We start from the raw sequence: 108248 nt of genomic DNA, 5'->3' as shown, positions 1-108248 counted from the left end.
CTCAATTTAAGAATTTGCAGCAGCATTGAATTGGGCTTTCTAAATCAGGTTATATTGTTCTTTTTCTTTAATTATTTTTTATTTTTATTAACTTTTGTTATAAAAAAATTGTATATATCTATATTTTTCATATATTTGTATATTTGTTTGTGAGTTGTGAGTCTTGTGATTATTTTTACCCATATTTTTTAATATGTCTGTTAGAAAGTATGAATTAGAATTTGAAAAACTTAAAAAAAAATAATAAAATAAAAAAATAATAATAATAATTTATATAAACTAATTCAATCTCAAAAGGGAGCTATTGAAAAATTTGTTACAACTAATAATTAAAACCTAACCAAAAATTTAGGTGAAAGTTCAGCACATGAACAATCAAATCATCTAAAAGAATTAGAATATTATACAATAGTGAAAGAAAAAAATATTGGTGACTTGATTCACAGTAATAATCAAGAACAACAAAAACGAATTGGAAGAAAGTGAAACAAGTAATTAAAAATCATATTCTAAGACTATTCCCACAAATATATATGATCCTGGAAAAAATATTTACTAGTAGAAAATGGTCCAATTAGATTTAACCACACTTAAATATAAGAATTTAATTAGTAAGTTTGCATCTCAAAAAGTAAGAAGGATGATTTTTAATTAATTATTATTTAATAATTAATATATTGCATATTATGATATGAAAAAGCCACTTTTTATTTTTCGCCTAAAGCCCGAGTTACATCGAGCCGCCCCGCCCCTGGGAGTACCTAGAATACCATATGGAAATTAAACCAAAAAGAAAGGAACTTCGGCTGGAAATTGTATAGGATATCAACCAGGGGCAGAGCCAAGAAGGGCCTAAAAAAAAATTCAAGCAGAGGATTTACTGGGAAAAAAAAAAAATAAAAAAATAAAAAATAAAAAATAAAAAATAAAAAATTCAAACAAAGAAGATGATAATGATAACAACAACAATATCGATGAACATTTAAATAATGGTAAATTGAGGCAACATATGAGAAATCCCTAATTACAACTAATTTCAGTTAATGACTCAAGTTTGATGTAAAGCACCAGTATCAATACGGTGTCCGAGTCTGCACTGGTGAATTTGAATTAAGTACAAAAGACATGTATCAATAAATCAAATGTCCGCTAAGAGCAAACTCGGACACCGTATTCAAATTCACTAGTGCAATGGCTATCCCAAGATGCCTATTTTTGGTGTCATTAAACAAAACTGGAAGCTTCAAATCAATTAACTGAATCGAAAGCAAGAGCGGCATCATCAAGTTTTGAACCAATAAGCAAACGAATCAAAACGCAATAAGATCTAATAGTGAATCTAAACCCATAAGAATTAGAAGCAAAATGAAAGAAACTCAAAACAGTTTTTGGGTTCACTGATAAGTGAATGTCAAAGAGAATGCTATCGAATTGGGAAGGAGACAAATGTGCTACAATATCTTTACATTTAGAGGAATCTAGAAATGGGTTCCTAGAGTATGTCTTTGTTTCAACTGAAATGAATGAACGCAATTCGTCCATGTGTTGGTCTGTAATGGTTGGTCCAGCCTAATGGATTTGGCCTTGTTTGGGCTTAGTTTTTGGCCTGAACTCTATTTTTCATTTATGTTTTATTATAGATTGGGCAGCTTAGGCTGGGCTATGACTGATAGGAAATAGTAGTACTAATTTTTATTTTTATTTTTATTTTTGGACCTGGGCAGGTCAGCCCACAGATGGTTCCGCCCCTAATATCAACACCACAACATGTCACCTCAACCAAGATAGTTACAACACCAACCTTCACAAGAGAGCTTTGAGAGACCCAAACAACGAATGCTTCCTACAAGTGTGGCAACGAAAGAAGATGCATCCCTAGTACATCCAAGCGCGCTGGAATCAAGAGGAACCCATCGGAGATCCACTGATCAACAAAAAGAGAGCATTAAGTAACCCATTGGAGGCCTTAGAAGGGCAGCTACCTCCATCACCAGATTTGCTGAAAAAGAACCACTTATACCCATTGGTTGGTACCGATCCATAATTCTCCCCAGAAGGGCGCTGATACAGGATATATGACACAAGAAGGCACCATATTTACACTGGCCATTGTGTTGGTCATTGATCAACTGTGAGCTCAAGACTTGTCTTATCTGATCAACAAACCTATATGATAGCCCCACCGACCTAGCTAACCAAAACATTGAGTAGACGTGGCACCTCAAGGAACACACAAACTTTGACTAAAATACTATTGTAATATTATTTCTTTCCGTGGACTAAATGAAGCCAGCTGGCTAAGGCCTAACTAAAGTTGTACGAAGCCTTTGGGCGTAGCCTAACACAACTAATATTGCACATTCGGTTAGGATTCAACCACTACACTCTCAAATCATCTATCAGATTCAATCCCAAACTGAACTTGCTCAATACGCAAGTATGCCATAGACGTAAGCATGAGGTCATATAATGTGATCGCTAGCTGGCAATGGGATGAATCCACGCAACCTTATCGCCGGTGAATGGAATCAAAAAATCTCAACGAGAAAAAAGTCCAGCTCACCAGTAAAGAGGAGGGTTGGGATTCACCCTTGATCATCGGAGGATGAAACGGAGAGGAAAGAGATGGTGCCAATTGTTCGCCATCAATTGATTTACTACCTGCACTAAGAACACATCCCCAATCTTTGCGATCCATTGAAAAACCATGCACCAAAATATTGTAAAGCAAATCAAAATATCCTAAAACACCCATCCACTGTCTATGATCCACGCCTACATTATATACACACACACATACATATATTTAAAAGAGCTAAATTTATATTTTTGTTGGTTCATGTAATAATGATGGATCTTAAGTTTTGTATTGTTTCTAATAAATGCAGATGTAAAACCTATTTTGGTTACAAATGTGGAGAAAAGATTAAAGGATACATTTGTTTCAATTGTGGTTACAAAGTCACAAAGGGAGATTTATTACAAGATTAAAGGATGTGTTTTTCACAATTGTTGTTAAAAGCCACACACAAGGGTAAAAGGGTATTTCAGTGGACATGTATGTACCTGTATGTTGCCTTCCCGAGTACAAGTTTTTTCTTTATTTTTGTTGGACAATTTATTTGAAATAGAATTGGGAATGGTGTAATATTATTGGTTTATTAAGCATTTGTTTTACAATTTTACAATAAGATTGCTTTCAATTTGTGAAATTAAATTACAATGATTGTTATTAATTGAATTTAGAAACAATAAAGCACTTTAATGGCATAAAAAATATTATTCTAAAAGTGATTCAGAACACATAAGAATTCATATATAATTTAATATTATCTATATCTATATCTATACTATTCTAAAAGTGTAGATAATTTCTTAACAATTTTGATTTATTTTTGTAGCGTATATACATTTAAACCACTTTAATAGAACTTTAATGGCATAAAAAATATTATTCTAAAAAGTGATTCAGAACACATAATGATTTATACATAATTTATTATTATAAACAAAAAACAAGAAAAAAAATAAAACAAACGCAAGGCACACATATATATATACCACATATATGTACTATTAATAGTATAGATAAGAATATATATAAATGTATATACAAGGGTGGATCCAGCCTTTCTGAATGGGGTGGACTAATTTTGGACTGGCTAACTTTGGACTTGGCTACCATTACTAATTTTTTTGATTTCTTCTTTTGGGCTGGGCTTAAAGTAGTATGGTTAAAAAAAAAATTGGGGTGGGCTGAAGCCCAACTTCGCCCACCCTTGGATCTGTGAGAATCATGAGATAATATTAATGGAAAAAAATATATTCATAACAAAAAAATTCAAGAATCAGTTTTAAATTTTATTAAAACTGTATTATTTTTATTTTGATACTTGAAATCTCCAACCAAGGTATTTCTTAACTCTCTTTTTTTTTTTTTTTTTTTCACTTTACATTAAATCCAATTTCATTAAAAAGTATTAGTGGACATTAATTACTTGAATTTCATTTCATTTTTGTAATGGTTGATAACTTTTAGGATTTTCAACCTAAAAAATTGTCATTAAAAGTAGACGACAAAACGTGTGTATAACCTCCTTGGAATTTTCAACCTTAAATTTCATTAAAAGCTTATTATTTTCTTGTTTAATACAAAACTTTTGTAACTCTTGAAATTTCCAACCATTAATAGTATATGACGTCTCTTAAAATTTTGAACAACAACATAAAGACCGGTCTATTATATAAATATAGAGGTAAAAATTACAAGATCAAGCTCCAATATTGAGAGAGCAGCAAGATTAGAGGTCAATAAGAGCATTACAAGTAGGGGATCACAAGAAGAAGTAGTATCAAGAAGCATTTTTCATTAATTAGCTTTGGTAGTGAGGATGAGAATTCATGTGGAACAAATCAGGAGCATCAATTAGTTTGGTTAAGTTATTTGCTTGTTTTGAATCCTCTACTCAATTTAACTCATACTGATGAACTCATATTAAATTGTTTTAATATTAGGCATATATATTGATGATTAAAAGGATTGTTAGGTTTCATTCAACAAAGTAACAAACTCATGTTAATCGAAGTACCTATTTGAATATGAGTATTTTGTTGTATTATTCCTTTGGATTACATGTACCCTTCTTCTTCTTCTTCTTCCCCCTTTTTTTTTTTTTTTCTTAATGAGGACTTGAGTTTCGCTATTCTTGTTATCCAGATCTTTCAATTGTTTTGGTTTTCATTTGATTTGCATTTGTCAATTCAATTTTTAAAATATTTTTGCTTAATTAATCTTCCTTGGTTTCGTTTCTTGGAAAATTTAGATGGTATTTATATGTCAACTTGTGTCTGTGAGTTTTGGATTACTATTTTTTTCTTTTTTCTTTCTCCAGTATATTTATTTTTTAAAAGTTAGTTCATCTCGAGAAACTTGAGTCTACGAAAGGAAAGTCTTAACAAAAGATGTTATAATGCTATAGAAAGAAGTTCTTTTTTACAATGCAAAATGCTGAAAGGTTATTCTTTTGTGCTTGATCCATGTGGATTACAAAATGATAATTATATATATATATATTTGATTAAAATCTATATTTTACAATATATCTTAATATACATATACATGGGTTTGAGTTTAAAACCCAATAAGTGAAATAAGATATCTTTTCGCTTGGCATGATGATCACTTAAAATATTTTAACGTAAAAATATATGAGAATTGCTCTACTAAGATATCGAGATAAATCTACATAGAATATATGATTATGGATGGAAGTGTGATAAAACTAAAAAAATATTTAATCCAAGTAACAAAAACGCAAATTAAAAATAGAAGCTCATTTGTGATATAGATGACATATGAAGATATATTTTCATATTCCTTATTTCACATTGAAAAGCATCAAATCAAATAATTACAGTTTATCAAGATTTTCTTAATCACATATCAAATAATTTTATTTATTTATTTATTATAATTTTATTAATTACTTGGATTTACATCATGTGCATTTGTACGTACTCTTTTGCTCGTTATTTTAAAAGTGAGCTCATTTCTTTATTTATTAATATATTTTTTTTTCATAAAAACTCTCATTAAAGCCTTAAAGTTGTAGAATCATTTCTTTATTTTTTAAATTTTTTTTCATAAAAAGTTTCATTAAAGCGCTTAAAATTGCAGAACCATTTGATATATACGGAGTATACTTTATTTCGTTCATTAATATACACAAATGCAATTATTAAGTACCTCATAGCTCCTATTTACACACCACGTGACCATAGTGGACCATATATTTTCAGTAATTTCTTAGAGAGTTAATACAATTTAAAACTAAATTTTCTTTATAAATAATTTTCTGTCTAATCTCAACGCTGGAGGGTTTCACTTCTGTTTCCGCAGATCAATTAATCTATTTTCTGTTGAATTTTTATTTATCAATCGATTGATTTTCTTCTTTTGGAATTTGTGGTTCACACTTCTCTGTTTAGGTATTGTGTGATTTGAAATTTATCAATTCTAATATGTTATGTTTTAGTTCTCCAGTGAGGTTGTTCAATTCTTGTTCTCTATGTACTCTCTCCTCTTTATCTCTATGTTTCTAGAAATTGGTTAATCCTATGATTGATATTGTTTTGATGCGTGATTTATTGGATATATATATATATATGGGATGGATTTTTGTTTCAGTTATTTGTTTGGAATTGTAATTTGAAACTAAATGTCCCTTATAAATAATTTTCTTTAATTTTAATTTTTAAAAAGGTTAATTGCATAAAACACCCCTATAGTATGTTTATAGTGCGTATCACATTCTTTATGTGTAAAAAACACCCATAAATAATTTGGTGTAAATAGGTTCCTCCTAACACATTTAATTTATAGTTTGATTAAATTTCCATTATATACACATTTTACATATTATTTAAAAATATATCATTTTATGAAATGACAAAAATAGTCATGTAATACACAAAGGGTTGTGACAAACACTGTAAATATATTATATGAGTGTTTTCTGCATTTTATAAACTATTATTGTTTTAAATCTTTTGATCTTAATATAGTTTTATCACGATTTGAATAGTATGATAATAATAAGCGATTGAACATCCATTTGTTGTTTTTTTTTTTTTTAAATAAAAATTGAATACTCATTTGTTGTTATGTAAAGAATTTTATATATATATATATTTGTGAAAATTTATTGTAAATTTTAAAGTTTAAAAAATGAAATGTATATTTAAATATAATGAATAAGTATCTTTAATTTAATTTTTTAATTATATATTTAATGAAAACTGATAAGTATATTAAAATTTAATTGGGAATATATTTTTTTCTTTTTTATAATTATAAAAGGAACAGAAGTTTTTATTCCATATGGCATATTGATATTGTACATTATTTTGACAATTGTGACAACAATATATATATATATATATATATAAAGAGAGAATCATGCATTGTTAGCGAAAATATATAGAGGGAATTTTTTTTTTTCAAAAAGGCAAGTGAAAATCTTTAAAAGTGGGTTACAGTATACATGGCACCATATATTATGAAAGATTATCAGCATACACAACCTTTGGAATAAAAAACGAATATTACAACATTATTTTATGTCACATTTTCGATTAAGGAGTGTTTTCACACCATTTTAAAATTATAGAAGTATTTTTAACAAACTTTACTGCGCAAATGTGTTTTATGAACTTGACCCATTTGAAAAAATGGGTTAGAATAAAATTTTAAATAAAATTAAAGAAAATGGGCCCAAGGGAAATTAGTTTGGGCCACTTTGGGCCGAACTAAAATGTCTCCGATTTCTTACATCGTTGGAATCCAAAACGCTTCTAGGTTTATATGCTTTGGAAGATTGAAATTGTTCAAAAACAGGATTTACACAAAAAAAAAAAAAAAAAAAAAAAAAACAACAACTAGGGTTTAGTAGAAGGAAACCAGAGAGAAGACAGTGTCCATTTTTTGAAGCGATTCATTTTTCTGTAAGGAGTAATTCGTGGTTTGATTCTATTTACTTGTTTTTGTTTCGTCTTCCGTACCCTAATTGTTCCTTTTACTTCGTATTCTTGCAGCGATGGCCGCAAATGAAGTGCTGAAAGACGAATCCGTGGATCTCTGCTGTGCGGTGGTATGTTCTTCGTGTCTTTTTTTGTCACACAATATTATTTATATATTCACGGGTGTTATTACTTATAAATAAATATTATGTATGCAGTGGAAAGAGAAATGCTCAAGATTGAATGAGCAACTTAAGGCTCTTTGGCAAGCTGTGAGCATTTATGAGCAACAACTTGAAAAATCTGAAGCTGAGAATCGCAATTTGAAGAAAGGTAAGAATGAATGTAATTATATTTGTTGTAAATTGTAGCCATTTTTTTAAGCAAGAGTTAAAATTAAACCCCTAAGCCTACTCTATTAAAGCTCCCGACTTGAATTTAACCACTGTTCCTAGTTCCTACTCTACCTTAATCTTGTCATTTTTATAGATTTTTTTAATTTTTTAATTTTTTTAGTTTTCTGTTTTAGAGTTTAACTAGCTAACATGTATTTGATGGGAAATAAGAAGTTGGTATGGAAGAGAAAAAAGAATGCGAAAATTGTAGGCAAGTACATGAAGAGGACCCCTAGAAGACATCATAATGGGATGACAAAGCAAAATGCAAATTATTTTTCTTAAGGGAAAAAAAAAATACGGAAATAGAATAATGCATTTAAGTAGAAGGGCTGGTCAAACAAAGTTCGAATAGTAGCCATTTCAGTCAGATGGTCCACCTCAGATTCATCATTCTAGGTTTCTCTTTGTGAGACTGTGTTAGTGCCTCGTTGAATCATGATTCTCCATTCAGAGGGTGAAATCTCCACTGTACTTGGGATGATCACTTGCTTGCAAACCACTATTGAGTTGATACTCAGTGACGGACCCAGAAAATTTGGTGAGGGGGGGCGAATTTTTAATTTGTGGGTACAAGATTATATGATGGGTTCATTTTTGTAATTTTAATGGGGTTTTTTTCATAAATTTTAAAAAATTTTAAGTATAAAATGAAAAAAAAAAATCAGTGGGGCAAATTATAATTATAGTGGTGGCATCTTCATAAATTATCAAAATTTGAAGTATAAAATGCTGAAAAAAAAGAATCCAGTGGGGGCGAATTGTAATTTTTGGGGGGGCATTTTCATAAATTTCAAAAAAATTAGGATATAAAATGAAAATATTAAAAATTCAGAGGCGGCATCCGCCCCCCCCTAGTCCCATGCTGGGTCCGTCCCTGTTGATACTTGATATCATTCTTCCCCAAAATGGAGAACCTCTATTTATAGCTTCCTGATGGTTCCATGGCAAACCTGGAAGATCTTCTTATATATATATATATATATATCATACATAATATATAGCTTGATATGAATTTGATAAGAATGCACATGCACTCAGATGGGTGTGCATCCCCAGGAAAGGCTTCTGCTGGAGTACCTCGTTGAGACCATTTATTTTTTGGTTGAATTTCACTTCAATGATTCAATCTAGACATGTTTGGCTTTTTATTTCAAGGTGCATGTTTGTGTTTCATTTTTTTTTCATATATAAACACACACACAGAAATATATTTATACAAATAGATGAATAAGTGAATAACATCATTGTTTTTTTTTATATTTCATTTACCAGTGACAGAAGAAGAAAGACTTCTGGCAGAAATTTTAACAGATGAGAAAGCAAAAGAATCGGCTATTCGAGTTTCTTTGGAGAATGAGATTTCTGCTCTGAAGTCTGAGATTCTTTTATTGCTGCAAAAAGCAGGCCCACAAGGTCAAGCTATGGAAAGGGAAATAATGCTTCTTGAAACGCATGTTTCAGAAGGGGAAACAGAAATAATTCAACTCAAGGAGGTTCTTGCTAAAGAGAGAACGAGGGCAGATTGAGAGGAAGAAAGCTGAGGCAGCGAAGAAGAAAGCTAATGAAGCACAGAAAAGTGTAAAAGAAGAGAAAAGTAGGGCTGATGAGGATAAGAGATTTGCCAATATCGAAAGAGAAAAGGCTGAGGAAAACAGACTTCGGTTGGAGACGTTAAATGGTGAAGCCGATGAAATGAGATCAAAATTGGTTCTGGAGACACGTAAGTCTGAAGAGGCAAGGAAGAAGCTTGAGGTAGAAAGACAAAAGACAATCAAAGAGAAAAAATGTGCAGATTTGGAGATGGCCAAGGCAGAAGAGCAAAGGAAGCTTGCAGAAATGAATAGGAAGATGGAAATGGATGAAAAATGTCATGCTGATAAGTTGTCTCAGCAGTTGGAAGAGCATAAACGAGAGATTGAGAAACTACAGAAGGAGATATATGAACGTGTATCCTCCAGAAAATTGGTTGAAGCTGCTGCTTGCTTACGTGATAAACAGACGAGTGTTGATACTGAAAAGGCAAGCAAAATGCTTGGGAAAGAAAGCAGATTGCAACTAGAGAGAAAAAACATGCGGGTTCAGAGATGAGCAACGCAGAAAAGCTGGGAAAGGTTGCAGAGGAGAATAGAAAGAAGGCCATGGAAGAAAAGCATCGTGCTGATCAGTTAGCTCTACAGTTAGAAGATAATGAAAGAAGGATAAAGGAACTGCAGAAGGAGATATTTGAATTTCAGTCTTCTAAAACATTGGTTGAGGCTCATGTCAAACCACCTGATAGAATTGTGAATGCTGAAACTGCTAAAAGGAAGCTGCTGAAAAAGCAATTGAGGTTTGAAAAGATGCAAGTAAAGCATGCCAAACAAGTGGCGAAACTGGAAATGGGTCGTAATAATATTCTACGACAAGAACTGAGCTGCTTAAAACAGGAATTAGTTCAATTTTCACTTCGCCTGGAGATACTAGATAAGAACTTCTTGCACAGTGATGAAGGCATAGATGATCTGGCAAAGGTTAGTCTCCCTTTTTCTTATTATTTTTTTAAAGCTCTTATGTATTTTTTCTGAATTGGAATATTATTGATTAGTTTGGTGTTTTGGTGATGGCATTTTTCTATGAAAAAAGAGCATACAGGTTTCTGATGTTTGTTATTGCAACCTATACTGGTTGATTTTTACTCAGAAGCAAGTTTTGCTGTAAGTACACTTTAACTTAGGTATTCTCCTGATGGCTGTTTTGTTTAATAACCCGGTGGGTGATAAAAGCCTGTTAGAGCTAACACTACTAGATTGCATCATAGATCATTTCTTTCTTCTTTATTTTTTTATTCTTAGTTGGTACTCACACACACATGCCTCCACGGAGGCTTGAACCCCTGACCTCCCTTTGGTAAGTAGGGGTCTGGTACCGCTGGCCTGTTGGTTAGATCATTTCTTATGTGTAATGCAAAGCATAGACAATCTCCTTAATGATTTGTTTGCTGAAAATTTTGTGTTATTTGCAGACTGGCAGCCTCTCTAATACGCAAAGCTTAAATTTGAAGAAATCTTTTGCTATAGAACCATGTCAGATGAAACATTGTGTTGAAAATGAGATTGTAAAGTCTAGTTGCAGAAAAGTAGATGCCTCTGTCAAGGAAACCGTAGAATGTGCTGCACCATTGCTCCCTATTTCTGGAGGGACCTGTAGTCAATCCATCTCAGGTACTGATTCTAAATTGGAGCCTCTGCTTAGAGGTTCTAACAAAAAATTCTTACAGAGTTCCGCCATAAATTCCAGCATGGCATCGTTTTCTGATAGGCCGTTGATGGGCTCACAGGAAAGATGGAGTTCTTCTCTCACTACATCAGCTAATTATTCTGAAGAGAAATCAAATTTACAGCCATCTATTTCCAGTATATCTGGTGACGTTATGGAGCTGAGGTTCAATGGAAATCTTGCAATGGTGTTTGAAAATAGTGTTGGAAGCCCCAGTAACGTAGATTCTGCTGGGAGGAAGGTTGGCCAAGGTAAGAAGAGAAAGATAATCCTTGATGCAGTTGAATCTGTTGAACATATGTATTCTGAGCCTAGAAGTTGCATCTGCAGAAAGAAGAGAAATGTTCTGTGTTGAAATGTATGTTAAATAGTCAAATGGATAGAGCCTTGGAAGAGGAAAGGTTCTTGGTAGCTAACCCACAAGGCAATTTATATGCTAAGGACATTTCTTACAAGAAGAGAAAGGCATCTTCTGGCAAGGAATTAAATATGCATTATTGGCATGAATCAGATGGGCAAAAGGATGGCACTGAAGATGGTAATATTTGTGCCGAAGCTTCCCCATGCTCCAATAAGTTAACAGGAGGTGCTCAGACATGCATGGATGGTATACTTGATAATGCTGAGAACAATCAGGAAATATGGGGAAATTTTGAGAATGTTGCTAATGGGGCCTATATGAAATTGCTCGACTAGGATGGTGCTGTTGACGAAGAATGTTACCGTGTAGCAACTGAAATTCCATTATCACCTACTCTTCCTGAAATTGAATTTAAAAGTAACGAGGCATTTGTAGTTGACAACTCTATGTGGTCAGTAGATGGCAGTTCGTATGGGGGATTTTCTAGTGAAAAGGACAATCTGGTGCCTTCTTGCGGCTTTGATGTCATCAATGTGGAGATTGATTCCAATAAGTTCAAATCTAATGGTACCTGTGGGACTTCTCCCTTATTGCATATGAGTGATGGTTTCGATAAGTCTTTTGAGGGCTCAGAGAATTGTGATAATTGTAAACATAACATTGTGTATGTGGGCGATGCTTCTGTTTGCCAGATTTGGGACTCAGGTGCTGAGTTGGGGATGTCAAATGCAACTATGTCTGAAAATAAGGAGCCAAAGATTTCACATGAAAGTGAACTTAGATTTGCAAGTGATAATCTTCCCAAATTTTATGTTGTGGTTTCAGATATCAAGGACAGATGCAGCATTTCTAGGATATTTTGTGCCACCAGAACGTGTATGGTTCAGTGCTTTATGGTATCACAGTCAGCTCAGGTGGTGCAAAAGATTTTGTCTGCTCTTCTTGAGATTAAAGATCTTTTACCCAGGTAGGTGATTCATTCAAATTCTAGTAGGTAAACCAGTTATCTTGTGGAGTTATTATCTATTTTGTAGACTTCAGTGCTATCGTGACTGTTACTTGATATTGATTTTCTACTGTGGTTGTTAGTTGGTGAAACAATTACCATATAAATATTGTGCTCTAGGGGATGATGGTAGTAGGTGCTAATTGATTTTGTTTCTTTATTGGTTTTGTTTTCTGTTAATCGTTTCCAGGGAGAAGGTTTGTGTTTTCTTTTCACTGCTTTTGAACAATTTCTCTGGGATTGCTTTGGGGAACCTTGGAAACTTCCTAAAGAGTGGTGCTGTCCACTTCTTAGATTCTTTTGCTGAAGAAATTAGTGCAGGTTTGTTCGGTTATTGGATGATTGTTAATTTTTGTAATATTTTATCCGGATAATTAATCTTTCATTATTTTCACTTGAATTTATAATGCTCTCGATGTGTAGTGATGTCTGATGTGGAGAAAAGAAGCATGTTTGCAGAATTATGCCACTTGGATGATCTGCTTACACTCATTGAGGATTTTCTTATAGATCAAAAAGTTCTTGTGTATAGTGATGTGGATTCTGATTTATCAGTTGTTTGTAATTCAAAAGTCAGCATCCTTCTGAATGGTACGGATATAGTCTTGTCCTCTGAAACAGCTTCGACTCACCAGTTGGTTGCTGGGGGCATTGTATTAGCATCAATATGTGCAGCAGTTGACCACATGGGTTTTATATGTGAGGCTTCATACAACATTTTGAGGATGCAGAAGTTTGATGCTTCGTTGATGCTGACTGTTCTTCATGTTTTTGCTCATATCTGTGGATCTAAGTATTTTAGTCTTGACAACTACAGTTTATTAATGACTGTGTTGAAATCTTTAGTTATGTTTTTTGAGAGAGCAACTTTACCGAGTGATTCTGCTTGCGGTCTTCCATCTCTTACGGAGGTCCGGGCTGGATTTCCTTCTTGTACCAAATGCCCTTTTTCCAAGGGTGCAGTTTCCATGGATACTGTTGTTTCACTGCTCTTGGAAAAGTTTCAGAACTTCACCTTTTCCGGTTCCATGCATCAAGATCTGATGCAATCAGTCAAATTTTCAAAATCTGAAGCCATTTCCATCGAGGAGAAAGCTGGACAAAATTCAGGTCATGAAGAAGTCCATTCTGACCTTTATATGAACTGCAACTTATGCTGTTGTCTAAATAAATCTGGGTTGCTCACTACTCAATCAATTCTGTCCTTGGTGAGACTTTGTGCCACTTGAGTGATATCCTGTCCCTAGTTGAGCTGGTATCATGCAAGATGGTACGAGTTTAAACTTTTCTGGGTGTACATTATGCTTTGTCATGTTTCATTCTGATTATCAGTTGTTATGTTGGGTAAGTGTGCATTGGATGATGCCTTTTCTGACTTGATTTGGCGGCCCTGTAATCAGGGTGTTATTTTCCAATGAAATTTTCCCGAAATTGGATTTTATTTTTAAATTCTAATTTTCCTGGGAATTTTTTAATTTTTTTGGTGTTCCTGGTTTTAAAACATTCAGTTGGGTTTTGAGTCTCACAGGGAAAGCAAGGTGAAAAATGAAATGCTTGGTAGCTGTAACTTGTAAGTTAATTAAAATGATTTATTTTCACTTCAAGGAAAAATATATTTAACGTATGGCAAAATATCTGTTATAATGGGTCATTAGGTGGAGAATTAATATAGGATCAATCCTCATATTACAATTTGGCCTTTTCACAAGTATTATTTTCAATAGCAACTGCAACTCTTTAATTTGGTTTTTATTTTCATTTCGTGTTCTTGTACAACGTATTCTAGGAGAATTATTCTGACCTATTACCTACTTTTTTCTATTTCTTGCCATGCAGAGCTGGGATTGGACATGCAACAACATCGTTTCGCCGCTGTTAAAAAAGTTGGAATCATGCATCCCAGAAAATTATTCAGCTGCTATTTTAATTCTTCTTGGTCATCTGGGAAGGTAAAAAATTTGTTATTGCTTTATTGAAATTTAATAAATGAATGATATTGTTTGTCCCGAAATAATTTATCATCTTCTTCACAAATTAATTATGTTATTGCTTTATTGCAATATAAGCAATGAATGATATTGTTTGGAACATATTATTGTTATCTGCTTAAGGAACATGGTCAACTTGGCATTCTGGTTTGGGGCTGATATATGTTCCTGAAATAATTTATTCTCTCCTTCACAAATTTTTATTATTATTAATATTTTTTTTTTTTTTTGGGGGAATTCCAACTTTTTAAGGGGATATGCATTTAATACATTGTCTCTTTCCAATTCCAAGTTAATATTATTGATGTGGGGAAGTTTTCAGAACCTAAGCATAATTTAGTAAAATTATTTGTGCATTAATTATTAAAAAGGAAAACTGTGAAGAGCACTCATTTGGTGATGGGTTGGTAATGGTTCTATGTACTTTGTTATTATGGCTTATTTAGGATTTTTCCCACTAAATGTGATTGATCATATGCGGGATTCATTTACTAAGGTGATTGATAAAAAAAATATAGAGCACACTGAAAAAGGACCTGCTCAGTGTATTTGTTTACTTATGAAAAGCATATGATGTGGTCCTGAGCGATGTAAGAATGTGTGTATCAACTAGATATAGATGATTTAAATCAAGAACACATGTTGTGGAGATGTAACTAGTTGAGAACTGTGGGAGGAGAGAATCAGTGAAATTTCTAATAATAGTAGGCTTGCATCAAGAATCTGAGTTGAGTATTTACGCTTTTGGATTACGTAATGATGGGCTTAGTAGGCATGTTGTTGTTGTGTATGTTGTTAGCTGGTGACAGTTTTAATTGGTGAATCTAGTGGGTCTGGGAAATTCATTTTGGCATGTACAGTATAGTCCAACTTATGCAACAACATAGAAGAGTGATTTGGTCCAAGCCGAAGGTGCCAAAAAAGGACATGTGGAAGGCCAAAAAGATCATTGATAAGGTTCTGAGAAATGACATGACTATTTTTTATTTAATCAAGATTACGCCTTTACAAAAGTCAATTGGAGATGGCGTATCCATGCAACTGACCTAAATAGTTAGGATTAATGCTTGTTGAGCTGAGCGATAGTGGGGCTTATGTATTAGGAAAGTTGGGTGGCTGTGAGGTGTCGATATAAAGAATCGTAATTACTTGCTTTTGACAAAGGAGAATTAAATCCAATCCTCCATGTCAAAAAAAAATCCAGAATTAAATCCAATCCTCCTTGTCAAAAAAAGATCCAATTATTAGTAGACTAATTACCCTCATGGCGGTTTGGGTGGATGATTATCCACCCAAGTAACAAAATAGCTTCTTGTTTCAATTTTTTTTATACTTTTCCTATAACACCCCTTTCGGGTGGTGGTTCTATTTGGTATCTAAGCATCTTCCTTGTGACTGCAACAGTTTGGGCGGGGTGGTGTTCTCAATACTTAGGAACTTTCTGAAGATCAAAGTCGCTACATGGCTAAGTGATACAAGAAAATGACAAATTTAGGAAGATTTTAGCAAGCTTATCAAATTTGTAATATATTTATAGTCTAGTACTGTGTATGTGTCCCACCTAGGTGGGCTTTTAGGAGGTGAAAACTAGAGAGAGACCTGACATTTGGCTTAATTTCTGTGATGTTGTGGCCCAAATTTGGTGCCAGGTCGCATTTCAGCCCACTTTTGACCTGTTGGATGAGCTTTGTGTGGGCCCAAGCCCTTCAAAGCTTTGGTGGTTCGGGGGGCTTGCCCCGAGGGAATTTTTTACCCGTTTTTGCTTGTGGTTTATGGACCCTAATTAGTAATCTCTTGTAGTCCGATTTATGAGGGCGTTTAGGGTTTGGAGTGGATAGAGCAAGAGACATTGAAAATCGTGTAGAAAGAGAGTGAGGGGCTGAAACTTGTAATCTCCAATATTACACAGTGAAGACTTTCGCCGGATCTCCACCATGGACATAGGTTTTGCAGAACCACGTATAAATCGTTGTGTTCTTAGTGTGTGGTGTGTTTACTTTTCTATCATGTTTCGTGATTGTTGCTTGGGTTTGCTGCTTTTGTCATAACAATTTTGTACAAAGTGGCTACTTTAAGACTTATTATATACACATCCTCATGTTTATCACCTATCAGGCAATGCTGGAATTATTTGGTTGAGATTCATGGCTTTATACCCAATGTTCCATATTTCAAAGTGAGATGCCAAAAAATAAATAAATAAAAGGGAAAAAGGAAAACAAAAAAAATTAATTGGATTGTTACGTGGGCAAGATTCAGTTGAGATCTAAGTCCTGTTTAATATAAAGACCAATAAATAAATAGGGAGTAATTTTGGAAGATGATCCCACTGCCCATATTGTTGTTAGGTTTAAGAATTACCACACGGATGCATCTGAGGCAGCCAGGAAGGACATGTTGACTTATATTTGATGAAACCATTGTCTTAGAGATGCTGTGGTCCTTGTTACTCAGTTGAATCCCGTCACTTTCAATGAACAAGGTGGGGGGCTCAACTCTGATAGAGGTAGTCCATTGGAAAAGAATGTATTTTATCTATGTGGTACTAAATGGAGGAAAATATAGTAAGATTGAGCGAGTTTAGCTGCACTTAAATGGTCTAGGCTAAGCTTACAATTTTTTGATGTTCTATCTGTTTAGCCTTGTCATTTTTACATATTCCTCTCACTCGCTATCATTTGCTCTATATCTTGCAGATGTAAACATAATTATGTATTTTCTTTGCAGGCTTGGAGTTGATGCTAATGGATATGATGACATTGGAGTTGGAAACTTGAGCTCTTGGTTGTCTTCGTTTTTTATGTCAGAACTCTACAAGAAAATTGGGTCTTTCTATCCGAATTGCTGCCATAACTGCTTTACTCGGGCTTCTTCCTGTCAAATTTGAAGACCTCGTTAAGAGTAATATCGAGTTTCCAGCAACTGTCAGTAAATCTCTTCCTGTTGATTGTATAAGGGAGTGGTTTTCTTTATTGAGCAATGAGCAACAGTCCTTGTTATTTGGCATTCTTCAATCTGCCGGCATGACCTATTGTGGAACTGGATAGTTTACTATGATGTGTGCTCTGGCCCAAGTTTGAATGGGACACTTCATTCCATAAAGCCCGCCCAATTGCCACCCCACTGTACATGCCATCATCCCATTGATCTCCGCCTTGGCCACCGAATGGCACAACATCTCACCAGTCCGGTAGCATGCACCGATTGAATCAAGACAATAACCGGACCTTCTGTATTGTTAGCAGCTGGTGAGGGGTCAAACATGAAATATTTCCCTATTTCAGTGCCGAAAGGTTCCATATGATTTTTTACTACTGCTATGAAATGTGAGTGATCGACAAGAGGCTTCCACGGAATCCTAGAATTTTGCCATTTATGAATGGAAATTTGAAGTATTTTCCCTTTTCTGTTCCAAATGGTCCATATATATATGTTGTTATATTGCTTTCAAATGTGAGAGATTGAACAGAGTGAACCGCAGAATCTGAACATTAGTAGTCCCAGATTTTTTTTTTTTTTTTTGACAAGTCAATAGTAGCCCCAGATTGAAAGTACATTCTATATATTTTCCCATGGATCTCTTCCGTGATCTCCAAAGGGACCCAACTTTTTGCATGGGAAAACTATATTGAAGGTATATATGTGTGCGCGAGCAGTGATCTCTTGTTTATCGTGGAGGAAGAAAATTATTTTGCAAAAAGATAAAAATAGAAATCTTGAAATCACGTCTATTAGATTTTTGTTTTCTTTGAAAAAAATAATAATTAAGGTCAGAAAATTGCATTTATGACTTAATATTAAAGTTGACATTTTTTATTTATTTGTTTAAATGTGAAAAAGAAATTAAAAATTACACTATTGACATACAAAACATTGACTCAAAAATAATAAAAATAAATCACAATTTTAATTCCCTAAATGCATGCTATTTAAAAATTAAAAATTTAATCTATTTTTCTCTTACCTTTTTGTCACAAATTGTCTCCTCTTCCATATTAATTTTGTTTTTGCCTTTTTTTTTTTTTTTTTTTTTTCAAATACAGATCTAGTCCAAGCCCATATAGAACAAAACTTACCAGACCCAATCCCAACCCATTGAACTGTTTCCAGACCAATATAGATCTAGTCCAAGCCCACATGGAACAAAACTTACCATACCCAATCCCAACCCGTTGAACTGTTTACAGACCAATATAGATCTAGTCCAAGCCCATATATAACAAAACTACCCGACCCAATTCCAACCCATTGAACTGTTTCCAGACCAATTTAGATATATTCCAAGTCCATATAGAACAAAACTTACCAGACCCAATTCCAACCCCTGAATTGTTTCCAGAGAAATTTAGATATATTCCAAGTCCATGTAGAACAAAACTTACCAGACCCAATTCCAACCCCTGAATTGTTTCCAGATCTATTTACATCTAGTCCAAGCCTATATAGAACAAAACTGACCAGACCCAATCCCAACCTTATGGGTAAGGCCTCCATTGAACTTTTTCTAGACCAAACTAGATCTAGTCGAAGCCCATATAGAACAAAATTTTCAACCCATAGAACTTTTCTCTAGATGGATTGGGCCAACCCAAATTTTTAAGCTCAAAACAATATGATACAGGAAAGATTATTATGTGCACAGAATCAAAAGGTAATTCAAAACCTCTCTCTCTCTCTCTCTCTCTCTCTCTCTCTATATATATATATATATATATATATACTCTATTTTTGTCAAACCAAAAGATTATTATAAAAAAGAAATATCCAAGTTTAACTATAAAGTTTTTATCTTTTAATAGACAATGACATTTATATTTAGTGCGGATGATAGTGTAATATGAGAGGGTTATAAAAGACTAATATGTTTTTTCTTTTCCTTAAAAAAATTATTTATGATTATAAGATTACAAAAACTTAAAAGTCTATAAGAAAAATTATTAGATAGTATTTAGACCATTTACTCTTGCCAGTTTAAATCCAAGCTCTCCGGTTGAAAAAAGTGAACACACACAAGTAAATACGCCATACTATATTATAAAGTGATTGAACTAGATTATCAAGTTATGGATGTTCAATGATCATCTAATAATTTCTACAAGGGAATAACATTTTCTTTTTGTACCAATTTGGAATGGTTTTTTAAATGATGATTTAAATATGAAAAATGATATGTAGTCCAATTAATCTGACTGTTTAATGTGAGTGAATGTTGACATAATGATGATATCTACTAACTGTACAAGAGGGGACAGTCTTAAACAACAATAATTTGCCTGGCTGTCAAACATCAAGTGATTGATGCAATTTAATCTATTTTTCTCTTATTACTTTGGCAATGACGACTTTAGAATTAAGTGATTGATGCAATTTTTTAACAATTTTTTTTTTTTTCAAAGAAAACAAAAATTCTGTTTAATGGTGAGATGTGATTTTTAGAGAACTATTATTATTATTTTTATTTTTATTTTTATTTTTGTATTTACTTTTTATTGTTGTAATTAGTGATATTAGTAAGAATTAAATTTGAAAACTAAAAATAGTGACTGTGAATTTGTATTAAAAAGAAAGTATACAGAAGAGTTTAGAACATGACTATTAAATTTAATATAATGGTTGTTTATAGAAGGTAGGGAAGAATTTTTTTGATGTTTGTTTGCATCTTGCATGGAAGCTAACCTTTGCCTTTACTTTGTTTTCTCTTCCTCTTCATACTATCACGCAATACTCTCTCTCTCCTCTTCATACTATCACGCAATACTCTCTCTCTCTCTCTCTCTCTCTCTCTCAAAGTCTCACAGTCACTTTCCACCTCACTCACCTAACTTAATCAAACACTTAAAAAACCTTCACTCACGAAATAATCCATCTCTGGATCACACATTGAGAACCACTCGTCTAATCTTTCTTCACCCTTTCGTGCAATCCATTTGTTCTCTCTATAAAAGGAACCCACCCACACACTCATCACTTCAAAAACACACACACTTCCTCCATTAATTCTAAGCAGGAATTCTCTCTTCAATTCAAACCCCCCATTTTACCACCATTAACTTGGTGACATTATTAACAGGCAAGGTGTCCTTCATGAGTTCGTGCTCGTGTCCATTGCCACAAAATCAGGCAGGGACGACTTCAGCTACGGGCAACCACTTGGGTGTCGAATTCGCAGAAGCCCATTCTTGTTGCCCAAGTCCACCCTGTTTTGGTGCATGTCCACAACCAAACACGCACAACAGTGGAGACATCAGGTATGCCTCTATCAGAATGTGAACTTTTCCATGGCAAGATGTCCTTCCGTCAATAGTGCTGTCGTTTCCTGGAATGGCACACCAGCTGCAATGGTCTCCGAGATCACATCCATCAATGATTGGAGGCAAACAGGTGGCTCGATCACCTATAGAAACATTTACAAAAATAGAGCGTAAAGGGGAACGACTTCCCCCAACGACTCCAACTACTTTTGAATTTAAATATGCAAACCTAGCTATCGAGTGCTCTAAGTCGGCACTAAAGTTGAAGATGAATGAATCATCATGGCAGGCTTTGCCTATGAAAGCAGTATGGTTGAGACCAAAGTCACACAAATATTCCTTTTCAATGGTTGTTGCTCTCATGCTCTCTTTACCACGTAGAACACTAAAGTTGGAGACGAATGAATCATCATTACGGATGATCATTTTAGTGGCCGGCTTCGCCTATGCAAGTAATATGGTTGAAACTTAAGTCACACAATCCGTCTCAATGGGTGCCGCTCTCACGTTCCGAGTGCGCTCTTTTTTTCACTTTGTGTGACTTAGATTCTACCGCTTTCGCTCTTTGCTTTCGCTCCCACCCTGTGTAACTTAGGTTAATTAAGGCAACCATAATAAACGCTAGGAATATTTGCATATTGACTGAAGAGATGGGGATGCAGAGTTGGAATGAACGGTAAAACAATGTTTCTTAGGTTGTCAATGCTGATTATACGATTTACCACAAACTTTGCATGAGCATGTTAGCTATGCTGCAGCTGAACAATACCTTTTAAGCTTGTTCACCATACTTCGTAATTATACAACATTGAAAGATTACTAACTCAGTCCAGTAATTCATCTCACCATGCACCATGCTCCTTCAGAATGTATTTGGAATTGCAGTCAGACCTGCCAACGGATGTAACATAGGTGCTACGAATTTGAATATCGGAATGTGTGTGTATATATATATATATATATATATATATGGAAAAAAATACCATAGAGTGGGCCGGGCCAGGACAGGGTCACAGGGGCATCCACTGGCTCGACCGTTGTATATAATAACCTAGAGAACCATTACCTGGCTAAGAAACCCTAGAAGCCATGGGAAACATCCAGCAAAAAGTGAGAGCAAATAAGGATGAAAAGAAGAATGAAAAATTGTTTATGGAGCTTGCCAAGGAGAAAATGTGGGTCAGATGTCCTGGATGTAAATCCTACGTTGACCGTCTTACGCCATTCACCAATGTTACTTGCAGGTTCTCTCTACCTCTCTCTATATATTATATATATACACACACAGACATATAAGTTGTAATTAGGCCAGCATGACACTTGAGGCTAGGAGAAGTGCCATGATTTTATTTCCCCGGGTAGATGTACCTTTTTTTTATATATAAAATAATACAAAATAATACGGAAATTAAAGAGTATTAGAAAGATAAATACTTAAATAATAAATGATCAAAATAAGATTGATAATAGTTTCATTATATACCATCACAACTGTCTTAGACCGATCTTTATATTTTGAATTTACACATACTGAGCTAATAAAATTGCAATACTAAATTTAAATAAGAAGAAAAAAAATGTTACATACATGATATCTTATCTTGTGCTCTCAAGATTATCTCAGGAGATACGTATTGAATTGTAGTCCCTTGTTGGGCAGTGATTTGTTTATCAATGGGAATATATATATATATATAAAAGTATACATAACGTTCCACACCCAAGCCTACCTTGGCTCCGCGCCCTACATGCCGCACACGAAAATAGGATCCTCTCAAGGATTATGGATAATTGTTACAAGTCCCACATGTATGGGATTCGATACGAGTATATATAAGTCGGGTGTTAGTCTCACTTAATAATTTGGTCAGATTGTAAAGCATGACCCATATATATATAAGTATACATCACGTTCCACTCCCTTGCCTACCTTGGCTCCGTGCCTTGCATGCCACACATGAAAATAGGATCCTCTCATGGATTATGGTTGGTTGTTACAAGTTCCACATTAATGGGATTTGAAATAGGTATATGTGGATTGGGTGTTAATCCCACTTAACAGCTTTGATCAAATCGTAAAGCACGGTCCCCTTACGATTGGTTAGAGTAAGACACAGTCCTTAATCTGGTGTCACGTCCCTTATTAATAGCATAAAAGAGTCCCATTTAAGGATCTTGGTGTTGAGACTAGACTCAGTTCTCGATCACAACGAGAATTTTGTAAGTTCGAATGGAAGAAAATGTTAAAAATCCCACATCGAATCCAAATAAGATTTAAAATTGATATACACACACATATATATATATATATATTTGGTTAAAAGGGTAAGCATTAATAAAAGGGTATATATTCATTTGCTTTGTTGTGCTGCATACCTCAAACTATAAAAGAGCAGAGAGAGAACTTAAATTCATGTCCAATAAATGCTGATTATCAATAAGCGCTATTTCACATGATGTGATATTTTCTTCTTTTGTATATATTTTTTTCGCGTAAATTTAATATGTCATAATAGATTTACACAAAAAATTTAAATTATTTATTTTTAGCTCTAGTTGTTTTATACTTTTTGTATAAAAATATATCCCCTTATAACAACCAACGTCATATCTAGACCCCACATAATTTTTACAAACCTATTTAATGAGTTGATTTGTTAATGGAATGAGAAAGAGAGAGGAGAAACGAAATATACTAATGTGGCTATGTAAAAAGATTGTATAAAATACACAATAATTTTATACATTGGTGATGTGGTCGTTTATCTATAAAATAAAAAAAATTAAAAAAATAAAAAAATAAAAAAAAAAAAAAGTATACATCATATGTAAGAGTATATTTTATACAAAAGAGTATTTTAACACACTGCTGGAGATGCTCTAAGCGTGCACGGGCATGTAAATATATTTAAAAGAGGTAAATTTAATTTTTTGTTGGTTCATATAATGATGGATCTTAATATTTGTATTGTTTAATAAATGCAGATGTGGAACGTGTTTTTTTTACTACTGTGAAAGAAAGATTCAAAGGAAGATTCCATTTTTTACTACTGTGAAAGAAATATTCAAAGGAAGATTCCATCTTTCACTCGACTAGGCTTGATTGTGTGTTGCCTTCCCTAGTACAAGTTCGTTCTTTATTTTTGTTTCCAAAATATGAAAGACATTAGACAAATTGGGTGTAAATATCATTGGTATATTAAGCAATTTTTTATTTATTTTTTTTTTTTTAATTGTACAATAAGGTTGCTTTCCATTTGTGAAATTAAATTATAATGATTGTTATTAATTGAATTTAGAAATGATAATGAATATACACATACTGTGTGAGTTGCATCATGCGGAATATATGGGGAAGTTTTCACGCGGTCTAACTGTATAACCTAAAGAAAAACAGAAACTAACAGTTGTGCTTGCACATTTCACTTTTCTTTGTTTTCTCTTCCTCTTCGTACTCGCGCAATACTCTCTCTCTCTCACAGTCACACTTTGCACCTCAGTCACCTAACCTAATCACACAATTACAAAACCTTCACTCACGAAATAATCCATCTCTCACACATTCAGAACCACTCATCTAATCTTTCTGCACCCTCTACCTCATCTTTCGTGCAATCCATTTGTTCTCTCTATAAAAGGAACCCACCCACACACTCATCACCTCAAAAACACACACTTCCTCCATTAATTCTAAGCAAGAATTCTCTTGAGCTTCAATTCAAACCCCCCATTTTACCACCATTAACTTGGTGACATTATTAATAGGCAAGGTGTCCTCCATGATTTCGTGCTCGTGTACATTGCCACAACATCAGGCAGGAACGACTTTAGCAAACACTTGGGTGTCGAATTCGCCTCCCATTCTTATTGTCTAAGGCCACCCTGTTTTGGTGTCCACAACCAAACACGCACAACAGTGGAGACATCAAGTATGCCTCTATCAGAATGTGAACTTTTCCGCAGCAAGGTGTCCTTCCCTCGATAGTGCTGCTGTTTCCTGGAATGGCACACAAGGTCTCCAAGATCACGTCATCCATCCATGATTGGAGGCAAAGAGGTGGCTCACCTATAGAAACGTTTACAAAAATGGCACACCAGCTGCCATGGTCTCCGAGATCACATCAATTGGTGGAACCCTCCACCACAATGCCAAGGAGAGGATAAGCGAGTGCTGTGCAGCTCGGAGCCTGAGCTCGGCTTCCCTTATTATTTGGTCTTTTGGTAGGTATCACCAAAAGGCGAAGAGGAGCCTCCAGCGTTCGCCGAGCAGGTGGCTCACCAATAGAAATATTTACAAAAATTACAAAAATTAGTGTGATGGGAACGACTCCAACTAGTTTTGGATTTATTGAGATGAACGGTAAAACAATGTTTCTTAGGGCATTCTTTCACAACCATCGAACCAAATCTATTCCATTCATATATAGAAATGGGTGGTAACACACACCATTTCAATCAGTCAAAATCCCTAATAAGCTGCTAACTAGTCGTGATAGATTCATGTGAGTATGGTTCACAATAAAAAAACGGGTTCACAATCAAAAACAAGGAAGGGCTAAAGGAGATTTTTCAGAGGTCTAAAATCACAACTCAAAATAAAGCTGATAAAAATAACTAGACTTCTTCGCATTTTCATTTTTTTTCTGTCCTTATTACTTCTCTTTGCTACCATCTTCTCACATCTCTCTCTTCCAAGACACGCCTAAGCGATCTATCATGTTAAACAAACAATGATTGAAGTTATTGTTAGCAAGGTTGAGTTGAGTCTCTGAAGATGAACAAGGCAGAAGAGGGTACTGTTGGTGTTGATAAAACCGGAGAGACAGCTACTAATGAGGTCAAGTCCAATAACACGGCCAGTGTCATCATCACAAGTGACACCATTGCATGAGACACTGTTATCACCAAGGGTTTGAACACATAGTTCAATGTCATCATGAGACACTGTTATGGTCTCGTAAACATAAATCTTGGACAATTACCTCCTTCAACACCATGCCACATTTCACCTCCACAGATCACTTCACAAAATATAAATCTTCAAATATCCTCCAAAACTATTCCAATTTGCAACCATAACAAAAACCCAAAAATAATATATATATATATATATATATAGAAACCAAAACAAATATAAACCAAACCACACATTGTATATATACCAAACACGACATGATTTTATTCAATTCTTTCATTTATTCAATTCTGAAAGGAGAGTTCTTAGAACCCAAAAGCGGTAAGAAACTATAGAACATTTAGAAACTATTTACTTACTAAAGAAACCACATATTTCAATGTCTTGGAACCATAAGAAGCAGAACCACAAGCCAATAACTAAAATGCAGGGATTTCAGAAATCACCACCACGGAGACGAAGGACAAGGTGAAGGTTTGACTCCTTCTGTATGTTGTAATCAGCAAGGGTTCGCCCATCCTCGAGCTGCTTACCAGCAAAGATCAACCTCTGCTGATCGGGAGGAATTCCTTCCTTGTCTTGGATCTTAGCTTTCACGTTGTCGATTGTGTCTGAGCTCTCGACCTCGAGCGTGATGGTCTTGCCAGTTAGGGTTTTGACGAAGATCTGCATCTGCAATTAGAAAAAAGAACAAAAAATATATAACGATTATACAACCTGAACTGTGTAGTTGAGGAATTGCAAACAAAAAACAAGAATTGAACGAATTCTCTACCTTGAGGAGAGGGAGGGGGTTGTTTGCTTTTGAAGAAGACGAAGAGAGAAATTTATTGAATCGAACGAGAGAACAAGCAAAGAATGAAGAGCAATGTATTGGCGATGTGTACTTATAGATGAGAGGGACACATCCGGAAATAAGGAGAAGTTCGCAGTCAAATTAGCTAGAATTATCTGGAAGCTTCTGGACGATTCTCTTGTTTGATTGAGAGCTGACGTGAAACCATTCTCAGTATAAACTTGTTTTATAAAAGGGTTTCCTAATTAAGTAGGATTGCATCCCAAGTTTAATCAGAAAAAAAAATCCTTGCGATTTACTCTCTCATTATATTGGTCCGCGAAGGATAAAAATGTTAAATTCATATTTACTAAATTCTTAATATACATCGACATATTTACTAAATTTTTATTACTATTTAATGAATTGACTTTTAACTCATGAATCCCAATTGGTTAAAATTTGAATATTTTTTTAAAAAATAATTATAAAAAATAAAAATTGTAAAAAAAAAAAAGAAAGAAAGAACCCAAGAAAGTGACCACAAAAAAAATAACTATAGAAAACAGATGCAGATATATATATATTTGCTAACTTTGTACTGATGGCCTTGATTTCCTTAGCGCATATTTGTGTATATATAAGGAGAGAGGTGAAAAAGAGAAAAAAAGGGGAAGAACATGGAATCGTATTAGCAAGGATTAAAAAAAAAAGCTACTTCTTTTTCTTTTTCCTTTTTTTTTTTCAATCCTTCTTTTTAAAATTTAAGTTAGGAAGTAAGATTTAGTTCCAAGAATTAAAGTTATTCAATTCTATCGAATTCTACTCAACTAGAGTTGGAAATTTTCGATTTGGAGAAGTTTTGAGAATCAATTGATATACTAAAAATCCTTTCCATTTGGATAAGTTTTGAGAATCGACTGGTATATAAAGTAGGATTGCATGCCAAGTTTAATCAGAAAAAAATCATTTTGATTTACTCTCTCATTGGATTGGTCCAGTGAGGGATAAAAATGTTAAATTCATACTGACTAAATTTTTAATATATACCAATATATTTATTGAATTTTTATTATTATTTAATGAATTGACTTTCAACTTATGGGTCCCAGTTAGTTAAAATTTAAATATCCTTTAAAAAAATAATAATAAAGAATAAAAATCCTAAAAAATAAATTAAAAAAAAAAACCCAAGAAACCCAAAAGAGAAGAATAAGTATAGAAAAAAGATGTATATATATATATATATATATATACACACACACACATACATACATATATATATTATATATTTCCTAATTTTGTACTGATTGCCTTGATTTCCTTGGCGCATATTTGTGTATATATAAGGAGAGAGGTGGAAAAGGAAAAAATAAAAAATAAAAAAGGGGAAGAACATGGAATCGTATTAGCAAGAATGAAAGTTGTTCAATTCGATGGAATCCTACTAAACTAGAGTTAGAAATTTTCGATTTGGAGGATATACTAACCCAAATAACCCATAATTATATGATTTGTTCTTCCTTATAATTTTATTTGAGTAGTATATTCTGTATACATATTTTATTTTTTGTTGCATTGTTTTAAAGTGAGTTTATTTTGTATTTTAATTTTAATCGAAAGGTAAAGTTAAATTGTATAATAATATACTCTGTATAATATATTATATAAAGTATAATACTTACCAGAGAAAGTAACTGAAGATGATTTTTTTTTTTTTTTTTTCCAATTTAATCCGATTAAATCTGAACCTAAACCTAATTGGATCTTTGAATGATTTTGGAACTATAAATAGAATGATTTCTCTATATATAGGTTTGCCACAAAATTTACAATTATATATAGTAAAAGTAGTTGACATTAGCACTCTATTATTTTATTCTCTAGAAATGAAATGAGGATAATAATAATAATAATACTAATAATAATAATAATAATAATAAGTAGGAGGAGGACTCTTTAAATCTAGAAATTTTGCTCTTGCAATTATTTAAAATTAATTAATGATACTTTTTCTTTTTATTGAAAAGTTGAACTATTTTAGTTAGGCTATCGGAATAAAAAATTACTTGATAAGTATATTGAATCAAATAATTTAAGAGAATTACTTGCTTTACAATATGAGTCTTCCCTCTTAAATTGAATTAAGAGACTTACTTGATTTACTGTATGAGTCTTCCCTCTTAAATTGAATTAAGATACTTACTTGATTTACTATATGAGTCTTCATTCCTTTCTAACTGGTGTATATATTCATAATTTTCATGTACTATTACGGTAAAAGAAAATTAGGCAATAATGCTTTATTTAGGATTATTATTATTATTATTATTATTTTATTTTTTTATTTTTTCTTCGTATCTTCTCAAAAATTGTGATACTTCATTAAAGAGGGAATAGTTAAAAGAAACCCTTATAGCATAAGGAAAAGAAAGGATATTAAATTTGAGGTGAAGCTTCCTCGACAATCAATCACATCCAACTAAATTTATGTAAATATAAGATAATATTATAATGATGATGTCATTCTCCACTCATAAGGCATTCTTTTCGGACCACTGGGAAGCTTTGCTCTTCAACAACCCACCATTCCTGACTCTCACTTGGGAATAGCCACCCCTAATACCGATTGACATTCTTGATGCTCAGATGCTTGAGAAGTGAAGCCCTGAATAGAAAGACAAATCTGCTCCTGTCTTGAGGACTTCAAGGCTTTCAGGCCGAGGCTCGGGCTACCATTATACCTACCAACCTACCATTACCAACCATACATTTGATTTTTAAACTACCTATCATTATTCATAAACTATTACAAACTCAATCAAACTTTCAGTTTCCTAGATGTGGAGTCAAAACATTAGTGATGCATTTCTGGGGAAAATAAAAAATAAAAATAAAAAATAAATAAATAAAATTACTAGCACACTGCTGTTTGATCTTCTCGAGTGGCATGATCCTCTCTGATCCTAAATAGAATCCAATTGGTACCCAAATATGCCCAAGATTTCCGACACCAACCTGTTTTGGGTGCTTTTGTAAACAATGATGATATTTGTAGGCCAGCCCGGCCCAATAATAATCCTTGTTCCCAGGAGATCAAGCCTAATATTTTGGCAGATAAAACTTGGGCCCTATTGAATTCATTATCTCTGGGCCTTATTGAATTAACACAAAAATAATAGCCCAACTGATGCCCGGTCTAGGCCCAAATGGAATGCTCATTTCAGGTGTAGGCCCGCTATACAGAGCCGTGGACCATTTGATGATACCTAGCCTAGGTCAGTACAAAGAACTGGCCCAACCTGTTCACCCATTTTCAAAGTCGTCGTTATGTTGTCCTGCATCCGACGACGGCTAGCATTTTGAGCTTGTGGTGAAAGTCAATTGTATGTTAAGGCGCTATTGCTCCTATTTATATATATATTTTTACCAAGCTCCTATTTTGTATGTGATGGATCGAATCATATATAAGGCCGTTGCGGAGGGAACTATTGATGTTCTGATCACACAATATGCTGATCGACTTGAAGGCCAAGTGACCCCCCAAAAGAACAGTCCTCCACGTCGCGGCTCGGTTCGGCCAAACGGATTATGTGAAAGAGATCTTAAACAAGTGTGGCCGATCACATGAATAACAAAGGTGACAGTTCACTTCAAATTTTGTCCAGGGAAGGACATGCCGATGTAGTACGGGATCTTATTGAGTATGCCAAAAAAGACATGGATATTGAAAGCCGGACTAAAACTATAAAGAAGATGGTGAGAAATGTGGAGGTTGACACGGCCCTTGTGGTTGAGATTTTGATAAGAGAAGACTCTGAGTTTGTACATCCACTCAATAATGTCTAAGGAGAGACCTCTTTTCCTAGGGGGTAGAGAGAGGTAAATCAGAGATTGTGTCCAAATTGTTAGAGAATCGCATATCACCAACTTATGGTGAACCAAATGAAGAACAGCTTTACATGCAGCAACAATTCATCGTCACCTAGATAAAAAAAATCAACTTACGAACATTATGGAGTAAAATCTATCTGTTGGTTTTTAGAATACCACTTGGTTATACATTGTCTAGAAGATGAACACACTTGGAGTTTATTTGAGGGCCAAAAAAAAATATTGTTCCTTGAATAAATTATCTTTTTGTGAGGATTTTTTTTTTTTTTTTTTTTAAAAAAAAAAGTTATTTCTCTTGAATAAATCTCTTTTTAAAAGACCTCAAAAAAAATATTTAAGAAAATGACTCAAAAAATAAGTTATTTTTGTTGAATATTTCTCTTTCGACATGATCCAAACATATATATTAAAAAAATAAAGAAGGTAAAGAAAGTTAATGTTTATAGTATAAAAAGATAATTATAATATTATAAAATAATAGATGATGCATTAATGAGTTTAGGAAATTTTTGTCATTTTATTTTAAAAAATAAAAAAATAAAAAAATAAACAAGTGAAGTGCAATTTGCAAATGTTGAAAAGGGGAATGCAAACAGATGATGATAATAATAATAATAATAATAATAATAATAATAATTTAACTCACAAACACTTTTTATTTGTCGAGTTCTTTAAAATTATTTTAGAAACTAAACCAAAGAGCAAAACTTTAAAACTACTGGAAAGAATGCCAAAGAGAAGCATTACTCAAAGAGAGTGAGGGAGAAGCATAGCTGAAATGACAAATGCATTTAAAATTAGATTATATAAAGTCAAGATAATCAAAGAATTCAGTCCCCTATACTTATGACTTAAACTTTTCAATCACAATTTTTGTAAACTTATGATTTAAAATTACTCTTAGATTGTGTTTGGTTGCATATAATTAGTAGTGTTTTAGAATTAGAATTTGTAAAATTGGAGAAAAGCAACTAACAAAATTGAAGTAAATTTTTTTTTCAATTCTAACTTCAATTTCATGCAGCCGAACACAGTCTTAAAGAGAGATTGGATAATCTCTATTCCAAAAAAAAACTCTATCTTCTGCTTTGAAGCTTTTGCTAAATGAAACCTAATGGAGAATAATTTCAGCTTCAGGTAAAGTTTCACGCTTCTCCAAAATCTTATCACATTTAGGTTTCATTGAAAGGAATCAGGGACCAAATGGAGCATACCATATGAAGCTCATCGATGGTTCACTTTCTATGCCTTATATATTTGCTCTTTAGAGTCAAAAGATGGAAGGAAAAAGAAAAAGAAAAAGTTAAAAGATATTGCAACGAGACATTAAGAATTAATTGGTTTAAAGCCCTCCAAATTGTTATTCTTTTTTGTCATTTACAAGCTAGTAGGTACCTACCGTATGTTGTACACATTAACCTTTATTTTAGACCAACATTCCTTGTGCATTGGTTTAAAGTTGATTCCATCATTTTTCATGACACACACTACCCATCATTCCAAATGAGCGTAAATATGAAGAGTTGGGCTGTTTGAAGGTTTTTTTTTCGGGCAAGTGAATAAATGAACAAAGCTGCTTTTGAAATTGCTACTTATTATTAATCGACTTGAAGGCCAAGTGACCCCCCAAAAGAACACAGTCCTCCATGTGGCGGCCCAGTTCGGCCAAACGGATTGTGTGAAAGTGATCTTAGACAAGTGTGGACGATTATTGTTTTGTTCGGTGAATAACAAAAGTGTCAGTTCACTTCACATTTCGTCCAAGGAAGGATATGCCGATGTAGTACGACAACTTATTGAATATGCAAAAGAAGTGGACATGGAGCTTGAAAGCGGGACTAGAACAACCAAGGAGATGCTGAGGATGAGAAATGTGGAGGGTGACACAGCCTTGCACGAGGCTGTGCGAAATGAAGACAATCTTGATGTGGTTGAGATTTTGACAAGAGAAAACTCCCGAGTTTGAACATCCACCCAATAATGCCGAGGAGACTCTCCTTTTCCTAGCGGCGGAGAGAGGTAATTCAGAGATTGTGTCCAAATTGTTGGAAAATCGCATATCATCAACTTACAATGACCCAAATGGAAGGACAGCATTACACACAGCAACAATTAAACGTCACCGAGGTAATTACTAATTACATCTTTCCTCATTATCTGTTTAAATTTTGTCGTTTCTAAAAGAGAAATTTATGTATATAATACTATCACATCTATAATTTAAAACGGAATTAATAATGTTTTGTTCGACAGTCCCTGTTTTAAATTAATTTGTAGGTAAACATTCATGTTCTGTCATGCCAATTACAAAGGTACCAAAAGAAAAAAAAAAAGAGTTTGAATGGTACTATTTTACTAAGGAACAAGCAATCCCTAAATTGTTTTACTGTTATATAATTCTTTTGTTTTTAATTCGTATAATATGTTATATAACATTGTCTTTCAGTATGCATAAGACTTTTATGCCGCTGGAAGCCGGCACTAACCAAGGAAGCAGATGTATATGGATGGAGACCACTCCACTATGCTGCGTGGCACTATGATCCATCAATGGTTATAGTGTTGGGATTTATATGCCCTGACATAGCAAATTTCTGTTTGGATTAAAGTGACACATGTTCCTGACGTTTCTGAAATATTTATGTTTTATACAATTGGTGAATTCAATGTATTATTTTTCGATTCATTATAGAATTGATAGTGTCCATTTGATTACAAGAGATATTTATATATATGTATGTGATGACAATCAATGCATGATATATAAATAGTAATCATAAATGGTTCATAGTCGGTAATTATGGATGGACTCATAATTAATTAAGATTTGAACTGGATCCGCGTTAGGTTGAGATATATTGCGAGAGCCGTCGTATACAATTGCTCCCTATCACCGTCATGGCATTTGACTCTTAAGCATGAGAAAATTATAGACTCTTTTATTAATTAATAATTACTTTGATTTGTTCGGCGGATTCTTCGGGATCTTTAGACCGACACTTTGGGCAGTTATGTAATTAATAATTAGAGGGTTATATTTTCAATATTTGCATCATTGCTACTTGTATTTATTTTGTATTGATTATGGTTGAGCACAAAATAAATTCGAAGGCCTTCGTATGTTTTTAGACAAAATGATTTATTATATATTTATTTATTTAAATTATTATTTTTGTCAAACAAATGTTTTATTGTGATCGAGCCAGAAATAATCAAAGGTACCAAAACAAATATATTAATTAAGTAGTCGGATTGATGGCTTTATTTATCCGATAACTAATTATGCATAGAGGGGTCAAAGTGCAATATTGACTTAGTGGTTATTTATTATTTAATTGGAGTTCAATTAATTTCTTTTAGTGGAGTAGAAATTAATTTATGAATTAATTGAATTGGGTCCATGGACCGGGCCAATTATTAATTCATTATAGCCAATAAAATAATAGGCCCAATGGATACTCACTCATAGCCCAACTTGATATTGGAATCATATTAGATTTGAGACATGTGAATTAGAGATTGAGAAGGATTTGTTATTTCCTTTTCTTTATTTTTTTTGTTACCTATAAATATATATGGTCTATGAATATTTTGGGGGTGATTTTTTATGAGAAGGAAAAAGGAATAAATTTTCTCTCTCTAGAAAATTAGGGTTAGTGTTCTCATCTAATGGAGGCTCCCACAAGCCTTATTTTCCAAGGTCATTCATGGAGGCTTATGAGTGATTCCTAAAGGCAAAACAATTATCAAGAAGATGGAGATCCAAGGAGAAGGCGTCTTGCTAAGGGATCTACAATAAGTGAGAACATTCACTTTAGAGGAAAGAATTAAAGGTTTACTCAGACCTTTAATGTAAGTATTCAATCTGTTAATTGAATGATACATCATATTTTATTTTTGTATAAAACTTGTCTCTATGTGATGAATCAAGATCGATGTATTAAAATCCCTCGAAAAGTTTTTAAAACTTGCACGTTTCCCAATAGTGGTATCAGAGCATGGTTTGATTCATTACTAGAGATCATGATTTTATGAAAATCATTATTCATGGATCCAAATTTTTATATACATATGTATATATTTTTATATGATCATGATGTATGTATATTTGTGATTGGATGAATGTTTGGGCCATGGATGAAGCTTATAGGTTATTGGAATGTAATTTTATCTTTGGATGAATGTAATTAAGGTTTTGATTTAGCCGTTTGAAAGTTCAATGATGTAATTTAATTTTTTCCATTGTATTTCAAATTGCAAATTTATTTAAAACCATGTAATCTTCATCAAAGGATGCTATGAAGCTTCAAGAAGGTCCAAAAAGGTTAAATTAGGCTTCAAGAATTTTCGGGAATTTTTCCAAAAATTTTCGGAATTTTTCTGGAATTTTTTGGGCTTAATTTATATTTTCTGGAATTTTTTAAATATTTTCTGGAATTTTCGGCGTTTTTCCGGCGACCGGAAAATTGCCGACGGCGAGGTATTGTTCGGAGATAGAAGGACTAAGATCACATGCTTCGCGGAACACAATTCTATGGTGCAACTGGAATCTGAGCTTTTGGATCAAGGGGAATTATCCTGTGTATCGCGGAACAGGTGCAATCCACCTTCTGGCGCGTGAGGAGCACACGCCAAAGAAGGTCAAGGTTTCTAGCGCGTGAGGAGCACGCACCGGACAAAAACAATGATGCCAGGCGCGTGGACTACACGCGCTGACCAAGTCAGTGTCTCAAGGCGCGTGAGAAGCACGCGCCAATTGAAAGCGCACCCACATGCGCATGGGGGCGCGTGAGAGGCACATATAACCCCCTCCAGCGCGTGCAGGCGCATGGGAGCGCGTGGCACGCGCTGGGAACCTTCCTGAGCGCGTTTGTGAGCGTGGGATGTGTTTTGAGGCGTCTAATTGTGTCTGGTGGCGCGTGGGGGTCGGGTTACAGCCTCCTACAGGTAAGCTGATGGAGGACGCCTGTACAATACTTAGAATAATTAAATGTTAAAAGCTGAATCCAATGGTCATTTTATTTGCTTTTGTCTATCATTTATTTTTTTATGTGATGTATGAAATGCATGGAATAAATAATTATTAATTATTATTGTTCATGCATTGGATCCATGATATTTATTTAAATGGCTTGATTTATATTAGTTAAATTATGAAAATTAATTGGATTTGATTACTAATTAATTAGAGGGCACTTATTGAGAAACGAAAAATTATTTTTGTAAATTATTTTTGAAGTGTGCCTCAAATTAAATATTAGTGAATCATTTAAGTCCAAATATTTTCTAAATTTAATTGGATTAAAATCAAGACGTTTTGCATACATTATATCATGTAAATGAATAAATTCAAAACCCTAATTATGAATGATTAAAAATTGAGTGGGAGCGGGGATTTTTATACATTACCCCATGGCCTTCGTTATTAAAACCATTGTAATTAGATCTTCAAAAGTAAGACCCCACGCATGATTTGAAGAGTCTTAATATTACAAGAATGGTTGTCTCATGAAAATAATAATATTAAATGTTCATTGTAATTAGATCTTTAAAAATAAGGCCCTACGCATGATTTAAAGAGTCTAGATTATAATGACAAGATATTTAATGTTTTATTTTTCATTAGAACATTAATAACGTTATACACTCAATCTAAAATCAATAGTGTTAGCTCCCCGACGGAGTGGTCTACACTAGGTGATTTTAGAAAGGCTAAACATAATCGGGAATCATTTCATATAGATAGACAAGGCATTGTCTTAAGAGATATGGAGATGATGGGATTTGCCTGCCAATAACAATAATGAATTTCGTCAACCGAATAAGTTATTGGCGTATTGGTTATCCGATTTTTCATGCAATGGTTAAGGGACCCACATATTATTTTAATGCAAGTGCTCGCCTAATAGTAAATGAATCTCAACAATAGTAATAATGAACTCCTCCAACAGGATAAGTTATTGACATATTGATTGGTTGATTTATTATGCTACAGAGTTGAGGGACCCGCATTAATTAAAAGGGATTGTTCACCAATAATGATAATGATCTCTTGTTCGATTGAGATTTATTATATTATGTGGTTAACAAACTCATTTTAATTTTAAATATGCATGATAGTATTAATAATTCACCTTGCATATCGTATGAATGCATTTATATTCAGATGAATTATGTCTAATCCATTTATCTGCTTGCTTACATATTCTATGATATTGGACCTCATTTATAATGACTGGAAAAGGAACTTAGATATTTTATTCACAACGTAAGGGTACAAAATGTATATAATACTCCTATACCTAATTCCTTTACTTTAAGATACTTAATGAGATGTTTTAGTGAGATTAGATAGGGCGTATGCCTACGTAATATGTCAGACTTGAACACTATCAAGATTGCCTAAGGAACTCCAGTATGAAATCGAATTTTGAAAATGATTGTTTATTATTTAAAAATTAACTGGAGATCAATAGGGCTGACTTGGGTGGTAAATTTCAAGTTGACATGATTATTGCCTTGTTACCAAACTCGTTCGACTCTTTTAGAGTGAACTAAATAAGGAATCAGTTTGAGTTCACACTCGCTGATATTCTTATAGAATTGGTAACAGATGAAGGGATAATCAAAAGCATAGGCTTTTTTATTAATCTAACCTAGTCTATACCATCTTTTTCTAGGCCCAAATGAAAGGGCAAAGTAAAGAAGAATGATGATAATAGGACTAGGCTAGCACAAAACATGGATATTTAAAAAGGTTAAAGGGATAAGGCAGTGTATGTTGAGGGCGAAGAAAACTGTTTCTTTTGTCGCTAACTAAAACACTAAAGGACGAATTGTCTAAGCAATGACGTGGCATAGGAAAATATATATTTAATCATTGAGCCATGTTATGTGGTTGTATCTATTAATTCATGATGGATAGATTCTGGAGCCACTAAACATTTTTGCAATTCGTTGCAAGGATTTCAGGAATCCAGAAGCCTCGATGATATGGAATATATTTGTACTTGACCTGATGTCAAGGTTGTAGCTAAGTCAGTGAGAGTATTACATCTGAAATTAGAGAGTATGAGGATATTAGTATTAGAGAACTATCTTTATGCACAGAAGTTAGACACTATCTTATTCTTGTTTCACTTGTGGTTTATAAAAACTGTATTGTTATTTTGTAAAACTGGTTTTATAAAATTGAATAGATATGCGATTGCTTCTGGTGCATTGAAAGATGGTTAATATACTATAATCACAAGCTCTTAAGATTTGCAGGATGTAGAAACTAATGTTGCATCTTCTAGATTGAATGTTAAGAGAAAATCTGTTATTCCTGACTCATTGTATTTTTAATGTCTATTTTTGGGTTGTTATCAATCAAAATGAGATTCAAAGATTGGTCAAAGAAGGTTTATTACCTAGTGAGACAGAGGAGCCTAAACCAAACTTGTGAATCCTGTTTTGAAGGATAGATAACTCTAAAGGCTTAATCAGCCAAATGAAATAGACATAAAGAACAATTGGAGTCGGTACACACTGACACGTGTGGTCTTGTGAACATTCAAGCAAGATTACTCACATTTTGGATAAATTTACCTGTTGCGACAGAAGTCTTATACTTTTGGTATATTCTGAGAGGGTCAAGAATGATGTGGAGCACAGATTAGGTAAACTTATCAAGACACTTTGATCTGATCGAGGATATGAGTATTTCTTGGGATAGTGCAAAGACTATATGGTCAATGAGGGTGTTGTGTACCAGTTTTTCGCAATTGACGCTAAATGCATTTAGGTGTCAAATAGGATTAACAGAATTCCACTTAACATGGTTAGATCTATGATCAGTTATGCCACATTATCTCTTTCATTTAAGAGTTTAGCGTTAATGACATCGATGCGCATTATGAACTGCATTCCATCTTAGTCTGTCTCAAGGATACCGTTGAGCTGTGTTTTTGACTAAATCTTAGTTTGAATCACATGCACATATGGGGTAGTCTTCCACATGTGCGCTTGATATGGACAAGTAAGTTAGAAACAGATCATACGCATGATAGATTTGATAGCTACTCTAAAGGTCACTAGGACGGATTATTTTATGATCTCAATGATAAAAGTTGATTGTTTACACTCACTGTTTATCTATAGGAGAATCATATTATGAATCATATACCTAGTAGCATAGTGTTAGAGAATATGGTATGAGTACCAGATGTACCACATATGAACACACTTATTATAATAGAGATTGAGAATAATATATGAATTCCCTATTGATGCGTTAGCATCATCTAGTACACAGATTCCTGCATCGGTACATTGATGTAGTGGGAAGATTATCATCCAATCCAATAGAATCATGTTTTTAGGTGAGACCATTATGGACATCCCTGTTAAACATGAGTTGGACCCAGTAAGCTACACGGAAGCGTGAACCGATATGGATACAGATCGTTTTGGCGAGTTACTATGAAATCAGAGTTAGAATCTATGTATTCTAATAAGATCTGGGATCTTGTAGAACTTTCTAGTAGGGTGATACCTATGGAAGGCAAGTTAATTTACAAAAAGACACCAGAAGATTTCTTAGTGAATAAATCATGAGTGTACAAGGGAATGTCATTATTTTTCTAATTCTATATATATTGATGACATCCTACTCATTTAGGATGATGTGGAAGTTTTGTCATCAATAAAAATGTAGTTGTTTAATTACTTTTAAATGAAGGATCTTCAAGATATAAGCTATATTCCTAGGATCAAGCTTTGGCAAGATCAGGTTAAAAGGAAAATAGGCTTATCTTAATAATCCTACATTAATAAAGTTTTAACCAGGTTTGGTATGCATAACTCAAAGAATGAGTTCTTGCTTTATTAATATGGATTGCTCTCTCTAGTAAGTAGTTTTCCAAGACTAGCAGAGGAGATTGAGTAAATGAGACTGGAACTATATGCTTTGGCATATGGAAGTCTCATATATGCCATGGTCTATACCAAATAGGACATCCGCTACATAGTAGGGATAGTCAAAAGATATCAATCTAATCCTGGACTTGATAACTAGTCTGTTGTGAAAAATATCATTAAGTATCTAAGGAGGACCAAGGATATCATACTCATTTATGGATGTGATGTTATGGTCCTAGTCAGGTATGCTAGTTCTGATTTTCAATCAGAAGTAGATACTATAAGGTTCATGACTTAGTGTATGTTCACTTAATGGAAGGGAAATCAGTTGGTAGATTGTTAAGCAGATTTCAACTGCTGACTCAAACCTGCAGGTGGAATATATTGCAGCCTTAAAGGCGGCAAATGAAGCCTATTAATTTAATCTCACTAATTTGGAGGTTGTGGAGTATACTAGCCTGCCTATTGAGCTATGTTGTGACAATAGTGCAAAAGTAGTCCAAACCAATGTCCCAAGGTTCTATAGAGGAACAAGATACACTGAGAGGAAGTATCATGTTCTACATGATATTGTCTGGCAAGAAAATGTACTTGTAGCTAGAACATTGCATTGGAACACAACTTTGTTGATCCATTATCAAAGGTGTCATTGATCAATAATTTTGATCATCATCTGGATAACATTGGAGTTAGGTGCAATTTGAATTAACTATGAGGGCAAGTGGGAGCTGTTGGGATTTATATGCCCTGGCATAGCAAATTCCTGTTTGGATTAAAGTGACATATGTTCCTGACGTTTCTGAAATATTTATGTTTTATACAATTGGTGAATTCAATGTATTATTTTTCGATTCATTATAGAATTGATAGTGTCCATTTGATTACAAGAGATATTTATATATATGTATATGATGACAATCAATGCATGATATATAAATAGTAATCATAAATGGTTCATAGTCGGTAATTATAGATGGACTCATAATTAATTAAAATTTGAACTGGATCCGCGTTAGGTTGAGATATATTGCGAGAGCCGTCGTATACAATTGCTCCCTATCACCGTCATGGCATTTGACTCTTAAGTATGAGAAAATTATAGACTCTTTTATTAATTAATAATTACTTTGATTTGTTCGGCGGATTCTTCGGGATCCTTAGACCGACACTTTGGGTAGTTTTGTAATTAATAATTAGAGAGTTATATTTTCAATATTTGCATCATTGCTACTTGTATTTATTTTGTATTGATTATGGTTGATCACAAAGTAAATTCGAAGGTCTTGTATGTTTTTAGACAAAATAATTTATTATATATTTATTTATTTAAATTATTATTTTTGTCAAACAAATGTTTTATTGTGATCGAGTCAGAAATAATCAAAGGTACCAAAATAAATATATTAATTAAGTAGTCGGATTGATGGCTTTATTTATCTAATAACTAATTATGCATAGAGGGGTCAAAGCGCAATATTGACTTAGTGGTTATTTATTATTTAATTAGAGTTCAATTAATTTCTTTTAGTGGAGTAGAAATTAATTTATGAATTAATTGAATTGGGTCCATGGACCGGACCAATTATTAATTCATTGTAGCAAATAAAATAATAGGCCCAATGGATTCTCACTCATAGCCCAACTTGATATTGGAATCATATTAGATTTGAGACATATGAATTAGAGATTGAGAAGGATTTGTTGTTTCCTTTATTTTTTTTGTTGCCTATAAATATACATGATCTATGTATATTTTGGGGGTGATTTTTTATGAGAAGGAAAAAGGAATAAATTTTCTCTCTCTAGAAAATTAGGGTTAGTGTTCGCATCTAATGGAGGCTCCCACAAGCCTTATTTTCCAAGGTCATTCATGTAGGCTTATGAGTGATTCCTAAAGGCAAAACAATTATCAAGAAGATGGAGATCCAAGGAGAAAGCGTCTTACTAAGAGATCTACAATAAGTGAGAACATTCACTTTAAAGGAAAGAATTAAAGGTTTACTCAGACCTTTAATGTAAGTATTCAATATGTTAATTGAATGATACATCATATTTTATTTTTGTATAAAACTTGTCTCTATGTGATGAATCAAGATCTATGTATTAAAATCCCTCGAAAAGTTTTTAAAACTTGCACGTTTCCCAACATATAGAACTACTTGAATTGGATGAATCAGTGGCATACATTGTTGCAGATGAAGATGATAACAAGACAGCTCTTCATGTAGCAGCGAGCCAAGGTAGTGTAGGTGTCATGAAAAAAATATTATCACGCTGTCCAGATTGTTGGGAAATGATCAACACTAGAGGCGAGAATGTCCTTCACAATACAGTGGAGCATGACGAGGAGGAGACGGTCAAATTTATCTTAGAGAAACGGTTTGGCAAAAAGCTTAAAAATCAGAAAGACACTGATGGAAACACACCTCTTCGCATTGCTGCTAATCTTTCCAACTTCATGACGCATTGGAAGCTTTGATCCAACAAACCTCGTCACACCGTCACACCTCCAGAGTCCACGGTAAGGATGCATACTTATCTACCTTGTCTATTGTGAAATATTTTTGCTTACATGCTATATATACAGTAAAAAGAACTTCACAGGAATTTTTGATCATGTTATTAAAAAAGATAATGTTCCTAATTTTGTGGGTTATAGCTCTCTTATCATTCAGACATCATAAAGTAGAGAATGCTAGTATTTAAATACATTTATCAACTTTTTATTCATGAAAATTACTGTTGAATTGGTATTTACTATTATGTAAAAATTTGATCTGGTATATAAAGAAAAAATAAAAATACAAAATAGAGCGAGCCGGCTCAGGCAATTGTCTGACTTTCCAACCATATATGGTCTAGTGCACCCAGTAGCTAATGCATGATAGTCAAACGTGTCAATGGATTAGATTTTAATACAAGTGACGATTATCCAAATATAAATTGAAAAAAAAAAAATTCGATAATGATTCGAATCCGACAATCCGTTACCTTAACAAATCGGATATAAATTATGAGTAATCCGATCCGAACCTGATCTAATTAAAATTAACCATATGCTAGGTTTGTCTCTTCAAGAACTACAAGTATTTAACTACAAAAAATGACACATGGAGTTTGTATTATTAAACATATATATATACTCTCTCACACACATGGAGGCATTGCCCCCAAATTCTGGCATTGAATATCACTGCTATATTTAAACTGATGATCAAAAAACAAAAATGCAGCATTTCCGAAACAAATTTAAAATAGACAAAAAAGACGAAGCATTGATAGAAGGAGAAATCATGAAACAAAAATGCAGCATTTCCATTATTGCTGTATTACTCCTCTTAATTTCATTCACTTATACTTAAAATTATGATGAGGACGAGCGTATAAAGCGCCAAGTCTGGGCTTTTTGGCTCATTACGGCAGCCATGGGAGCAATGGTGGTTGCATTCATGACTGGTTTTTATGCTACAATGGAACCTTCATTAAGAGTGTAGTGGAACTGTATTCACTGCTTCGGCAATATGAACCCCCAAGATGTAGTGGAAATGTATTTGCTGCTTCTGCAATATGTACCCCCAAAATGGTTTTATTGAATATATGACTGTCTTTCTCACACACACACACAAGCATATGGAAGCATTGCCACCAAATTTTGGCATTAAATATTATTCTTCTCATCTCCTAGGAAAAAAAATATATATGTGTAGTTCAAAATATCACTAAAAAACTGGTTTGATTTGTAAATATGAAAATAGTTCTCAATAATTAAAAAAACAAAAAATTATTTTTTTATAAATGAATTTTCGAAAAACAATTTTCAAAAAATTGAACCAACCAAAATTTTTTCTGTTTTTAATTTTTTTAAAACATCATAAACTATTCTCAGAATTACAAATGAGTAAAGCCCTAATTATCTCATACTACCGTTAGCAATAGCCATTATAAAAAATACAAATACATTGTTTTTTTTTCATTGTATATAATTGTTCATCAGTTTTTAATGTGGGATGATGTTAAAGATAAATGTTGCCAACCTACCTTAACCAACAAAACAAAAACCCCAAACCCCATAAAGAAAGGGAAGTTTGAACTTCGATGTTACAACATTTGAATTCCTATGCTTTTCAACTAAAAAAAATATAGAAATGGCGATCCTTTCCGCACACAACAATAATGTGAGAGCTTACAATAGAAAACCATCAACAAAATCCAATAATCCATCAACTGTAAATACACACCCCCAATCGCCTTTATCTGATGAATCAAAATCAAAATCAAAATCAAAATCCCTAATAAGAAAATCCCAATATATCAAAAGGATTGAATACTCATCACTGACGACTGAGGAGCCATGAGACACTATAACGCCAGTGCCTCAAAGTCATATAACCAGGGAAGCTGTATATATACCAAACACGGACATGATTTTATTCAATTATGAAGAAGAGTCAAAACATTTAGCACCCAAAAGATGTACTAGTAAGAAGAAACTACACAACATTTAGAAACTATCTACACCACGGACAAACCAACTAGAACCATAACAAGCAGAAGCACAAACCAATAACTTAAATGCTGGGATTTCAGAAATCACCACCACGGAGACGAAGGACGAGGTGAAGGGTTGACTCCTTCTGGATGTTGTAATCAGCAAGAGTGCGCCCATCCTCAAGCTGCTTACCAGCAAAGATCAATCTCTGCTGATCCGGTGGAATCCCCTCCTTGTCCTGAATCTTAGCCTTGACATTATCAATTGTGTCCGAACTTTCCACCTCCAATGTGATGGTCTTCCCAGTTAGTGTCTTCACAAATATTTGCATTCCTCCCCTGAGCCTCAGCACCAAATGCAGCGTAGACTCCTTCTGGATGTTGTAGTCTGCGAGAGTCCTTCCATCCTCGAGCTGCTTACCGGCAAAGATCAATCTCTGTTGGTCCGGAGGAATGCCCTCCTTATCTTGGATTTTGGCCTTCACGTTATCAATGGTGTCCGAGCTCTCCACTTCCAAAGTAATCGTCTTTCCAGTTAGAGTCTTCACGAAGATCTGCATCCCACCACGAAGCCTCAGAACCAAATGGAGAGTGGACTCCTTCTGTATGTTGTAATCAGCGAGAGTCCGACCATCCTCTAGCTGTTTTCCGGCGAAAATCAAACGCTGTTGATCGGGAGGGATCCCTTCCTTGTCTTGGATCTTAGCTTTCACGTTGTCAATTGTGTCAGAGCTTTCGACCTCGAGCGTGATGGTCTTGCCAGTTAGGGTTTTGACGAAAATCTGCATTCCACCTCGGAGACGGAGCACAAGGTGTAAAGTGGACTCCTTCTGGATGTTGTAATCGGCGAGAGTCCGGCCGTCCTCAAGCTGTTTTCCGGCGAAGATCAACCGCTGCTGATCGGGAGGAATTCCTTCCTTGTCTTGGATCTTAGCTTTCACGTTGTCGATGGTGTCGGAACTCTCAACCTCGAGAGTGATGGTCTTGCCAGTTAGGGTCTTGACGAAGATCTGCATACCTCCTCGAAGCCTGAGAACGAGATGGAGAGTCGACTCCTTCTGGATGTTGTAATCGGCGAGGGTCCGGCCGTCCTCGAGCTGTTTTCCGGCAAAAATTAATCGCTGCTGATCCGGAGGAATTCCTTCCTTGTCTTGGATTTTGGCTTTCACGTTATCGATCGTGTCGGAGCTTTCGACTTCGAGCGTGATTGTCTTGCCAGTTAGGGTTTTGACAAAGATCTGCATCTGGAATTATAAAAAAATAAATAACTAAATAAATCGATTATACAACAGATCTGTAACAAAAACTGGTAATAAACACAGCAGATGTTGAATTTAATTGAAGAATTGAAAATAAAAAACAAGAATTGAACAAATTCTCTACCTTGAGAGGAGAGAGAGAGAGAGAGAGAGGTCGTTTGCTTTTGAACAAGAGAGAAAAAGTTATCGAATTGAACGATAGAGCAATGCGAAGAATGAAGACGAACGTATTCGCTTTGTGTATTTATAGATGAGAATATGAGATAGATACAGGACTCCGAGTAGGGGGCACCTCCGGAAATAAAGAGAAATTATCGGTCAACTTAACTAGAATTATCTGGAAGCTTCTGACAATTCTCTTGTTAATGAATGATACTTTTCTTTTTATTGAAAATTTGGACTATTTTAGTTTAAAAAAAAAAAAAAAAAAAAAACCAACCATTTTAGTAGGAATCGCAAAATGGGTTAGGAATCATCAACCCGTTCATATTTCATGGTTATGGGTGAATCATTTTGATTTGGGGATCAAGATGAATTGGGTAATTTTTAACCACTTAATTTGAAGGTCAACATAGATTAAATATGGTTAACCATATTCAACCCATATTTCACCCATCACATAATAAATAAACAACACACATATATTTTATATTGCACTCAATTTATTTCTCTCTCACAATCCTCTCTTTGTGAATTTGTCTATTATCAATCCCCTCTCTCTCTAAGTTTCTCTCTTTAGAAACTTTTTTAAAAAAAATAATTAAAAAGTTTCGAAAAAAAATAATTAAAAAATAAAAAATAATTAAATTTTTTTAAAAAAATAATTAAAATAATTAAATTTTTTATAAAAAATAAAAAATAATTTTAAAAATTTCAAAAAAAAAAAAATTAATTAAAAAAAAAAAAAAATATTTCGTCTAAACAAACGGATTCAGATTTCACGGGCCATTATTTAGAACCATAAATTCATCTAGAGAGAGAAAGTGAGATTGTAAAATTTGGAATGAGTGAAGGAAACAATACATATATAATTTTATAATCTGTTAGAGCCCAATTTGTGATGGACTCATGGGAATCGGATTTGAAGGCGCATGTCGTGATCGTGGGAATGTAGGGAGGTGGTTGTGTTTTCCTATGCTATATATATATATACACACACATGCAATTCATATACACATATACATATATATACCAAATATATGTAGAGAGAGAAAGTCATGAGAGCTGAGAGGTGGTTGTGTTTTCCTATGCTATATATACATTTACACATGCAATACATATACACATATACATATATATGGGATATAGAGAGAGAGGGATATAATGATGATAGCATTGGGGTTGCAAAAGATTAATAATCATGTTAATATTTAATAAAAAATAATTAAAAATAATAATTAATGAGTTCATGGGTCATAACGGGTTGGTCCTGTCCATATTCAACTCGTTTTAAACGGATTAAATTTGAGTCTGGACCTATATTGACCCGATCATTTTCAACCCGATCCAAACCCGACCCAACCCGCCCATTTACCACCCTTACATTTTAGTTAGAGTATCTAAGTCAAAAATTACTTGATAATTAAATTGTATCAAATAATTTAAGAAAATTACTTGCTTTACAGTATAAGTCTTCACTCCTTTCTAACATGTGTATATTCATAATTATCGTTTACTATTACAATAAAATAAAATTAGACTATAAATATATATAAGTCTGTTTAATTTCAAACGGGATGTTATATATATATATATTCTAAACTATCTCAATTATCTGTTATAATTATCCTTTTATAGCTCATGCTGTATCAATAAGCAAGTTAATTTTGTTTTTTACTCTTATATATAGTTGTGACATTGCTTATTAAATGTATTAAAATAATCTTTATAGCATGTGTTAACGAGTTATTAATAATATTAACAGATGATAATTAAGAATAGTTTGTGAACGGTTATTGGGGTTTTATTTTGCAAGGCTCAATCTCCAGCTTGGCATGTGAGAGAGTGTGGGCTACTCAGGCCTATTTTGACATTGGATTTGACCATTTAGGTCCGCCCACTTAGCCGATCTGTTGGGTCCATTCTTGGTTCCAACTGTTATTAAATATTATGCTATTTATTTCTTTTAATGTAACTTATTTTTGAAGGAAATAGTAAGAATATTTCAAAAATTATAGAAATTTTCAGAATATTATATTTTATCATATATGACCTGTTTGTGTTGGATTATTTAGGTTTGGATGATTTTTTGCTAGTTTTACTAAATTTAAACCTGAAAAGTATTATTTTTTTAGACAATAATACTTTATTTAGAATTTTTTTTTTTTTTTTTTTTCATATCTTCTCAGAGAAATTGTGATCTCATTGAAGAGGGAATAGTAAAACTTAAAAGATAGCCGTGTAACATAGAAAAATATAGAATTAAATGTGATTAGAATTTAAAACAAGTACAACATTAGTAATACATTTATGAAGAAAATAACTAGTACCAAATTCCAAAGATCCTGTTCATGAGAAAAAAAAATAAAAAAAAAATGAAAGAAGTCAAACCCGAACCTAGAACCAAAGTCCCAATGCAAAAACGGAACGGAACAAACATTTCAACTTCCATTGGTTAACGAGGCCTCAAGTGTAAAATTACCGTTACACCTCGACCATCCTTTATTTTGCTTTCCATTTAAGGACATTTGATGAACAAGTGAAAGGAGATTAGAACATAACTTACCAATAACGCATCAAACATTAGTAAGAGATAGAAAAGAAATGGGCAAGAAAGTACCAAGAGAAACTTTAAATTCCTTGGTTTGGTATTTAAGTTTGGTTCTCAAATAAGTTGAAAAGCATTTTGAAAATTTAATATATGTGGTAATTCCTTTTTTTTTTCCATATATATAATAATAATAATTATTATTATTATACAGTGACCTTAAATGTTATAATTTTTAAAATTATCTCTTATTTTTTCTTTATTTTCTATTTTACTCTTTAAATTTCTTAAATTTTCTTAAAAGAAAAAGTTAATTTTTTCTTTCTCCATTGAATTTCTCTAACCTTGTTTTTTATTCAAATTCTACTTCTTAAAATTCTTCTTTTTAACGAACATATAAAGTTCAATTTATAATAATAAGTAATTGACAAAAGAAGGAAGGAAAAGAAAATAAATTCAGCTCTCAAACGCGCACCCTTAAACACCCCATTTAACCTCTTAAAAAAAGATTTGAAATTTGAAATTAAAGACCCAAACAACTCTCAAGGAAATGCCCTCAATGCAGCCTCGAATAACCATTTAAAGTCCCATGGGTACGGATCCGAATATGCTCCAGTGCACCTCTCATTGGAGTGGATTCTGAGCAGATCCAAGGATTGTGATAAAACCACCTCAGTTCATTTGTCACATCATTATCTAGTGAGCATCCAGTCAACACCCAGTCAGCATTTACACAAAAAAGTTACTGACTATCTTCATTTACCACATGTAAGAATACTCATTACACTTATACACTATACAAATACATTATACAAAATCAGAATACATAATTTACAATTACATTTACTATTTTTTTGTTAAAAATTATCTTCAATTTTTTCCTTTGGTAAAATTACAAAACCTTATCTCTCTCCTCTGCTTTCGTCTTGGTCGCCTCAGACACTGAACACACAGATGGGTGATCTATAGCAAGGAATTATTTAAGCACACAAATGGGTGATCGAAAAATGCAAGAGTGAAAAACACAAAGCCGCCTTCTTCCTCCTCCTCTTCATAGCTTCTATACACGATACCCCTCCTCTCTCTAATCTAATCTCGTCTATATTTTACCCTAAAACAAAAACTTCTATGTATATATTTATATAATTACATCTATATAAATCAATCTCCTACCAATTGTATCTGTTTATATATATTTTGTAAGGGAAGGTGAACCACTGAAGATGGAGAACTGAGACTCACTTCTATTTCTAAGAATGAGACTTGATTTGGGTGAAAAATTTATTCTGATCTGAAATCATTCAGTTTCAGAGAGAGAGAGTTTTAGAAAGAGAGAGACGATGGGAGTATCTGGGTAGAAACCCAAATGCTTTCCGGTAGGTCGATCGTGCTTTAGAAAGAAGCATCATTGCAAGCAAAGAAGAGTGATCAAAACCCAATCTTTATCTCGTAAGCTCAACAAGGCCGATTCATCAGCTCAAATCGATCCTTCTTTTTCCAATCCCACTTTTCAAGGTTCCGATCTCTTACCCTTTTCATTTCTTTGCATAATTTTGGAGGCTAGATGGGTGAGGGTTTGGTATGGATCTAGAGATGGAGATGGGTTTGTGTGGAAATGAGAGAGAGGGATGGTAATGGTGGAGAGGCTAGATGGGTGAGGGTTTGGTATGGATCTAGAGATGGAGATGGGTTTGTGTGGAAATGGGAGAGAGGGATGGTAATGGTTGAAGACGTTGATGAAGAGAGGAGAGATCGTAGAGAGATAAAACAGAGGAAATGGGTGAGGGTTGTTTGGTTGGGGGAATTTTAACTTGAAAATGAAATACAAAAAGGGAAAGGCTACAGAATGGGCGTACAGAAAGGGTATAGTATGTATAGAAATGGTATAAGTAAAACTACATCAGCTGAGGATCCCGGACCGGTTCAAGTGAGATGCGAATGGAGACGATTTTTCTCCCATGGGTACTGCCCAAACAGCCCCAAAAGTGATCCCTCAAAAGCTGCCCCAAACAGCCCCTTTATTATTACCCACACACATGCACCAAATCACTCCTTTAAAACCCCTTTTTATTGTGTCCATGAATGAAAGGCACCAAAACTACACACACAACATAAAGAAAAAAAAAAATGAAAAACAGACAAACAAAGCACCAAAATGGACCGGTCCGTCTTACACAGACCATTGCCAACACTAGACAAGTTGTGCAAATTCCCACTCCAAAGCATTTAGAGGTTCATTTCCAACCACTAAAAGCATGAGTGAAAGTTCTAGAAGGCAGTAAGGTTCCTAAGAAGAACCTATATAAACTACAATACTTTCTTAATCAGATCACTAATCGTAATCAGATCACTAATCGCTAATGTTGATCCAATAACAAATTCACACAATCCTCATGACCCAATATAACACACACCTCGTCACCAATTTAAGCGTCACAACCTCATTAGCTTTACACACCTTTGCAGACCATGAGAACAAAATACAAGTACCACAAATTTTTGCAGGCAAGGCTGAAAATCATGCGAGGACCTTAGAGTACACATATGATGGTACTCATACCATTTCTTCCTCGTAAACAAGGAAGCAAAAAAAAAATGAAAGCATCATAAATTTTGGTTACATCAAAGTCTTCTAAATAAAGATGAGTAACCTATGGTCAAGTTACATCAAGAAAAAATCATAATCATCAAAATATCGTGTCATGAGTAAGTGTCGCCAGTGACGTGTCTCTTGCCTGCAAAATTGCAGGGTGAGCAAGTATGCCAGTAAAGCATGGGAGGTAACTTAACCTCCATTCCACAAATTTAATAAGCTAAAAGTCATGCTAGGAACGTTAATATCTAGCATTTAAGTAGGATATGCAATATCAAGTCATAACTAACAATTTTCACAAGTTGTAATTTAAGCATCAAATTCAACAACTTATAAAGGAATGGTACCTGAAATCAAACCACCAGGATTTATTGTACTCACACATGCCCAAATACATGCCGAAGCTCCATGCCGTAAGTTGTGGTTCCCAGGCTACTAACCTACAACTGATAAACTGCTTGGCCCTGATAAACTGCTTGGCCCAGTGTGAGGATTCTAACCCGAGAACTCCGTTCCAACTTACTTCTACCCGAGACAATCCCGAAAAGCACAAGTAATTCCACAAAGTAGCACATACCGTAATTACCGCATTTTATAATACTTCACAAGTGTACTTAATAAATGCATTTAAACACCCATCATATGCTCTTTATCATGCTACTAAATTGCATGCAAATTTAGGTCAACACCTACCATCATTCATTCATTTCAACAATTCAAGAATATTTCTCAAGCATTTTGACAAACACTATGTGCGCAATGGAAATATCTTGGCATAAGGATATCACATGAAGCAAAAACACATCATTGATAGCTCATAAAAGTCACTTCCCTCTATACATAATATACTAAATTAAGAGAGACAAACAATCCATCATGTATAACCTACCACATGAAATTCGTATTTATCAATTTTATTTCAAGCATGATAACACGATTAGCTTTCCACCCACACATATGCAACATATAAACCATACACACATCAAAACTATTTCTTCACCACAATGTAAAAAGAGCTCACAATTTATCATGAAGAACATGTCAATTCATCTATAAGGTGGAGTTCATCAAATGTACTATACAAACACAACAAATTTAGCATACTAATCCTACCAATTAAACAATTAAAGATAAATTAAAAAAATTCATAAAAAAAAAAATTTAATAAGTCAAAATGATAATATATAAAGAAAAATAAGTATCAAAAAATTTTGGACCTTGAGGCTCTCACACTTGCGCTGCCCCTCCCTGTGACTTAGGTACGAAGTCGACTTGACCTATGAGGTCACAGGTCCGACCCAAAGAAGAGAATGTTGACGGTACGCAAGCCAGCCTTGCAGACTACCAACGGAGACCAGGGAAATTTAGAAAGTTGGTTTGTGTTTCACAAAATATCAGCACTGCAATCTGTTGGTCAATGGACCAATTATTTATTAGGTCCATTCTGAGAAGTGCATGTCGTACCAATTGATATCAGCATTAGGATGTAGTCTCGAAGAATTGAGGAAGTTGAGCAGGCAGACTACATAAAAATCTGACCTTGGAACCTTCTTATAGCACTATTTGAACAAAGAGGCTGTTCAAATTTTACCCGCTATAAGAAGCAATAGCCTCAAAATTTCAAATGCAACTAAAAGAATTCAGTTCAACCCTAAGACTTAAAGATTAAAATCATATATTGGAACCTAGGTTCATGAATTCTTTCTCCAAGCACACATCCCTATTTGAAAGGGATATTTGGAATTGCAGTCAGACCTGTAAATAGATTCAACATAGGTTCCATGTTGAATTTGAATAAGAATTTTATATTCACACTATGTGCTTTAATAAATATAAATATTCAAATATCCTCCAAAAATATTCCAATTTGAATTCATAACAAAACCCAAAAAAATACTGTAGAAAACAGAACACACATGGGAAGGTGTATATAAACCAAACACGACATGATTTTATTCAATTATGAAAGAAGAAACTACAGAACAATTAGAAACTATTACTCGATATTGAAACCACATATTTCAGTGTCTTCACAAAACAACTAGAACCACTACAAGCAGAACCACAAGCCAATAACTAAAATGCAGGGATTTCAGAAATCACCACCACGGAGACGAAGGACAAGGTGCAGGGTCGACTCCTTCTGGATGTTGTAATCAGCAAGAGTGCGCCCATCCTCGAGCTGTTTTCCAGCAAAGATCAATCTCTGCTGATCCGGTGGAATACCCTCCTTGTCCTGAATCTTAGCCTTGACATTATCAATTGTATCCGAACTTTCCACCTCCAATGTGATGGTCTTCCCAGTCAATGTCTTAACAAATATCTGCATTCCTCCCCTAAGCCTCAACACCAAATGCAGCGTAGACTCCTTCTGAATGTTGTAGTCCGCAAGAGTCCTCCCGTCCTCGAGCTGCTTACCAGCAAAGATCAATCTCTGTTGGTCCGGAGGAATGCCCTCCTTGTCTTGGATTTTGGCCTTCACGTTATCAATGGTGTCCGAGCTCTCCACTTCCAAAGTAATTGTCTTTCCAGTGAGAGTCTTTACAAAGATCTGCATCCCACCGCGAAGCCTCAGAACCAAATGGAGGGTGGACTCCTTCTGTATGTTGTAATCGGCCAGAGTCCGACCATCCTCGAGCTGCTTTCCGGCGAAAATCAAACGCTGTTGATCAGGAGGGATCCCTTCCTTATCTTGGATCTTAGCTTTCACATTGTCAATTGTGTCGGAGCTTTCAACCTCGAGCGTGATGGTCTTGCCGGTTAGGGTTTTGACGAAAATCTGCATACCTCCGCGAAGCCTGAGAACCAGATGGAGAGTCGACTCCTTCTGGATATTGTAATCGGCGAGAGTCCGGCCGTCCTCAAGCTGTTTGCCGGCGAAAATCAGCCGCTGCTGATCCGGAGGAATTCCCTCCTTGTCTTGGATCTTGGCTTTCACGTTATCGATCGTGTCGGAGCTCTCGACCTCGAGCGTGATGGTCTTGCCAGTTAGGGTTTTGACGAAGATCTGCATACCTCCGCGAAGCCTGAGAACGAGATGGAGAGTCGACTCCTTCTGGATGTTGTAATCAGCGAGAGTCCGGCCGTCCTCGAGCTGTTTGCCGGCGAAGATCAATCTCTGTTGGTCCGGAGGAATTCCTTCCTTGTCTTGAATCTTAGCTTTCACGTTGTCGATTGTATCAGAGCTTTCGACCTCGAGAGTGATGGTCTTGCCGGTTAGGGTTTTGACAAAGATCTGCATCTGGAGTTATAAAAAAAATAAATAACTAAATAAATCGATTATACAACAGATCTGTAACAAAAACAAAACAGATGTTGAACTGCAATGGAAGAAAAACAAGAGTTGATCTCTACCTTGAAGAAGAGAGAGAAGTTTGCTTTCGGAGAAGAGAGAGAAAGTTAACTAATTGAATGAGAGAACAATTCGAAGAACAATTCGAAGAATGAAAAGCAATGTCCTAAGGATTTGTATTTATAGACGATATATTTGGGACTTCGAGTAGGAATGGGAGAGGGGTATTTCCGGAAATAAGGAGAAATTAGCGGTCAATAGAGACGGTGAGACGATAGAACCTAGAATTATCTTGACTATTCTTTTGTTTGATTCAATGGATGATGAGAGCTCGCGAGACACCATTCCCATTATAGGCTAGCTTTATTTTTATTTGGACCAAATTTAGTTAGGAAAAAACCATATTTCTCTTCTCCCTTCTCCATAGTTTATAAGGAAATTAATAGGTAAGGAAATTAAATCAAAATATAGGAGGAAATAAAAAAATTCTAAAAATCAAAATACATTTAAATCTTACGAATTTGTTGTTGATTTTCATTTTGAATTGACCATTTGAATTTTCAATGGCTGAAAATTTGTTTTTGATTTCCAATTTGAATGGCTCAAAATTGGCTAGGTGTTCCTGGTGGGACTGGTCCTACATTGAATTTAGATGAAGGTTAAAGTATGTACGGTTGGATATGCAGTACTACCCAGCAAGTTTGAGTTTTTAAGAAAATGGAAAAACGTTCATCCTCTACAGTTAGTATCAAAGTCAGACCCAGTTCTTAATCCGGTATCACACCAAACTTCCGACCCTAAGACCGTCCGGGTCTGAACCCCATGGCGTTGTGAGTTACAATATCCAGAAGGAATAGGGTGAAGAAATAGGTTCATAAAATTGCTACTTTTATTGATTCCTAATTATAGATGCGCCACTTTCGCAAGTTCGATTACATTTATCATATGTAACAAAGTCTTAAAATCCTAAATTATCTCTAATGAAGGAACTATAGTCTTGTGAGAGTTTGCAATAAAGGTACACACAAACTTCCTATGATTACAAAAGAATATCTTGTATATCCATGAAACAAGAAAAATAAGAGATGAAATTATCAAGTTTTTCATATACAATGAGCTACTAAGGTGTTATACAAACAAACATTATAAATATTTTATCTACAAACAACCGAGAAGTAAAATGTATGTGCATAGCGAAGTCAACAAAAAGCCATTCCCAAATTCAAGCGATGAAATTCCCAAATTTCAAGAAAAAAAAAAAGTTTGACTTCAAATCTCACAAATAAATATTTCTTTAAAAAAAAAAAAATCTCGTAAATTTTAGTAACTGTTTCTCTCGATTGTATGCAAGTAGGAACTTTGTTTCCAGCGATGAAATTCCCAAATTTCAAGGAAAAAAAAAAAAAAAAGTTTGACTTCAAATCTCACATATAAATATTTCTTTAAAAAAAAAAAAAAAAAATCTCATAAATTTGAGTAACTGTTTCTCTCAATTGTATGCAAGTAGGAACTTTGTTTCCAGCGATGAAATTCCCAAATTTCAAGAAAAAATAAAAAAAAGTTTGACTTCAAATCTCACATATAAATATTTCTTTAAAAAAAAAAAACTCTCATAAATTTAAGTAACTGTTTCTCTCTATTGTACGCAAGTAGGAACTTTGTTTTCAAAGTCAAAGTCAACTCACGTACTAATATGAAGAAATGATACATATAGATAAACATAAAAAATAAAAAAATGGTCTCATGACTGGAATAATGTTCATTTTTTCGAGAATTTTGAGTTATCAACTATAATGCCTTCTCATTTATTATCTACTATCATACTTTTTCACGGATTTTGTGCATCCGTCAAATGGCTAGTCTGGATCTAAACTTTATTCACCATTCACCATTCACCATCTTAAGTGACTTCACATAAGAGTGGATTCAATTTGTAGGTTGAGTAAAAGGGTTTGCAGGCCACCTATGTTGGTTGCGTTATCAATAATGATATCCCTCTCATCGAGTTGAGTATATATTTAGGCTTTGTATCATCAAACACAATATTAATTAGCTCTATGACAACATTAGGTCCAAAATTAAAAACTTTATAAACCATACTATTTTGTGAATACTCCAAAAAAAAACAAATTTCAATATTACTCATTAAAATATCTCAAAATTTTCATATCTCTAAGAATATAGCATTTATTTGTAAAGATTCTAAAATATTTAATAGTGGATTTTTATCATCATATTGTAGCAATTTTATTCAATAAAAAATATAAACATTAATTTTGATTATACTAGACCACCAATCAATTTGGCCCGAGTTTTATTTTATTAAATACGGACTAAATTAAGGGGAAGGCCCATGTCCCAAACCCGCCTCCTTGTCATCCCCTAAACTACATTGCAATTGTAATTAAACTTTAAAAAATAAAAATAAAAAAAAAACTAATTTATAAAAGTTAGATTCAACAAAAACTGTAAATAGTGAAATCTTATTTTATCATAATATTTTCGTTTATCGATTCAAGAAATAATCAACTAAATTAAGCAGTTAAGATTTAATCAAATTCAAAAACTAAACAAAAATGATTAAAAATTTTAATTCATTGAACTTGTATTAACCAATACATTTAAAATGATTCGGGTTGACACTGGATTTTTGAAATTCACACTTCCTAATAGAATAAAAATTTTATATTAGCTAAAACTAAATTACTTATCACTTTCTATTGTGCTTCTTTTCATCACACAGTTTAACTCAAACCTAGTCAAAGTTCACGTAATTAACTTAATTAATAAAGTTTCTAAATAGTTGTCCTTGTTGACTTAATATATTTAAGTGTTATAATCGTCATTGAAAACTATAAATATATACATATATAATTGCAAACAATTTAGTTGTAATAGTTTCCTATCATGATAAAATGACTCGTTTTCTTTAATTAAATAGCAAAATCCTCTGTATATAATATAAATTCCTTCCATGTGGGTATAATTGGCATTGATAGGAATTTCAAAAGTAAATTTTTAAAATTTTGATTTTAAATCACACTTTAAACTTGAATGGTGCTTCACGCTAATAAATTTTTATCATCTTTTGCTAATCAAATTATTTGTCTCAGTTCATGAAGTTGGTAGTTTTGGACATGCCCCACTTATAAAAAAACTTCAATCAGAAATTAGCAACGAATATAAAGTGAAGTACAAATAAATAAAAGTATTGGAACCAACTGAAAGGAGCATATTTTTTCATGATGGTTGTAGTCACAATTATTTTCTTGGAAATGGACAACATATTATTTGTCTGAAGCTTGGCCATATAATAAAGTAGCATGTGACTTTGTTGATGGATTAAAGAAATAAAGTAAAACTGCAACGACCCATTTCATCACATGATATGATATTATTCACTTTAAACCTGAGCCCGCACGATTTTACTCTTGAATTTTATCCCAAAATGCCTCATACCAATTGGAGGAGTGGGTCGTTACAAATGGTATCAAAGCCTGACCCAGCCGGAAGTGTGCCGACGGGGACGTCGGGCCTCCAAGGGGGGTAATGACCTTGTAGGCGGGTGTGCCGTGGGCGGGTGCAAGAGACACTGTCAGGCTACCACACTGGCGAGTTACGGGGGCACAGTCCCACATCGCCTGGGTAGAGGAAAGGTAAAGTGCTTATATGTAAGTGTGTCACCTCCAATTGGTATGAAGCCTTTTGGGGTAAAACCCAAGAGTAAAACTGTGCGGGCTCAGGCCCAAAGCGGACAATATCATATCATGTGGTGGAGGGGTAGGGAATGTTGTAAGAATGGAGTTTAAGATATGGAATGTGTAAATTATCTATTTTCGAAGCATGCTCCATCTTAGTTTTGGTTAATCGTTAAGACTAATGATTATATCATTTTTCATTAAATAGGATGTTGGGAGCTGGTAGAGGGCGAGGACGACCTGCTAGAGGCAAAGGTTAGGGAGGTGCCGGTCAGGGCGGTGCAGGCCGCAACATGGCTCAAATGGATGAGGCACTTCAAATGCCAAATCCTAATGCGGAACAAGTTCCCATGATTACGTACATAAGGGACATACACAAATTAGGAGCTATTGAGTTCGTTAGAGCTGCCGATCCACTCGATGCCGAAAAATGGATCGATGCCATGGAAAAATATTTTAAGATGATGGACTGCACTGAAGTGCAGAAAATGATGATAGCTGCATTTTTCTTGTCGGGTGAGGCGCGCCAGTGGTGGCGGACCGTGATTAGGACTACTGTAGATATAGCCGCTATGACTTGGGAAGAATTTAAGACACGGTTCTATAAAAAATATTTTCCACGGTCTGTGAGAGAAAAGAAGGGAATTGAATTCATGGAATTAAAACAGAGCAATACAATGACGATTAGTGACTATGAGACAAAGTTCATGAAACTCTTTCGATTTGCTACTCACATAATGGCTAATGAGAACACAGGATTCGAAAGTTTGAGTAGGGTTTGATCTCCCATGTCAAAAGATTGGTAGTCGGGCATAGGTATGACACTTATGCAAAAGTTGTGGAATGTGCCATGGCAATTGAAGAAAATAACAATAATATTTTTCAAAAGAAAAAAGGAGCAACAGTCAGAAAAGAAAGGAAAAGAAAATGGTACTTTTTAAGAAGCTCAAGGAAGTAAGAGTGATCAGTTCCAACGTGGCCAATGGGCTACAAGCGATGAAAAAAATGGGCAAAAATGAAAACGACAAAGAATTGAAGGTTCTGGACAAATTAAATCAGTAGGGCCAACAAAAATCGGACAGGAGCCATATAAATTCTGGGGAAATTGTTATAATCGTTTGGAAAGCGGACAATATCATACCATGTGGTGAAGTGGGTCGTTACAAATGGTGGAGTGGGTCGTTACAAATGGTATCAGAGTCTGACCCAGCCGGAAGTGTGCCGACGGGGACGTCGGGCCTCCAAGAGGGGTGGATTGTGATGACCTTGTGGGCGGGTATACCGTGGGCTGGTGCGAGAGACACTATTAGGCTACCACACTGGCGAGTTACGGATGCACAGTCTCACATCGCCTGGGTAGAGAAAAGGTGAAGTGCTTATATATAAGTGTGTCACCTCTAATTGGTATGAGGCCTTTTGGGGTAAAACCCAAGAGTAAAACAGTGTAAGTTCAGGTTCAAAGCCGACAATATCATATCATGTGTTGGAGTGGATCGTTACAAAAACAACACATAATTTTTGTGAAATTATTTGCATATACATTTAATTTTTATTTTTTATATAACTGATGTATTGGAGGAAACTGGAAAGTGATAATTAACAAAACTGGAGAGTGATAATTAACAAACCAGGGTGGTATTTGATGGTAAACTGGAGAGTGATAATTAACAAACGAGGGTGATATTTGATACTAAACTGGAGAGTGATAATTAACAAACAAGGGTGGTATGTGATAGTAATATCCACAATTCAATGCATATGTCCATCACAATAAAATTATGTTAATAAATAAAAATAAATCCAATTCCAAATCATCACCGATTCCAAAACATCTCCAAAATTAATTTGATAAGCAAATTTTTAGGAATTGTGTCTAATAGTAATATAAGATTTAAGCTTTAATCAACAAAAAGTCTATAATTTTATTAGGCAGGTCTTGGGAGACCAAGGGATGTGGTCCCTCGATATTGTTGACTTTCACCTATTCAACATGGATGGAAGCGGACATTAACAAGGTACGTTTCCATACGGGGAGCGACTTTCTCAACTGGTAGAGCTTTGCACTACATAGTATCTAAAATTTAAATTTTCTCCTTAAAAAACAAATAATGATAAGTAAAGTAGTTCAAAAATAAAATGTATCTAATTATTTTATGCAAGTACAAAATGACAACATCATATCTAAGTCATAAACATAAAACTCTAAATAATTGTGGAGCACAATGAGAATGTTTTTTTAATGAATCCATTTATTGATAAGCAGCCTCAATCATGGCGGTAACAAACATGTATATATATATATATATATATATATATATATATATATATATAGCTCAAATTGTGATAAAATAAATTCAATTATTTTCTTGTCTAGATTTATATAGATAAAAATGAATGAGACTTTTTTTTTTTTTTTTTATTGTCAATAAGACTTTAATGACAATTTATCAATGACTTTAACCCTCTGTTTAGCTGTGTTTAAAGCTAAACAAAAAATAGATTAAATAATAATAATAATAAACTACTATTGCTAATTTAGAGTTATGAGAACAGTATCAAGTATCTCCCAATACTGTCATATGGACATGGTGCATAGCTTCCACAAATTCATTCCACAAGTAACGCGTTCATTGATAAACCCCTCTGCAAAAAGAGACACTATTTGATCGATGCATGATGGATATTCTTTATACACCTACACACGAAGAAATTATGTAACATATTAGAGAGAGTTAATCACACAACTATATTATGTGCAAAAGGAATAATATATCCATCCATAAGTTGGCGTCCAAGTGGATACTTACTTGATCATTAGCCGTATTGAACAAATGGTAAAATGCCCACGAAAATGTAAGAGGACATTTGTTTTCCAGATGAGGACCAGCCCGCATTGACACCCTCGCAACTTTCCTCAGTTGCTCACGTGCTAAAGGATCGAAAAAAACTATCTCATCCATGCGATTCAGCAACTCAAACCTAAAGCCTCTTTTTTCCTGCTAAATGAATCAAACAGACAGCAGAGAGTATTTAAAATGACAAACAAGCACGATAAAGTAATATCTAAGTCTTGCCACAATCAGGACCACTACTTGGCTGTTTCTATTTATTTACCTGTTCCGCGGCCCCGTCCCAAACACTACCTTGATCAGGATGCCCAACAAGTCGCGGAAGAATTGCCTTGTTTCCCAGATCCGAGGCAAAAATGACAATAGTGTTTTTGAAGTCCACTGTATCTCCTCCATTGATACTAAAATTACCATTATCAAGGATTGAGAGTAAAGCACTGAAAATGGACATGTGGGCCTTTTCTACCTCAGAAAAGAAAAGGATGCTGTGTGGCCTCATTCTAACGGCCCCTAAGAGTGACAAACCACCTTGCTCATGGCCACTATACAAGAATACCACAAAAATGATCAGTCACATGGTAACAATAGAATGAACTCACATACATGTAATTTAAACATTTCAAACAACCAAATGAGAATTAACAAGAAATCTTACTTTGGAATTTCCAACGGTCCATTTAAGAACCGGCAAAGTGAGTCTGGTTCTCTGTATTCAGACAAGTCAATTTTAATAAGCAGATTCATCCCATTATCAGCAACAAGATGCTCGGCTAGACAGTCTACTAAATCTGCTTCACCAGCCTTCGTGAGACCCAAGAATAAGAATGACATAGCAGGTCGATGTGGCAGATCATGCTGTGCATCAATAGATTTCAATAGTGCCTCTACTACAACATCAGTTGCCTGATTTTGTCGAACCATTCTAGTCAATCTCATCGGAAGTCCCTGTACTCCATTCTTAGAACTCTTGTAAAGCGTTTCTCTCAGCTTATGCTCAACTTTCTCATTTAAGGAGTTCGAATGCACCTACAAGAAGACATTGAAAAAGAAGAATGAAAAGCAGAATACGCATGAATCCAATGAATAATTCATGTTATTTAAATCAAAAGGAGAGACCAGGCCTTAATGAAAACCATTATAAGTACCATTTTCTGCTCAAGGGCCATAAGGTTGATGTCAACTGCATTTTTTATGAGAGCATCTAATGTCTTGACCAGCGCTCGAGCAACCTCTGCAACAGAGTCCAAATCTGTCCTATCCTCTGCATCTGGTAAATTCATCAGTTCAAACAAATTTCTTCTCAACAAGTAGATCTTGTTGACTCGTTCTTTCTCTTTCAAATACATAGCTCTTAATCCCCTTAAAGATTCTTTAAACAGCTTCATAAACAGATTTTCCGCTTGATAGCCACCTTTCTCTGATCTATAAGACAACTCATGTTGTCCCACCAGCTTATCAATGTAAACCGTGGACATATCATCTCTCTCATTGTTTGCAAGCATATCAGATAACAAAGGGACCAAATTCTCTTCTAGCCAAATCCGCATAGCACGTCCACCCATCTAAGACAATAAGAGAAGCAATTAATACAAGTCCATAGACTTCAAACACCTCAAAAGAAAGCGTATATAAAGCATAATTAAGGTGTCTCCAGCCCTCATATTATTCACTTGTACTCTGACAGTTATAGTGCCGTTAATCACAGCTGACATTAAATGAAATAACACAAACAAGTATTTCCTTAAAACCCTTAGTCTAATGTTCATGTATTATCATTGACTCTTTTTCCAGCCTACTTTGTGTAAATGGAGAAAGTTCAGAATTGAGAACAAAATTAGACAAATATACTGGTCACTGGAGACCACTAAGAAGTCTAGCATGTGTAATCATGCCATAAACTAAAGAGGAGGGATATTATGAGAGCCCATCTGATGACAAGATGTATGAGCTCTTCTTATTTAGCCATTGGATTAAGACAGTTTATTGAGATTTGTGAAAAGTCAACTGAGCTTTTTAATGAATCTTTTAAGTCATTGGTTAAGCAAGGAGAGCTCATCGCGAGGGGGCTCTCATGGTTTAATATATATATATTCAAAAATTGACTATCCCAAAATGTTTCTTAGTCTTGTCTTTGAGTATCAAGACGTGCCCTTGCCATGTCCATCTCAAAAAAATAATAATCATTTAATAATGTGGACATTTTAAGCCATGTCGGACACATGTCCAGCGGTGTCCGTGTCGGTGTTGTACACGTGTCCTACATCACCACACTACCTCCTATCTCGGACAGAATGTCCGAGCCTCCTAGTATCTAATTAACCCAAAATATAAAACAAAGAGCCTTTTACAACACTTAATTTTCCTATTTCTTTATTTTTTTCTTTCTAAATGATTTTCTCCTAGTAAATTCTCTTTCCCTTTTCCAACAAAGCCCTAATTTTAGAAAAGGTTAAGAAATTCTACTTAATCCAACCCTCTCTCTCCCTCCTCTCTTTTTTTTTTTTTTTCAAAAAAAAAAAAAAAAACAACTGCAACATATTGTTGTTTAGCTATGGATTTAGATTAAAACAAATTTAGAAACTATACTTCAGCCTGTTCTCTCTTCTATTTTATCTAATTAAACAAGAGAATGGAAACTTACTTTATGTTGTTTTGACTTGCCCAACATATAACGGAGTGCAGCATCAGATGGGTATAAAATCAGCCTTTTCCCAGTCTGGGTCCTCGTGGAGCTGGCTATTTCCCTCATCTGGAGCCTGGTATCAGCCATACACTGCTCAAAAGAAAAATTCTTAAAGAGAATCACACCATCCAGTTCTCTGAAATGTCTGAAATGTTTTCTCGCCTGTAATTCCAGACAGCAAAGATATCAGGCACTGTAATAGTTTGGTTAAAAACCTAATGCATAAAAAAGAAATTTGAACTAACACATAATTAAAGAACACTAAAAAACCAATCCCTTGTGTGCTTCTTCAAACCAGTAGATGTGTTATTTACAACAACTTACCTCGCACAATTGCATTTCCACCCCTGGATTTTACCATCCATAACATTTGATGTCATGATAATCACTGTTTTGGTGAAGTCAGTGGTGCCTCCTTCGCCATTTGATACACTGCCATTGGTAATGATCTCAATCAGAACGTCAGTAACAAAAGGATGAGCCCTATCAACATTGTCAAGCAACACTACGGCGAAAGGCATCCTCTTAACAGCTTCTGTGAGCAGTCCTTCACGATAACAGGAACTGGAAAATCGAACATAAAACAAAAAAATTAGCCCCTTATATAGAATACTGAGCAAAAACAATCGAAAGAGACCATTCAGACAGATTATAACCTGGGGCTGGAGGGAAAACCAATAAGACGTGAGGCAGATTGTGAGTCCGAGTATTCTGACAAGTCGAATGCTATCAACCTTCCACTGTCATCAAAAAGTTGCCGGGCAAGAGATTTGGCAATCTCTGTCCATCCCGAAAAAAGGCCATTTAAAAAAAGAAATGATCCAATTGGGCGAGAACCAACTCTACACCTTGACAATACATTGCTAATGACAAATGGAACATGTTCTTGTCCAATCATCCCTTTAGCCAGTCTTGGTTCGAAGCCCTGAAGTGGCAGCTCCGGAAAATGAAGGAGCCAAGAAGCAGGAATCCCAGTCAAAGGACTTGCTACCTGCATCAATGTCCGTCATTGAATAGATGAAATATGTTATCAAAGCACCAGACTTCATATTTAGAATTAGATATCAAACATCACGAGTTTAATAAAAAGTGAAGAATACAAAATCATACATACCTCTGCAATTAGACTTGCAGTAACAGTCAGGTTTTGCTTAAATTTTTTGTGAATCGTTAGCATGGGGTAGACAGGTATTGAACCACTGGAAAGAGTGTGGTTGATTCCATCCCATTCACACCTTCTACCTCCTGTAAACATGAAACCAACATGTGGCGCGCTCCTTCCAACATGTCTATTTCTTCATCTCTTTCTTTTGAGCTCCTCATCGTGGGTTTCCACTTCCTCACAAACCTATCCAACTTGTTTATTAAATCTTCAAAATCCTTTTTAACCTGAAGCCAAAAAAATAATAAAAACCCAACCAACATTGACTAAATATATATGTTATGTTCATATTAGTTCTATGTATGAAAGCATACTTACATAAGGAAACCAAAACTTGCTAGCAGGGTCCTTCTCTCTCTTGATCTCCTCCATTTCAACAAGTGTACAACAAAATGAGTACTCATCAAAATCCAAAGCCTCCTCTTCCACATTCGCGCCTAAATCAAGTTTCAATTTCACACAGGCTTTTTCCACAATCTCCATCTCCTTCTTTTTCAGGACAACCTCAAGATTGTCACAAACCCCTCTTTCGTCAGACAGCAGAACTGAAGAAATAACAGGAAAACATGAATAACAAGCATTATATATCAATATATATTGAATTTATTTTCAATATATAAGAAATCAGTGGAGGGAGGCCAAACAAACCCAAACCTACCATCAGTGTATCTCATGGTGATGTTACAAGCAAGAACTACAGCATCAGGGTGAATTTCAACACCATAAGCGGTCTCCAATATATCCTTGTAGTCTACCTCATTGTTCCTCAGAATTTTAATCATCCATGGTTCCATATCTACCACTTAGAAGCCCTAAAACAATTATTTATACATAAACAAGTAATTATGTTAAAATTCCAAGGACTAACTTACTTTCAGGTACACACAAGCAATTTTTTTTTTTTTTTTTTTTTCAGACACACAAGCAATTATTTGTATATATTTGTGTATTTCAAATATATATATAATATATGTCCAGAATCGGGAATCAGTAGGTGCATTTGTGTTTTGTACATATATGGATTAAAAGAAGGAATAATAATAATAATAATAAGTTCACAGTAGAGAACAAACGAAAATCAGATTATCAGAGTTTTACCCCAAGCAGAGTCCGATGGATTTGGAGAGTGCAAAAAACCCCTAACCAAAGACGATAAACGTTGAGCTGGATGGATTCGCAGAGTGCCAAAAAAACCAACCAAAGACGAAGAACGTTTTCGGCAGTTCTTCTATTTTCCGCCAAATCACACTAAAGTTGTGTGACTTGTGAAGACCAAGGTTTTGACCTGTGAAGACCAGTCAAATCACACTAAAGTTGCGACTTGTGAAGACCAAAGTAATGACTTGTGACTTGTGACTCGTGCCTCGTGACTCGTGAAGACCAGCCAAATCACACTAAAGTTGCGACTTGTGAAGACTGACTTCTGACTTGTGAAGACAAGCCAAATCACACTAAAGTTGTGACTTGTGAAGACCAGTCAATGCATCCATCCTATTACTCGAATATGAATTAAATTAAAAATCCTATAATTCAATTATGATCCTATAAAAAAATCCTTACATGACTAAAATCTAATCCGATGAGAATTGGCGAAATTTACGAATATTTAAAAATTGATTAACCGAGAGGTTATTTATATTTTATTTATATTATATTAATAAAAGTATAAAGAGTTTTCGGACATTTTTTATTTTTTATTTATACTGCATTTTGAATAATAAATTTACCTTTTTTTAAAAAAAATTCTATTACTAATTAAACCATTATTGTTCTAACGTTTTCCTTTTTTTTCCTAATTCACGTTCTGTTTCTAACTTCTTCTTTTCTTTTCTTTTCTTTTTTTTTTTTAACTCTTCCTATTTGGATTCTCCAATTTACCTCGAAAAAAGGCCTTAGTGCGCTAAACTCCTTTCCTTTTTTGGAGCGCCCATAATTTATTAACGGTAGCAAATTACCCATTATTTGACTAATTGAGGACTAATTGGAGTTAAATATGACATAAAATTACACCCAAAAAAATCTATAAATAAGGAACTTAGCATTCACGTTTCCTGCCATCTAACACTTTGTAACTAATCATCTAAGGTAAAGGTGTGTTGAATTGCAATGACTATATTATTATTATTATTATTATTATTATTATTATTTTGCCATAAATTGTACAGACAATGCATTTGTTGCTTCAATTATTTATTTATTTTAAGTTCCTTATTTATAAATTTTATGTAATTTTATATTATATCTCAACTTCAATTAGTCCTCAATTAGCCAAATAGAAGTACCTTGGTACAGTTGGTAAATTGTGTTGCTCAAAAAAAAAAAAAAAAAAAAAAAAAAAAAAAAAAAAAAAAAAAAAAAAAGGAAGAAAAAGAAGAAGAAAGGAGGGAGTATTTTGCAACATTTTGAAACCAACGGGGAGTTTAGTGCACTAAGGCCTAAAAAATAATATTATAATTTTTAGGATAATTTACACTGACACTCTTCAAATTTGGGTTTAATACAGTTAATTACAACTTAGGCACTCTTTGAACAATGACACCTCTGATTTGCAAAATTAAACACAAATTTTGAGTCAATGTAACTAGGTGTATTAAACCCAAACTTGGAAGGTGTCAATGTAAATTTTTCTAATTTTTATTTCTATAATGTGTAACACAAACTCTTTCTGAATAAAAATAATTTACCTTTTTCTTAATTCTATTTTCTTTATACTTTCATAAATAATAATTTATAACTCTTGCTCAATTTACCTTAAAAAAATATAAATAATTTTCAATAATTTGTTTTATCTATATTGCATTTTTAATAATAAGCTTACCTTTTCTTTTTTAAATTATATTCCCATTCTAACTCTTTCCTTTTTTCTTTTTCTTTTTTTCCTAATTTTATTCTCTTTCTAACTCTTTCCTTTATCTTCTTTTGTTTTTTTTCCCAATTTTATTCTCTTTCTAACTCTTTCCTTTTTCTTTTTCTTTTTTTTCTTTCTAATTTTTACATAAAATGACCATTTTACCCTTATCAACCCTATGGACCTAGAGGGAGCCCGTATCACTTTTTCATGATCCGATTTGGTTAGAAACAATTGGTGTGCCATCATTATGACTCCTAGAATATGGGAAGTTACATAATGACCATTTTGCCCTTAGTGCCATCGTGTTGGGTTAGGACACGGGTAGCGATTCGGATATACGGATTTGGGTTGTTACATCCTTAAATTGCTCTTCAACACTCGGATATATGGATTTGGGTTGTTACATCCTTAAATTGCTCTTCAACACTTTTGACATTCATCTCTCTCACACGGACAGAGACAATGCCTCCTTCTATCTCCTATAGATTTCTCTATTTCCATTGCACTGAAATTTGTTGCCCAAAGAAGGACCCTAGAGGGGAGGGGAATATAGTATTTTAACAAACCATAGGTAATTTACACAGACCTCCCCTATGGTTTGCCATAATTACAAGCGGCACCCCTCCTATTCCGAAAATTACACGGACCTCCCCTACTCTTAAAAATATCCTACACGGACCTCCCTTTTGTTAGAGTCAACGGCAGTCAACAACGAAAAATGATGACGTCATCTACCAATTTTAGTAAAATCCCTAAAATACCCTTGTCCCTACCAATTGAGATATATATATATATATATATATATATATATATATATATATATGATACTATATGTGTATGCCACCTGTGTGTATGATACTATATGTGTATGCCACCTCCTTTGAGTTGATGATGACGACGACGTTGATAGAGGATTACGATCCGCAACAGGTTCTTCGGTACCATAGTCTAACGCCAAATGGAAGATCTCTGATGGTCGCTTCTAACCCAATCCCCAAGACATTGTTACGGAAATTCAACTATTTTGATTCAATGAAGATCGAATCCAACTCAATTCAAGAATTTAATCGACCATTTGAGTTAAATGTTTGAAGAACCTTGTGTGAGTGAAATTAAGGTTTAAAAGATAGATTGTGCCCGACATTAATAGCAAGATTAGGGCTATATATATGTGTGTTTATGTGTGTGTTTTGTGTGTAGGGAGAGAGAGAATGTAATTGGAAAATGCAGATCAGAAAGTGAAAGTGAATGCACTGTAAGTTATAAAGCTGTTTCTTTTCGTTGTCGCAATTTGCAATTGAACCAAGCCGCAATGATGCCATCTCAGTCAAGGTAATGATTTGAAGATGACTTCACCTGATTAATGGAATACATATACAATTTCATTTGCGCTGTATTCATCATTTATTTCATTGTTGTGATTCTTGGTTTATATATTATAATAATAAATGATCATACTCTCTCTGTAACCTCTCTTAATTGTGTTTTTGTAGTTAAATATTGATTTGGTTGATATGATTAATTTTTTGGTTTGTGGGTGTTGGTTATTTGTAGTTTTTAAGTACAAGAATGGATCAGACTCTGTTCTGGTTGTGAAGAAAGAAGATTATGAAAAATGCAACACAGAGAAGCCGATCATGAAGATGGACGATGGTGATTCAGTCGTCAAGTTTAATCGGTCGGGTCCATTCTTCTTCATCAGTGGAAACAAAGATAATTGCCAAAAGGGTCAGAAGCTCATCATTGTTGTTTTGGCAGTCAGAAACCATCACAAGTCTCCCCCGGTGGCCATACCTCCGGTGTCGGTGGGTTAGACTCCGGCATCGTCACCATCACCAACAAAGTCCTCCCCTTTGACGGCCCCAGCTACAACACCATCTCCAATTTCTCACATTCCATCGGCAACGTCACCGTCACCCACAGGATCCTCCCCTTCGTTGGCCCCAGCCACAACACCCGTACTGTCACCATTTCTAATTTCTCACACTCCGCCAGCAACGTCACCCATCTCTCCATCTTCGGTGACTATGCCTCCAGTAAGTTCTCTAGTTCCAACTATGACACCCAAATCGCCTTCTCCGGCAACCCACTCCCCGGTCCCGATCATGAAGATGGACGATGGTGATTCAGTCTTCAAGTTTGATCGGTCGGGTCCATTCTTCTTCATCAGTGGAAACAAAGATAATTGCCAAAAGGGTCAGAAGCTCATCGTTGTTGTTCTGGCAGTCAGAAACCAACACAAATCTCCCCCGGTGGCCATATCTCCGGCGTCGGTGGGTCAAACTCCGGCATCGTCACCGTCACCAACAAAGTCCTCCCCTTTGCCAGCCCCAGCTACAACACCATCTCCAATTTCTCACACTCCGTCGTCAACGTCACCGTCACCCACAGGATCCTCCCCTTCGTTGGCCCCAGCCACAACACTCATACTGTCACCATCTTTAATTCTCACACTCCGCTGGCAACGTCACCCATCTCTCCATCTCCGGTGACTATGCCTCTAGTAAGTTCTCCGGTTCCAACTATGACACCCAAATCGCCTTCTCCGGCGACCCACTCCCCGGTCCCGTCTCTAACCTCAGTTGTCTCACCGTCTATTGCACCAGTAGTTGTTGAGGTTACGTAGGACGATGAATTGATAGTAAGTAGATCTCATGGTTGTCTTGTGGACTGTGTAAGAGTGTGTTTGAGGTTGGACCTGAGGACAGGAACGACGTCTGTGTTGAGACTGGATTGATGATGAGAATAGCCTGGCCAACTATTCCTCCTGAGTCAGTCCATTTTTAGCATGATGTCTGGTCAAAGGTCCATGATTGTTTTGGTTAAGTCAAGGGCAATGAGAGCATAGCATTGTATGTTTTGTTGGTGTGACAGTGTGAATTTCGATGGTTTGTCTCGGGTGACGGGTGTGTTAGGACCAAGTGACCGATAAAAAAAGGGTTTGTGGTAAAATCATTGATTATTGAGGATCTTGTTTTGGGGATTTGTGTCCAGAATACAGGATAGTATGTTTTATTGTTTTGATGACTCATGGTTATGTAGTCGTTGGGAAATCTGTCGTTTTGTCTTCTGGAAGTTGTTTAGTATGATGATTGTCATATGGTGCGGTGGTATAGCTATACGGTAGATAGCGAGTGCTTGGCTCGACAGGGACGTGTAGATTTAAGTTTGAGCTTGATTGTGTGATGGATGGGGTTCCTTGTCTGGGATTTTGTGTGTCTTTTAAATGATGGGCTGAGATAGGATACTGTCATGTTCAGGGGTCTTGTGACCGTTTTTCTTTAGAGCTCCAAAGTCTTGTGTAACAGTGCAGAGTGGACCGATGTCCGTTTTGAGTCGAGTCGAGTATAGCGTAGGGCGTACCAGATGGTCCGGTGTTTTGATGTTGTGAGTGATGAGTACCCTCATAGGGTGGTGAGCATAGGGTTATTCTGACGACAGTGTATGATTACCTATTGGCATTGGGTGTCAAAGGTAACAAAGTTGTTGAGTTCTTAGTCTCGAGGTTGGTAAGGTGTTCTCGGAAGGTGTGTGACTGTGAGTTTCCTTCTTTAAGGAGGGTATTTTTCGAGAATGAAATCTTTTAAGGAGGGTAGATTGTAATATTTCTGAATCTCACTATTTTTCATTTTTTTGGAATTTTTCGTTCATGCAAGGGCATTCTTATCTTTTCTCGTTTGGCGTGCCGGTTGTGTCCGAGAGTTGGTTGGGACATTTCATTGAGTCCAGGACTCTTCGAAATGCTAAGGTTGTCATTTTTGCATTTTTTTCGTTTTTCGGGCCGAACGGTTCCGTGTGGGACCCGTTGTTGGAACTATCGCATACGGGGATTTTAGTTGAGTCCAATTGCATCACATTTATTTATTTAATGTATTTATTTAATGTGCTATGTGTGGTTGTAATTTATTATGTGTGTATGTATATAATTAAGTGTGGTGGAAAATTAATTTGAAAAGAAAAGAAAAATTCAAAAGGAATAATGGTGGGACCCACCACTTATCCTTAAAGGGTTTAGAGACCAAGTTTGGTCTCCATTTTCTCTCTCCCTCATTTCTTGATTTTTTTTTCTTTTATTTTTCTCATCAAAGATTCAAACTTTGATCTCTTCTTCATCTTTTGGAGTTTTAAAGTACCATTTGCGGCAAATTAAAGAGCGCATCGTGATCTTCAATTTGATCGGAGCAATTCCTCTTTTGGTACACCTTATGGTTTCGAAATTCTAGGGCTTGGATTTGGAAAAAATTTGGGCTTTTCATCAATTTAAGGTAGGGGTGCTCTAATCCACAATTTCTTAGATTTCTTGGAAAATTTTCCTTTAATTTGACTCTAAGCATGCTTAATTGTAATTATCTTGATTATGTTTGTTATGGTTGTTGGTATTTAAGGTGATAAAGGCATGCTATGTGTTAAGTGAGCTTATAAATATGATTAAATTCTTGTGGTGAAGAAATATGCTTAGTGTTGATGTAATTATATGTCATATGATTTTAAATTGCTATGAAAAGTGATGTTGTAATTATGAAAATAAATGACTTTATTTTATGCCTTACGTATTTAAGTTATTGGACTTGCAAATTGAAAGTATGTAAAATGCCATGATTTAGAAATATGATAATATGATATTGTACGGAAATTTATGTTTTAAACATGTTTGAATGATGTGTATGAAATTTCTATATTGTCATAGCATTGAAGGATTTGCATAATTCATGCATTACTATTGGGAAAATAAATGGAAAAGCTTGTTTTAAAAACAAATGAAATTGTTTTTGGGAAAAGTTTTTTTTGAAAAATGTTTGTGAAAACCGGACGCCTAGGAGGCGTCTAGCAGTCCGTGTTGTTAGTGTAGTCTAGAAGGGAGTATGGTTGAGCTAACTAGGCCGGATGCGACGCCTTAGAAGTGCCTTGTGGTCTTGGATAGTTAGTCAACTCTCCATTCGTGACGCCTTGGAGGTGCCTTAGGTCGGATTGCACTAACGGTTTAAAAGTTGAAACGGTATTGTTTCGAAAATGGGGAGCGACATGGCATGACAAGGCATTTCATTGGCATACATTGTACATTTGGTGGTTAGACGACTTGCGTTTATATTTGTTGATATTATCGTTGTTTTACTTGTTTTCCCCGAGACGTGATCCCATGTACTTGTACTCTATTCCTTATGTGGATTCACGGAGTCATAAGAAGTGTATTTTAGACACTTCCTACTGAGCATTTAGCTCACCCCATTATTTTAACATTTTTCAGGATACGAGAAGTTTTCAGGATACGAGAAGGAAGTGGCGTACGACACTCCTCCACATGTTTTGATAGGTTAGTAGACTGTTTGATATACTTTGTAACCATGGTCTCATTTTATTATTGTTATTCATTTATTTTATTTTATTTATAAACTTTGGGATGACACGTATATTAAGTATTAACATAGGAAAGGACGGTAATGTCTTTAGTTGACCTCGGGTTCAGGTAAGGATCCGGTTAGCAATTCGGACCCTCGAGTCGGGTCGTTATAGGATTTCTCGCCCAAATTCGCTAGGCCAAGTGTCATGTTTTCCAACCCCGAGAACTCTGTTCCCACTTAGTTTTACCCGAGGCAATCCCAAAATCCACAAGTAATTCTCACAGAGTAGCACATATCGTAATTACCACATTTTATAGCACCTCACAAGTGCACTTAATAATAAATGTATTTAAACACCTATCACATGCTCTTTTTATTATGATATTAAATAGCATGCATTTAGGCCCACACCCATCATCATCATACATTTCAACAATTCAAGAATACTTCTCAAGCATTTTGACACACAGTATGTGAGCAAAGGATATAGCATTGTATAAGGAAATCACATGAAGCAAGAACACATCCTTGATAGCGCATAAAAGTCACTTCAGGCTTGTAAACCCCCTCTATACATAATGTATTAAACTTATAAGACAAGTAATACATCAACTGTAACCTCCCACACCTAAACAAAGCTCATAGTCAATGGCAATTTATCAATTTCAAAAAAGACATGGGTTTCATCACATATGACACATGGAATTCGCATTTATCAATTCCATATTGTCAATAACATGACAACACAATTAGCTTTCCACCCGCGGGAACGGATCCTTTTCAAGAAAAATTCTTTCCTAACATCTAGGGGTATTAATCCTACGACCACTAAGGCGTCACGTCAATTACTTCTTTGACTCACTAAATATATTGAAAGTTACTGCATTTACTTAAAACATCTAACTATGTTAAATTACATGTTTACCCACATTAAAAAAAAAACTCTCTCTCTCTCTCTCTCTCTCTCGTTTCTTCCTTCTCTCTTCTATATATAACACACACACATATATATGTATACATGACTAGAACAGACCCACTTTGCTCCTTTTCTTGATCCGCCATTGACAACTCTCTGTCTCTCAAACCTTCAATTAACAAAACTGTTTAAGCTTGAAGCCTTCGAATCAATTAATAATTCCAATGCTTGGTGATGGCAATCAACAAAACTGTTCAAACTCTTAAATATATATTATTAGAGAACTATAATTAAATTTCCTAAATCGGATATAAATACAAGTAGAAGGATCATAATCAATTTAATTGGAATTGACAAAAATAAAAAATAAAAAAGCAATTCAACAGTAAAGAAGAGAATTGAATAGTATATAATCTGTAGATATACATATATATATATCTAGCCATGTGTATATATATATATATAGGAGAGAGAAGGAAGAGACGAAAAAGAGAAAAAAAAGTTTTTTTAATGTAGGTAACCTGTTATTTAACATAGTTAGATATTTTAAGTAAATACAGTAACTTTTTAATATATTTAGTGGGTCAAAGAAGTAGTTGACGTGGCGTCTTAGTAGTAGTAGGATTAAAACTTGTAAATGCTAGGAGAGAATTGTAGATGCTAGGAGAGAATTTTTCTTGGAGATAATCTTATTATAAGAAGAACTTAGAACATATCAATTCATCTATAACGCGTATTTCATCAAATAAAGTATACAAGGTACAAACACAAGAAATTCAGCATAATAATCCTACAAATTAAACATTTGTAAATAATTATCTTATTATTTTTAAATTTTTAGAGTATTAAAAAAATTCATAAAAAATATTTAACAAATTAAAATGATAATATATAAAGTAAAAATTGGGACTTATTTTTGAGGCTCTCGTGCTTCCACTCAAGGAAAACGTTGTAGTTTAGCCAGCCAGCGGCAGACTACAAACTGAGACCAGGGAAAATTTAGTAATTTCTCCATAACCTCCCTAAAATTTATGATAATTGTAGAATTCAGAAAGTTGGTTTGTGTTTCACAAAATATCAGCACTGCAATCTATTAACCAACAGCTGACCAATTGTTTATCAGGTCCATTATAGCTAAAACCCATATTGCTAACTGAAAATGCCTACAGTGATAGAATTGATAATGAGAAGTCAATGTCTTACCATTTGATATCAGGTCAGGGTATGAGGCAGACAACATGAAAATCTATCCTTAACCTTCTTTTGGCACCATTTTAACAGAGAGGCTGTTCAAATTTTACCCATTATACGAATCAATAGACTCTGAATTTCAAACATAACTAAAAGAATTCAGTTCAGGTTCATCCATGCTAAAATTAATCTTCAAACTCTGACAAAACCCTCGAGATTTATAGATTAAAATCATCTATTGGAACCTAGGTTCGTGATATCTACACTGAAAGCAGCTCAAAATCAAATCAAATCAAAAGATAAATGTTGCCAACCTATAATTAACCAACAATACAGACCCATAATGAACAGAAAAAGAAAGAGCCCCTAAAGTTAGCACAGATATCAGATATGGGGTAGAAAGTTCAAAGGTACCAGCAACATATGGTATGTTGAATTTGAATCATTCTTTCTCCCTATTTGAAACTGTCAAACCCAAAATATGAAAAGGGTTGAAAACAATAGTTGAATATCATCACCGAAACACTGTTATGGTCTCGTAAATATAAATCTTCAACAATTACCTCCTTCAACATCATGTCACATTTCACATATATTAAATCTTCAAATATCCTCCAAAAATATTCCAAATTTGGATCACTAACAAAACCAAAATAAAATTAAAATAATAATAATAATAATAGAAACCAAATCACATATAGAGTCATATGGCAAGAAGATGTATATATACTGAAATCATATTCAATTCGACAAAGTCAACATTAGAACCCAAGAGCAGTAAGACGAAACAATAGAACATTTAGAAACTATCTACTCATTAAAGAGTGTCTTCACAAGCCAACTACCACAACAACCTAATAAACTAAAATGCAGGGATTTCAGAAATCACCACCACGGAGACGAAGGACAAGGTGAAGGGTCGACTCCTTCTGTATGTTGTAATCAGCAAGAGTGCGCCCATCCTCGAGCTGCTTACCAGCAAAGATCAATCTCTGCTGATCTGGCGGAATACCCTCCTTGTCTTGGATCTTGGCTTTCACGTTATCGATCGTGTCGGAGCTTTCGACCTCGAGCGTGATGGTCTTGCCAGTTAGGGTTTTGACGAAGATCTGCATACCTCCGCGAAGCCTGAGAACGAGATGGAGAGTCGACTCCTTCTGGATGTTGTAATCGGCGAGAGTTCGGCCGTCCTCGAGCTGTTTGCCGGCGAAGATCAATCTCTGTTGGTCCGGAGGAATTCCTTCCTTGTCTTGAATCTTAGCTTTCACGTTGTCGATTGTGTCAGAGCTTTCGACCTCGAGAGTGATGGTCTTGCCGGTTAGGGTTTTGACAAAGATCTGCATCTGGAATTATAAAAAATAAAAAATAAACTAAATAAATCGATTATACAACAGATCTGTAACAAAAACTTGTAACAAGAACTGATCTCTACCTTGAAGAAAAGAAAGAAGTTTGCTTTTGAAGAAGAGAGAGAAAGTTATCGAATTGAATGAGAGAACAATTCGAAGGATGAAAAGCAATGTATCAGCGATTTGTATTTATAGACTTCGAGTAGGAATGAGAGAGGGGCATATCCGGAAATAAGGAGAAATAAGCGGTCAATAGGGACGGTGAGTCTATAGGACCTAGAATTATCTGGACTATTCTTTTGGTTGAGCTCGCGAGAAACCAAGTTTTATTTTAAAAAGGAACAAATTTAGTTAGGAAAAAACCATATTTCTCTTTTTCCTTTTCCCTTTTCCCTTTTCCCTTTGCCATAGTGTTTATAAGGAAATAATTAGGAAAGGAAATAAAATTAAAATCAAAATATAGGAGGAAAAAGAAAAAAAATTTAAAATCAAAATACATTTAAATCTTACTAATTTGTTGTTGATTTTCAATTTAAAAATTGACCATTTGAATTTTCAATGGCTGGAAATTTGTTGTTGATTTCCAATTTGAATTTGAATGGCCTGAAATTGACTAGGTGTGTTCTGGACAAAAATCTGTTTTAGTGTGCCTCTCACGGACTTTGTCCGATAAGGATCCAAGAGTAGCCCAGTCAGCAACTTAGTCAGCAAATTTACTAATATATTATTTTTTTTTACCACATATACTAATACCCCATATAACATATACTTATACATTATAAGTATAACAATATATTATATACAAAAAATATTTTATTTCATTAACTTTACCTTTTTCTGTAAAAATTATAAAACTTAAACATTGATTATGTGTGGCTACAGTTCAGCATCTAAATATAAATTTATTTGAAATTTTAAGGTTTTGAAATAATGGACTAATTATATAGATTTTAGGGTTCGGAATTGTGAAATTGAGTTGTGAAAGATAATTTTTTTAACGGATTAAGAATATATGTTGATGTTATATGTAATTCATACATGATACATGTTTAAAAAAATTATGATAATAATAATTTGATCTCTCCAACTTTTGTATTGTATGCAGTTATAAAAAATAGATAATGGAATATGCAAATCTTCCTACATATATGTTGAAAGTATTTGTGATTCTTATTATTAATTTAGGAATTGTGAAATTGAGTTATGCAAGTTAATTTTTTTAACGTGTTAGAAAAATATGTTATTGCAATATGCAATTCATACACTATACATGTTTAAATAAGTTGTGAACATAATAAATTGATCTGTCCAACTTTTGTACTGTATGCTGTTAGAAAAAGTAGGTGAAGAACCCAACCTTCAAATTTTTTTATTACCAATAATTACCACCGAATTGCCGCCATATAAGATAAACTTTGATATATCATAATGAATAAAATTAGAATAAATTTTATTTGGGAGAATCTCTCCTTATGGGAAATTTGAGCTTCTTGCTGGAATATATGGTGATTTTTTTTATTAGATCTCCTTTTGTTTGTTTTAAAAGAGAAATAGACTGGGAGATCATTTTGCTTATTTGTACGTCCTCAGTTCATCTTCTTCACCGGATAATCTGACACTTCTTCTTCTTAAAAATCTTTATGTTTATGGATAAGAAACTCTTTTTATGTTTATATGTAAGAAACTCCCTTAGTTGCCTTGTCTGAATCGGTACTAATGATCTTGGATGAGGTTGAGTTTGGATATTTCAAATTTCAGAGGGGGATTTCCTATTTGATATTTCAGACTCAGTATATATATAGTAGAGTTTTGGGAGAAAGTCAACTTTTCTTTTGTGGGAAATTGAAAATTAAAACCCAAATACAATTTTAGAAAGATGCAATAATACGGTATATAAAGAAGATGTATAAATTACATGTATAAGACATAATATGGTAAATACTCCTTTAACCAATTTGCCAACTCAGCCAGCAGTGGACCATTGGATTTTTTGTCATTTTTGTTTCTTTTCTACCCATTTCAAAATTAACACCCACAGGATGTGGTGTAATAGGAGCATGTGATGCTTGTGACCAAAGACCCAAGTTCAAATCTCGTTCTATCATAAAGCACAACGAGAGAGAGTGAGTCTCTTCATAACAACAACGACGTTGTTGTTATGATATTATTAGAAACACGGCTATTTGTTGCGATAGGCAACCATCGCAATACTCATGACATGGGAATTGTGAGACATTATCACTCGTGATGGACTCCACTCTACAAGAGTTTGGAGTTGTCAAGTAAAAAAACTCCAAACTTAGAAGCCTAAGTCATAGACATTTAATCATATAATAGACTCTCATCTACGTCCACATTGGTAGCTTAAACAATAGACTGTCATATGTATATTTTCGTATGTATTTTTTTATACAGTATATGTATGTCAATTAGTACATTAGATTCTAGACACAGTCACACAGCTCTTTGTTTTCTATTTTTTCTTTGGGTTAAAATTAGTGGAGTATATTACATCATAATTTATTAAATTGATGATTTATTTCCTACTCTGGTGGGAATGTTTGAGCTTAAACCAAAGTGTCTCCAAAAGTTGATTTTTTATAAGTGATGTCTTATTACTTTGGAACTCTCCGTGTGTGTGTGTGTCTCTCTCTCACTGACACACAAAAACACACACAGTTGACTTTATTAGGCAAACTTTGAAGTTTTTTTAGAATAATGAGACTTCCAGAATCCAGAAGACGCTAACAACGAAGTTCAAAGTGCGGAGCATGTTAATTAAGGCTTTTCATAAAGTTTGTACCCATAATAACCTCATAAAAATTGGATTTAGGTTTCAAGATGACAAATTTTGATTAATTTTAAGCACAAGTCTCTTAAAACTGCTAGTAAAACACACAGTGTGTATATATATATATATTGCATTAAGTAGTGCTCACATCATATGCATTGTTCAATGTAATTAAATTCCTGGATATATATTTAGGTTAGAGCAATGTTATACATTTTGAATAAAATTCAAGGTGTGTGTCTTGAATATGATGTGACATTAATTAAACAACGAATATATCCTCAATTTCAATAGATATTATATTTTTCTTTTTCTTTTTTAAGTATTAACATATTTAATTTTTTTTTTTTTTTTTGGTAGTGGGCTTCTAAGAGTATTTTTGGATTAAAATTAAAATTCAAAAATTGATACTCTTATAAATTTTTGAAACATTTTATAATTGTATAACTATGATAAGAGTTATACAATGATAACTAGGTTATATGTGGTGGAGCTTGGTACATAACTACACGTCTAACTTAGGCAAAATTTGGGTGTTATGGAACCCCAATACTATCAAATTTACTGTCATCACTACCACATCACAGGCTATTCATTGCTCAATCTCAGTTATTGGGCAAAACGTTGATTTGTTCACATCATTTGTTTATGTTGCTAATATTGCTACTGATAGGCAGCTTCTTTGGGATGATCCAATCAATCATGCACAATTATTCGCAAACACACCATGGCACTTAATGGGTGACTTCAATGTTATACCAAACATTAGGGAAAACCATGGTGGTTCAATGAGATGGAGCAATGCAATGACAAACTTCAATGACTATCTGCAATAAACAGAGCTAGAAGACCTGATGTTCAATGGAATTTTGTATTCTTGGACCAACAAGAGCATGGGAAATGCCTGCATTTCCAAGAAACTTGATCGAGCTTTGGTAAACCCTACATGGACTTAAACATTCCCCCTATCTGAATGCACCTTTCTACCCCCAAACATCTCAGACCACAGCCTAATCCTAGTAAATCAGGACCTTAGCACCCCAAGAAGACAAGTTCATTTCAGATTCTTCAATGCCTGGTCCACACAAAAACTTCCACTCTATAGTACATAATGTCTGGTCTAAATTCATTAAGGGTACAGCTATGTTCTAGGTGGTCCAAAAACTGAAGCTTTTGAAGCAGGAGCTGAGATCAAACTGCAAGAAGGAATTTTCAGAAATTGACTCAAAATTGCAAGTTGTGAGGATGGAACTAAATGCATGTCAAATGGACCTAGACAACACACCAGATGACCAAAGCCTTAGACAGTTAGAGAAAACAATTAGTACTGAGCTCCTGTGACTTGGCAACATTCAAGAAGACACACTCAGACAAAAATCAAGAATGTCCTGGTTAAAGTTTGGGGACTGCAATTCAAGCTTCTTCCACAAATCAGTCTATTCATGGGCCAATAGAAACAAAGTAATCTCACTTACATCTGCCTCAGGCCTCACTCTCTATGATAAAGAGGAGATCAAGCTTGAAGTTGTTGCACATTTCCAAAACTTATTGGGAACTACACCTCAAATCACACACCATATCAATGACCTCTACCCATTCATCACAGCTCAAATTCCAACACACCTACACCAATACTTAGATGATCCCCAACCCACATGGAGATACAAAATTGTATACTAAACCTAAACAAAAACAAAGCACCAGGTCCTGATGGCTACAATGAACTCTTTTTCCACAAAGCCTAGAGTATTGTTGGAAGATCAGTTACTCTTGCCATTGCTGAGTTTTTTAGAAATGGGAAACTGTTGGGGGAGACCAACCACACTTACATTTGTTTGGTGCCAAAATGCCAAAACCTAACCTCTATGCATGACTATAGGCCAATTTCTTGTGTTAACACCATTTATAAGTACATTGCCAAGTTACTTGCAATAAAGCTGCAACATACCTTACCTGAGATCATTGATTCATCTCAATTAGCTTTCATCCATAGCAGGAAAATCACTAATCCCATACTACTCACTCATGAGCTTCTAAGGGGGTACCACAAGCAATCCAAAACAGTAAGGTGTGCCATTAAAATTGACTTGAAGAAAGCCTTTGACTCTATCAAATGGGATTTCATCCTCAACTGTCTCAAACTACATCACTTTTCCTGATAAATTCATCTCCCTCATTCAAGCATGTGTGACTTCACCATCCTTCACTTTTGCTCTTAATGGAAAGTTCAAGGGGTATTTCAAAGGGAAAAGAGGGTTAAGGCAAGGGGATCCCCTCTCACCCTTCCTTTTTGTAATTGCAATGGATGCCCTCTCTTCCATCATAAAAAATTTTGTGGATAGAGTTCACACTTTCAGGTATCATTGGAGGTGCAAAGATCCAAAGATTACTCACTTATCCTATGCTGATGACCTGTTCTTGTTTTGTCATGGGGACTTAGCTTCAGTCTCATTTCTTAAATGTGTCTTGGATCACTTCAGTTGTATGTCTGGCCTTGAGATAAACCTGAGTAAAAGCTCAGTTTTTCTCTCTGGAGTTGAGGATCACACTCAGGAAGCTATCACCTCTCTACTTAGCATTGGGCAAGCTGACCTCCCAGTAAAATACCTTGGAGTTCCACCGATCACAACATGTTTGAAAGCCTCACATTGCAGCCAGCTCATCAACAAAATCACTCAAAGAATCTCCCACTGGACATCAAGGTCACTATCCTATGCTGGCAGACTACAATTGATCAAGGCAGTCTTAGTTTCAACTCAAATCTATTGGAGCAGCATCTTCATACTTCCAAAATGTTATAAATGAGCTCAATGGAATTTTTAGATCCTTCCTATGGTCTGGGGTAAAGATGAAAGCAACCAGCTCCAAAGTTGCTTGGCACAAGGTTTGCAAACCTAAAAAGTTTGGAGGTTTGGGTATCCCAAACTTAGAGCAAGCAAACAAAACAGGTATAATGAGACACATTTGGGACCTATAATGTGGAAACATGGATAGAATCTGAATTAGATGGTGTAACACACATCTAATCAAATCCAAAAACATTTGGACACTTAAATATCCACACTCTTGTTCATGGAGCTGGAGAAAGTTACTGCAACTTAGGCATCCAACTAGGTTGGTAATCAAACACAAGGTGGGTAATGGAGCTAGTACCTCTTTTTGGTGGGATAATTGGGCTCCAGGAGGTCCATTTTGCACTAGATTCCTTCCTTCAGTCCTCACTACAGCTAGCATCAATGAAAACTCCACTCTTGACACTTTCTTTGATAGCAGCTCCCACTGGTCTTTCCCACAGCCACTTACAACTACTATCCCAGAGCTACTGCACTTACAGCCTCCATGTCCAACTATCACTGACAAGAAGGTCTGGATCGCATCACCTACTGGGTACTACAGCTTCAAGCATACCACTGTTCAATCTGGTATAGAGTTCCCCAATCATACCTCGTATGAAATTCAACCTATGGATGGCAGTTCAATCTAGACTGTCAACACTTGACAACAAATCCATGACCAAATACCAAAACATATGTCCACTATGCTCTACTGCATTGGAATCACATGACCATTTGTTCTTCAACTGCTCTTTTGTCTCTCCAATTTGGATATTCCTCAAAGACAAATGCCACTTTTCAACAGTAATCACAAACTGGAGCAATTTGGTTCAGCTAATAAGCTTCATGTGGAAGACCAACTCTCCTCAAAACTTGGTGCGAAAAATCTGTTTCACTTTAATAGTTTATCATACTTGGAAGAGCGTAACAACAGAATTTTCAAGAAAGGTAAATGCTCGCAAAGAATTCTGTTTGCCAGAATTATCTCCTCCATTACTTCAATTCTCAGACTTGGATTTCTAAAGGATTGCGCGGCCTCGAGGTTAATCCTCTCTGAATGGAATCTACCTTCATCATATTGCAGACCACCCCCTCGTCCTCCAGATCATTCAAGTTAGCCTTCAATCCGGCTACAATTAGTCAGCGAAATTGGCTTAGTTCTCTCTATTATCGGTTACTTTGGCTTTTGACAGTTAATGGGAGACACTTTTGAACTTGGTCGGGCTTGTGACCTTGTTGCCCATTGGGCCTGTACTTAATTTTCTTTTGTACTTGGGCTTTAGCCTCAAACTTTTTAATTATTTTATCATCAATATCAGTTGCTTAACTTTCCAAAAAAAAAATACATAAAAATTAATAATAATAATATGAAGTAAATCATCAATGGAACACAACACACGACTAGGCTTTATCGAATCCAAAGATAATAATGTTGCTGGAGCCATGAATATCTATAGAAATTATACCACTTAATTAGCCGAATATATATATATATATATTAGATACATTTACCATTCAAAAAAAGTACTTAGATTTTGGTTTCAGAACAAACTAACAAAAACAAGCTCAAAATGAACATTTGACCCGTGATATTGCAAGACTCACATGCCTATTGCCTAAAATACACTCCATGACAGAAGTAGGAGGTGCTTTGATTTTTAATTTAGAAAAATATAGCAATGACCAAACTTCTTACTCGATCAGTAACCCTCCTCTTGGCTCTCTTACCAGAGAAATTGAGGACCCTTTCCGGGCATTTACTCATCTTTTCTTTTCTACTCGGATTCCATCCATCTTATATAGGGCTGCAACTTGGGCTGGCCCAGCCCAGCTCAGTCCCAAAAATTGCTGATCTGGGTTTTGCTCATCTTTTATACACATGTGTGTATATATAGATATATGTATGTATTTGTATAACTAATTTTTTTTTTTTTTTTTTTTTATTTGCAGGTGCAGAGATCTCAAACAAGCTCAGAGTAAACTATGGCCAGTTGGGAAACAACCTACCATCTCCATCAAAATCCATAGAACTGATCAAAACCCTAAAAGCCAAACGCGTGAAAATCTACGATGCCAATGGGGAAGCGCACAATAACTTTATATATATATATATATATATATATATATAAAATATTTGATTATATTATTATAAAAAAAAAAATAAAAAAAACAAAACAAAATATTTTTAGGGTAAATCATTTCAGCCTTCCCTATCGCCTCCATCTTTATTCTCTCTGAACTACCCCCCAACCCCCCTCTCTCCCCAACTGCAAACTACAAAATCTACAAGAATCAGAAGTTCAAAACCCATATATTTCAGTTTTATCTATTCTGTCTGCAAGAATCAAAAGTTCAAAACCCATATCGGCATATCATTTTAGATTGTTCAAAAAAATCAAAACCCAGATCGGCATATCATTTCAGATTGTTCAAAAAATCAAAACCCAGATCTTTCAGTTTCCATCACCCGCTATTCCAGTTCGGGTTCGCAAGCTTCAGCCATTGTCTCTCTCTCTCTCTTTCCAGCGCAAGCTTCAGCCGCTGTCGCTCTCTCTTTCCATTGCAAGCTTCAAATCTCTCTCTCTCTCTTTCCATCGCAAGCTTCAGCCACTGTCTCTCAACTCTCAAGCTTGCCCCCCTCTCTGTGCAGCTGTATGGGCAGAGAGAGAGAGAAAGAAGAGTGAGAAATTTTTTTTTTTTTTTTTTTTCCGGGTTTCGGGTTGGGTTCAGGTTGAGCTCGAGTCCAATCCGAATATGTCTGGGTTTTGACAAAACCCAACCCGAATATGAACCCGATTTGTTAATATAAACCCCAATTTCAAAATTTCTGGGTTAGGCTTGGGTTGGGCTAGGTTAGCCCGCCCCCAAGTTGCAGCCCTAATCTTACGTTAGAACCTGTGTGTTGTTACATTACTTGTGTAATAATTTACATCACTAATATAATTATTTCACATGGCTTGTCAACTACATTGCATTGTTAGTTTATGGAATAACTAAACTTTTTTTTTTTTTTTTTTCTCTTAGCACAGGGTATAGGCTTGGATGTTCACTAGAAGCTTATAATTACTTGGGATTATAATTACTTGGGACCTCGCCTCTGCTGTTATACTCGATGACTTACCCGGTCCGGGGTGAGAAGGCGTCTTTCTGGATTATCGGGAATTAATCGAGACGGAGTTTTGGATATCCAAAATAAAAAAATAAAAACTAGGATTTTTTTCTTTTTTTTGCATTTATTGAGCTACATGAGGAGGATCTGGATTCCTTTCCTTTTATTATTCACGAGTGGCAAAGGAAAAATCAACAATATATTTCTTTTCTCTTACAAAAATTATAGCACACTCGAGACACAAAGTGTGCAAAATAAACAAAACGGGTAAAAGATGATGAGAAAATTGGAGAAGGAACATAAACAACAGAGAAATTCCATCGTTGGGCAGCAAAGCCGGTCACTTCTACATCGTCACCGACTCCTCCCACCATGACACTGTCAAACCTTCCCCGACACCCTCCGCCACACCGTCAACCACAGAAGCAAAAAGCAAGTCATATCTATATCTATATATATCTAAATCTATATATAAAAGTCTAAGCATTTTGAAACATCATTTATTTAAAAAAAAACAAAAACAAAAGCAAAAACCTTTACTATCATAAAAGTGTAAGGCATTTTCCTAATTTCTAAATATTTTTCATTTAAAAACAAAAACAAACACCTTTTCAATCCCATGCAACTACACTTTAATGGATAGCATAAGAAACCCTTTTAAACTCACAAATGTTCTTATTCGAAAAAATATTTAATTGTCACCAACTTATTAAATAGAGTCTCGGGAAACGGAACACCCAACTTATTAAATACTAAATACTGCCAATGTCTCGATGCGGAAACGGAACACCCACAAGCGTAACATTACCTATTCCTCAAATCATCCTTTTCCCAGGAAATTTGATGAACAGTAAGGAGGTTCGAACATAACTTACCATTGACCCATCAAACATTAACATGGGAGAGACAAGAAATGGCAAAAGAAAGGACAAGAAAAACAAGTTTGGTTTGGTTGACGAGTTCGTTCAAAACAGCCCTATTGTAACGTGCAAATATATTTTGTTAAAACAAGTTCGATTTATCATCAAAAGTAATTGACAAAAGAAGGAAAGGAAAATAAATTCAGCTCCCAAACGCACCCTTGAACACCCTATTTAAGCTCTTAAACACCCAAACAGCCCTTAAGGAAGTGCCGTCAGCGCAGCCTCAAATAACCATTTGAAGTCCCATGGGTACTGCCCAAATAGCCCCTAAAGTGATCCCTCATGAGCTGCCCCAAACAGCCCCTTTATTACCCTCATACATGCTCCAAATCAGCCCCCTTTAAATCCCCCTTTTTATTCTGTCCTAACAGCCCAATGAATGATAAATGAAAGGCACCAAAATTATATAGCAGCTTATGCTTGGTTCAATGAATTAAACTAAATCCAAGCAGTGTCCAATCGGGGGCACAATCCTCATGATCATTAAGAATGCCTAATATATATAACACACACCCCTCGTCACAAATTTAAGCATCACAACCTCATTAGCTTCACAGGCCATGAGAACAAAATATAAGTAGGATATGCAATATCTAGCATTTAAGTAAGATAAGCAATATCAAGTTATAACTACTCCATTTCATCAATAACCAACAAATAAAGTGGTATCAACAATTTCCACAAACTGTAATTCAAGCATCAAATTCAACATCTTATCAAGAAATGGTATCTGAAATCAAACAACCGGGATTTCTCAAACTTTCACACACGCCCGTATACAAGTTGTGGCTCCCGGACTACTAACCTGCTTGGCCAAGTGTGGGGATTTCCAACCCTGAGAACTCCGTTCCCACTCACTTTTGCCCGAGACAATCCCGAAAACCACAAGTAATTCCCACAAAGTAGCACAATACCGTAATTACCACATTTTATAGCAGTTCACAAGTGCACTTAATAATAAGTGCATTTAAACACCCCTCATATGCTCTTTTTTATGGTACTAATTGGCATGCATTCATTTCAATTCAAATTTAGGTCAACACCTACCATCATCATTCACTTCAACAACAATTCAAGAATACTTCTCGAACGTTTCGACAAACACAATGTGGGCAAAGGAAATAACATGGTATAAGGAAATCACATAAAGCAAGAACACATCATTGATAGCTCATAAAAGTCACTTAAGGCATGTGACCCACTCTATACATAATATAATAAATTATATAAGACAAGCAATCCATCAACTCCTACCACAATTATACAAAGCTCATACACAAGTGTAATTTATCCATTTCATAAAAGACATGGGTTTCATCATATATATGACACTTGGAATTCGCATTTATCAATTCTATATTGCCCACAACATGTTATAAAAACCATTTCAAGCATGATAACACAATTAGCTTTCCACCCGCATGATATCCAACATACATCCACGTTCCATGGCTGAGAGAGGAAGTGAAAAAGTAAAAAGACAAACAAAGCTCAGGGTTGGAAGAATGGTATAGTGAAAGTTCATTGGATATACACATTTAACTTCCAGTTACTTGGCACCAATTCCTCTGCTTCCACGTTCATTGACAACACCCTTTTGAAAAAGAGACACTATTTCATCGATGTATGACGGATATTTTTTATACACCTACGGAAGAAGAAATTATGCAACATATTAAAGAGAGCTAATCACACAATTATATTACGTGCAAAAGGAACAATAGATCCATAAGTCGGCATCCAAGTGGATACTTACTGGATCATTAGCCGTATTGAACAAATGGAAAAATGCCCACGAAAACGTAAGAGGACATCTGCTTTCCAGATGAGGACCAGCCCACATTGACACCCTCACAACTTTCCTCAGTTTCTCACAAGCTAAAGGCTCAAAACAAACTATCTCATCCATGCGATTCAGCAACTCAAACCTGAAGCCTCTTTTTCCTGCTAAATGAATCAAACACACAGGAGAGAGTATTAAAAATGACAAAGCAGCATGATAAAGTAATATCCAAGTCTTGCCACAATCAGGACCACTACTTTGCTGTTTCAATTTATTTACCTCTTCCACGGCGCCATCCCAAACACTACCTTGATCAGGATGCCTAACAAGTCGCGTAAGAATTGCCTTGTTTCCCAGACCTGAGGCAAAAATGACAATAGTGTTTCTGAAGTCTACTGTATCTCCTCCATTGATGCTAAAATTACCATTATCAAGGATCGAAAGTAAAGCACTGGAAATGGACATGTGGGCCTTTTCTACCTCAAAAAAGAAAAGGATGTTGTGTGGCCTTGTTCTGACAGCCCTTAGGAGTGACAAACCAAGTTGCTCATGGCCACTATACCAGAATACCACAAAAGTGATCAGTCATGTGGTAACAATAGAATTAAGCTGTAATTTAAACATTTCAAATAACCAAATGAGATAACAAGAAATCTTACTCTGGAAGTTCCAACGGCCCATTTAAGAACCGGCAAAGTGAGTCTGGTTCTCTGTATTCAGACAAGTCAATTTTAATAAGCAGTTTCATCCCATCATCAGCGACAAGATGCTCGGCTAGACAGTCTACTAGATCTGCTTCACCAGCCTCCGTGAGACCCAAGAATAGGAAAAACATAGCAGGTCGATGTGGCAGATCATGCTGTGCATCAATAGATTTCAATAGTGCCTCTACTACAACATCACTTGCCTGATTTTGTCGAACCACCCTTCTCAATCTCATCAGAAGTCCCTGCATTCCATTCTTAGAACTCTTGCAAAGCCTTTCTCTCAGCTTAGGCTCAACTTCCTCATTTAAGGAGTTCAAACGCACCTACAAGAAGACATTGAAAAAGAAGAATGAAAAGTAGAATACACATGAATCCAATGAATAATTCATGTGATTTTAATCAAAAGGAAAGACCAGGTCTTAATGAAAACAGTTATAAGTACCATTTTCTGCTCAAGGGCCATAAGGTTGACTTCAATTGTGTTTTCTATGAGAGCATCTAATGTCCTAACCAGCGCTCGAGTAACCTCTGCAACACAGTCCAAATCTATCCTATCCTCTGAATATAGTAAATTCATCAGTTCAAACAAATTTTTTCTTAACAAGTAGATCTTGTTGACTCGTTCTCTCTCTTTCAAATACATAGCTCTTAATCCCCTTAAAGATTCTTTAAACAGCTTCATAAACAGATTTTCCGCTTGATAGCCACGTTTCTCCGATCCATAAGACAACGCATGTTGTCCCACCAGCGAATCAATGTAAACCGTGGACATATCATCTATCTCATTGTTAGCAAGCATATCAAATAACAAAGGGACCAAATTCTTTTCTAGCCAATCCCGCATAGCACATCCACACATCTAAGAGAATAAGAGAAGCAATTAATACAAGTCCATAGACTTCAAACACCTTAAAAGAAAGCGCATATCAAGAATAATTAAGGTGTCTCTAGCCCTCATATTATTCACTTGTACTCAACAGTTTATAGTGCTGTTAATCAGCAGAACAGCTGAAATTAAAAGAAATAACACAAACAAGTATTTCCTTAAAACCTAAGTCGTTCATGTATTATCATTGATTATTTTTCCAGCCTACTTTGTCTGAATGGAGAAAGTTCAGAATTGAGAAAATATATATATATATATATATATATATATATATATATACACACAGGTATGGATTTAGATTAAAACAAATTTTACAAAGCAAATTTAGAAACTATACTTCAGCCTGTTCTCTGTTCTATTTTATCTAATTAAACAAGAAAATGGAAACTTACTCGATGCTGTTTTGACTTGCCCAAAATATGACGGAGTGCTGCGTCAGATGGGTATAAAATCAGCCTTTTCCCAGTCAGGGTCCTCATGGAGCTGGCTATTTCCCTCATCTGGAGACTGGTATCAGCCATATAGTGTTCAAAAGAAAAGTTCTTAAAAAGAATCACATCATCCAGTTCTCTGAACTGTCTGAAATGTTTTCTCGCCTGTGAATTACAGAGAACAAATATATCAGGCACTGTAATCGTTTGGTTAAAAACCTAATGCTTAAAAAAAAAAATTTGAACTAACACATAATTAAAGAACACTCAAAAAAACCAACACCCCTTGTGTGCTTATTCAAACCAGTAGATGTGTTATTTACAACAACTTACCTCCCTCAGATGATCAAGATAGAAGCATTGATGGTCTTGTTGCATTGGATCAGTAGATAACGGGAATTTGATTGTCTCTGCACATTTGCATTTCCACCCTTGGATTTTACCATCCATAACATTTGATGTCATGATAATCACTGTTGTGGTGAAGTCAGTGGTGCATCCTTCGCCATTTGATACACTGTCATTGGTAATGATCTCAATCAGAACCTAAGTAACAGAAGGATGAGCCCTATCAACATTCTCAAGTAACACTACGGCGCAAGGCGTCCTCTTAACAGCTTCTGTGAGCAGTCCTTCACGATAACAGGAACTGGAAAATCAAACCAAAAAAAAAAAAAATTAGCCCCTTATATAGAATAAGGAGAACAATCGAAAGAGACCATTCAGACAGATTATAACCTGGGACTGGAGGGAATACCAATAAGACGGCAGATTACGAGTCGGAGTATTCTGACAAGTCGTATGCTATCAACTTTTCACTGTCGTCAAAATATTGCTCGGCAAGAGATTTGGCAAACTCTGTCCATCCCGAAAAAAGGCCATTTAAAAATAGAAATGATACCATTGGGCGAGAATCAACTCTAAACCTTGACAATGCATTGCTAATAACAAATGGAACATGTTCTTGTCCAATCATCCCTTTAGCCAGTCTTGTTTTGAGACCCTGAAGTGGCAGCTCTGACAGCTCTGAAAATGAAAATTGGAGGAGCAAAGAAGCAGGAATCCCAATCAAAGGACTTGCTACCTGCATCAATGTCAGTCATTGAATAGTTGAAATATGTTATCAAAGCGCCAGACTTCATATTTAGAATAAGACAACAAACATCACAAGTTCAATAAAAAGTGAAGAATGCAAAATGATACATACCTCTGCAATTAGACTTTTTGCTTAAATTTTTTGTGAATCATTAGCATGAGCCTGTCTACAAGGGTACCCAGATATTGAGCCACCTGAAAGAGTTTGGTTGATTCCATCCCATTTGCAGTCCTTCACGATAACAAGAACTGGAAAATCAAACATAAAACAAAAAAAAATTAGCCCCTCATATAGAATAAGGAGAACAATCGAAAGAGACCATTCAGATAGATTATAACCTGGGACTGGAGGGAATACCAATAAGACGTGAGGCAGATTGTGAGTCGGAGTATTCTGACAAGTCGTATGCTATCAACTTTTCACTGTCGTCAAAATATTGCTCGGCAAGAGATTTGGCAAACTCTGTCCATCCCGAAAAAAGGCCATTTAAAAATAGAAATGATACCATTGGGCGAGAATCAACTCTAAACCTTGACAATGCATTGCTAATAACAAATGGAACATGTTCTTGTCCAATCATCCCTTTAGCCAGTCTTGTTTTGAGACCCTGAAGTGGCAGCTCTGACAGCTCTGAAAATGAAAATTGGAGGAGCCAAGAAGCAGGAATCCCAATCAAAGGACTTGCTACCTGCATCAATGTCCGTCATTGAATAGTTGAAATATGTTATCAAAGCGCCAGACTTCATATTTAGAATAAGACAACAAACATCACAAGTTCAATAAAAAGTGAAGAATGCAAAATGATACATACCTCTGCAATTAGACTTTCAGTAACAGTCAGGTTTTGCTTAAATTTTTCGTGAATCGTTAGCATGAGCCTGTCTACAAGGGTACCCAGATATTGAGCCACCTGAAAGAGTTTGGTTGATTCCATCCCATTTGCAGTACCTTCCACCTCCTGTAAACATGAAACCAACTTGTGGCGCGCTTCTTCCAACATTTCTATTGCTTTATCTCTTGGGCTCTGTTTGCACTTTCTCATAAACATATCCCACTTGTTTATATAATTTTCCAAATCATTTTTGACCTGAAGCCAAAAAATTAATAAAAACCAAACCAACATTGACTAAATATATATGTTATGTTTATATTAGTTCTATGTATGAAATCTTTGCATGGTTAGGAGAAGAAAAACAGTACTTACATAAGGAAACCATAACTTGCTAGCAGGATCCTTCTCTCTCTCGATCTCCTCCATTTCATCTCCTCCATTTCAATAAGCGATCTCCAATATATCCTTGTAGTCTACCTCATTGTACCTCAGAATTTTAATCATCCATGGCTCCATATCTACCGTTTATAAACCTAAAACAAATATTTATACATAAACAAGCAATTACCATAAAATTTCAAGGACTAACTTTACACAAGCAATTTTGCGTATTTCAAATATATATGTAATATATGAAAATCAAGAATCGTGAATCAATAGGAGCAATTTTGTATGTACATATATAGATTAAAACAAGGAAAAAAAATCACAAAAGTTCATGGTGATTTTACCCCAAACAAAGTTGGAGGAACGCTAACCAAAGACGATGAACCTTTTCAGTAGAGTATATTAAGGCGGTCAACAAGGGACACGATTCACCATTTCTTTGAGCCAGAGAGAATGAAATGGTGAGTGGGGGTTTTTGAGAGTAACAGCTGGTTGTGAAGGAGACGAAGGAGCAGAGTAGGGTTTTGGACCGTCAAATATTTGAAAATTCATTAACAAGTGATTTGTAATTTAACATTAATTTTGAATTGATGACAAAAAGAAAAGAAAAGAAAAACGAAAGGGAATTACTAAATAATAGTACAAAAAATATATAGAAATGATGAGGTATTTATTGAATCTAAAGAAAAAGTGAACAAATATATCAAAATTAAACGAGAAAAACCATGAAGACTATACTATGCTATCTTAATGGAAACCAATTCATTGTCCGTAAAAGTGTACAACAATTTTTAACGAGGGAAAAAAATAAAAAAATAAAAAAAAAATTCCATTGATTATTCTCTGACACTTGTTCCTAATCTACAAAAACTAACACTGCAATTGTGTGCAAAAATAGCTTAGGAGTAAACAATCACAGTCTCTGTCTCAAGACACACAAGTAAGCATAAAGCTTGAACATTTTTTAAAAGCATCCTTCAATATGAAAATCATGTGTTCATAGACATTTTTCAGAGTTAAATCTGACAGGAAAAGAGTCTTTTGGCTAAATTTAATGTAATTTGTCACCACTAACATATAAATATGAGTGGATGTAGAGAAGATAGAAGAAGAAGAGTAGAAAGAAATAAATGCCGGGAGTGAACATAAATATTTTAGAATGAATGAGAAAAAGCAATTAATAATTAAAGTCACAACCTTAATGTACAAAATAGAGCATCTAGTCAAACAAGTATGATAATATCTCAAAAAAAAACATACCTATATTTTTTGCCCAAACCCACCCATTCCCATCAACTCCCTTCTTTCAGAAAAGCAACCTATATTATTAGGACAAAAGAGAGAAAATTTTAAAAGTTATATATGTGTGTGTGTAATATAGAAACATAAACAAGAAGAAATCAGTAGGAGAGAGAGTAGGAGTTTGTTACCTGGTGACTGAGGAGGCATGTTTCTTTCTTGACCCTTTACCTTCAAGAGCGGATCCAGGATTTCTCAATGCTGTGGGCTAAATCAAAATATATCAACCAAAATCAACTGTTGTTTAATTCAATTTTAGCTAATTAACAATGTACAATTAACTGATTAAGGCATAGAAAAACCTATTTGAGTAATTAATAATAATAAAAATAAAATAAAATAAAATAAAATTACCAATTTATTTCTGAACAATTCACCACTCAGTACCCTATCTCTTCTTTTGACCAAGTTACTAATCCTATTTGAGAATCTACTAGTGGAAGCAGAGTGTGAGGTAGCTCATGGCAAGCCCCTTCCAACACTGTGGAATTCACTCAAAAGCATGCTTTTTGTAAGTATTTTAATTTTCAAGAAGTAACTTTAGAGCTTTACCCTATATTAACCACTTCAGCTTGTCAAAGTTCTTGTTATGATTTTTTTTTTTTTAAGTTCTGAAAAGATTTCCATCTTCAAAAGGCTTGGCATGTTGATAAAAATTGTTTCAGATTCAATCTCTGCAATTTCTAATCCAATTCAGATTTTTTCTTTTTTCTTTTTTCATGCCCATATTCAAATTTTCTTGTAGACATAATTGACAAAAGGAAAAAAAAAAAAAAAAAGACATAGCAGTTATAGAAATAAAAAATAAAAAAATTTTCTTTTGCTGAAATAAAATGTAGATTACGGTGATTACCTCAAAATGCAATGCAATGCAAATTTTGTTACTTTATATTGTATAATATATATATATATATATATATATATATATATATAAGATCATAAAAAATTTCACCAAATAGGATTTAGTTTGCAAAACAAGAATTACATAGCTCGATTAGTTGATTTAGAAAGAAAAAAAATTAAAACAAAACCCATACATACAAGTTAGCAGTTGCAGAGAGGGAGGCGGGCAAGCTTGAGAGTTGAGAGACAGCGGCTGAAGCTTGCGAACGGCGAACCCGAACTGGAACAACGGGCGATGGAAACTACAAGATATGGGTTTTGATTTTTTGAAAAATCTGAAATGATATGCCGATATGGGTTTTGATATAGGTAATAGGTTTTGAACTTTTGATTCTTGCAGACAGATAGATATACTGAAGTATATTGGTTTTGAACTTCTGATTCTTGTAGATTTTGTAGTTTGCAGTTGCAGAGAGAGAAAGGGAGTTCAGAGTTGAGAACGAAAATAGAGATGGAGGCGATTGGGGAGGCTGAAATGATTTGCCCTACAATTTATTTATTTTTCTGGTGTCCCATCATCCACGGGCCTATAAATTTGGAGGCCCCATAAATTTTTAGCCCTAGGCGACCGCCTAATTCGCATTGGGTCAAGGTTGGCACTGGGCTTATTTGACTTGGGCATTTATTTTAACATGGTAGCTAAGTTAACTTGAACTCGATTGGGTAAGCTAATACTATTAATAATAATAATAATAATAATTTTTTTTTTTTTTTTTTTCGGGGGGCCTAAAGCCAATCCTACATCCGCCCTTGCTTACATTCTTGTTCTTGTTCTTGCTAATGTTAAGACACAATGCTAACCCTAAAAATAAGAAAATACCTAAGTTGTGACTTCCCGTCAAAATTTGATACAGCTCAACATTCACTGTGACTAGTCAAAGTTTGGATGGGAACCATAAAAATCATGTATTCAAAAAGAAATATATGCATGACACTAGCTTTCTAAAATGGTCCAGGATTAGGAACGGAGCCAAAAAATTATGTGAGAGAGCCAATAATATAAATTTTTAATAATTTTAGTGAGGGCAATAGTGTAATTTTGTAGGTATATATAAAAAAATGTAAATTAACAAGGTATATTACTTAAAAACAAATTTCAATGTGGGCAATTGCCCCCACAGGCTTGTGAACAACTCCGTCCTTGTCCGGGACAATCTAAAAATTTCTCAAGAAGTTGAGCTATAAAGCTAATAACAAGTACCAATTACTCTCTTGTGAAGACCCTACTTTTCTTTCTGTTGTTATTCAACAAAGAGGATCTTAACACCCCGAGAAATTCTAATGGCATATCTAAAATTTGACAATCGAGATATTTACCCGTCAGCATTTTCAAGAGCCACATCAATATTTTCAATAGCCATGTTAACATTTTGGACTCTCTAAAATTTAGCTATCACATGTGCTCTAAGTGTTTAATATACATAATTTTTTATGAAAGTCAAATAAAATACAATATCCATTATGGAGATGAAAACAAAGACAGTTTTTTTTTTCTTTTAAGAAAATATATATATATATATATATATATATATATATATATATATATATATATATTTTAAACAAAAAATCATCTTTTTAAGAAAATATATATATATATATATATATATATATGAAGGCACTGTCAGCCAAACAAGGTCTTAATGGCTGTAATTGCAGTATTTGTGCAGAAAAAGTGTTAAAAAAAAAAAAAAAAAAAAAACAAAAACAAAAACAAAAAAAACTTTAAGGCATTGTTTATGTCATCCAAACACTGTGTTTACAACTCTTTACTTCGGTTTTGTTGAGGGAAAAAAAAACCAAAAAATTGCTTCTTCTTTTTTTATTGTCCTTTGAAATCCTTTTTTTTTTTCTTAAATATGTGTGTGTGTGTGTGTGTGTGTGTATTTGAAAATTGAAAAGATAATAAGAAATGTACATTTAAAGGCCTTCTGTCCAAAACAAGTCCAACAAAGGGAACATGGGCAAACCCAAACAATGAATAGCCAAGATGCACCCCTACAAAGGCCCACCGCAATAGGAAAAGGCTTAGGGCTGAGAAGCATTAGAATGTAAATTTCAAATGACAAAGTAAGGTCACATTGGTCTTTTCACCAAGTCATTAAAAAAATAATAAATAAAAAGGTTAAGTGCACTTAACATGATATACTTATTGGAGCATATTGACCCCCCTCATGTGCACAAAATACCCCCCAATTTTTTAAAATTGTGCAAATATCTCCCTCCTCACACATTAAAGTAATAGAATGACCAAATTATCCTTTTATACACAATTTTCATATTATTTTAAAAAGCTGCATTTATGAAATGACTAAAGAGGACATAAGTGAATGGGAAGCCTACTCAGTGGGTCATGCTGCGCCGGTGATGAACTGTTGCTGCTGTTGATGATGAATTGTTGCTGCTATTGGTGATGCTTTGGTTTTGTTGTTTGATCTGAGTTAATTACTTCGGTTGAAGTTGAGGTTTTATGCATGAAGAATGACTTAAAGCTTAAGAAACTGAACTGGTTTTCGCTGGACTGAAGGAACTCACCGGTTTCGTTGGATGCTGAAATGGAGGTACAAAACCTCAGGTTTTCATAAACTTGCAATCTACCTCTCCAATAATTTTATTTTTTATTATTAAATTTCAAAGAAGAAGACAATATTTAGGCTTATCATCTATTATATTTATGATGCAGAAACAAGTAGTACAAAACTAGCAGTTCCATTATGGTTTTCAATCTTAACAAAGTCTAGAAATACCTCTTTGTTATACTCTAATGATAGTCTTATTATCTATCCCCAAGAATTACTTTCAACATAATAGTAAAATAGATTTCATAATAAAGAACGAAAAAAAAATAATCAAATAATATATAAAAAAAAAAATTGAACTTAAAAGGAAATAAGACCTCACCTTATTAAAACTATTACAGCGAAGAGACATCAGATGCCAACAGTTTGGACTCATTCTTTGGTTGAATTAAACACTGCGCCTTTGTCTCGGTAACAGTACTAAAGGGTGTGAAGAATGAACTTATTAATAAATGTGAACCACAAAAATTATGTGTTAAAAAAGAAAAATATGTACGACACTAGCTTTCTAAAATGGCCAGGACAGTCTAAAACTTATCGAGAAATTGAGCTACAAAGATGATAACAAGTACTAACTACTCTCTTGTGAAGATCCATCCATCTCTCTCTCAAATTGATTTGTACGTAAACTACTTTTCTTTCTACTATTATTCAACGAAGAGGATCTTCTCTATTTGGTTGTTGTCGTCGTCCCTCAAGTCATTCAAATTGTAACATCCCTTGAGTAATTCTAATGACATCTCTAAAATTTGACAATCGAGATTTTTACCCGTCAACATTTTCAAGAGTCACATCAACATTTTCAAAAGCTATCTGAACGTTTTGGACTCTCTAAAATTTAGCTATCACATGTGTTCCAAGTGTTTATGTTCTCCAAAAATATTAATATTAATATTAATATTTTTTAAAGTATAATTTTTTTAAGAAAGTCAAATAAAATACAATATCCATTATGGAGCTGAAAACAAAGACAATTTAAAAAAATAAAAATAAAAAATCATCTTTTTAAGAAAAACAAAAAATATATATTCTAAGCCAAACAATGTCTTAATGGCTGTAATTGCAGTATTTGTGCAGAAAAGGTGGTAAAAAAAATTAAAAAAAAGTTGAATTTGTTATCTTTTTTCCCAAAAAAAAAAAACCTTTAAGACATTGTTCATGTCATCCAAACAGTGTGTTTACGACTCTTTGATTCAGTTTTGTTGATAACATCCTTTGAAATCTTTTTTATTTTTATAGAGATAGTATACTGCGTAAAATAAATCTAGCTTCATAACTTGTTACAATGAATTCAATTTCTTCTTATAGGACAAAAGGGCAATGATCTCTTCAATTTTCTTCACTCGCGCAAACTCTCTTCCTTCAGTTGTACAGAATAAAGCGAAGTTCCTAATGAATTTCGTTATTTTGCTAAATTTGTTTAAGCTTATCATGGAGATCCGTATATGTTGCAGTGCCTCCACAAGCACAGTAAAAGAGACAAAGAAATTAAGAAAATGTTACAATACAAAGACAACTTCACCATGTTTGCTTGGTGCCTTTCATCGTGGCTAATAATTAAAGAGGAGAGCTAATTGCAAATAAGTTCCTAAAATTCAATTGCAGGTCCAAATTTTGGTAATTTTCAGCTGAAGGTAAAATCTGAGTCTTGTTCATAACTTATGTTATGTTTGGGAACACCAAATGCTTTGGATTTAGAATTGCGAAAAGTTTAGTTCAAAGTTTAGGATTACTTGCAATATTTTGGGATTGTATTTAGAAAAAGATCAATTTAGATACACAATTATATATAATTTATGTTTGTTGATTTGATATTATTATTTAATTTAAAGACAAAGTATAAAAGTAAAGACCTTCTTTAATAAGCTTTATTCGTAATTTTTTATTTAAATATAGTAATTAGTTATTTCTAACCAAAAAAAAAAAATTTGCACATAGAATGCACGTATTAAAAATAATTGTAAAAACTTATTTGAATTTGAAAGGAAGTAGTATCTCACCTTATTAAAACTATTTCACTGAAGAGAGATCAGATGTCAACAGTTTAGACTCGTTCTTTGGTTGAAATGAACAATGCGCCTTTGTCTCGGTAACAGTACTAAAGGGTGTGAAGAATGAAATTATTAATAGATGTGAACCACAAAAATCATGTGTTTAAAAAGGAAAATATGTACGACACTAGCTTTCTAAAATGGTCGGGACAATCTAAAAACTTATCGAGAAAATGAGGTACAAAGATGATAACAAGTACCAACTACTCTCTTGCGAAGATTCACCCCTCTTTCTCTCTCAAACTGATTTGTATATGTTTACTACTTTTCTTTCTGCTATTATTCAACGAAGAGGATCTTGTCTGTTTAGTTGTTATCGCATATCAAGTAGTCCAAATTATAACATCCGGCATCTCCAAAATTTGATAATCGAGATTTTTACCCGTCTGCATTTTCAAGAGCCACATCAACATTGTCAAAAGCTATTTCTTTTTCATACACTCATATACATATATTCTTTTACATAAATGGAATTTAACTTTTTTATGTCTAACTCTGTTTTTTTTTTTTTTTTTCACTTTCATCCATTTCTTTTGGCCGTTGCTTTGGCTAAAGGTTGGATTCACGTGATGAGAGAGAGATAAGAAGATGGAGAGATAGAAATGGGTAGGCTAGATGTTGATTTATATAGAATGGTTGACACATATGAAGATGAAAATAAAAGGGAATCAAATGGAGGTCTAATCAAAGAGAGATATAGACAGGGGAATATTTGGCAGTTTCTGGGTAACTTGTTCAAACAATCAAAAGATATCATTTTTTTGTTTGAGTATTTCAACAATTTTACACTACTTTTGAGATTTGAGGGTTTGTTTTGTGGTGTGGTGTGCCCAGGTTGAAAGGATAACACACGAAAATGAAAAATTTGAAAGGGGCAAAGAATTGATGATCAGTCCAGTATAGATCAGAGAAATATAGAAAATAAGGGTGAAATGACGACAATAGTCTTCACAGAAAATAGAGTCTTTGAGAGAAATAAAACATAAGAGTCGCAAGCAAATGGAAGTGTCAGCCAACAAATTTTACAACTAGAGTATAAAATAACGATAATAGCTTTCATTTTGAATGGATTTCCTGTTGCAGTTTTGTCTTTTAGGATATTTTTATTATCATTATTTGTGATTTGAATATGGTAATTAGTTGTTGAAAAAAAAAATGCACGTAAAATGCACGTATTGAAAATGATTGTAAAAACTTATCTGAACTTGAAAGGGAATAGTACCTTACCTTAGTAAAACTATTACAATGAAGAGAGATCATATGTCAACAGTTTGGACTCGTTTTTTAGTTGAATTGAACACTACGCCTTTATCTCGGTATCAATACTAAAGTGTGTGCATAATGAAATTATTAATAGATGTGAACCACAAAAATCTTGTGTTCAAAAAGCAAAATATGTACAACACTAGTTTTCTAAAATGGCGGTGACAGTCTAAAAACTTATCAAGAAATTGAGTTACAAAAATGATAACAAGTACCAACTTCTCTTTTGTGAAGAACCATCCCTCTCTCTCAAATTGATTTGTACGTTTACTACTTTTCTTTCTGCTGTTATTGAACAAGATGATCTTCTCTGTTTGGTTGTTGTTATTGCATACCAAGTAGTCCAAATTGTAACATCCCGTGAGTAATTCTAACTACATCTCCAAAATTTGACAATCGAGATTTTTACCCATCAGCAATTTCAAGAGGCACATCAACATTTTCAAAAGCTATTTCCTTTTCACACACTCACATATATATATTCTTTCACATGAATGGCATTTAACCTTTTTATGTCTAACTCTGTTTTTTTTCCCACTTTCATCCATTTCTTTTAAAGATAAAAGGGAATGAAATTGAGATCTGAGAGATATAGACAGGAGAATATTTGGCAGTTTCTGGATAACTTGTTCAAATAATCAAAAGATATAATTTTTCTGTTTAGGTATTCAACAATTTTACACTGCTTTTGAGAATTGGGGGTTTGGTTTGTTGGGTGGTGTGGCCAAGTTGAAAGGATAACACACGAAAACGGAAAATTTGAAAGGGGCGCAGAATTGATGATCAATCCAGTATAGAACAGAGAAACATGGAAAACAAATGTTTGAAATGACGACAATAGCCTTCATAGAAAGTAGAGTCTTTGAGAGAGAGAGAGAGAGAACACAGGAGTCACAAGCAAATGGAAGTGTTGGCGAACAAATTTTGAAAGTAGAGTTTATAAACTAACGACAATAGCCTTTAATGGATTTCGTGTTACGGTTTCGTCTTATAGTATATTTTTATTATCATGACATAATATTTTAAAAAATTTTAATTTGTGATTTGAATATGGTAATTAGTTGTTTCTAAAATAATAAATAAATAAGAAATGCATGTAGAATGCACGTATTGAAATGATTGTAAAAACTTATTTGAATTTAAAAGGGAATAGTACCTCCCCTTATTAAAACTATTACAATACTATTTGGAATATCTCAGTCAGAATGTCCAAATCAAGATTTTATTCTACTATAATGAAATTCATTTGTCAAATATAAATTTGACGAAATCCTCCCCTTGCCCCTTTCAAAGATAAAATTCATTATTCAAATTTTACAAAATTAAGGAATAAAAAAGAGTAAAGAAAATTTTGCCATTTTGAATCACCCAAAAGGGTGAAATTACAATAGATTTTAGTATCATAATTGTTGATTAGTTATCTGATTAGGTTCTTTAGTTAAATAGGTCATTGCCGGTAATAAGATTTCGCAAAGTATTATTGTAAAAGCTTCATGATTGCAAATTAACTTTCTTACAACTTGTGTAACATTTTGTGTGTAATGTAAAGGATGAAAGGAAGGAAGGGTGAATGGCTGCTTTGATAAAATAAATTATAAATGGTATAATGGTCATCCATAATGTAATTTTTGTAAAAATAATCCGTAAATGTGTCGGGGAGCACTTGGGAAATTCCATAAAATATTATTAAAAAAAAAACACTAATTAATTTAAACAATAAAATAAACAAAGAATAATTTATTACGAAATAAATATGAATTAATACATCAATATCACTTTGCAATTCTTTCAAAATGATAAACAAATATCAATAATAACACATAACCATGGGTCATAAAATTTATCACATTAATTTTCAACAATAAAAATTAATATAATAACATTAGAAATCAAGAAGGGAAATTAACAACAATGGTAAAATAAATAAGAAAGTGATAGACATAATAGAGTAGGCATATGGAAACACATTCTAAAACTGATAATCCTCTCCTTCATGCATGTATTGGCGAAAGGAGAAAAACCCCAGAGACATTGAGAGAAAAATAAAATAGAAGACAGGCTTAATATTATAAATCTTGATATCACTATAAAAACCTAAGACATAGCTTGCTCAATAGGAGATTAGAAAGAATTTTAGCAACAAATAAATGAGCTCTTACAGGTACCTCCCGTGCCCTTATAAGCCAATTAGCACCATCAATAAAGGGGTACCTCCCAAATGTTGAGTTTGAGAAAACCTTTTCTCCACAAACTTCTCAAATTCAATTTCCATATTCTTACACACACCACCACTCACACAATGATATGCATAGTTGCCAATGAATTGTCAAATCCATGCCTCCAATTATATATTGTATCAATCTGTCAAATTTTGAACTTAAAACTCATGGTTTTATGCATAGTTGATAAAAATGGACTCACACAAGCATTTGATCATACATTTGGCATGCTAGACATTTCAAAATTCAATTTCAAGACAAGATAATACAATTTAACCACATTCAGCATGATGTTTCTCAAATAGCAATAAGAAAAACATGAATACCGCATTTTACACACATAGTAAACATGAAATTTCTCATTCTTCAACAATAAAACAAGTAGTAGTCATATTCATGAACATACAAGTCATATTATACATGTTCCAAATCACCCCTTTATTACCCTCATACATGCTCCAAATCACCCCCCTTAAAATCCCCCTTTTTATTCTATCCTAACAGCCCCATGAATGATAAATGAAAGGCACCAAAATTATATAGCAGCCCTAATAATCGATGCTTGGTTCAATGAATTAAACTAAATCCAAGCAGTGTCCAATCGGGGATACAATCCTTATGATCATTAAGAACGCCTAATATATATAACACACACCCCTCGTCACCAATTTAAGTATCACAACCTCATTAGCTTTACAGCTTTACAAACCATGAGAACAAAATATAAGTATGATATGCAATATCTAACATTTAAGTAAGATAAGCAATATCAAGTCATAACTACTCCATTTCATCAATAATCAACAAATAAAGTGGTATTAACAATTTCCACAAGTTGTAATTCAAGCATCAAATTCAACATCTTATCAAGAAATGGTATCTGAAATCAAACAACCAGGATTTCTTTTACTCTCACACACACCCGAATACATGTCCAACTCTAAGTTGTGGTTCTCGGACTACTAACCCGCATGGCCAAGTGTGGGAATTTCCAACCCCGAGAACTCCGTTCCTACTTACTTTTGCCCGAGATAATCCCAAAAACGACAAGTAATTCCCACAAAATAACAGATACCGTAATTACCACATTTTATAGCAGTTCACAGGTGCACTTAATAATAAATGCATTTAAACACCCTCATATGCTCTTTATTATGTTACTAATTGGCATGCATTTCAATTCAAATTTAGGTCAACACCTACCATCATCATTTACTTCAATAATTCAAGAATACTTCTCAAACATTTCGACAAACACTATGTGAGCAAAGGAAATAACATGGTATAAATAAATCACATGAAGCAAGAACACATCATTGATAACTCATAAAAGTCACTTAAGGCATGTGACCCACTCTATACATAATATAATAAATTATATAAGACAAGCAATCCATCAACTCCTACCATAATTATACAAAGCTCATACCCAAGTGTAATTTATCCATTTCATAAAAGACATGGGTTTCATCATATATATGACACTTGGAATTCGCATTTATCAATTCTATATTGCCAACAACATGTTATAAAAACCATTTCAAGCATGATAACACAATTAGCTTTCCACCTGTATGATATCTAACATACAACTATACACGTTCCATGGCCGAGAGAGAGGAAGTGAAAAAGTAAAGACGAATAAAGCTTAGGGTTGGAAGAATGGTACAGTAAAAGTTCATTGGATATACACATTTAACTTCCAGTTACTTGACACTAATTCCTCTGCTTCCACATTCATTGGCAACACCCTTTTGAAAAAGAGACATTATTTCATCGATGCGTGACAGATATTTTTTACACACCTACACAAGAAGAAATTATACATCATATTAAAGAGAGTTAATCACATAATTATATTACGTGCAAAAGGAACAATAGCTCCATAAGTCGGCGTCCAAATGGATACTTACTGGATCATTAGCCGTATTGAACAAATGGTAAAATGCCCACGAAAACGTAAGAGGACATTTGCTTTCCAGATGAGGACCAGCCTACATTGACACCCTCGCAACTTTCCTCAGTTGCTCACAAGTTAAAGGATCAAAACAAACTATCTTATCCATGCAATTCAGCAACTCAAACTTGAAGCCTCTTTTTTCCTGTTAAATGAGGTACAAAGATAATAACAAGTACCAACTGCTCTCTCACAAAAAACCATCCCTCTCTCTCTCAAACTGATTTGTACATTTACTACTTTTCTTTCTGCTGTTATTCAACGATGATGATCTTCTCTGTTTGATTGTTGTTATCCTATACCAAGTCGTCCAAATTGTAACATCTCGTGGGTAATTCCAATAGCATCTCCAAAATTTGACAATCGAGATTTTTGCCCGTCAGCATTTTCAAGAGCCACATTAACATTTTCAAACGCCATTTCCTTTTCACACACTCACATACATATATTCTTTCACATAAATGGAATTTAACCTTTTTATGTCTAACTCTGTTTTTTTCCCCACTTTCATCCATTTTTTTAGGCTGTTGCTTTAGATAGAGGTTGGATTCACATGATGAGAGAGATATAAGAAGATGGAGAGATAGAAATGGGCGGACTAGGTGTTGATTTATATAGAATGGTTGACATACACGAAGATGAAGATAAAATGGAATCAAATGGAGTTCTGATCAAATAAAGATATAGACAGGAGAAAATTTGGTAATTTTTGGGTAACTTATTCAAACAATCAAAAGATATCATTTTTTTGTTTGAGTATTTTAACAATTTTACACTGCTTTTGAGATTTGAGGGTTTGGTTTGTGGTGTGGTGTGGCTAGGTCGAAAGGATAATACACGAAAATAAAAAATCTGAGGGGGCACAGAATTGATGATCAATCCAGTATACAACAGAGAAATATATATATATGCATGTAGAATGCACAATATTGCAGCTTCGTCTTTTAGGATATTTTTATTATCATGACATAATATTTTTAAAATTTATAATTTGTGATTTGAATATGATGATTAATTGTTTCTAACCCAATATATATATATATATATATATATATATATATATATATATGCACGTAGAATGCACATATTGAAAATGATTGTAAAATCTTTTTTGAACTTGAAAGGGAATAGTACCTCACCTTATTAAAATTATTACAGTGAAGACAGATCAGATGTCAAAAGTTTGGACTCGTTCTTTGGGGTGTGCCGGGTGTGTCTGAGAGTTAAGTGGGACATTTCCTTGGGTTCAAGACTCTTGAAAATGCTCCGGTCGCCATATCAGCATTTCTCCTTTTTTTGGACCGAAAGATCTCAGGTGGGACCCGCTACTAGAATTGTTGTGTACGGGGGTTGTGTCACGGGTTCATTGCATTTTATGCGGTATCATTTTTGTTCATAATTTAATTAGTTAAATGTATTGGTGGTGGTGAGTGATTGGTGTGTATTTATATATGTATTTAATAATGTAAAAATGTTGAATTTTTTTTGTGGTGTGACCCACCACTAGATCTTTTGATTACCAATAGGCCATTACATGGCCTCATTTTCTCTCTCCCTCTTCATTTTTTTTTTTTTTTTTTTCATCAATTCAAGGCTTGATTAAGCCTAGTCCTTTGAGAATTTGATAGTACCACTTGAAGCAAAGTTGGAGAGCTTGTCGAGACCGTCATTTTGATTGGAGTCAATACAATTTTTTGTACTTTTTGTGAGTTATTCTTTCATAAGTTGTTATTTAGCATGCTTAACTTGTTTAAATTCTTGCAAAATTACTTAAATGTTGTGTATGAAATGTGTAACTATGTGTTAGTTGATATGATGTGATTAAACATGCCTATATGAAATAGAATTCATGTTTTATATGTTTACTTTACCAGATCAATGTTAAATGAAAGCATGAGTTATGAAATTTAGAAATTTATTTTGAAAAGCATGTGTGAAATTTTATGGTTGAATTGGTGATTAGAAGCATGAAGCATTCATGCATTCATTGGGAAAGAAAAGGGAAAAAGTGTTATAAAACAAATGAAATTGTTTTGAGAAAAATATTTTCTAAAAATGTTTGCGAAAACTGAACGCTCAGGAGTCGCCTAATGGTTCGTGGCGTTAGTGTGGTCTAGAGGGGACTAGGGAGAGACCCTAGTATGGTTGAACTAACTAGGCTGGATACGACGCCTTGGAGTTGCCTTGTGGCCGTGGATGATTTGCCAATCCTCCTTTCGTGACGCCTTGCTGTCGCCTTGCACTAACGGTTTGGAAGGTGAAATGGTATTTTTTTGAAAATGCGGAGTGACATTGCATTCCATGACATGGTACGACTTGTTTATGACTTGGTGGTTGTTGTTGATTTTGTTGTTAAGTGCTTCCCCGGTATGACATGATCCCGTTTTCTTTACTTTATATTCATTGTATGGATTTACGGGGTCATAAGAGGTATGTCTTAGGCATTTCTCCTACTGAGCTTATGCTCATCCCTTTATCTTAACATTTTTCAAGTTCGAGAAAATAAGTAGAGGACGACAATCCATTACAAATCTAGACTGGATTAGAACTATCATTTTGCTGTCTTTTGTATAGAAGTATGAACTATATTCTTTTGTAAAGACCAAGTGTAGTTTGTATAATGTTGTAGTGGTAGATGTTGTCGAAACAAATGTAAACCATGGGCTGTAAATTATATGAAATTTTGTTCTTTTGTAAAAAACTCTGAAGAATCATGCATGATAGTGTTGTTATCGAACTTTGACAGATATTATGATCTGTATTCAATGATTTTGCATGTGTTTGGACAGGAATTATTCAGTTTTAAGGTTCCGTAGTAACCTTATTGTTCATTCTCATGTTCATAGCAATTTAGTGGTGAGTTTCAGCTCGCAGGACCATTTCGGTCGACTGAAATGGGCATTTCAGTCGATCGATATTTCTAGTAACCAAGTCATTTGGGAGCTCACACCTGGCCGACCGGTATGGCCATTTCAGTCGACCAGTACAGGGTCATTTCGGATAACTGAAGCTCCACTTCAGTCGACCGAAATGCTGCTTCATTGTGCATCTTATTTCTTCTTTTGGCATGACTAAGCCTGAGCATTGGGATATTGCCTAAAATCTTCATAGTGCATAATTATGACGTAACAGTGATGTGTAACGACCCGAAATTAGGGGTTATGATAAAACAATATTCGAAAACTGTCCGAATAAAATTATCAACAATCATCCGATATAAAATCCATAATCCATTCATTATCCCAAATAAACTTGAAGAACCTCAAACACACTGTCCTTGCACTACTCCAATAATTATCAACTTAAACATATTACAATCATCTACAAAACAAAATCTACACTGCCATTAGTTAAAAATTTGTAGAAAATTTATTTTAAATCAAAACGGAGCAAACAAAAATGATTTGAAAACTAGAATCAAAGTGAAATACAACTGAGCAACTCACAGAGGCTGAAGATTTTCCAATTAAATCAGATTTGAGAAGTAAATCAGCAATACTTAGTTCGAAGAAAATCTGGGCAGCAGATACTTCAGAATTTTTAAAAAAATTGTTTGACCTCCAAATTGGGCAAAGTAAATTTATTTTGACAATAGACTTATGAAAGAATAAATCTAGAAGTTTTGATAAAGATTCGGTGTCAAGAATTTGGTGAAATAATTTATTTAAAATCTGTTTTCCAGCAGCGATGTAAAGATGGACAGCATGTACTCCTGAATTTTTAGAAAAATATCAGTTGATCCAAAAATTACGAAATTTTATGGAGAAATACTAGATGCATAAAGAAAGCTGTGCCAAAAATTTGAAAGCATTTGGATCAATACAACTCCTTGGAGAAATTATTGAAATTCCACACAAATAAAAAAAATCCTTGTTCTCATACTTAACCTCCAAATACAACCATAACAGAATACATTAAGGTCACCAAATCCCTTAGAGAACACTCTATATATATATATACAACAATTTGGCCTCAAATACAATATGATCATCACATAACCATTTACATTGATAAAAGAACATAACCTCAAAGTCCAGGATAAATACATTCTCTTAAAGCATGCATTCATATTATATTCACAACTAAACACGATTCAAATAGAACATGCTATCTTCTTTAAATAATTTAACAACACATAAGCTCCACAAAACACCATGTAGCAACCTCTAATTGAAACCTACGACAAGTATCACTCGTGCCACCAACTTAAAGACTAGATTCCTAAAAAATATAAAGGGATGAGTTGGCTCTCAGTAGGAAAAACCTAACACAAGCCTCCATGAGGTTTTTGGCACATGCTATGCTTTTAGACAGTAAATAATTTACAAATTTCCTAACAAAGCCATTCACAAAAACGTTTGAGCTAAAATTACCAAAATCCATGAATTTATGGATTCCAAACAAATTAAGAGATGTATTGAATTAATAAAGAGCAAAACTTTTCCATTGGACTTTTATCAAACACCTTCACTACAACTATAGTGATCCCAAACTATCACTCCCACTCCGATTAGTTAGGATTCAACTCTAAATACCTGTCCAGGGTCTACTGCTGCGGGTTT

General features: G+C 34.4%; 9 protein-coding genes and 1 pseudogene across 22 annotated transcripts; 3 read left to right on the top strand and 7 right to left on the bottom strand.

The window, feature by feature from the left end:
• Positions 1–7321: 7321 nt before the first annotated feature.
• LOC132274651 (uncharacterized) lies at positions 7322–17942 on the top strand (annotated as a pseudogene).
• An 8033-nt stretch (positions 17943–25975) lies between these two features.
• Positions 25976–26530, bottom strand: LOC132300653 (ubiquitin). Its single transcript, XM_059797838.1, has 2 exons — positions 26468–26530; positions 25976–26364 (listed from the first exon to the last, which is right to left on the bottom strand). Exon 2 carries the CDS (start codon positions 26362–26364, stop codon positions 26128–26130), a length of 237 nt encoding a protein of 78 aa, XP_059653821.1. The 5' UTR covers positions 26468–26530; the 3' UTR covers positions 25976–26127.
• Positions 26531–43667: 17137 nt separating this feature from the next.
• Positions 43668–75782, bottom strand: LOC132300617 (polyubiquitin 4). 3 transcript variants are annotated; one of them, XM_059797807.1, is made up of 4 exons: positions 53664–53773; positions 52413–53550; positions 50997–50998; positions 43668–44994 (listed from the first exon to the last, which is right to left on the bottom strand). In XM_059797807.1, the coding sequence occupies exons 2-4, from the start codon at positions 53548–53550 to the stop codon at positions 43846–43848; spliced, it is 2289 nt and encodes a 762-aa protein (XP_059653790.1). In that variant the 5' UTR covers positions 53664–53773; the 3' UTR covers positions 43668–43845. The 3 variants fall into 3 exon arrangements, with proteins under 3 accessions (XP_059653790.1, XP_059653782.1, XP_059653775.1); XM_059797799.1 differs by lacking the exons at positions 50997–50998; positions 52413–53550; positions 53664–53773 and adding an exon at positions 75723–75782; XM_059797792.1 differs by lacking the exons at positions 50997–50998; positions 52413–53550; positions 53664–53773 and adding an exon at positions 45134–45254.
• Positions 57593–58081, top strand: LOC132274641 (uncharacterized). Its single transcript, XM_059775967.1, has one exon. The coding sequence runs from the start codon at positions 57593–57595 to the stop codon at positions 58079–58081; it is 489 nt and encodes a 162-aa protein (XP_059631950.1).
• LOC132300602 (chaperone protein ClpB1-like) lies at positions 59800–63124 on the bottom strand. Of its 2 annotated transcripts, none has more exons than XM_059797772.1 (6): positions 62790–63124; positions 61294–61710; positions 60804–61174; positions 60414–60690; positions 60107–60298; positions 59800–59994 (listed from the first exon to the last, which is right to left on the bottom strand). In XM_059797772.1, the coding sequence occupies exons 1-6, from the start codon at positions 62916–62918 to the stop codon at positions 59875–59877; spliced, it is 1506 nt and encodes a 501-aa protein (XP_059653755.1). In that variant the 5' UTR covers positions 62919–63124; the 3' UTR covers positions 59800–59874. The 2 variants fall into 2 exon arrangements, with proteins under 2 accessions (XP_059653755.1, XP_059653762.1); XM_059797779.1 differs by having other exon boundaries at positions 60107–60295; positions 62790–63121.
• On the bottom strand, positions 62941–63828 carry LOC132274631 (uncharacterized). Its single transcript, XM_059775957.1, has 3 exons — positions 63488–63828; positions 63156–63395; positions 62941–63046 (listed from the first exon to the last, which is right to left on the bottom strand). The coding sequence occupies exons 1-3, from the start codon at positions 63826–63828 to the stop codon at positions 62941–62943; spliced, it is 687 nt and encodes a 228-aa protein (XP_059631940.1).
• LOC132300636 (uncharacterized) lies at positions 63161–65040 on the bottom strand. Its single transcript, XM_059797816.1, has 5 exons — positions 64652–65040; positions 64312–64538; positions 63946–64220; positions 63488–63822; positions 63161–63395 (listed from the first exon to the last, which is right to left on the bottom strand). The coding sequence occupies exons 1-3, from the start codon at positions 64785–64787 to the stop codon at positions 64002–64004; spliced, it is 582 nt and encodes a 193-aa protein (XP_059653799.1). The 5' UTR covers positions 64788–65040; the 3' UTR covers positions 63161–63395; positions 63488–63822; positions 63946–64001.
• Positions 68872–69336, top strand: LOC132274620 (early nodulin-like protein 18). Its single transcript, XM_059775946.1, has one exon. It carries the CDS (start codon positions 68872–68874, stop codon positions 69334–69336), a length of 465 nt encoding a protein of 154 aa, XP_059631929.1.
• Positions 74945–75847, bottom strand: LOC132300647 (polyubiquitin). Its single transcript, XM_059797827.1, has 2 exons — positions 75723–75847; positions 74945–75633 (listed from the first exon to the last, which is right to left on the bottom strand). Exon 2 carries the CDS (start codon positions 75631–75633, stop codon positions 75169–75171), a length of 465 nt encoding a protein of 154 aa, XP_059653810.1. The 5' UTR covers positions 75723–75847; the 3' UTR covers positions 74945–75168.
• Positions 75848–86569: 10722 nt separating this feature from the next.
• Positions 86570–94103, bottom strand: LOC132300553 (chaperone protein ClpB1-like). 11 transcript variants are annotated; one of them, XM_059797755.1, is made up of 16 exons: positions 93759–94103; positions 92849–92925; positions 92679–92737; positions 91404–91564; positions 91011–91286; positions 90538–90887; positions 90311–90447; positions 89842–90187; positions 89437–89752; positions 89065–89268; positions 88229–88645; positions 87739–88109; positions 87560–87635; positions 87359–87438; positions 87053–87243; positions 86570–86944 (listed from the first exon to the last, which is right to left on the bottom strand). In XM_059797755.1, the coding sequence occupies exons 9-15, from the start codon at positions 89566–89568 to the stop codon at positions 87219–87221; spliced, it is 1305 nt and encodes a 434-aa protein (XP_059653738.1). In that variant the 5' UTR covers positions 89569–89752; positions 89842–90187; positions 90311–90447; positions 90538–90887; positions 91011–91286; positions 91404–91564; positions 92679–92737; positions 92849–92925; positions 93759–94103; the 3' UTR covers positions 86570–86944; positions 87053–87218. The 11 variants fall into 11 exon arrangements, with proteins under 11 accessions (XP_059653738.1, XP_059653745.1, XP_059653687.1 ...); XM_059797762.1 differs by having other exon boundaries at positions 87053–87240; XM_059797704.1 differs by having other exon boundaries at positions 87359–87635; positions 91404–91508; positions 91554–91564.
• Positions 94104–108248: the final 14145 nt, after the last annotated feature.

This window comes from Cornus florida, unplaced genomic scaffold, assembly GCF_030987335.1.
Source record: "Cornus florida cultivar Cherokee Brave unplaced genomic scaffold, ASM3098733v1 CherokeeBrave_3.0.0_Hap2_Chr01, whole genome shotgun sequence".
NCBI lineage: Eukaryota > Viridiplantae > Streptophyta > Magnoliopsida > Cornales > Cornaceae > Cornus > Cornus florida.
Note: the sequence above shows the minus strand (reverse complement) of the source record. Positions and strands in the feature narration are given on the sequence as shown.

Excerpts from the sequence above, each read along its gene's own strand:
- LOC132300553 (XM_059797687.1), bottom strand. The coding sequence starts at position 89,568 with ATGACATCAAATGTTATGGATGGTAAAATCCAAGGGTGGAAATGCAAA. Across the intron at positions 88,110-88,228 it reads TGGCCCTTGAGCAGAAAATG|GTGCGTTTGAACTCCTTAAA; the intron begins GTACTTATAACT and ends GTCTTCTTGTAG. Across the intron at positions 87,244-87,358 it reads GGGATGGCGCCGTGGAAGAG|CAGGAAAAAGAGGCTTCAGG; the intron begins GTAAATAAATTG and ends TGATTCATTTAG.
- LOC132300647 (XM_059797827.1), bottom strand. The coding sequence starts at position 75,633 with ATGCAGATCTTTGTCAAAACCCTAACCGGCAAGACCATCACTCTCGAG.
- LOC132300653 (XM_059797838.1), bottom strand. The coding sequence starts at position 26,364 with ATGCAGATCTTCGTCAAAACCCTAACTGGCAAGACCATCACGCTCGAG.
- LOC132274641 (XM_059775967.1), top strand. The coding sequence starts at position 57,593 with ATGGCTCAAATGGATGAGGCACTTCAAATGCCAAATCCTAATGCGGAA.
- LOC132300602 (XM_059797772.1), bottom strand. The coding sequence starts at position 62,918 with ATGGCTGATACCAGGCTCCAGATGAGGGAAATAGCCAGCTCCACGAGG. Across the intron at positions 60,691-60,803 it reads GGACCGTTGGAAATTCCAAA|TGGCCATGAGCAAGGTGGTT; the intron begins GTAAGATTTCTT and ends ATTCTTGTATAG. Across the intron at positions 60,299-60,413 it reads GGGACGGGGCCGCGGAACAG|CAGGAAAAAAGAGGCTTTAG; the intron begins GTAAATAAATAG and ends TGATTCATTTAG.
- LOC132274620 (XM_059775946.1), top strand. The coding sequence starts at position 68,872 with ATGCCTCCAGTAAGTTCTCTAGTTCCAACTATGACACCCAAATCGCCT.
- LOC132300617 (XM_059797807.1), bottom strand. The coding sequence starts at position 53,550 with ATGCAGATCTTTGTCAAAACCCTAACCGGCAAGACCATCACTCTCGAG.
- LOC132300636 (XM_059797816.1), bottom strand. The coding sequence starts at position 64,787 with ATGGAACCATGGATGATTAAAATTCTGAGGAACAATGAGGTAGACTAC. Across the intron at positions 64,539-64,651 it reads CACCATGAGATACACTGATG|TTCTGCTGTCTGACGAAAGA; the intron begins GTAGGTTTGGGT and ends TTATTTCTTCAG. Across the intron at positions 64,221-64,311 it reads GCAAGTTTTGGTTTCCTTAT|GTTAAAAAGGATTTTGAAGA; the intron begins GTAAGTATGCTT and ends TTTTGGCTTCAG.
- LOC132274631 (XM_059775957.1), bottom strand. The coding sequence starts at position 63,828 with ATGCAGGTAGCAAGTCCTTTGACTGGGATTCCTGCTTCTTGGCTCCTT. Across the intron at positions 63,396-63,487 it reads GGTTTTCCCTCCAGCCCCAG|TTCCTGTTATCGTGAAGGAC; the intron begins GTTATAATCTGT and ends TCGATTTTCCAG. Across the intron at positions 63,047-63,155 it reads TGGAAATGCAATTGTGCGAG|GTTTTTAACCAAACTATTAC; the intron begins GTAAGTTGTTGT and ends TTTATGCATTAG.